This window comes from Rhinolophus sinicus, chromosome 18 (assembly GCF_057876585.1).
Source record: "Rhinolophus sinicus isolate RSI-liver-muscle chromosome 18, RSI-T2T, whole genome shotgun sequence".
In the NCBI taxonomy this organism is placed as follows: domain Eukaryota; kingdom Metazoa; phylum Chordata; class Mammalia; order Chiroptera; family Rhinolophidae; genus Rhinolophus; species Rhinolophus sinicus.
The window spans coordinates 32,436,308-32,580,486 of NC_142518.1; positions in this window are offsets into that span (position 1 = coordinate 32,436,308).

The window sequence follows — 144,179 nt, forward strand, 5'->3', positions numbered from 1 at the left end:
AATGTCTCTTCAAGTCCTCTGCCCATTTTTCAATTGGGTTGTTTGTTTTTCCGTTGTTGAGTTGCATGAGTTCCTTGTATATTTTGGATGTTAGCCCCTTATCGGAGGTACTGTTTGCAAAAATCTTCTTCCATTCAGTTGGTGGCCTCTTTATTTTGTCGATGGTTTCTTTTGCTGTGCAGAAGCTTTTAAGTGTCGTATAGTCCCATTCGTTTATTTTAGCTTTTTACCTCCAGCATTGTTTTTTTTTTTCTTAAGATTGCTTTGGCTATTCAGGGTCTTTTGTGGTTCCAAACAAATCTGATGATTTTTTGTTCTACTTCTTTAAAAAATGCCATTGGGATTTTGGTGGGGATTGCATTAAATCTGTATATTGCTTTGGGTAATATGGAAATTTTAACTATGTTGATTCTTCCAATCCATGAGAATGGAATATCTTTCCATTTCTTTGTGTCTTCTTCAATTTCTTTTAAAAATGTCTTATAGCTTTCAGCGTATATGTCTTTCACATTCTTGGTAAAGTTTATTCTTCGGTATTTCATTCTTTTTGCTGCAATTGCGAAAGGAATTGTTTTCTGTGTTTCTTTTTCTGAGATTTCATTGTTAGTATATAGGAATGCAATGGACTTTCGTACATTGATTTTGTAGCCAGCAACTTTACTGTATTCGTTGATTATTTCTAATAGCTGTTTGGCGGAATCTTTGGGGTTTTCTATATATAGCATCATGTCGTCTGCAAAGAGTGACAATTTAACTTCTTCATTCCCAATTTGGGTGCCTTTTATTTCTTTCTGTTGCCTGATTGCTCTGGCGAGGACTTCCAGCACTATGTTGAAAGGTTACTGTTGTAGGTTATCGTCTTCTTTTCCCTGGCTGCCTTGAGGATTCTTTCTTTGTCATTGATTTTAGACAGCTTCAATAAAATGTGCCTTGGAGAAGGCCTGTTGGGATTGAGGTAATTAGGTGTTCTATTTGCTTCTTGGATTCGAGGATCCAGTTCTGTCCACAAGTTTGGGAAGTTCTCATCGACAATTTGTTTGAATATATTCTCTGTTCCCTTCTCTCTTTCTTCTCCTTCTGGTATGCCCATTATTCTTATATTGCTCTTTCTGATGGAGTCAGAAAGTTCTTGTAGAGTTCTTTCATTTCTTTTAAGTCTCAAGTCTGTTTCTTCTTCCATCTGTGTCATTTCCAGGTTTCTATCTTCGATGTCACTGATTCTTTCCTCCATCTGGTCAACTCTACTTCCTAAACTGGCTATTTCATTCTTAATTTCTTCTATAGAGTTCTTAATCTCCAGAAATTCTATTTGGTTCTTTTTTAAAATTTCAATCTCTTTCATAAAATGGTCATGTTTTTCTTTGATTGTGTTTCTGAGTTCATTTAACTGCCTTTCTGTTTTTCTTTCATCTCGTTAAGTTTTTTCAGAACTGCAATCTTGAATTCTCTGTCATTTAAGTCATATATTTCCATATCTTTAAGTTCCTTTTCTGGAGACTTTTCACCTTCTTTCTGAGCTGTCTTGTTGCCTTGGTTATTCATGGCAATTACTGATTTATTATTTCTCTTCCTAGACATCTACAGAAGTGGCTTCTACAACAGGTTGATAGGAAGAGGTCTTTCGTTTTCCAGTACTTGTTTTTAGAATGTTTTATTTTCTCTCTGATTGCAGCCTTTTTTTCCTCTCTCACACAGTAGTGGTATGTTTTCTCTGCACTATTCCAGCTTCTTACCCAATGGAGGGATTTCCTGGGAGAATGGCTTCTCCTCTGTTAATAGTTCGCCTGGGTCATAGGGCGCAGTGTCCATCTGGGTATGTGGAGAGCTTTTGAAGTACCAAAGCTCTTCCTGAACCAGATTCAGAGCCCGTATGTTTCAGCAGTTCTGTTTACTCCTGCAGGGATCCGCCCAGATGGGTGGGGTCAGGGTCGGGGTGAGTTGTGAGAGGTGGCCCAGAGCAATGGCGGCCACCACCACCACAGCCGGTCCTGCTTCCACAGCTCCCTCCCCTTTGCCAGATCTAGTTGGGATGTGGATCTGTGTCTGTGGTCTACAGTTCTGAGAACAGGAAATATTCTGTCATTTTGATCTGACACTGTTCTCCTTCTAGCACCGGGCAGGTGGGGGCTGGGCGAGCCCTGGGAGGATAGGGAGGGGGCGGCTAGTCTCAGTACCTAAGGCTTCTGTTCTCTGCGGCAGTGAGGGCTTAAACCACTGTCTTCAGCCCTCTTCCTTCAGTCTTTTCTCCGAGGTCTCTGCCGTGAGTGTTGGGTTCAGCCCTGTTGTATGCTGTCCCCTCAGCCCTGTGGGCCTTAAACGGAGCCCCAGTAGTCCAAGTTCTTCCCTCTGCTACAGCTGCGGTAGTTCCTGGATGAAGTGAGCTCGGAGCACTGAGCTAGGTCTGCGTCCTGTGCCCGCGCGGCTCCTTCTCTGCAATTCTCCCTTCCCTCCTCCCCCACTCATGTGATTCACCCACTTTTAGGTGAATTCAGTAGTGGGCCTCTTCATCTTGCCTATCTGCTGTGCAGGGAGTCCTTTGTGGAGTTATAGTTGTTCGACTAGTTGTAAATTTCACGGGTGATTTACAGAGGCTCACCTCATGATGCCATTTTGATGACGGTCTTCAAGATCTTTTCAATAAGCCCTAAGATTTCAGTAAGATCCTGGATTTCAATAATATCCAGTTGTCAGGATATTCCCAGAGGTCAAGTGTTGCTTGATGGTTTCCTTCAGTTTTTGGCCATCAAAATTGGGGTGTCTTCAATTTATGTGTCTTGCAGCCAAGACCCCATCTTTTACATCTTGGCTATGGGATGTAGAAGTGAAGAGGGTTAGATATTACTTTATTTGTAAATATCTTGGAGTTAAAAAAAAAGGTGGTTATCCTATGTGGACAATTAAATTTTAAGTAGGGGTGGTAGTGACGTATGGGAGTAGACAATCATACCTGATTCTCTGTCATTTAGAAATTGTGGTAGAAAAATCCATTGAGGTATTAAATTGTGATTTGTTTTCACTGTATTTTTGCCTCTTGGGTTCCAAGAAGGGTTGCTAGTCAGATCATTTCTCCTGTCTTGGGGAGATTTATGTTACAGGGCTAAATGCCCCAAGGTGATACATTTCCCTTTCTGGCGTTTTTTTTTGGTTTTGTTTTTGTTTTTTTTTCAAAAGCCACTGCATGGATTGTTAGGGCTAGGGAGAGAGTTGCATTTTTTTTTCCACCACTAATTATGAAAAAGTTCAAACAGATGGCAAATTTGAAAGAATTTCACAGTGAATATCCATTAGCCACCATCTAGATTTTTCTATTAACTTTCTACTGTATTTGATCACATTTATCTATCCTTCTACCATTTTCCCCGAAAATAAGACCTAGCCAGACAATCAGCTCTAATGCATTTTTTGGAGCAAAATTAACATAAGACCTTGTCTTATTTTACTATAATATAAGACTGGGTCTTACTATAATATAATATAATATAATATAATATAATATAATATAATATAATATAATATAATATAAAATGATACCGGGTCTTATATTAATTTTTGTTCCAAAAGATGCATTAGAGCTGGTTGTCTGGCTAGGTTTTATTTTCGGGGAAACACGGTATACACTTAGAGAGCTTCATTGTTTTTGAAGCAGATACTACAAGAGCAGAATGAAAAGAGGGAGCCTCTCCAAGACTGGAAAGGGGTCATGGTTTTGGGCTCCATGGGTACTAGAAGGTCATGGCCCTGGCTTTCACAGTCCTGAGAGGTGGAAAATCCTGAGAGGGCCATGACTAGAAAATGTGTAGTAGAAGTTGGTCCCCAGGCACTGAGGTGGCCAAATAGGACAGAGACATGGCAGATCTACATCCCAGGTACTGTGGTGGCTCCAACATTGGTGGTACTCAACTTAAATTGAAGACCAGTGGGCTTTCCCTGGCTTTGGAGTTCTGCATCAAATTCCGAGGGGCATTTGAACAACTTCCAAGAGTAGGGGAGAGGGAAATACCTAAAGACTAGATAGTTTAGGTTTTCTTCAGCCTGGTAGGAATAGGAGCTCAGCATTAGATGCAATTTTATTTCTGAAAAAGTAATGTATTTTTATTTGCACACCTGGATTTGTAGAGTCAAACACCTCTTATCAATCTACTTGTATATGGGAATGTCATCTAGGGCTGGTTTTGAACAATTGCATGTTACAGGGGAAAAAAGATTCTTGAAGGTATTCTTTTCCACTTCACTGGTAGGCAGTGGTTCGAATATCTTAAGCAAAGGAAGGGTCTTTGAGACTGTTGCCTGCTTCTGCTTGCTTAATTTAGAGCTACAGTAATTTAAATTCAGTTTCCAGTGTAATGTTCTCATTTAAACAGGGCAATTATTTTTTTCATTATCTACCTGCAACCTCCCACTTAAGGGGGATGGGAAGTGGAATTCAAAATGTAGCAGTGGGTGGGGTAAATCAAAGCAAAAATCAATTACGAGCAGTCATTAGTTGCCAGATTTCCACTGGATAAAATATGTCAAATTAAATGTTTCTTCACAAAGAGTGGGAAATTGTATCAATTTTCGTTCTTTGGTCCCACTCTCCTGTTTAGGAAGCAATTCCATTACAATAAATTGTCCCTTTAGAATAAAGTATTTTAGGCTCCATTTTGTCCTAACCCTTAAATACATGTTTGACTGTAAGATGTGATATGGAGGCTATGTGGATTAATGGATCTTTTCACATTTAGGGTTGCTATTTAAATCATATTTTTACAAAGCCAGAGGAGATAAAGTCTTTGGTGGCTAAGCTAAGCATCTCTGGTCTGTGTTCTATAATAAATCACACATTGGGGGACCTGATGCTTTAGCTCAAGACTCTGGATTTCCATCTGTGCTTGCTTCCTGTTTCCCTTCCCAGCCACTGTTTTTCCATAAATGGATAGTATCAGCTTAAGAAGCACCCTCACTTTTGGCCTGTGTGGGGCTGCTCTGCAGTGTATAAACAGATTTTTGAGCTTAACTTTAAAAGATAAGGAAGGGTAGAGCAAGGAGCTACAGAGACCTCAAGATTAAACTTAGCCACACTAGTGACAGGAGCACTGAGGCTGGAACAAGCTGACTGCTACTCTAGGTGTAATCCTGTGAAGACTGTGGACACAAAGGTAGGGCCTCAATCCATGAAACATCACATCCTTCTAGACTTCAGGTTTTAAGATGTAGTCATATGGAAAAACTGTGTACTGCCTGACAAATACAGAAACAGGTTATATTAAAGATTGGTTCGACTTTGGTATTATAAATTGGTAAGATTGGCAGAGAACTTAGAAAGTGCCCCTTTAAGTTTCCTTTTAGTCTGGCCCATGCATTTATGTTCACCATGAGTTGACAAAGTGCTCAGCATAGTACCTGGCACAACACAATCCTTCAATAAATATTTCAATGAATGAATGAGAAAATGAATGAATACTCAAACAAAGCCAAGACAATAACACCTCTTTTTATTAGGTTGGTGCAAAAATAATTGTGGTTTTTGCAATTATTTTTAACCTTTTAAACCACAATAATTTGCACCAACCTAATAGTTAAAGACCTCATATTTTGGTTCCCCCCATAGGAGTGAGGAGACCCTAGCCCCACACCAGGGTACCCACACCAGAGTCTTGTGCCAGGAAGAGGAGCCTCCACAACATCTGGCTGTGAAAAACAGTGGGGATTCCAACAATCAGGGTGGGACAGAAGACTGCAGAAAACCCAGACATCCCCTGAAAGGGCCTTCGCACAGACTCACTTGCAGGCACTCACCTTGGGCTCCAGTGGAGGAACAGTGACTCAAGGGGCATCAGAGGCATAAGGGGTGGGGCAGAGTGAGGTATGTGGCCTTGCGATGAGGACTGGAGGTCAGTTGACATTTTCCCTGTGTGGGGACTTTCTCCTGTGCAGCTGGCAGGAGGGTGCCATCTTTCCGGTGTTGAGCCAAATCTGAATCTGAATTGGTCTGGTGAGTTCTGCTCTTCCACCCTGCTGATTCCGCTGGGACCCTGTACCACCCAACTCCCTCAACGTTGGAGGCACTTTGTCTGTGATGAGCCAGGCCTTCCTGCATTGCACTCTTTCTTGGAAAACTATTGGAGTCCATAGGCTCCAGGTAGGCAGCAACTGTCCTTGGTGTGCCCTGAGACTTTTGCTGAGTAGCTACAGGTTCAGCACTGGCACAAAACCAGTGTCTACACTAACCTGGTGACAAAAACTCTTCCCACTCTAGTGACTCCCCAAGACCCCCATCACGCAACTTGTGTAATTCATGAGGCTTTATCAGTGGCTGAAACTGAAGGGAGCCAGCATGTGGCAGGAGGCCTCTGGGTGTCCTGGCTTTTTGTAATAATTATGTAGGGTATCAGATGGGTAGTAAATTTGTTGGGGTGATAGATGGGAGTGGGTTGGGGGACAGAATGAAAAAGGTGAAGGGATTAAGAAGCACATATTGGTAGTTACAAAATAGTCATGAGGATGAAAAGTAAAACATAGAGAACATAGTCAATAATATGGTAATAACTACGAGGTCTGACAATTAAGATCACAAACTTGCCACCGTGTGCTTACATTGGCAACACTGTACAAACAGCCCGGTAAGATTTTATAACATTGGTATATCAGTGTCTCACACTGTGTTCATGTTGACATGTGGCGATGTCTTGCTGAATGGCGTTCATTATTGTTGTGTGCTTTTGTGTGCTGTGATGAGAATGTCTAAGCTTGAATTAGAGCAATGAACAAACATTAAATTTCTTGTTAAACTTGGCAACAGTGGAAGTGAAATCAGGGACATGTTAGTCCAAGTTTATGGGTGTAATGCCATGAGGAAAATGGCAGTGTACAAATAGATTAAATGTTTTTCTGAGGGGAAGGAATGCATCACTGATGAGGAGAGGTCAGGGCAGCCAGTAACAAGCAAAACTGACAAAAACATTGCAACAATTCATTGAACTGCACGTCAAAATTGTCGGCTGACTGTGAGAAGCATAGCAGACCAAGTAAACATTGATAGAGAAACAGTTAGGAAAATCTTAACTGAAAATCTTGTCATGAAAAATGTATGTGAAAAAATGGTCCCAAAGGAGCTCACTATTGAACAAAAGCAAAGGACAGTCTAAGTTTGCCAAGACCTTTTGGAGACGCAAGACGTGTTGGGCCCTGTTATCACTGGTGATAAAACATGGGTGTACTAATATGACCCTGAAACAAAGTGTCAAAGTGCACAATGGAAATCAGCCAATTCTCCACGACCGAAACAGTTCTGTCAGTCCAAATCAAGAATCAAAACGATGTTGCTAAGCTTTTTTAATATCAGAGGAATTATTCATTATGAATTGGACCAACTGGACAAACAGTTAACCAAGTTTACTATTTGGAAGTGATGAAAAGGTTGTGTGAAAAAGACCTGAACTTTTCACCAACTGTTCATGGCTCTTGCATCATGACAATGCACCAGCTCACACAGGACTGTCTGTGAGGGAGTTTTTAGCCAGTAAACAAATCACTGTATTGAAACACCCTCCCTACTCACCTGATCTGGCCCCCAATGACTTCTTTCTTTACCCGAAGATAAAGGAAATATCGAAAGGAAGACATTTTGATGACATTCAGGACATCAAGCGTAATACGACAACAACTCTGATGGCCATTCTGGAAAAAGAGTTCCAAAATTGCTTTGAAGTGTGGACTAGGAGCTGGCGTTGGTGCATTGCTTCCCAAGGGGAGTACTTTGAAGGTGACCATAATGATATTCAGCAATGAGATATGTAGCACTTTTTCTAGGACGAGTTCTGCGAACTTAATTGTCCGACCTTTGCATATGATGTAAGAAGGTTGTCCAGTTTCATCTTTTTTGCATGTATCTGTCCAGTTTTGCAAGTACCATTTATTGAATAGACTGTCTTTACACCAATGTATATTATTGCTTCCTTTGTCATAGATTAAATGAGCATATAGTCATGGATTTATTTCTGGACTCTCTGTTCTGTTCCATTGATCTATGTGTTTGTTTTTATGCTAGTACAATGCTGTTTTGACTGTTGACTACTGTGGCCTTGTAGTATAATTTGATGTCAGGTAGTGTTATACCTCCAGCTTTGTTCTTCTTTCTTAGGATTACCTTGGCTATTTTGGATATTTTATGGTTCCATATAAATGTTAGGATTATTTGTTCTAGTTCTTTTATTTGTTCACCATTGGTATTTTGATAGGGAATGCATTCAATCTATAGATTGCTTTGGGTAGCATGCACATTTTAACTATATTAGTTCTTCCTATCCATGAGCATCTAGGTATATGTTTCCATTTATTTGTATCTTCTTTAATTTTTCTCTTCAATGTCTTATAATTTTCTAAGTGCATGTTTTTTACTTTCTTGTTACATTTTTTTCTATGTATTATTTTGATGGAATTGTAAATGAAATTGTTTTCTTAATTTCTATTTCTGATAGTTTGTTATTGGTGTATAAAAATGCAATCAATTTCTAAATATTAATTTTGTATCCCACTACTTTACTAAATTCATTTATAAGATTTAATACTTTTTTGATGGAATCTTTGGGGTTCTCTCATCTATATGTAGTATCATGTCATCTGCAAATAATGACAGTTTTGTGTCTTCCTTTCCCATTTGGATGCCTTTTATTTCTTTTTCTTGTCTGATTGTTCTGTCTAGGACTTCCAGAACTATGTTGAATAAAAGTGGTAAAAGTGGGCAGCCTTGTCCAGGTCCTGATCTTTTTTTTTTTAATTAAATTTATTGGGGTGACAACTGTTAGTGAAATTACATAGATTTCAGGTGTACAATTCTGTATTACATCATCTATAAATCCCATTGTGTGTTCACTACCCAGAGTCAGTTCTCCTTCCGTCACCATATATTTGATCCCCCTTACCCTCATCTCTCACCCCCCACCCCCTTACCCTCTGGTAACCACTAAACTATTGTCTGTGTCTATGAGTTTTTGTTTCTCATTTGCTTGTCTTATTTTTTTGTTGTTTTTGGTTTATATACCACATATCAGTGAAATCATATGGTTCTCTGCTTTTTCTGTCTGACTTATTTCGCTTAGCATTTTAACTATAACGTGTCTTGGTGTGGTCCTCTTTGGTTTTATCTTTGAGATTCTATGCATCCTGGGCTTGTATGTCTATTTCCTTTGCCAGGTTAGGGAAGTTTTCAGACATTATTTCTTCAAATTGATTCTCAATCCCTTAGTCCCTCTCTTCTCATTCTGGTACTTCTATGATGCTAATGTTGTTTTGCTTGATATTGTCCCAAAGATCCCTGAAACTGTCTTGATTTCTTTTAATATTAATTTTTTTTTGTTCTGATTGGGTATTTTCTGCTACCTTGTCTTCGAAATTGCTGATTCAGTTCTCTGTTTCATCTAATCTGCTGTTGATTCCTTCTAGTGTATTCTTCATTTCAGTTATTGTATTTACTTCGGACTGGTTATTTTTTATATTTTCTATGTCCTTCTTTATGCTTACTATCTCTTTGTTAAAATTCTAAGTTCCTTAAGCATTCCTATAACTAGTGTTTTAAACTCTGTCACTAGTAAGTTGGTCGCCTCTGTTTCATTTAGTTCTTTTTCTGGAGTTTTTTCATGTTCTTTTATGCAGGACATGTCTCTTTGTTTCATCATTCTGGCTACCTCTCTGTGTTTGTTTCTATGTATTAGGTAAATCTCCTATGTCTCTCATTTTTTTTGCCAGGTGTCCTTATGAAGTATGTGTCCTGTGTTGTCCAATGGCACAGTCTCCCTGATCTCTTGTGCATGTGTTCCAGGAGTGTCCCTTGAGTGTGTCATGTATATTCTCCTATTGTAGTTGAGCCTTGATTGCTTTTGGTACATCAGTGGGTGGGATTGACTCCCAGGCTTACTGACTGTGAGGATTAGCTATGCCTACAGTGTTTCAGGTGTTGTGTGTGGGCAAACCCTCAGAAGCAGATTTGCCCCCATGGGTCATCTCTGTTGAGATGACCCTTTGTGTGTGCCACTTGTGGGGCTAATCAGGTAGTGCACTGGTGTGCTCTGAAGCCAGCCTCTGGTTGTATTGTTTCTGGTGTCTCTTGGGAGGGGGTCTATAGGCCAATATTCAGCCTTGCCTATGACTGACCCAGGGCTACCTGGCAGGAGCTACAAAGCTATATGTGGTTGGTTGCTCCCTGTGCTGAATATGGAGCCATAGAGGGGCGGCCTCACTGTTAACGGAAGTTGGCTGCAAACAGTATTTGTCTTAGGGCAGCTTATCAAAAGGTCCAGGGTCCCCCTAGGCCTGTTGCCACCTGCTGGCTGCCCATAAGGCTCAGCCATTGAAAGAGCCTCTTTAGGTGTGCAGGCTGGGCTGGTTGACCTGGTGTTGAGAATTCCTCTGGAGATGCAGCACTAGCTGGGTTTGGTTGGATCCTGGGTAGTCATGAGGCATGGCTGGTTGCTTCTACAAGGTTAATGCAGATTCAGTTTTTTTCTCCAGTTCCTAGCCTGTGACCACTTTGCAAAATGCCCTAAGAACACTGCAGCCAGCCACTGCTCACGTCAAGCCCACAGATCCCCGAGAGCTACCCAACAGAGGTTGTGGCATAAATTGTGGCTCACTGTCACTACCAAAAGTCCCCCCAGGCAGTCTCATGGCTGTCTGCTGCTGTAGAAGGCTTTTGAGTTTGTGGGGTGGGGCCAGCCACCCAGGAATTGAGAGTGCTTCCAGTAATGCAGCACTAGTTGGGTGGGTCATGGTTCCCAGGAGTTACAGGGTGTGGGCGATGGTTTTTACAAAGTTAATGCACTTTTTGTCTTTGCAACAATGTCAGTCCTCTGAGAACTTTGTAAAAATTCCCTGATATCACCACAACCAGCCACCATTTGCCTTAGGCCCACAGGTACTGAAGAGCCACCCAAGAGAGGCTAACGTGCAGGTTGTGGCTCACTGTTCACCACCAAATGTTCCTGGGCTGCCACAGATTGTCTGCTGCTGTAAAAGGTGTCCACAGCTTGTGAGGCAGGTTAGCTTCCCAGAACTTGGAAGTACCACTGGTGATGCAGTACTAGCTGCACAGGGCAGGACTCCAGGGCATCACCAAGGTGGTGTGCACATGTGAAATTTACCAAACCAATGCAGTCTCAGATTTGCCTCTTTTGGAGAGTGTTCAACTTAGGAAAGATGGTGCCCTCCTGTAGGCTACACGTGAGGAAGGCTCCACACAGAGACAATGGCAGCTGTCCCTCCAGCCCCTGCCTTGAAGCCACACAACTCAGTCTTTCCCCATCTGCCCCTGGTGCCTCTTGAGTTGCCACCCCTCCAACAGAGACTAGATAGTGTTTGCAAGTGAGGGAGTCTCTGTGTGGGCCCTTTAAGAGGTCGTCTGGATTTCCAGCTGCTTTCCATCTCACTGGGAAAGACAGAGTCCTCACTGACATTCACTGCTAGATGTAATGGGAACTCCTCTTCCTTGCAGAGGAGCCCTGGGTTCAGGAGCCCAGTGTGGGACTGGGACCCTTCCTGGGTTTTGGACCCCTCCCTCTTCTGGGGGAACCTCCACTACTGAGGTATACCTCCTGGTGTTCAACAGCTATCTGTGGGTTTGGGATCAGCCTATTTTGCATCTTCACCCCTCTTACCAGTCTTGATGTGGCCTCTGTTTTATATCCTTAGTTGTAGGGGTTCTGTTCAGCTAGTCTTCAAATGATTCTTGAGGTCGAGTGTTCTATAATTTATTTGTAATTTTGATGTGATCCTGAGAGGCAGTAGACATAGTGTTTACTTAATCCACCATCTTGGACCTTCCCATAAAATATTATTTTAATATTTTTGTATGAGGAAAGAGCATCATGAAGACAAAAGTGTCCAGGACCACAGACATCAAAATGTGGCCCTGGCTCTACATTCTTACTTGATAAATACCAAGCAAGAATTAGTGTACCAGTTTGCAGGGCCTGCCATAACAAATAGCACAAACCTGGTTGCTTAAACAACAGACGTGTATTGTCTCACAATTTTGGAAGCTAAAGATCTAAGATCAAAATGTCAGCAGGAGTGGTTCCTTCTGACAGCTATGAGGGAAGCATCTGCTCCAGGCATCTCTCCTTGGCTTGTAAATATACATCTTCCTGCATCATCTCATCCTCTTCCCACTATGTGTCTCTTTTTCTTCACATGGTATTCTTTTTATAAGGATACCAGTCATATTGGATTAGGACCCACCCTAAAGACTTCATCTTAACTAATTACATCTGCAACTACTCTGTTTCCAAATAAGGTCACATTCTGAGGTCCTAGGGATTAGGACTTCAACACATGAATTTGGTGGGACACAATTCAGCCCATAAAAGGTAGTAACAGTGTCTGGGGTCGGGGTGGGGTTCAGGGTAGGAGGGAGGGTAGAGAGCCTGGAAGCTGAGGACAGAAGACAGGGATTTGGGTCACTCTCACAGGATGGGATGAGGAGAAATGTTAAGTGTGCAGAAAAAGGCGAGGAGAAACTGCATGAGCCAAGGGTTGTGGGTGGCAATGCTGAGTATGACCTTGGGAGATACAGAGGAGCCTAGTTTCTCAGGTATTAGGGGCGTAGCAAAGGGATGGTTGGAAAGGGAGCTGTGGGTTTTGTTCTGGAAAGCCTTGAACATAGGCTAAATGGGAACACTGGATGATTCTATGATTTCTGAAACTCTCCCAGTTTAATTATTACTCCCTTTCCCTCTTTTTTCAACTTTAACTAACGAGCTTGGGGAGATTTAAGAACCCAAAGGCTCATTCTTGTTTTAAAAGTTGTTGGTTTGTGATACAACTTCTCTCTCTCTCTCTCTCTCTCTCTCTCTCTCTCTCTCTCTCTCTCATTCTCTCTGTCTCTCTGTCTCTCTGTCTCTGTCTCTCTCTCTCTCTCTCTCTTCCTCTCTCTCTCTCTCCTGATTTTGGGGCAACACCAAAGGGAGACAACTTATTCTCTATTTCCATCTACTCGTTGCATTTTTCCCTCTGAAAATACCTGAACTGATTGAAAATTATTCAGGCTCCAACATGTTGGAAAAGAGGGTTTGCCTATTACTGATAACTTTGAAATAGTAATTAATATGTGTGTGTTATTACTTAATTGGCACATATTTCCTATGTTAAGTGCCTGGTGAGAGGGAATAGAAACCTTAGTCTGTCTCAGCTTTCAAATAAAACTCAGTCCCTTTGGAAAAACATCTGGGACTAATGTGGATTTTAAAACTGTTACCTCACACACACCAGTTTCATTTACTCTTTCATGATGAAAATTTTCCCCTTATAGTTGCCCAGATCCACACATATATTATTCAGGATCTGAAGTAGCATGGGCACCATTTGTGGCCACATCCTCTGAAAACCATTTTCCAGAGTCTTTAAAAATAGGTTGGGTTCTGGCAGTGCTTACAAGGATAGGAGGGAAAAACGCAGCAACTTAATTTCTGAAAACAGTTTTAATTTTAGCCTTTTCTTCCTACTTTTACTCCCTTGCAGATCTTAGGATATTAGTCGAGCTAATATTCTGAATTTCCTATTTTTTTCATAAATAGATTCAAACAGACCATCTGATTTCAGTTCTTCAACTACAAAAATCCTGTCTTCTCTATTGTTCTGATCTCCTAAAAATTCTTGGTTCTGTGTTTTCTGTACCTGGCAAACCAGTTTGTGGTGCTGATTGAACCTCCCCACAGGGCGACTGGACCACTTCTTAATTATTTCAACTGCAACTCCTCTGATACCTCTGAGCAATAGTGTGCTTCCCATCCAGTGGTGACATTAGAGCAAGTTGTCTCTAAATGGCTGAAAAGCATGTTGCCATGACAATGGAGCTCTGCTGGTCAGCTGGAATGGAAGTTCTTTAATTCTGCCAGTAGTGATTCTCAGACTCAGTATGCCACAGAAAGAATCATCCGAGTGCTTGTTAGAAATGTTCACTCCCAGACCCTGCCCTTAAGTATTCTGATTCAGGAAGTCTTGGGATAAAACTGTATTTGTAACCATCTTTCCAGGTGGCCTATAACCTCATTGTCAGACTGTGTACGGCCCCCAGATTTAACCAAAATTGTGCCCCTAAGAGAGCAATGGTCTTTTTCCCCATTGGGTCAATGTCGAGGATTGTCCCCTCCTCCAAGCTACCAAAGAATTTGCACTCTTCCTTTTGAGGGATCTTGATATGTGAGTGTCTGCCACGCATATGCTTTGTGTTTACTCTCCACTTTTTCTGGGTAAGATTCCCCAGCTCCAAAAGCAAGGTCATCTGTTAGTAATTCTCTGCTTCAATTGGAAAGTGACCTACCAAGGACAAGCAATTGAAATTAGCATATGCATTCTGAGATGTTTACAGTTTCCTTCTGCCTGGGACTTCCTTATTATGGTATGTGTATGGTGAGGGGAGATGTAAATGGAGGCACTTATGAAAACCCTTTGAAAAGACCTTCACATCATCTGCATGAGAAAGCAACTCCTGGGGGCTGGACTAGAAGAGTGTTCAGGAATTCAAAGATTCGGAATCTTTGATTTTTTAAGGAATGAAGATCAAGTATGTTGGTTTATGAGAATGGAAATAATAAATTCTTTGTTGAAAATAATGATTAGTATCTTTGCAGTGTTTACCATCCACCCTGGTGCCTGGGTGCTTTCATCTTTATTTAGTTACTTTGTAAACTGCCAGAGAAGTGATTAGCTAACTATGAAGGAGGTGAAGTGAAATGGGTATATGTTTGTAGTGTCAGCATTGACTTAGAGCAGTCAGCAGCTAGTACCATTGTGGAAAACCCATTTCCTTCAGATGGAGGAATACCTATTTATCAATTAATTTGTTAACCTCTCAGCTTCTCAAAGGATATCTTAAGTGACCCTTTCTTCTGTTTAACAATTGCTAATAAATTCAACTGTATTTATTCAACATGCAAATATTGAAATCACCAACCATGTCTTGAGCATTGTGCTAGGTGCTATCTGAAATAGAGATAAAAAGTAATCCTTTCTTAAAAGTGCTTAAGCTCCACTTTCCCCCCCCAAATGAACTGGCTTAAACAGGACATCACGAGGAATATACCAAATATGCCTATTTGGAATCTAAAACCCACTCAGGACAGCGCTGGGCCAGTACCTTCTTTTTCAGTTCCCAGTGAGGATAGAGAATCACTGATTCGACTTTCCATTTTATGATGTGGGGTTGTCCTTCAGAACCTCAAAAACTCTTATTAAAGTGCTCTCAATCTTAAATCTCTTTTTCTAGGCTAAGTTCAGATGCCTTTGATTTCTCCCTTTTGGCCTGATGTTTTAAACATTTACAACATTTACAAGCCTTTTTTTAAATTAAATTTATTGGGGTGACAATTGTTAGTAAAATTACATAGATTTCAGGTGTACAATTCTGTATTACATCATCTGCCTTTTGTTTTGAAATAAGTAAAGTTGGCTATAAACTGAGGCAGTCTTCTTCGTGGAAAACACATTGCTACTTGGAAATAACTTCAACAGCCACAAAATGCAAATGGATAGTATGGAGAAGAAGAGATGGTGCCAAGTGTAGGCTTTGGTGCCAGACAGATTTAGGTTCAAATCTCATCTTGGCCAATTAGTAGTTATTGGAAACTGGACATGTTTTTTAATATCTGAGCCTAGTTTCTTCTTCTGTGAGAGGGACTAGCTCATTGAGGAGGTCGTTGTGATGGTTAAATGACCCTCTCAATATAGAGCACCTGGCAGATAACGGTCAGTTTCCTTTCTCAGCTTTCCTGCTACCCAAAATAAGAACATTTAAAGATAGAAATGCATTAAGGGAAGGCTGTATGTCAAAAGTAGAAGATGAGGGAGTTTGGGTCTTAAATGTCCTTGATCTTTGGTTATTTATGGAGTTACATTTTGGTTCTGAGAAGATTTCAAATTAGGTTTCTAAAATGTATTGTCTATTATAATTAGAAGCAAAGTCAATCTCTTGGCTATTTTCTTCTATCATTCTGCCCACCCACCACCCAGCCCTCCAAAATTGTGGAAATAAGGCAGTAGGCTAAATGCATTCTTTAAAGCTATAATGGGCAAATATGCAGTAATTCTTATTTAGGACTGTGTCTAAGAATCACCTGGAACCTTTTTAAAGCCATACATTCTGGTCCCACCTCAGACCTAGTAAACCTCATACTGTGGGCATGGGAAACTAGCATGGGAAAGGTCCCCAGGTGATTCCAAAGTGACCACTGCTTTAGGGCAGTGTTTGCAAACTTAAGCACGCACCGGAATCACCTAGAGGGCTTGGCTCTACTCCCTCCCCACCCCATCCACAGCCTCTGGTTCTGTAAGTCAGGGATGGGGAGAAAATAGAGCCAAGCCCTGAGAATTTGCATTTATAGCAAGGTGATGCTGATGTTACAGGTCTGGTGAATCGTCTTTCAGGACCATTGATTAAAGCTTCCTGTTATATCAATACAGTGGGAATGCTATTACAACTTCAGCAGCCCTAGGCCACTATCATACTTTCTGATCCAAAATTATGAAGTCTAGGGAAGAAGATACAAATAAATTAAGAAATAAGCCTTTTAAGTTAAATAAAAGAAAACAGTTGTCAAAAAGCTGTGGATGGTAAGGTTAAGAGACAAGAATTATTGTCTTCAATAATGTGGATATTTTTGTTATTTAATGAGACTGACTCCAGTGGTTTGCAGAAAAACTGGACTTTGTATCTTACTTATAAAGTGAACTGTGAACAAGAGGTCAGCCACCTCTGAAAAGGTGGGAAGCTTTTGGAGCCTCTGTTCCTAACCTTCTTATTGGCTGTGGAGAGATTAGGGACAGAGTTTGATGTAAAACCACAGGACCAGATGACCTCTTATGGTGACGGTGTGGGATGCGGTGTTCCTTTTGACCTGTGCATGGGTTCTTTTTTTTCTTTTCTTTTTTAAGACTTTCACAGCAAAATTTAGGGGAAGGTACAGAGATTTTCCCTATACCTTCTGCCCTACAGATGCACAACTTCCCCTATTTCCAACATCCCTCCCCAGAGTGGTACATTTGTAATAATTGATGAACCTACATTGACTCATCATTATCATCCAGAGTCCATAGTTTACGTTAGGGTTCCCTCTTGGTGTTGTACATTCTATGGGTTTGAACAAATGTATAATGACATGTATCCACCATTTTAGTATCATACAGTTTTTTCATCACCCTAAAATTTCTCTGTGCTTTGCCTGTTCATCACTCCATGGGGTTTTTAAGAGTAAAAAGAGTTTTAGATCACAGCAAACAAAAATGACAGATTTTCCTTCTGCTTCCAAAAAGAGCATAAAAGAGTATAGAAAGTAATATTTTGAATTATGAGAGGTAACAGAGTGAAACAATGTATAGTTTTATTTTTTGATGTTTTAATCATATCTCCATGGAAGTCTGCAACCTGAGCCTTCCAGCATCAGTCAAATGGAAATGTGACTCCCAGGGTTACTGTGTCTGCAGAAGGGTTAGGCTTCTTTGTGTAGAATATTATGTTACTCCTGGAGAAAGATCTTCAAATAATTCCTCAAAATATGAATTTTTAATGGACCTTCAAAGATAAAGCCATAATTTTAACATTAATGGAAGTGGCACTATGGAGTTTTCAGAATACATTTAAAGAAATGGATGAAATTTTGAGTGCTATAAAAAGAAAGCATAAAAGAATCTTGGATAAAGAAGATGTGGTACATATATACAATGGAATACTACTCAGCCATAGGAAAAGATGAAATACTGCCATTTGTAACAACATGGATGGATCTTGAGAATATCATGCTAAGTGAAATAAGTCAGATGGAAATAGTCAAGAACCATATGCTTTCACTCATGTGGGATAAAAAACTGAAAGCAACAAATGAACAAGACAAACAAATAAACAAAAACTCATAGACACAGACAATAGTATAGTGGTTACCTGAGGCAAAGGGAGGTGGTGGGAAGGTAGAAAAGGGTAAAGGGGGTCAAATATATGGTGATGGAAGGAGATTTGGCTTTGGGTGATGCCCACACAATGCAAATGTATTATAGAATTATAGATGATGTATTATAGAATTGTACACTTGAAACCTGGATAATTATATTAACCAATGTCACCTCAATACATTTCATAAAATTAAAAATATAATCTGGGGGCTGGTATTCTACTATCTTATAAGAAATAGATATATGAAGCAGAGTCTGAAAATTATATAGCTTTGTCAATTTGATTATCAGTGGATGGATTATTCAGTTTGTTGATTATCTGAAACAAAATTTTAATCCCAGTATGGCATCTTCAGCTTGCTTTGTCTGCAGTTAGTTAGCATGTGCATGGGGAATGCCAACAAACTCTAATATTAGCTCCAGGAAAATATACACCAAGGTAAATCTGCAGCTGCTGCAAGTATGAATGTGTCCCAAAGCCAGACGCCATTGGGTTTCATTTTGGATGTGGTTTTGGACTATTCCAGCTATAAAAATGCAGATAATCAGGAATGAAGTAAAATTTTCCCTCTCAGCATGTATGACTACCTTTTTTTTAAATTTATTTTTTTAAATTTATTGGGGTGACAATTGTTAGCAAAATTACATAGGTTTCAGGTGTACAATTCTGTAATGCATCATCTATATCATATTGTGTGTTCACCACCCAGAGTCAGTTCTCCTTCCATCACCATATATTTGATCCCCCTTACTCTCATCTCCCACCCCCACCCCCCATACCCTCTGGTAACCACTAAACTATTGGTATGACTTCCTTTTGATTGTCATCCCATAGCACTGCTTTCAATGGGCTACCTTTCTAACCTACTCAAGCTTCCTGAGCTGGGAGGTATTCAGTTGGCATTTATGTGCAGGTATAGAGCAGAAACTGTGAACCACATTGTACTCTCTCCACCAGTTTTATTAATTGCTACTGTCAATTTTAGGCAATGTCTCCAAATGTGCCTTATGGGTCACAGGCAATGACTAGTCTGTCTCTAGGAAATTGTGTACATGTGAGTGAGCAGAGGGTAATAATGGAGGGTGATATTGAGATGAAGTTTAGCTGCAAATAGAAATGTATTTTTCAGAGGAACCACTGTAAATTTAAATTGAAATTCCTCAGGAAAACAAACAATGCAAACTTTCTTCAGGGCCCCTATCCCCATCAGTTAGGCTTAGCTTCAGCTGTATGTAGCAGAACACCCAAAATAACAGAGCATGAAAAGATCAGAGTAAAAAATCAAAAGTTCAAGGTCCATATCATCTCTCTTATGTAGAAGGCAGTTTTATGAAGTTATCTAACTCATGGTTTCCTGCCACCTTGATGCACAACTGTGTTCAACAAGTGGTTTTCACCAAGATGGCTGCTCAGGCTTCAGTCATCACATCCACCTTTTAGCTGGCAGAAAAGTGGAATGGTCAAAGAAGGGCATGTCCTTTCTCTATAAAAACCAATCCTGGTGAGCCATCTGGTCCAGGACCTTTCTTAGTTGGGAACTTGTTGATTACTGATTAGGTATTGTTAGTACTAATTGGTCGGTTAGTACTAATTGGTTTCTTCTTGATTCAGCTTTGGAGATTGTATGCTTCTAGGAATTTATCCATTTCTTCCAGGTTGTCCATTTTGTTAGCGTATAATTGCTCATAGTATTTTCTTAAACTTTTTGTATTTCTGTTGTGTCCATTGACACTTCTCTTTCATTTCAGATTTTATTTATTTGGGTCCTGTCTGGTTTTCTTTTCCTTTTTTTAAAAAATTTATTGGGGTGACAATTGTTAATAAAATTACATAGATTTCAGGTGTACAATTCTGTATTACATCATCTATAAATCCCATTGTGTGTTCACCACCCAGAGTCAGTTCTCCTTCCATCATCATATATTTGATCCCCCTTAGCCTCATCTCCCACCCCCCACCCCCCTTACCCTCTGGTAACCACTAAACTATTGTCTGTGTCTATGAATTTCTGTTTCTCATTTGTTTGTCTTGTTCTTTTGTTGTTTTTGGTTTATATACCACATATCAGTAAAATCACATGGTTCTCTGCTTTTTCTGTCTGACTTATTTCGCTCAGCATTACACTATCAAGATCCATTCATGTTGTCACAAATGTTCCTATATCATCTTTTCTTACCGCCAAATAGTATTCCATTGTGTATATATACTACAACTTCTTTATCCATTCATCTATCGAAGGACATTTTGGTTGTTTCCATGTCTTGGTCACCGTAAACAAAGCTGCAATGAACATTGGAGCACACGTGTCTTTATGTATAAATGTTTTCAGATTTTTTGGGTAGATATCCAGGAGAGGGATTGCTGGGTCATATGGCAATTCTATTCGTAATTTTTTGAGGCACCTCCACACTGCCTTCGATAGATGAATGGATGAAGACGTTGTGGTATATATACACAATGGAATACTATTCGGCGGTAAGAAAAGATGATATAGGAACATTTGTGACAACATTGATGGATCTTGATAGTGTAATGCTGAGCGAAATAAGTCAGACAGAAAAAGCAGAGAACCATGTGATTTCACTGATATGTGGTATATAAACCAAAACAACAAAAGAACAAGACAAACAAATGAGAAAAATAAATAAAATCTTTGACATGTGTTCATTTTGGGTCTGTAAGAGAGTCATGTTTATGTCTTTAAAAAAATCCTTGAACTGGTTCTTGTGTCCGGTTCTATGCCTGGTGGTTTGGTATACTGTGATGTTCTTGTTCTCCACCCCCACCAAATCTATTCCCTTAGAGTCTTTCACACACTCTGTCATACTTTCAGAAAACAGTTTAAAAGGCAACATCAATAATAATAATAATGGCAACACCATTTACTGAGTGCTAATTAGCCAGACAGCATACACACTTAACCTTCCTCACCCACCCTGATGAAATGAATATTATTATACCCATTTTATAAATGTGAAAACTGAGGTTTGGAATGGTTCAACACATTTCCTAAATTCACATACCTGGAAAGTGGCAAAGACTAGATCTGGAACACAGATGGCCAATAGACATATGAAAAGCTGCTCAATAGCACTAATCATCAGAGAAATGCAAATTAAAACTACAATGAATTATCACCTCACACCAGTCAGAATGGCCATCATCAATAAATTACCAAACGAAAGGTTGGCAAGCGTGTGGAGAAAAGAGAACCCTGGTGCACTGCTGGTAGGATTGCAAATTGGTGCAGCCACTATGGAAAACAACTCCTCACAAATTAAAAATAGAACTACCTTATGACCCAGGAATTCCAGTTCTGGGTATCCGAAGAAATCCAAAACACTAATTTAAAAAGATATATGCACCCCTATGTTCACTGCAGTGCTGTTTACAATAGCCAAGATATGGAAGGAACCTCAGTGTCCATTAATAGATGACTGAATAAAGAAGAGATGGTACATATATGCAGTGAAATATTTCTTGGCCATAAAAAAGAATGAAAACTTACCATTTGCAACAACATGGGAGGACCTAGAAGGTGTTATGCTAACTTAAATAAGTCAAACAGACCATATGATCTCACTTATATGTGGAATCTAAAGAACAAAATAAACAAATAAACAAAACAGAAACAGATTCATAGATATAGAGAGCAAACTGATGTTTGCCAGATGGGATAGCAGTTGGGCGTTGGGTGGAAAGTTGAAGGGTTAAGAAGTACAAATTTGTAGTCACGAAATAGTCAAGAGAATGTGAAGAACAGCATAGGAAATATAGCAAATAATATGGTAATAACTATGTATAGTGCCAGGTGGGTATTAGTCTAGTCAGGGGGATCACTTCATAAATTATATAAATGACTAACCAGTATGCTGTATAACTGAAACTAATATAAAATATATTAAATGTCAACTATGAGTTTAAAATGTAGTCATGGGGATGTGTAGTGGAATATAGTCAATAATGTTCTAATAATTATGTACAGTGTCAGGTGCATTGTAGACTTGGGGAGTTATTACTTTGTGAGTTATGTGAATGTGTGATCACTATGTTGTTCTGTACACCTGAAACTAATATAAAAGGAAGAAAAACTGAAAAATCTACTGTTTTTAACAAGAACAAGATTGGATATGAGTTCAGGTCCAACTCCCAAACCAGTATCTATTTCTCAGTTTTGGGAGGATCAAGAATACATGGCCTGAAGTGGTCACTGTACTATCCCTTTCAGGGACATTTACAGAGAATTTTGAGACCCAAACTTTAACCCAAAGGGATGATTCCATAATAGTGGAATTTCAGACTTTTTTGCTGCTGTTGGTGCTGAGATATTTCCTCAGGGGGCAATTTCAAGCTTCATGTAGGAGTACAACTCTGCTCAGGGAGCAATGACTATTGCAGATGGTGGAAAGAACTCTAGAGGCTAGAGAACTGGTTTCTAGCCCCAACTCTCCTACTGACTAACTATGGGATATACACAGTTAGGGCCAGGAGCATTTTACTTTTTTTTTTTAAATTCAAGTTTATTGGGGTGACAATTCTTAGTAAAGTTACATAGATTTCAGATGTAAAATTCTGTATTACATCATCTATACATCCCATTGTGTGTTCACCACCCAATACTTGTTACTATTATTCTTGTTGATGACAGCTATTCTGACTAGGGTGAGGTGATATCTCATTGTGGTTTTTATTTGCATTTCTCCGAAGATTAGTGATGTTGAGCATTATTTCATATGTTTATTTGCCATTTGTATGTCCTCTTTGGAGAAATGTCTCTTCAGGTCCTCTGCCCATTTTTCAATTGGGTTGTTTGTTTTTTTGTTGTTGAGTTTCATGAGTTCCTTGTATATTTTGGATATTAGCCGCTTATCGGAAGCATTGTTTGCAAAAATCTTCTCCCATTCAATTGGTTGCTTCTTTATTTTGTTGATGGTTTCTTTTGCTGTGCAGAAGCTTTTAAGTTGCATATAGTCCCATTCATTTATTTTAGCTTTTACTTCCCTTGCCTTTGGAGTCATATTCATAAAAGGCTCTTTGAACCCAAGGTCCATAAGTTTAGTACTTATGTTTTCTTTTACGCAGTTTATTGTTTCAGGTCTCATGCTTAAGTCTTTGATCCATTTTGAATTAATTTTAGTACATGGTGACAGATAGCAGTCCAGTTTCATTCTTTTGCACGTGGCTATCCAATTCTCCCAGCACCATTTATTGAGAGCCTGTCTTTTATCCATTGTACGTTTTTGGCTTCTTTGTCAAAAATTATCTGTCCATATTTATGTGGTTTTATTTCTGAGTTCTCAGTTCTATTCCATTGGTCTACGGGTCTGTTTTTGTGCCAAGACCATGCTGTTTTGATTATTGTTGCCCTGTAGTACAAGCTAAAGTCAGGGAGTGTGATACCTCCAGTATTGTTCTTTTTTCTTAAGATTGCTTTGGCTACTTGGGGTCTTTTGTGGTTCCAAACAAATCTGATGATTTTTTGTTTTATTAATTTAAAAAATGCCTTTGGGATTTTCATGGGGATTGCATTAAATCTGTATATTGCTTAGGGTAATATGGAAATTTTTTTTTTTTTTTTTTTTTTTTTTTTTTTTCTTCCATAAAGATTTACTGAAAAAAGTAAACCATATCTCTTAATCATCTTATTGAAGTACGAGATCTTTTTTTTTTTTTTTTTTTTTTTTTTTATTGGTTTGGAGCTATTTTTTTTTTTTTTTTTTTTTTTTTATTAAATTTATTGAGGTGACAGTTGTTAGTAAAATTACATAGATTTCAGGTGTACAATTCTGTATTACATCATCTATAAATCCCGTTGTGTGTTCATCACCCAGAGTCAGTTCTCCTTCCATCACCATATATTCGATCCCCCTTACCCACATCTCCCACCCCCCACCCCCCACCCCCCACCCCCCTTACCCTCTGGCAACCACCAAACCATTGTCTGTGTCTATGAGTTTCTGTTTCTCATTTGTTTGTCTTGTTCTTTTGTTGTTTTGGTTTATATACCACATATCAGTGAAATCACATGGTTCTCTGCTTTTTCTGTCTGACTTATTTCGCTCAGCATTACACTCTCAAGATCCATCCATGTTGTCACAAATGTTCCTATATCATCTTTTCTTACTGCCGAATAGTATTCCATTGTGTATATATACCACAACTTCTTCATCCATTCATCTATCGAAGGACATTTTGGTTGTTTCCATGTCTTGGCCACTGTAAACAAAGCTGCAATGAACATTGGAGCACACGTGTCTTTATCTCTAAATGTTTTCAGATTTTAACTAGGTTGATTCTTGCAATACATGAGCATGGAATGTCTCTCCATTTCATTGCGTCTTCTTCAATTTCTTTTAAAAATGTCTTATAGGTTTTTCACATCCTTGGATTAGTTTCTTCCTAGGTATTTTATTCTTTTTGAAGCAATTGTAAAAGGAATTGTTTTTTTATTTATTTTTCTGAGGTTTCATTGTTAGTATATAGGAAAGCAGTGGACTTTTGTACGTTGATTTTGTAGCCAGCACCTTTACTGTTTTCATTGATTGTTCTAATAGCTTTTTGGTGGATTCTTTAGGGTCTTTTATATATAGCATCATGTCATTTGCAAAGAGTGACAATTTAACTTCTTTATTCCCAATTAGGATGCCTTTATTTCTTTCTCTTGCCTGATTGCTCTGGCAAGGACTTCCAACACTATGTTGAAAAACAGAGGTGATAGGGGAAAACCCTGTCATGTTCCTGAACGTAGAGCAAAGGGCTTCAGTTTTTCACTATTAATTATGAGATTAGCTGAGGGCTTGTCATATATGGCCTTTATTATGTTAAGGTATTTTCCTTCTATACCTATTTTATTAAGTGTTTTAATCATAAATGGATGTTGTATCTTGTCAAATGCTTTTTCTGCATCAATTGATATAATCATATGATTTTTGTCCTTTATTTTGTTTATGTGATGTATCACATTGATGGATTTGCGGATGTTGAGCCATCCTTGTGCCTCGGGGATGAACCTCACCTGGTCGTGATGAAGAATCTTTTTAATGCACTGTTGTATTCGATTTGCTAGAATTTTGTTTAGGATTTTTGCGTCTGGTTTCATCAGAGATATTGGTCTGCAGTTTTCTTTTCTTGTGTTGTCCTTACCAGGTTTTGGTATCAGGATAATGTTGGCCTCATAAAATGAGTTAGGGAGTATGGTCTCTTCAATTTTTTGGAAGAGTTTGATCAGGATTGGTATTAGATCCTCTTTGAAGGTTTGGTAGAATTCACTAGTGAAGCCATCTGGTCCCGGACTTTTGCTTTTGGGAAGGTTTTTGATGACTGATTCAATTTCGTTACTGGTGATCGGTCTGTTTAGATTTTCCACTTCTTCATGGTTCAGCCTAGGAAGGCTATATGTTTCTAAGAACTCATCCATTTCTTCTAGGTTATTGAATTTGGTGGCATATAGTCCTTCATAGTATTCTTGGATGATCCTTTGTATTTCTGTGACATCTGTGATAAATTCCCCGTTTTCATTTCTGATTTTGTTAATTAGTGTCTTCTTCCTTTTCATCTTAGTGAGTATAGCCAAGGGTTTGTCAATTTTGGTAATCTTTCCAAAGGACCAGCTCTTTGTCACATTAATTTTTTCTATTGTCTTTTTGTTCTCTATTTCATTTAGTTCTGCTCTGATTTTTGTTATTTCCTTTTATCTGCTGACCTTGGGTTTTACTTGTTCTTCTTTTTCTCATTCTTTAAGGTGTAACATGAGATTATTTATTTGGTATTTCTCTTGTTTCTTGAGCTAGGCCTGTAATGAGATAAATTTCCCTCTTAAAACTACTTTCGCTGCATCCGCAAAATTTTGGTAGGATGTGTTTTCATTCTCATTTGTTTCTATATGTCTTTTGATCTCTCCTCTAATTTCTTCTTTGACCCAGTCGTTCTTTAAAAGTATGTTTTTTAATCTCCATGTATTTGTGTTTTTCCTGCTTTCTTTTTGCAGTTGACATCCAATTTCAAAGCCTTGTGATCAAAGAATATGCTTGGTATGATGTCAATCTTCTTAAATTTGCTGAGGCTGATTTTATGTCCCAATATATGGTCTATCCTTGAGAATGTTCCTTTTACACTAGAAAAGTATGTATAGTCTGATGTTTTAGGATGAAGTGCTCTATATATGTCAATTATGTCCATTTCCTCTAATGTGTCATTTAGGGCTGCTCTTTCATTATTTATTTTCTGTTTGGATGATCTATCCATAGCTGTGAATGATGTATTTAAGTCCTCTAGCATAATTGTGTTTTGGTCAATTTCTCCCTTTAGTTCTGTAAGTAGTTGCTTGGTGTATTTCGGTGCTCCCTGATTGGGGGCATAAATATTGATGACTGTTATTTCTTCTTGTTGTATAGTCACATTTACTATTATGAAATGTCCATCTTTGTCTCTTGTTATCTTTTTCACCCTGAAATCGGTGTCATCTGATATAAGTATGGCTACACCTGATTTTCTCTGGGTACCATTTGCTTGGAGTGTCAATTTCCACCCTTTCACTTTGAGTCTATGCTTGTCCTTGTAGCTGAGATGTGTCTCTTGGAGACAGCATTATGGTTGGGTTTAGTGTTTTGATCCAATCTGCTACTCTGTGCTGTTTTATTGGTGAGTTCAGTCCATTTACATTTAGGGCGATTATTGTTATGTGAGGATTTCGTGTCATTCTATCTTTAGTTTTCTGATAAGGCTGTGTCTCCATTGTTTCTTTGCCTTTTTGTTGTTGTCTCTTATTTCTGTGTGGTGGTATTCTGCGATGTTTCTCTTTGTTTCTTCTTTTATTATAGTATATGTTTCAGTTCTTGATTTTTTTTTGACTGGTTACCCTTAAGTTTATGTAAAAGAAAGTTTGATATTTAGAGTATTCCATTTTTTTCAGCATGCCTACTTTCTCCATTCCCATATTCCGGTTCAGGCCTTTACTGTCCCCCTTTTTGTGTTTTGGTTGTCACAAGTTATCCCCGTTGATGGTGGTCGAATAGCCTCCTTTAGTATTTCTTGTAATGCACGTCGTGTATTAGAAAATTCCCTCAGCTTCTGTATGTCTGGAAAGCTCTTTATTTCTCCTTCATATCTAAGTGATGTCTTTGCTGGGTATATTATACTTGGCTCATAATTTCTCCCTTTCAGTAGTTTGAATATTTGGTTCCACTCCCTCCTGGCGTGTAGAGTTTCTGCTGAGAAATCTGATGATAATCTGATGGGCTTCCTTTGTAGGTTACCGTCCTCTTTTCCCTGCCTGCCTTGGGGATTCATTCTTTGTCCATGATTTTAGACAGCTTTGATACAATGTGCCTTTGAGAAGGCCTGTTGGGGTTGAGGTAATTAGGTGTTCTATTTGCTTCTTGGATTTGAGGATCCAGTTCTGTCCACAAGTTTGTGAAATTCTGATCAACTATTTGTTTGAATATACTCTGTGTTCTCATCTCTCTTTCTTCTCTTTCTGGTGTGTCCATTGTTTTTATATTGCTCTTTCTGTTGGAGTCAGAACGTTCTTGTAGAGTTCTTTCATTTCTTGCAAGTCTCAAGTGTCTTTCTTCTTCCATCCATATCATTTCCAGGTTTCTATCTTCGATATCACTGATTCTTTCTCCATCTGGTCAACTCTACTACCTAAGCTGGCTATTTCATTCTTAATTTCTTCTATTGAGTTCTTAATCTTTAGAAATTCTAGTTGGTTCTTTTTTTAAAATTTCAATCTCTTTGGTAAAATGTTCATGTTGTTCTTTGATTGTGTTTTTGAGTTCATTAAACTGTCTTTCTGTGTTTTCTTGCATCTCGTTGAATTTTTTTAGAACTGCCGTCTTGAATTCTCTGTCGTTTATGTCATATATTTCCATATGTTTACGTTCCTTTTCTGGAGACTTTTCACTTTCTTTGTGAGCTGTCTTGTTGCCTTCATTATTCATGGCAATTACTGATTCATTATTTCCGTTCCTAGACGTCTACAGGAGTGGGTTCTGCAACAGGTTGATAGGCAGAGGTCTTTCTTTTGTTTTCCAGTATGTGTTTGTAGAATGTTTTTTCTCTCCCACTGCAGCCTTTTTTTTCTCTCTCACACCGTAGTTTTATGTTTTCTGGACTATTCCATGTTCTCTCACAATGTCGGGCTTCCCTGGTAGGGGGGCTTCTCCTCTGTTAACAATTCACCTGGATCATATGGCACCATGTCCCTGTGGGGATGTGGAGAGCTTTTGAAGTTCCAAAGCTCTTTCTGCACCAGATTCAGAGCCCGTGTGTTTCAGCAGTTCCGTTTACTCCTGCAGGCATCCACCCAGATAGGTGGAGACTTAGGCGGGGTGGGTTGTGAGAGGTGGCCCAGAGTATTGGCAGTGACCAGCATCACAGCCAGTCCTGCTTCTACAGCTCCCTCCCCTTTGCCAGAACTAGTTGGGCTGCGAATCTGTGTCTGTGGACCACAGTTCTCAGAACAGCAAATATTCTGTTCTTTTGATCTGACCCTGCTACTGTTCTGCTTCTAGCACTGGGCTGTTGGGGGCGGGGCGAGCTCTGGGAGGGTAAGGAGGGCGCGGCTACTCTCAGTGCCTAAGGCTTCCATTTTCTGCTCGGCAGTGAGGGCTTTAACCATCGTTTTCAGCCTTCTACCCTCAGTTTTTGCTCCAAGGTCTCTGCCATGAACTTTGGGTTCTGCTGTGTCATGTGCTGTCCCTTCAGCCCTGTGGGCCATAAACAGAACCCTAGCAGTCCAATTTCCTCCCTCTCTCACAGCTGCAGTAGTTCCAGGATGCAGCGAGCTCATAGCAGTGAGCTAGGTCTGTGTCCTTCGCCTGTGTGTCTCCGTCTCCACAGTTCTCCCTTCACTCCTCCCATGCTCATGCAATTTGCCCACTTCTAGGTGAATTCAGTCGTGAGATTCTTCATCTTGCCTGTCTGCTCTGCAGAGTCCTTTGTGGAGTTATAGTTGTTCAATTTGTTGTAAATCCCAGGAGAGATTTCTAGAGGCTTACCTCACCTCGCCATTTTGATGACGTGTCTGGAACAGTGGTTCTTAAGTTGAGGTCCATTGGCCCTCTCCCTTCCCGACGTGCACGGAGAGGCTCCTGGAGATCCACGAACCTCCTGAGACTGGAGACGAGGTCGGTGGTTCTTGCCGCCAGGAGCATTTTAATTGCTCATGACTCATCTCACAGATGAAGAAACCTAGGGTGGAAGACAGATCTCTGACTTTCAAGGGATGTGCTTGCTAAAACAGCTCATGGCATGGAAGCGATTTAGGTGGTAGTGATGAGGACACAAGAGGACATAACCAAAAATGTGGAAATTGTCTGAGATTTGACTTGGAAGGCAAGTTTGAGGGATGACTCTGCTCTGTGTTGTTGGATATGTTACTTTGGCTCTTTTCATCCAAAGTATTTCATCTTTATAATCAGGTGTATATGGTTTCTAGAATCTTCCTAGCACTAATAATCTTTGACTCTCTGAAATGAATGCATTGTAGAGTTTATTAGTGTTGACTATACATTTTATTACCTATGAAAAACAAATATTTCCTTTGTTTCACCATGATACTTGGAGTTTTCACATATGTACCTTATTTAATCCTGTTAAAAATTTCTGAAGTAGGTCAGGACAGTGTTCCTTGTCCCATTTTAGAGATGAAGAAACTGAGGCCAAGAGGGTTTTAGTACTCTACCCCAATGCTATGTTTGAGTCCAAAGCTCCTACAAATGGATTTTTGCAGGGATCTGCTGCTGAACACTTTAGTGAGTCAGAGTGCTTGTGGCTTTAGGGAAGTGCCAAGTCCTCAACACTATGATGAGAATTAAGCATGCTTTCTAAATATGGTTTTAGTTAAAACATTTGAAAAAAAACAAAACGATTTGAAGGCATTCTCTAGCTAGGAAGGTAATAGTTGGCTTCATCTTGAGTACAGCATTAATAAATCTTGCCTTGCAAAGGTGTCGTGAAGATTAAGATAATGCATGCAAAACATCTAGGACCCTGCTGGACACACCCAAAGATTAGATGACATTACTATTAGCATTGCTGTTGTGTTGCAGATACTACTACCATGTTTCCCCAAAAATAAGACCTAGCCAAACAATCCGCCCTAATGCATCTTTTGGAGCAAAAATTAATATAAGACCCAGCATTATATTGTATTATATTATATTATATTATATTATATTATATTATATTATATTGTATTATACCTGGTCTTATATTACAGTAAAATAATACCAGGTCTTACATTAATTTTTGCTCCAAAAGATACAATAGAGCTGATTGTCCAGCTAGGTCTTATTTTCGGGGAAACTCGGTATTCAGACATGTTGAAGGAGATCTTCTCATGATACCTGTCAATGAGGCTGCCTTTGCCAACAGGCATTCAATTCCAGCACTCTCTATCAATACAATAACCCTATGAATATAATTCACTTATCTCTAATTTAAAATCAAATAAAGTTCCTATGAAGAAAACAGTCACCTAGTAGCATAGATAATACAAACATGATCATTGACTTGGGCAAGAAGCACGTCTGTCTCTTTAAGTTGTTGAATTTGATGGAATATTTTCAGCTTCCAAGACTTCACAGAACCATAGAGATATTTTTAAACTACTTTTTTTTTTTTTTTAGCACAAAACTAATACATCCCCACAGTAAATATTTAAGGAAGAACAGGACTTGATAAAATAAAACGAAAACGGCGGTGTAGACTATTTTTTTCTCTAACCTACACCCCACCCTTCAGAAATAACCCTGTTAGTCCTTTTTGGAATCCTTCTAAAATTTTATTATGCACATATAGTTGTATTTATCTCTATATATTCTTTAAAAAAACACTAATAGGATCATATTGTTCTGTACCTTGCTTTTTCTCTTAATAGTGGTTCATAGAAATGATTCCATATTAGCACATCTTTATACATTTCGTTCTTTTTAACAATTACATAGTATTCTAAGTATGAATGTGCCATAATTTATTTAATCTGCCCCTTACTACTTACTTAGGTTATTTACCCTTTTTCTTCCATTACAAACCACAAAACAATTAATAGCCCTGCAATGTTTTTGCATAGTTATGGGAGTATCACTGGAGTTGAGTCTGGACTCATAATTGGGATCCAATCATTATGGGATGGGGGCTAAAAGTTCCCAAAAGGACCCACTGTGACTGTTTACCACAATGTTTATACTTTGACCAAAGCAGTGCCTAATGGAGGGAATATTAAAGATTACTCCTCTTATTAATGTGCAAATATTTATTAGGCTCTTCCCTAAATGGATTATCTCATTAAGTCAGTATGGGTCACAATATTATAGTAAAGCAAAAAGAAGGGATTTGAAAGGGCTCTTGTAAAGTTAAAAGTGCTATACAGGTAACCAGTCCTGTTCTGATCAGCATTATGGTACTGGTTACTAGGAAGTGTTATCAAGGTAGGGTTCACCGAGACCCAAAGCCAAGTCCTCTTTGCTTCATTCCTCTTACTCAACCTTCTCAAAAATCATTTATTGAATATGCTCAATTTCTCATTCACTGTTGGTCCAGTTCCTTCTGTACTCTTCTCCTTCCTGCTACTTTCTTTCAACATGCCATCCCATCTGACAATTGGGAATCCTTTACTGTGTGCTAGGCATTGTGTTAGGAGCTGTAAGAATGTTTTCTCATGTAATCCTCTCAACAGCTCTGTGTGGTAGATACCACATTCGCCCTTTTATAGGATGAACATGAGGAAACGGAGGCTCAGAGAGGTTAAGGGACATGTCAAAGAGCACACAGCCTGTATTTGATGACCTGGAATTGACACCTAGATCCAATGAACACCAAAGGCTATGACTTTACTTCTATACCAGATGCTTGCTAACTGGTCTTTGTTAACATTCATTTCTCTCTCTCTAGTTAATTCTGCAGGCCACTGCTAGATAAGGCTTCATAAAATATTACTTAAACGCAATACTTTTCTCTCCCAAAGCCTACAAAAACCTACTTCTCAAAGACTTGTTAATCTCATTGAAATGGAAATGTTATCCTTTGAACCCAGAACCCTGCTTAAATTTGCAGGAAAATTGTCTGCATGACTTTGCCCCTCTATAGTCACAGGGGAGAGTTTATGCCGGAGAGTCCGAAGGAGATTTTTAGAGTCAGACTGACCTGAGCTCCCATCCCTACTCTACTACGTATTAGCTCTGTGTGACCTTGGTTGGACAAGGGAGGTAACCTCTCTAAACCTCCATTTCCTTATCTGTAAAATGGAGGTACACTTATCTTGAATCCTCCAAACACCACTGGTTATGTAAAGGGCCAGGGAGCTATTTTTATTACTTAGTTCAGTACTCTGCACTTAGTGAGTGATCAAGGACAGACAGCTACTTGAGTGAATGGACTGAATGAAAGGTTTGTTAGGTGGAATAAGCTGAGCAAGGCAGACTTGGGCAAGGGACCCCCTTGAGAACCAGGGGATGATGTGTGTTTGCCTGCTAAAGAGACTGTGATGAGGCGGAAGATGTGAAAAAGAGGGCTATCCCCAAGAAAACACATTTTTGAACACAGTCCTTTGTCAAAGATTGTACCTGACCCACAATTAAGAGGCAGGGAAGTCTAAGAAAAAAGCATTGATGTACTTGGCTCCTCCTTTCTATCAGATGGCACTTGGGATAATTTTTTTGTACTGATTAGACGAGTAAAGTGATACAAAATACACAATCTACAATTCCCAGGACACAGAACATGCACAGCTAAAATCTCAACATTACAGAGAACTAGAGTTTGATATCCTCAAGAGGAAAAATGTATTAAAGGTATGCTACTATTTAGAGAATTTTTGATTGATGTTCCCTGTAATTTCTTTGCATTATCTGAAGGCCTTTATTTGCTCATCCAGAACATGTTTACATTAGTTTTAGATTGACCATTTAAAAGTCACATGGCTGGAGATTTGATGCTTCATGAGAATGGGGGAAAAACAAAAACAAAAAAGTCCCCTGGAAAATATGTTCTCACTAATGTGAAATGGAAAATCATTCTTAGTGTTATTCACAGCTGGGTCAGTTCAATGTTTGGAAAAATTTTAAGTTTTTCTACATTGCTCTTTTAGGTTTTTTACTTTGGGAATCAGCTGTGTAAAATGGAGTGTGGGGACAGAGCCTCAGAGAGCAGTTTCCAGGCTCTCGGCCTCACGTGGAAAGGTGCTGGCTTGGGTAGCAGATGGCCATCAGCTGTGGCTAGTTGGCCGTCAGCTGTAACCCTTGAGCCATTGGCCACTAATATAACTGCTGCAGCTACGTTGGGGAGTCGAGTCGAGTGAAGTCGAGGAGAGAGTCGGTCGGTTGGCAGAAAGTGGAGAGCAGGTCGCATGTCGTGTGAATCCAGCCTCCAGTGAGACCATAGCGGTATGACTCCCCTACCTATGGCTCCGTGGGTGTTCCTTTTTGACCTAGCCATATCCTGCGTCCTTATGTGGGGAGCGGGACCAGAGGCCCTGCAGACCGCCCCGCGTGACATGGAGTGAGAGGCAGGGTGGCCTAGGGGAACAAAGCTAAGGGATAAAGCAATGAAAAGTAAGAGTGATCATAAAATACATAAGTATGTTCAAATTTTAATGGTGTTTTAGACATAAATAGATTTAAGCATATAAGAAATAAAACAGATTTGTGCAGGAAAGCAAAACAAAAGAACAAGGATAGTGAAGAAATAGATCTGTTTATTTAATACCCATTACTGTAAATGTTTGGTTCTCTACATAATTTTAATATAAAAGCATAATATGTCTTATTCAGTTTTAGAAGAAAACCAAATGGCATTAGGGTTCTCCTCAAAGAAGGACTTTAAGGGCATCAGAGGAGTTGGCCCAAGACTTACCCTACAGGATAACAAGTTTCCATTGTGTGTGTGTGTGTGTGTGTGTGTGTGTGTAGGGGGAGGAGATTAGAGGAGTGTATACCACTCCAGGAAGGTGATGGTGGAAATCTGAGTGGAGTCAAGAGAAGGAAAAAAGAGAAGCATTTTAGTTTTGGTTATATATGCATATGTAACATATGCCTGGTGTTTTGAGAGCATCTTGGACGGGGGTCTGCAAATGTAGTGTTTCTCTCATTTATAAATAATTGAATGTTGTCGGTTTTGTATTTCCTCTACTTATCTGTCTATATACAGTGGTTCTCAACCTTAGCTGCACATTAGAATCACTTGGGGGAAGTTTTATAAAATAGGTTGCCTAACCACAGACCAGTTAGATCAGAAATTCTGGGAGGTAAAACCTGGGTATCCTTGTTTTATTATTTTTTAAAATCTTCCTAACTGATCATTATGCACAGTGAAGGTTAACCATTGGCCCAGAAGTATTGCTTTAAGTACAGTGCTTGTAACTTCAACTAGAATTATAGCCATCAACTCACTTCTGGAACTTAAGGTTTGTTGGTAACCAGAAAGACCTGGGACAGTCTTTAGATTACAGCTGTGTTTGGGTTTTGGTGACTCAAGTAGGAATCCTGGTTCTACCACTTACTACAGGTTAGGCCTTGAGCAGCCTCAGCTGCACCTGTAAATTGGAGATAACATCCATTTAACAGTGTCATTGTTAAGCAAGAGTATGTATATATTAATAAATTATCTGGTACCATTTATTCAACACTTTCCACCTGTTTGTTAGGCTCTGCCTCACAAAAACCCAATGAAAATGTTGAAAATATTAATCAAATTTGCAGATACAAAACTGGGAGGTGTACTTGATATGAGACGTTAGAGTCAAAATTCAAAAAAAGATTTTGACCAGCCAGAAGGATGTCCAGTACTTGCAAGATAAATGCAGAGACTTAAACTTAAAATTTAATAAAAAAATAAATGTAGAGTCACGATTTATACTAGGGCAGGATATGAGAGTAGTTCCTGGGCAAAAGGGCTCGGAGTTTCACTGACAACAAATTTAATAAGAAGCAGCTGTGTAGTGTGACTGTTAAGATAGCTGATGTGGTTAGAGGTTGAATGAAGAGGAATGTAGGATGCAGCTCTACTGTCTTGGACTGAATCCCATTTTTAAAGCTCATTTATTTATAGAACAACATTTATTGAAAACCTATTATGCGTCAGGCCCTGTTCTAGGCTCTGGGGATCCAACCTCCTTGTCCCTTGAAGCTTAAATTGTATGGGTGTTAGGAGTGAGAAGATAATTCACAAAGAAAAAAAGTTACATGAATTATTACAATGAGATGAGAGCTATGGGGGAAAATAACAGGGAAGAGAGAAAGGCAGTATTGTAAGTGTAAGAGGTTATTTGTAATTTTAAATAGGGTGGCAAGGGATGGCTTCATTGACAAGGTGACATTTGGGCAGATTTAAGGGCAGTAACGAGTAAGATAGGTAGATATCTGGGGGACGAACACTGCAGGTAGAGGAAACCGCAAGAACAAAGACCTTGACAGGTAATATGCTTGTCTTATTGAAGAAAATGAAAGAAACACTAGTTAGAATATCGTGTTCAATCCTAGGCCTAATCTTTACTCTTTTCTGGCTGAACATAAAAATAATATATCTGGAAAGGAAGCACAGGAAAATTGCAAAAAATAATTGAAAACAGTATAGATCACCCACTATTCAAGTATTCTTGATAGTTTGGCATATTTCCTTCTAGCTTATAAGTAGACCAACATGCAGAAGTAGCAGAAAATAGCAAAGTTGAATTGAAATTTATTTTTTAGGGGTTCTCCAGAACTCTATTTTTAGTTCTAGTGACTCCGTTCTGAATTCCTAGCATGTGGTATTCAAATTTGGGCCTCAGCAGACTTTCAAATTACTCCAGGTCAAATCTAGTGCTTTCAAATAGTTGCACTATTTGAAAGCAAAAAGGTTGCTTTCAAATAGTTGAAATTGCAAATGTTTATGCTACAGATTCTATACATTCAGGGATCTATTTGCATTGCTTTACATTATAATTTTTAAAGTCTTTGCCACTTTGGCAGTTGAAAAATGTCCTCTTTCAGCTTTCATTACTATTGGCATTGAGCATTCTGTCTATATATAGTAACCATTTGTAATTCTTCTGTGATTTCCCTGCTTACTAATAATCCTTTATAAAATGTGGTACCTACGATGTCAGAGGGGTAGTGGATGGGGGGAGGGGGGTTGTCACTGTGTGAGGGATATAAATGATAAATATCTAACTATTACGTTGTTTTGTGCACCTAAAACTAATAAAAAATGTTACAAAATAATAATAAATAATAAAATGTGGCACCTAAATGAGAGTGTTTCTAGAAGATGTTGAGCTAAACGGCAAAGACTTTGTAGATTGTATCCTTCAATGGTAGATTGTTACCAAAAATGGCTGGAACAGTTCTTTTCTTTTTAGACCACATACCTGTTAACAATGTGACTTTGCCCATCCTCCTCCCAAGAGGTAGTTGATTTTTCTTGCCCTTGAATTGTGGCTGATACGTGAGTCCATCTTAGATCCTCCAGGCCCAGTGGAGTCACATGGAACACTCATGAGCTGTCCTGTTGACCTGTCTGAATTCTTGACCCATAGAATAATGAGCAATAAAATGGTTGTTGTTTTTAGCTACTAAGTTTGGGAGTAGTTAGTTATACAGCCATAGATAATTTATACATAATAAATGTGGAAATATGAAATTTTTATTGTCCTCTTTTGAAGTTCTGTCATAGGAAAGCAGCAATAGACTTGTTCTATGTTGTTCGGAAGAGCAGAACTAGAATCAACCCATGGTGGAGGTCATATGGAGGCACCTTCTTAGCTAGATAGAAGAATTGATGATGAGTACATTTCAGCAATAGAATAGGTTATTTTGTGAGGTAGTGAGCTAACTGTCCCTGAAGGTATTCCTAGAGAGGCTGGACAGCCATTGTTCATGTTGTTATTTGATTGTTTCTGAGTTCATTAAACTGCCTCTCTGTGTTTTCTTGCATCTCGTTGACTTTTTCCAGAACTGCAATCTTGAATTCTCTGTCATTTAAGTCACATATTTCCGTATCTTTATGTTCCTTTTCTGGAGACTTTTCACTTTCTTTCTGAGCTGTCTTTTTGCCTTGGTTATTCATGGCAATTACTGATTTATTATTTCTCTTCCTAGACATCTACAGGAGTGGCTTCTGCACCAGCTTGATAGGAAGAGGTCTTTCTTTTGTTTTCTAGTACTTGTTGGTAGAATGTTTTATTTTATCTCCGACTGCAGCCTTTTTTTTCTGTCTCACAAAGTAGTGGTATGTTTTCTCTGCACTATTCCAGCTTCTCACACAATGGGGGTATTCCCTAGGAGACGTGGTTCTCCTCTGTTAAAAATTCGCCTGGTCACAGGGCACAGTGTCCGTATGGGTATGCGGACAGCTTTTGAAGTTCCAAACCTCTCCCTGCACCAGATTCAGAGCCCATATGTTTCAGCAGTTTTGTTTCCTCCTGCAGGGATCTGCCCAGATAGGTGGGGCCAGGGGCGGGGTGAGTTGTGAGAGGTAGCCCAGAACAATGGCGGCGACCACCACCACAGCTGGTCCTACGTCCACAGCTCCCTCCCCTTTGCCGGAACTAGTTGTGTTGCGAATCTGTCCACAGTTCTCAGTACAGCAAATATTCTGTTCTTTTGATCTGGCAGTGCTACTGTTCCACTTCTAGCACTGGGCAGGTGCGGGCGGGGCAAACTCTGGGAGGGTAGAGATGGGGCGGCTAGTCTCAGTGCCTAAGGCTTCCGTTCTCTGCTTGGCAGTGAGGGCTTAAATCACCATTTTCTGTCTTCTTCCCTCAGTCTTTCCTTTGAGGTCTCTGCCATGAGCATTGGGTTCAGCCATGTTATATGCTGTCCCCTCAGCCCTGTGGGCCATAGATGGAGCCCTAACAGTCCAAGTTCTTCCCTCTCCCTCAGCTGCTGTAGTTCCAGGATGCAGCGAGCTTGGAGCACTGAGCTAGGTCTTCATCCTGTGCCCTGCACGGCTCCATCTCCGCACTTCTCCCTTCCCTCCTCCCCTGATCACAGGATTCGCCCACCTTTAGGTGAATTTAGTAGTGGGCCTCTTCGTCTTGTTTGTCTGCTGTGCAGGGAGTCCTTTGTGGAGTTATAGTTGTTCGATTAGTTGTAAATTCTAGGGGTGCTTTACAGAGGCTCACCTCACGCCGCCATTTTGATCTTGGATGACTTTTATTTATTTTTCTTTTCTGATTGCTGTGGCAAGCACTTCCAATAGTATGTTGAATAACAATGGTGAAAGTGGACATCCTTGTCTTGTTTCTGATCTTATGGAAAATGCTTTTAGCTTTCCCCTCAACGTATATTGAGTATATTGTCTGTGGGTTTGTGATATACAGCCTTTATTATTGGACGTATGTTTCCTCTATTCCTACTTTGCTGAGAGTTTTTATCATAAATGGATGCTGTATTTTGTCAAATGCTTTTTCTACATCTACTGATAAAATTTTATTCTTAATTTTGTTCATGTGATATCAGTTAATTGATTTGAGGATTTTAACCTACCTTGCATCCCAGGAATAAATCCCACTTGACCATGGTACGTGATGTTTTTAATGTATTGGTGAATTCGTTTTGCTAGTATTTTGCTGAGAATTTTTGCATCTATGTTCATCAGGGATATCAGCCTTTTTTTTGGGTAATGTCTTTGAATGGCTTTGGAATCAGTGTAATGGTGGCATCATAAAGTGAGCTTGGGAGCATTTCATTTTCTTGAAGTTTTAGGAGTAGCTTGAGAAGGATAGGTATTAATTTTTCTTTGAATGTTTGGTAAGTTTCATCTGTGAAGCCATGTAATTCTGGAGTTTTGTTTGTGGGGAGTTTTTTAATTACTGATTTGATTTTGTTAATAGTATTCAGTCCGGTCAGAGTTTCTATTTCTTCTTGATTCAGTCTTGGTTGATTGTATTTTTCTAGAAATTTATCCATTCTTCCAGATTGTCCAATTACCAGTTCAATATTGTCCAATATAATAGTTCATTGTATTTTCTTTTTGTATTTCTGTTGTGTCTGTTGTCACTTCTCCATTTTCATTTCTGATTTTCTTTATTTGGGTCCTCTCTTTTTTTTTTTCTTGGTGAGTCCTGTTTAAGGTTTATCAATTTTGTTCATCTTTTCAAAGAACCAGCTCTTGGTTTCATTGATCTGTTGTATTGTTTTATTTTTTAGCCTCTATTTTGTTTATCTTCACTGTGATCTTTGTTATTTCCTTCCATTTACTCACTTTGAGCTGTTTTTTTTTTTTCCTCTTCTTTTCCACTTCCCTTAGGTGTACAGTTAAATTGCTTATTTTTTAATTGTTCTTATTTTTTGAGGTAGGCCTGCATTGCTGTGGATTTTCCTCTTAGGACTGCTTTCTCAGTGTCCCATAGATTTTTGGGACATTGTGTTTTTGTTTTCCTTTATTTCAAGGTATCTTTTGATATCTTCCTTGATCTCATGGTAACACATTCATTTTTTAGTAACATGTTATTTAGCATCCATGTATTTGTCTGTTTTTCAGTTTTTGGGGGTTTGTTGTCATTGATTTCTAGCTTCATACCATTGTGGTCAGAGAAGGTGCTTGCTATGATCTCAGTCTTCTTAAATTTACTGAGCCTTGTTTTATGGCTTCACATGTGGTCTATTTGAGAAATGTTCCGTGTGTACTTGAAAAGAATGTATATTCTGCTCCTTTGTCATTAAACACTCTAAAAATATCAATTAAATTCATCTGATCTAATGTGTCATTTAAGGCCGGTTTTTCCTTGTTGATTTTCTATCTGAAAGATCTATCCCTTGATGTCAATGGGGTGTTCAAGTCCCCTACTACAGCTGTATTACTATCAATATCTCCCTTTATGTTGATTCATATTTGCTTTATGTATTTATGTACTCCTATGTTGGGTACGTAAGTGTTTACAAGGGTTATATCCTTTTGTTTGATTGATCCCTTTATCATTATGAAATGTCCTTCTTTGTCTCTTATAACCTTTGTTTTAAAGTGTATTTTGTCTGTTATAAGAATTGCTACCCCAGGTTTTTTTCTTCATTTCTATTTGCATGAAATACCTTTTCCCATTCTTTTACATTCAGTCTGTGTGTGTCTTTCAATCTGAAGTGGGTCTCTTGTAGATAGCATATGTATGGGCCTTGTCTTCTTATCCGTTTAGCTACCCTATGAATCACCAGCTCTTTTAAGATCACTAGACAATTGACTTAAAGTCAGCGGCCAGTCAACTAGGTGGGCAAATAATTCATTTTCTAGAGCCCAGACTTAATCTCACAGAGTTTATTAGAAAATTAAGCATTTTTAAGGAAGGGAATTGTGAATAATATCCTGTAAAAAATTCTGTCCCCAACCAAGTTTGAATTACTTTTCTTTTACTAGAGATTCTTAGTGATGAAGGAAGTAATCACAAGTGATAATGGAGTTCAAATATATAGTTGCTTGAATGAGAAGAAGTATAGGGAGAGTTACCTGGTTATTGGAATTCCTGTAGACACTATGAATAAAAGAGTCATTGTCAAACATCTTCCAGGACTAGAGAGTATAATACATGTTGTTTAAATTAGATTTTTCTACTTCTACCTGCTACTACCATTACTATGGTATATAGTCTGCAAATATGACAATTCTTCCCATGTCTGTACACACATCAGGCACTTCTCAGCAAGAGGTAGACTCTTTCTCTCTTTCCTTTGAATCTGGGCTGGCCTTGTGACTTGGTTTGACCAATAGGATGTGGCAGAAGTGACTCTTAGGCTTTAAAATGACTGGTAGCTTGGACTTTTTTTTTAGAAGTCAGAAGTCAGGTAAACAGTGTGAGCATCTTGAGATCACTATTCTTTGACAAAGCCCAAGCTAACCATGTGGAGAGTTCATGTGGAGTAAGACGCATCCTTGACCAGAACCCTGTTGTTTCAGCCATTTTAGCTAAGGTGCCATCTTGAGTGTTTCAGACTCAGCAGATTCCACATGAAACAAATCTGCCCAGCTGAACCTAGCCTGTATTGCAGAATTATAATCTATAATAAGTCATTGTTGCTTTAAGCTAGTAGGGTTTTTTTTTTGTTTGTTTGTTTTTTGTTTGTTTGTTTGTTTGTTTTTTTTAGTTTTGATTTTGCAACAATAGCTGTCTGAAACAACCATCTTGGAGGGGTTGAAATTTGGCCAGTCTGCTTGTTGGGGATTGGGAGAAATGGTGGGAAGGAAGAGAGGTGATATGCAAGATGGAGAAGTAGGCCAGAGCCAACATTGCACACCTTCCCTCTGCAAGATTTCAATCTGAAGCCCCAGCTGGGAATGTGAGAAGTTACAAGGCTAAATCAAGTGCAGTTTTACTTCCTGTCTTAGACTGGACATTCACATGTCTGAATGGAGACTCTTTGGGGGTGCAAAGTGAGCATAGGACTGTCTTTTACCCAAGATTGAGCAGAAAATTCATGGACCTGCAAGCATTTCATTCAAGGACAGGGAAAGTAGCTTCCACTGAATGAACATTAAAGGGATAGTGTAGGACAAAATAACAGTAAAGTTGAACTTTTACTACTTCATGAATTATGCTTATTCAAAATATACTGATCACCCTGCACATGGCAAGAAGTCCAATAGCCCCCTTCTGTGGGAGAAGCTTACTTTTTCCTGAGTTCAAGATACTGCCTCAAATTTTCGGTAGCCCAGGGCTCCTGACTATCATTCTGGGTTCTGTGGCTATTGCCCTTTCTGACTCTTCAACTTTGAACCCCTAAAGAAAAGGTCTCACTTTCCTCAGTTTTCTCAAAGCATCACCCACCCAAGACAGCTGTGTGTAGCAGCCTTTTGATGGTGTCAGCTACCACAGCAAACAACTTAAAATTAACTATTATAAATCTATTTTTTTTACACATCTTCTGGCCCGGGAGAAATTCCCAGTAGCTGCTTCTTACTTGGATGTTCTTCCATCTCTTCTCTTTGGTATTCAGCCTCTGAACACCCACTTTTCTATTAATTTCTAAAGCAGAAGAGCTCAGCTCTTCTCACCTACCTCAAAATACTCCCTAGCCTACTGTCCAGCCCTTCCCCAAGTTCATTTAAGGCACTGTGCTATGCACATGACCATGCATACCACCTTAGGCTCATGATAATGGCTAACTAACATTTATTGCTGATCTGCAGGGACCAGGCTCACATGTTAAATCATATATATTTACTCCACAATATGGACTGTCCAACAACACTTTAGTTCTCATTTTATAGTTAAATAAACTGGGATGCAGAGAGGTTAAGTACACAGTTAGGTAACTGAGCCAGGACTCAAACTCAGGGCAACCTAGTATGGAGGCCAACAACTTAACCACAACGCTAACAATGCATTTAATATGATAATGCTCTATTTAAATGATGACATCCTTAGGTAAGGCCTCATTTCTCAGTAGTCATTGTTGAGAAGCTATATACATATTCATTCCCTGTTTAGAGCCATTACCACAAGGGGTATGGATTAATTTTTTCCCTTGCTTCATCTTTATGTTTAATATGAAAACATTCAGTGGCAAATGGTAGAAATTGTGGTGTTTTGGGATGTTATGAGATGACATTGCGAATTTGATACCTCAATCCTACCATGATCTCTTACCCCTATTCATGAGATGTCTGGAGAAATAGTATGCCCAAGAGAAAGATTGGAAAATAGTGGCAAAGCAGTATTTTATTGTGAGCTGTGGCTTTGTCTACAGACTCCAATGCTGAACTCTGGTGCACTACACTGGATTTGGGGGAGCTGGTTAGAGGCCTAAAAGATCTTTCAAACCAGAGTCTTACTCCTCAAAGGGCAAAGGGCATTCTAACTTTTACCTCCAGTGCCAGAGGAAAGAAAGAAACTATCCTTTTTCTTGTGTTCCTTAACAAATATTTACTGGGTACTATCTATCTGCTAGACAGTGGGGAGAGTTAAGGACCAAATAAATATGGAGCCTGCTGTTGTGAGCTTACAGCTTAGTGGAGAGACAGGCATTAAGCAGACTAGGACCCAATGATAAGAATGAGTTATAACATGTGCTCTGAAGAATGAGTACAGAATCTAATCTGGATTGGAAGTAGAGGGGAAGGTTCATGGGAGGGTCACTCTGTGAACTTAATCCACTATGGGTGCATTGTAGGGTTCAGGTGAGAGGTGGTATGCTTGGCCAAAGGTGAGAGCAGAGAAGTTGTAGAAATGGAGACACAGAGAACAGCCTGATTACCTCTAATGCCTTGCTGTAGGTGGGACAGAGAACTTGGGGGCCTGCTCCCTATGCCTTGCCACCCTGCCAGCAGAGTTGGTCTTGATCTGCTTCATCCCCAAGTAGGGTAAGAAACAGGAGACCTTTTAATACACAGTGAATTACCAGTTAGAAAATATGATCCATTCAGAGTCTTGCAATTTAACCAAGCAGATCAGTACTCATCCTTGTGGGTAGAGTGAAAGGCCTTAATTTTGATACATCTTTCCAGGAGGGATGAAGGATGGAAATGAGATGGAGGGCTTGCTTGTCTTCTCAAGTCAGCAGAGGGTTTCTAGAGAATTTTATCAATTGACCAGCCCTCAGGTCATTCTCCCACTCTTTAATTTTTCTATGCCTGCTAGAAGGAAAATTTATCCTATGATTCTGGGCTTCTTCAGGCTAGGTGGTCAGATTTCTAAGGCTCCCAGGGAAAGAATACAATAAATACCCATTACCAAAAATAGTCTGTGATTGAGGATACAGAGGAATTTGTGGTGGAAGAAGAATTTGCCCCTTCAGCAACATAATCCTGCGAGGGCTTAGTTATCTGGGCTGAGGTATGAGCTGTAGATTTCCTTGGTAAACTGAAGAAGTCCTAAATGGCTTGGGGTCACAGCCAGGAGAAAAGGAACACACTTTATTCTTGTTGAAGTTCCAGAAGAGAAATTAAATGGACAGAGAGAGGATCTAAGTGGGTTGATTGCCCAAGAGGATTGCACCCCCTAATGAGGGTCCCTGAATTCCTTGCTCAGCTCACATTTGGTTGCCTTGAGCTCATGTCCGAGCTGTGATCTAGTTTCCTGTGGACAATGTAGGGACATAGAGCACCCTGCCCTGTTGATGGTAAGTAGAGATGGAAAATTATGGTTGGGGCTGCTTTTTGCTTTAGATGTCTGAAGGACCTAGGAGTTTTCAGAGCCTAATCCTTACAGAGTCCATCTTGGTGTCCTTCACATAACCCCTCTTTTCTCTTTATATGTGGAAGAAGGTGAAACTAAGCTGTAACAGCTGAAATAAATCCTCAAAAGGACATTTCAGACTTCTGATCCAGACAAAATGGTGTAGACACATGGGGCAGAGCCCCAGAAAGTAGTTTCCAGGCTCTCGGCCTCACATAGACAGATGCTGGCTCAGGTAGTAAATGGCCATCAACTGTGATTGAATGGCCATCAGCTGTAGCTAGTTGGCCGTCAGCTGTAACCAGTGAGCCATTGGCCACTAATATAACTGCTGTGGCTACGCTAGCAAAAAATGGGGGCTAGCAAGAAGATGGTGGCTGAGCTAGCAAGAGCGGATTGCAGAGAGGTGGATGCCGCCAGAGAGAATATGGTGGTATGACTCCCCTACCTATGGCTCCGTGGGTGTTCCTTTTTGGCCTCACCATATCCTGCGTTCTTATGTGGGGAGCGGGAGCAGAGACCCGGCAGGCCGCCCCGCACGACAAATGGCGCAGCGAGTAGGGTCTCCCTCATGACAAATGGCGCAGCGAGCAGGGTCTCCTGCACGACAACACATTTCTCCCTGCTCCTCCTCGATAAGTACTATTACAAACCATGGAAATAATGCAAATCAAATCAAAACAAAACAAAACAAAACAAAAGAAGTCTGAAAAGTGGTAAGAGAAAGGTGAACCGATTTAAGACCCCAGAATTGGGAGAACAGCAGAGCTGTAGGGCATCTTATGTCCTTCCATCTGACAGAAGAAGATGACCAGTCCTGGTATGTCCTGACCCCCTAACTTAGCAATAGAGGGCAGCCCAGGCAGGCTTGTTCCTCCCCCAGATCAGATGGAAGTCTTGCTGACAATTTCAGGCAAGCCCAGCACCACCAGTAAGGGAAATTGATGGGGAGCACTGCCAATAGTAAGTGGTTGGGGAAGCACTCTCTTTCTCTATCCAGCCTGAGACCCCCTTGCCCTCCTGAGATAAAGTGAGAGATACCTAGGCAGACAGCACTGGAAAGGGAGATCCCAGTACAGGTACCCCAGCCAGCCAGGAAGGCTCTTTTTCTCCATGGGCCTATGACTCCCCTTCCCTACCCATAAACACCTGACTACCTGACCTAAGGAAATCCCTTCTGCGCTCTAAGGAAGCACACACACACACACACACACACACACACACACACACACCCAAAAAAAAAAGAAAAGAAAATCTCAGCAAAAAAAAAATCTAGCAGACATTTCAAAGAAGAGGATAAACAGATGGTAAATAAGCACATGAAAAGATGTTCGTATCATTAGCCATCAGGACAAAGTATATTAAAACCACAATGTGATATCACCACACACTTATCAGAATGGCTAAAATAAAAAATAGTGATACCAAATGCTGGAGAGGATAAAGAGAGGATAAAGAAATGTAAAATGGTATAGCCACTCTGGTAAACAGTTTGGCAGTTTCTTAAAAAACTGAATATGCAACTATCATATGACTCAGAAATTGTGCTCTTAGACATTTAGCCTGGAAACATGAAAACTTATGTTCACACAGAAACATTTACACGAATGTTCATAGCAGTTTTGTTTGTAAAAGCTCCAAACTGGAAACAACCCAGATGTCTTTCTACTGCAGAATGGTTAAACAAATCACGGTACATCTGTACCACGGAATACTACTCAGCATTAAAAAGGAATGAACTGTTGATACATAGAACTTGGATGGATCTCCAGAAAATTATGTTATGTGAAAAAAGATACAATCCCAAAAGGTTACATACTGTGTGATTCCATGTATATAATACTTTTGAAATGACACAGTTTTAGAAAGGAGAATTGATTAGTGGTTTCCAGGTGCCAGGGGTTAAAGACCTGGGTGTGGGGAGACTCTGGGGTGGGGGCGCTAAAAAGATGTGGGCGTGGTTATAAAAGGGCAACAGGAGGGATCCTTGTGATGGAACTGGTCTGTATCTTCACTGTGGTGGTAATCACAGGAATCTACGCTTGAGAAAAAATTATATTAAAACTAAACACACACACACACACACACACACAAACAAGTACAAATTGGAGAAATCTGAATAAGATGAGTTGATCGTATCAACGTCACTACCCTAGTTGTGTTACTTTAGTATGATTTTTGCAATATTTTACCCTTGAGAGAATGTGGGTAAAGGGTACACAGGATATCTCTTTATTATTTCCTAAAACTGCATGCGAATCTACAACGATCTCAACAAAAATTCAACTAATAAAAGGGCATTTCAGAAACAAGGAAATAGATGGTGGACACATGCTTCGACCATAGTTAGGACAGATGTTCAAGAGAGTCAGGCAGGGCCACTCTTCCCTCCAAAAGAGGACAATGACTGTGGTGGTTTCCTTGACGGAATGTGAGATGCCAGCAAGCAGGTTTCCTGCTTTTGAAGAGAGTTCTTGAGTAAGTAATACTCTTTATTTAAATTTCAATTATTAGGTTGCCTGCTTTTGTTTGGGCCTGCCACTAAATGAGACTGTAATTAGTGAAGTATTTTCAGGAGTGCTAGGCCTCTTAACTGTTAGTCATACCGGATCCAGGATGTTTTAATTGCCCTTTTATAAGAAGTGACTTGACAGACACTTTTGTCTTTACTCCATGTGTGAAGAAAAAAAACAAAACCCACAACCCCAAACAGCGCAGCTTCGAAGAAAAGCCCTTTTGAGAAAGGATGTTTTGAATATAACATCACATCGTTGATGGAATTTAATTATATACGGACACTTAAGTTTAGCACCTTGTATCCAATTTCTACACTTGTGATTTTAGGTTTTCTTTTTGGCATATTTACTCAATATGCCAAATGTAACTTATTTTTTCCAAACATTGAGTCTACAGGCAAGTTCCCCTCTCTGAGCCAAGGCTGGCTACAGGAGACAAAAATGATTGAATTTGCAGGGCTGGTGAAAATTGTGAAGAAGGGGTGATAAGGCAACAATTCAAGGGATCCCTAGTGCTCATCCCAGACCCGCCTTGGGGGCCAACACATTCCTTCCCCAGCTGCTGGGAACATGGAATGCTGAGGGCTCACAAATAGGCCTCAGGGAATTTTCTCACCTTAGATGAGGCCACCTCTCAGGGGTCAATGACTGGCTGAGCCCTCTCCCTCAATTTGATACATGTCTGAGTGGCCATCCCAGCTCCCAAGAACCCCATAGGATCAGCTGAGATTTCAGTTTCAATCACCTTGCGAGTACATTTTGCCTTCCTCACCCCTTACAAGTTTATCTCCTGAGGTATCTCCCTACTGAACCTTCTATGTGGAACTTACTGTCTCAGAGTTGGCTTCCAGGGAACCCAAAGATTGGGTTCCCAGAAATCAGAGCCTGAGGAGGACTTAGGTGCAGATAGTTTATTAGGGAGGTGACCCAGGTACCAAAAGTGAGGGAGGAGGAGGGTGAAACAGAAAAGGATAAAAAAGCCCATAAGGGGTGCATCATCGAGCAGGTGACTGCTGTAGGCACCGGGGGATTGATACCTCTAGGGATGTTTGAGGAATGTGTAGAATGTGGCTCAGATTTGTCTCACTAAGGAAGTGGAAGCTGGGACATTTATCCATAGGAGTATACTGCTTCCCCCAATTAGTTAAAAATTGTCCCTAGGGACACTAATCCCCCCAGACGTCTGGTTGTCCTATGCAGATTGAGCCATTTCTCACGGTTTCTGAGAGTACCTTACTATGGATAATGAAAGAGGGCTGGAAGGTATTTGGGGTGGGTGCTTGTAAGGACACTATCCACCACAGTTAAGCCCAAATCAGAGGTGACTGAGGGTCTGTGTTGTGGGGCACCCAAAGTGTCTACTACTTGGGATAGAGCACCAGCCTTTTTATTTGACAGGAGTAGAAGGAGCTTCTATATTACAGGGATAATTTCCAGAGCGAACTAGATCTTTTCACACTGAGTGTGTGTGTGGCACAGAACTGGCAACGGAAAGAAAGGATGCCAAAAAGTCAAAAGGAGAACAATGAAAAGATCTGTTGTTTACTTGTCTGCTGAGCTGGCAGAGCAGTCATTTTATTGGTCCCTCTTCTCTCTGTGTCAAGCTGGGCATGTAAAAATTAGGTACTGATATAAAGTCCTGGGACATCCAAACTGTGTTAAGATGTGTTTATTTTCAGGAATTGAAAGGAAAGAAAATAATATTGGTTTCTTAAACGCACACACACACACACACACACACACACACACACACACACGCAGAAAACCAATGAGAAAACATCAATGGCTGATCTGTGTTCACTCTGAAACATCCAAGTGTGGTCCCCATACCAGCAGCATCAACATCACCTGGGAACTTGTTAGAAATGGAAATTCTGCCCTCCCCCAATCCAGATCTGCTGAATCCAAAATTCTAGGGGTGGGGTCCAGCAATCTGTCCTTTAACAAGCTTTCCCAGGGATTCGGATGTGAGCTAAATCCTTAAGAACTACCTGTCTAATTCCAGATCATTCACTCGTACCTGTGATTTCAACAACCAAACCACAGATCTAATTCACAAATTTTGCTGCAGGTAGGCCAGGTTTAGAAAAGAAGTGGCATAAAGTGAAATATTACTCAACTAGCATTCCCTTTGTTAATCCCTGTGTTCAGTTGGTGTAATATCAAGACAAATTTTAAAACCATCTAGAAGATAACTTTAAGTCTTTTATACTTCTGCATTGTGCCAAACACTTATTAGATGCTAGGGATATAGCAATGAGTGAAACAGACATAAATTCTTGTCCTCATAGAGCTTGAATTCTGGTGTGTGTGTGTGTGTGTGTGTGTGTGTGTGTGTGTGTACACACGTGTGCACATACCTGTGTGTGAGGTGAGAGAGAGATGCTTGGGTGAGAAAATTGTCATTAAATAGTAAATAAATTACATAATATATCAGAAGGCAGTAAATGCTATGTAGAAAACTAAAGCAGGAGAGGTAGAGAGGGAGTGCCAAGGATTGAGGTGGGGGAAGGGATTGCAATTTTAAATAGGGTGCTTGGGGGGCTTCACTGAACTGAATTGACACTGGAACTAACTTTTGAAGGAGATGAGGGAGTGAATGGTGCAGATAATTAGGAGAATGAAAGTTCCAGGTGGAAGACCAGCAGGATCGAACAGATGTCCTGAAGTGGGAGTGTACCTCTAGTGCTCAATATCTGTTCTAAACCTGTGGACAGAGAATATGCTTTATTTACAACTAACTATGGAGTGCTTTACTTACAACTATCTGCAACTGACCACTGAAACCCTGGCTAATTTTGAAAGTGAAAGTATTTGCATCTGTGTTTAAAATGATAGTAGTAGCTATTATGAGGTCTATTTTATTTATAATATATATGTAAGTTTATCTATACCTATACTTATATGTCTATTTGTGCAGTATATATTTATAACATTTATAATACAGATATATAAATAAAGCTGGGCTGCAGTTTTAAGGATGCAGGGAACCCTGAGTGGAAGATGGGATTCATTTGTTCTGCTTACAAACCCTCGTTTTTAGAAAATGTCGTGGAGCCTTCTGAAGTCATGTTCAATGATGCAAGCTCTGAGCTTAATAGAAGGAATTATAGATAGCAGGCAAGGCTGATCTGCCAGCCTTGCTTCAATATTTTCTTGCCGTTGTGGCTTTATTGTGTATGGCTTTAATTCACATTTGTCTAACTTTAGGCTTGAACACTTTCCTATCACAAATAACTCCTTGGCAAAATTGTAATGTGGTGTCTTAATAGCAACCCTTTCCTTCTGGTTATGTAAGAAAATTAGTAAGGATCTCAGGGTAGATAATTTCACCCTAGCTAATAAATCAGGCTGTTCCTTACATCAAGGCAAATAGCAGTTGTGGCTGGAGAGCTGGGTTGGTAATAGCTATAGGAGAGCTTCAAGTGATTATGAAAGGAGCCTGCTGATGTGCAGCTTTGGACATTTCTGTGTCAGCATTAAATGTCTTGATTCAGGTTAAACAAAAACCACCTCTGCTTGGAAGTAGCAGGCCTCAGCACTCTCTTTCATAACCAGTTTGCCAGAAATGATGATTTATTCAGTGGATTAGGCATAGGAGCTACTTTTCTAGTCAGCGCTGGGAAGTATTTGGAAGGCAGTCTCAGGTTTCACTGAAGCAGGCAGAGTTATTCTCTCCATACATTTCCAGACACCCCCTTGGACTGTGATACTCTGTCAACAGGGTTGCAGGAAACCTGTGAAATTTAATTTGGAGTTTACAACTACTGAATTCTGGGTGTTCGTTCAACACAATAAACGATGAACAATTCAACACTGAACAATGCACTCTACATTGGCCGTGGAGAATTACCCTTTTGAGGGATGTTTAAGAAAGCCTGTGTGGGGGAGGTTTCAGACCAGATGTGACTAAAAACCAGGGTGGGATTAGACCAGCAAGTCTCAGCTTTTTCAGGTATAAGAACCTCTTTATAAAATCCAAATATTTAGGGAAACTGCTGCTGGTGGTTATTCTTTTGGGATTCATTGATTGAGAAAATATGTAACAAATATGATCATTTAATAATATTACTTAATTTGCTTATTTAGGCTCCTCATCTACATTTACTCATCACATCTACAAATGATTTGCAAAAATAAATAGCCCATGTATGTGTGAGGTATATAGTTTATTTAACCAGTCCACAGATGAATTCATAGTTTTCACTCAATTCTCTACCCCCACAGGCTAGCAGTTAGGAATTCAGAATTAGATGGCTTTCTAGAGTGAACTCTTTTGCACCCAGTAACCCTCCACATCCACCCTCAACAACACACAGTTTGTTGAATGCCTGCACCAGCATTCTGGAGGTGTAGGGATAAAGTAGAAAAATATCCTTGAAATGACTACTAGAGTCTGCCCATCTGTGGCGACAAGGAGAAACTAGGACCCATCTGGGGGCATTGTACAAAGTTTTCAGCCTGATGTCACCTTACCAGGCCAATATTGCACTGCCAGAGAGTCACCGTGCTTTGTTCAGGATGACTTCTTGCTGTTTTATCTTCACCGAGGATTTATTTATGTCTTAAGGTCACTCTTTCAGTGTCATCATTTATAATCTCTCCCGTGAGGGTCTTCTCTCGCTTGTGTCACCCATATATGGAGGGAAACTTCTTTTAAGAACAAAAGACTCAGTGTGTATTTAATTCTGAAAGGACAACAAAATTGGAATAAGGGCTTCACTGACCATATAACTCATGTTGTTGGTAAGACTTTATTTTAAAAATCAAATGATTTGCAAACTTGAATTTCAAAACAAGAAATTCACTCTTCCTAAAAATGTTAGTGAAATGGGTTTGGAGTAACTCCAGTTGCTTCTCTCACTACAGTGATGGGTGTGGATGTTTTATATATCCTGCCATGTGCAGGACTCATGCAGACCTTTTAAAGTTAATTAAAAAGCCTTCCATGGGCTGCCAGATTTGGGCAGCAGCATTCCTCTGTAACCTTTTGTACCAGATTAAAAACCTTGACAATCAGGGGTGTTGCCAAATTTCAAATGAAGTGTTCCGAGTAAATTCAGTAAACTGAATTCAGTCAGCTTCAGAGTGACTCCTGTTTCTGGTTCAGCTAGAGCTGGGGGATTGATGGGGAATGAACCCCTTTCATTGAATACCTGTTTACTGTCCTGTTCTTTTTAATAGCACCCCTATCCCTGCCCAAACACCTACAATGTCTCCAACCACAGGAGAGTGTTGACCAACATGTCATAGGTGTGCTCTTGACAAAACAGTTCCCTGTTATGTGCAGGCTGGGAAACCCGGCATACCAGATTCTTCTTCTTTTTTTTTTTTTAATGCACAGTAGCACATCGAACCTTCTGATCATTTCTGCAGAAAACTGGTTCATTTTGTTCAACATAGTGTTTTTCAGATATGTTTGACCATACTGCCTATTTTTCCTAATAACCTTTAACAGCTTCCCAAAGAGCTCACGATATCTCACAAAGGTCAAAAGCTTTGTGAAAATGAACCCTCTGACACCTAAGTCTTGTAAAAGTCGTGGTTTCCTGTGATAAGCACAAAGGATACATCCCTAGCACAGCATGCCAGGAGACAGGGGGCTGAGGAGGGATGTTTGGTGAGCAGAAATTCTGAGTTTCCCCAGTTTCTAGCAGGAGACTTGCTCTGGTTGGTGGTAATGAAATATTCTATCTTTTTGGAGAGAGATTTGGCCAGGTCACAGGACTAAGCACCTCATGCTCCCAAATATGTCACCCTAAAACACCACTTGTATATATGGTTGCAAAAATTGTCTTTAGTAAACCAGGTCACCATCATCTGTCATCTAGCCACAGTTTCTTCACCACCAGCACCATCGTACTCTTTTGACCACTTGTATATATATGGTAATGAGAAGGCATCACCCATTTGCAGTGGCATTGAAACTACATAAGGAAGACCAGTCTGTGGGCACACATGCTTGCTTAGTTCCTTATGAGGTTAAAGTAAAATTCAGCACAGCAGGCCTGGCCAGGGTGCACCCCAGAACTAGTGCTCTGTGCAGCACATTTTGACCTGTCATTAGTGGTTCCTAAGCACCCAACTATCTGGGTCAGTACAATTTAAAGAACACTAAACACAATTTGAATTCCTTAGTAAGTGCAGAGTCAGGATCCCAGCAGGAAACAAGTGACACGCTCAGAGGGGTTTAACTGGAAAAGAGTTTAACAGAGAGTTTATTGAAGTGGGAGTGGGGTTGAGGTAACCAAAGGAGGTGGGGAGGGAATAGCAACATCAGTAAGCTGTTACTACCCTATGACTTCTCATTTTAAAGCCAATTCATCACTTTTTATGAAAATAAAATTAAATACAATGTTTCAAATGACACATTTGAAAACCACACCAAAATCAGATACAATTCTGAGTTTCTTGAAAGGAACCACGTCTAAGGATAAATTTGGAGTTAAACCTCTGTCTTATTGCAGGTAAAGGAAATAATAATTATAAATTAACTGTAGGCATGCACAGGCCAGCTCTAGAGAACAGAGAGAACCTTATGGAAGTTTAACTGTATACTACTTTTTACCTTGGTCCATCTCCATCTTCATATTGGGTGATAAGAACAACAAAGAGGAAAAGGAATTTTGCAAGAATAGCCTGAGGGGTTTAGATAATTAGTGCTAGGAGTTTTTACAAATTGGGGCCCTATATTTAATTGCAAGGTTAGAGGCAAGTAATTTTTCAGAATTATTTACTTATAAATTTAAAAATGATCAAGGGCATCCCTTGTATTCTGATAACTTCTTACGTGAGAGAGGATAAGTAAAAGCGGTTAGTTCAGGCAAGGAATGCAGTGCTCTTGTGATCAGAATTCCATATGGGTAGGGCTGCACAAATTTTAAAAATTAAATAACAGGGAAGCATAGATTCTTAGCTATATAAAAATGTTGATTTTGACATAAATACCAAAGCAGTCCAAAAGCAATTTAATCAACTTTATTCATATAAATTCATGCATTTCTAGGTCAAGTGCTGGTCATTAATCAATTTTTGAGAAAGGTGAGGTGAATCTTGACATTTTACAGATTGAGTAGGATCTACTTTTCTTAAGCAGAGCTTAATTAAAGTACTTTCTGATTCATTTGTCATTTCTAGACCATTGCTCCCTCCCCATCTCTTTTGAGGGTGTATTATATAGTCCTTTTATCCTTGGAATTATCTGTTAACCTCCTGTGTACTCTCCTCCTCATTTAATAAAGATTTTAGCCCCTGTGTCACAGTTTTCATCCCCATTATTCTTGGGGTAAATTAAATGTCCCATAGAGGGCCCATCCAACACCCTGGCTGCTCAGTTCTTGACCTCCTCATATTAAATGGCTTTCTCACCCACTCTCCCTCAACAACCCAATTCCACAGTCACACTGGATACCATCATCATAGAAAACCACACCATCTCCACATTTACTCATTAAACATCTCTATTCTCAACTTCTTACCTTTTCAACTTATTTTTCAAATATACCCACCATAATAGTTCTTAAAGTCCCTCAACGGATTGAGGGACTTTAAGAACTATTAAATCCACACGTTCCCCCTATATACCACTCTTCCCCTGATCTCACTTCTCTCTTTATCCAGTATAGATTAGATGGTTCTCATCATTAAAATAATTTCCTTGTAAGTATTCATAACCACCACTTTCCCCTTTCCTTCATTCACTATCATCTGGCAAAACTTTTTCCTGGGTGAACCCAATCATTTGTCACTTCCATAAGGGTCACTTGTGAAATTCACTATTGCTGAAGGAATTCCACAACAGACTAAATTATGATAAATTTATGATCATCGATTCCAATGAAGCCTTCAACACTGCCTGGAAACCTACTTGCTCATCTTCCACACTCTGAAATGAGTGTCACACCTTTTCTATTTTCCTGAAACTTCTGACCATTTCTTCCATTCCCACTCTCCTCTCATTCTTAGTGGATAACTTTGCTTCACATTTCATGTAGAAAATGAACACGAGTGGAAGGGAACTCCCTTAACCTCTTGCCATTGAATTTCAAAATCTACTTGCATCATAATTTATTGCTCATTTTTCTTCCTTTTACAATTGGCAAAGTGCTCGTCCATATATCAAAGGTCAAACCCTCCACTGTCCTCTATATTCCATCATCACTGATTCCTGGGGGACCCTCATTTCATTATTTTTCTTTTATTTCTCTTGTGTCTTTAGTCTATTGCTTTCTGCTGGATTCTTTCTAAACCTTAAACTTGATTTAGGCAATGCTATCAAAGCACACACAGACACAAAAAGACACACATAGAAAGACATACTCTCATACACACTCTACCTCCCTGAGTATCATATCCCTGTCTAGCTCTCATCCTGTATCTCTATTTTTTAAACTAAGCATCCTAAAATGGTGGCCTACATTTACTGTCTCTTTTTTTCTTATATTCTATTTATATATTTTTTTTGTCGTTATTGTAGATATTACTAGAGATCACCAGTATCTGATTCTTCTTCCCCTCAGCACACAGGAGGCTTCATTTTCTGGTTCCGTTGCAGTATGGGACCATGTGATTAGTCTGGCCACTGGACCAAAAACTTTAAGAGTGTGTGCATGTGTCTTCATGCTTTCTTCCCCTGCTACAACTACTGAGGCAGGTACATATTATATATAAGGTCCAACTTTAGGATGATGGAACCTCTGTCACCCTAGATAACCAAGTGAGTATAGCAGAAATCCTGCTGATCTGCTTAGCCCATGTTACATAAGCAAGAAAGTTTTGTGTGTTAAACCAGTGAAATTTTGGAGTTTATTTTTATAATAGCAGTACATGCATTCCACTGACTAATTCACTCTTCAATCCACTCCCCTCTGGCCTTTTGTCTGATTATCAGCTACTGAAGAAGCTGCCTTTCATAAAGTCACCAATGTCCTTTATATTGCTAAACACAATGGATACTTTTCAACCCTAAATAAACCTCTCAGTAGTAGTCTATACAGGCAATCGCTCTTCCTTCTTGAAATGTTCTACTCCCTTGGCTTCTATGACACCAGATTCTCCTTGGCCACTCCTTCTTGGTCACTTTTCCTGGCTCCTCATTTTCTTTCTTTCTTTTCTTGGAGTTCCTCTAAACTCAGCCTGAAAAGTTTCTGGCTGCACTAGTGAGGGGAAGCAGAGTTTGCCACCTCAATATATACCTTTTGGTATATTGACTGTTTTAAGTTGGTTATTTTCAAGAAACAGAAGATTCAGGAAAAACCTTTGACCTTCCCCTTAATTGCCTAAAAGGATTTAGATAGAGGACTTGCTCAAGAAAGGGAGCTATTATCATAGATAACTATAGTTTAATATGAACTAAGTGTCATAGACAGGGAGGAACCTATCAGGCCTATTTGATCAAAGTCTTCTCTGTGTCCCACTGTTAAAGATGGCCCAGCAAACATTTATACAAAACATTTGCTTTTCCATCTCTATGTGAATTGCCTTCCTACCCTTTGAAGTCCCAAACCACTACCCCCACACCTCCTTAGCTCCAGAATGACCTATAAACCTCAACTGCTCCATCTGTCCTTAGGCCCACTATTCTTATGGAACCCCATATCTCATAATAAATTTGGTTATTTTCTCTTGGTTAATCTGTCTCATGTTAATTTGATTATTAATCCAGCCAGAAGAACTTAAAATGGGAGGAGGAAAATTAATTTTTCTGTCTCCACACTGGTCTTCTCTCAGTTCTCCTTCTATCTCATGACTTCTGCACTTATATATGCCTTAGCCAGGAGCAAAAAGAGTAATAGAAGAGTTATGGAAGACAGAAGGAAGGGGAAGAGTATTCCAAACAAACCCCAATTTATACTTTAGATTTCAAATTGATCGGCAATTCCTCAGAGAGTATGTCCCTCACCTCTCCAGACTAAGTTGGGTCCCCTTAATTCTTTCTGATATTTATATTCTTACCATGTACGTTTCCTTCATAATGTTTACCATATATGATTGGAACTATAATTATTTGTGCAATTATTATCTGCCTCTCTCGTTAATATGCAAGCTTCTTAACAAAAAGGTTCTTTCTATGTTGCCTACCTACAATTGTATTTTTGGTGCCTGTCACAGTGCTTGGTTCATAGTAGGTGATCAGTAAATTTTGTTGAATGAATGCCTGTAATTCTCATCTTTGCTATTATATTTTTATGAAATATATTGTATTTTTAAAAGTTATGTGGAGCAAGAATATCGCTACATGGTCAGAAATTTCAGTTTAATCCTGGAAATCATAGATATCTTCAAATTCAGGGGACTGCATATCTTCATAGGTGGCATAGTTCATGTTCATCTTAAATGGTTCCTCTTGAAACTGAGCTAGTCTTATAGGATAGGTGCTTAATAATTCAGATAAATTGTGAGGCTTGCTTTACAAAGCAAGCTACGGAAATTTTAAGTATAGTTCCATGCATAAAGCTGTATGAATCTCTTCTAAAATTTGCAATTTTATTTCTACTTAATAGGTCTATAATTTTTAAAATCTGCTAATATACACTGAATTCAATGGAATCTATACAAAATAAATGTAATCTTCATGTCTGTTTGCTCAACCAGTGAAAACTTGTACCTGAATAAACAGCCAAATAAGCTTCCTCCCACCCCTGTATAACTTTTTGTATAGAAAAAAATTTTTCTGTGGAATTAATTTGGATGTCTGGAGTATGTATATATTTGTTGAAGAGACCTGCCAAGTGGCATATTTTCACTTATCTGTCTAGCTAATAAAGATACCAACATGGACATTATTATGTTGAGGTAGCTTTCTTTTATACCCATATACGAGGTCGGACAATTAAGTTCGTGAACTCATCCTAGAAAAAGTGCTACATACTTCATTGCTGAATATCACTAGAGTCACCTTCTAAGTACTCCCCTTGGGAAGCTATTCACTGATGCTAGTGCCTAGTCCACCCTTCAAAGCAATTTTGGAACTCGTTTTCTGGAATGGCCATCAGAGCTGTCATCATATTACCTTTGATGTCCTGAGTGTCATCAAAATGTCTTCCTTTCAATATTTCCTTTATTTTCCAGTAAAGAAAGAAGTCATTAGGGGGCCAGATAAGGCAAGTAGGAAGGGTGTTCCAATACAGTTGTTCACTGGCTAAAAACTCCCTCACAGACATTGCTGTGTGAACTGGTGCATTGTTGGTGAAAAGTTCAGGTCATTTTTGTCTAACTTTTTCACGCAGCCTTTTCAGCACTTCCAAATACTAAACTTAGTTAACTCTTTGTCCAGTTGGTGCAAATTCATAATGAATAATCCCTCTGATATCAAAAAAAGTTAGCAACATCATTGCAACAAGTTCGCAAGCTTAATTGTCAGACCTTAATTATGTAGGCAGATAATTGTAAGAACTTAATTATGTAGGAAGATAATTTTTGACAAAGGAGCCAAAAACATATAGTGGAGAAAAGAAAGCCTCTTCAATAAATGATGCTGGGAAAATTGGAAAGTCACATACAGAAGAATGAAACTAGATTGATATCTGTCACCATTTACCAAAATTAACTCAAAATGGATCAAAGACCTAAACATAAGACTGGAAACAATAAATTGCATAGAAGAAAGCATAGGTACTAAACTTATGGACTTTGAGTTCAGAGAAGGTTTTATTAATTTGATCTCAAAGGTAAGGGAAGTAAAAGGAAAAATTAATGAATGGGACTATATCAAACTAAAAAGTTTTGCACAGCAAAAGAAACCATCAACAAAACAAAGAGGCAGCTAACTAAATGGGAGAAGATATTTGCAACCAACACCTCTGATAAGGGGCTAATATCTAAAATATATAAAGAACTCATACAACTTAACAACAATAAAATAAACAATCCAATTAAAAATGGACTGAGGACCTGAACAGACGCTTCTCCCAAGGAGACATACAAACAGCCAACAGATACATGAAAAAATGCTCAATTTCACTAGCTATTAAGGAAATGCAAATCAAAACCACAATGAGATATCACCTCACATCTATTAGAATGGCTATTATCAACAATACAAGTAATAACAAGTGTTGAGAGGTTGTGGAGAAAAAGGAGCCCTCATACACTGCTGATGGGAATGTAAATTGGGACTGCTATGGAAAACAGTATGGAGAGTCCTCAAAAAATTTAGAATAGAATTACCATAAGGCACAGCAATCCCTCTTCTGGGTATATACCCAAAAAATCTGAAAATATTTTTCCATAAAGATATATGTACCCTTATGTTCATTGCAGTATTATTCATGGTGGCCAAGGCATGGAAACCACCAGTGTCCTTTAATAACTGATTGGATAAAGAGGATGTGGTACATGTATACAATGGACTATTACTTGGTCATTAGAAAAGATGAAATACTGCCATTTGCAACAACATGAATGGATCTTGAGATTATCATGCTAAGCAAAATAAGTCAGACAGAAAAAGTCGAGAACCATATAACTTCACTCATATGTGGTATATAAAACTGAAAACAACAAAAGTACAAGAAAAACAAATGAAGAAACAAAACTGATAGACACAAACAATAGTTTAGTGGGTACCAGAGGGTAAGGGGGAATGGGAGTGGTAGATGAGGGTAAGGGGGATCAAATATATGGTGATGGAAAGAGTACTGATTCTGGATGGTGAACACACAGTGTGATGTATAGATGATGTATTACAGAATTGTACATCTGAAATCTACCTAACTTTACTAACAACTGTCACCCGAATAAACTTAAAAACAAAACAAAACTGAAAGCAACAAATGTACAAGACAAAGAAACAAAAACACAGACACGGACAACAGTTTAGTGGTTACCAGAGGGTGGGGAGGAGAAGAGGGTAGTAGAGGAGGGTGAAGGGGGGTCAATTATGTGGTAATGGAAAGGATAACTGACTTTGGGTGGTGAGCACACAGTATAATATATAGATGTTACAGAATTGTACACTTTAAACCTATATAATTTTACTAACCAATGTCACCCAAATAAATTTAATACAAATTAAAAAAAAGTTAATCTGTAGTTAAACAAAATTTGAATGGTCTTTCCAATAAAAAATAAAGATACCGACATGGATAAATTAAGAATTTATTATAAGTCTTCCATATCTTATGCAATGAAACTTATTTGCAAATTTAATAGCATAAATTTTCCTTACAAATGCTGTAGTGGAAGCAATGTAGTGACCACATGATCATCTAAATAGATGCAGAAAAGCTTTTGACAAAATCCAAAATCCGTTCACGATAAAAATTTCAACAATTTGAATATAGAAGGAAACTTCCTCAGCTGGACAAGGAGGATGTTTGAACATCTGACAGCTGACATACTTAAAGGTACAAGATGGAATACTTTAAAGATTGGAAACAAGGCAAGTATTTCTTCTTTTACCACTCCTATTCAACATCGTACTTGAAGTCTTAGTGCAATAAGGCAAGATGAAGAAATAAAGGGCATCCAGGTTGAAAAGGCAGAAGTAAAACTACTTATTAGCAAACAACATGAATTAGTTTGTAGAAAATGCTAAGATATTCACAAAAGCTACTGCTAGAAGTAACAATATATATATATATATATATTTGTACCTCTATTTATTAGCAATGAACAATCCAAAAAGTAAAATTAAAAAAACAATTCTGTTCATAATAGCATAAAATAATTAGTAATAAAATTAACAAAAGAGTAAGACTTCTACACTGAAAAACTATAAAACATTGCTGAAAGAAATGAACAATGATCTTAATAAATGGAAAGACATTGCATGTTTATAAATTGGAAGACTCAATATTCTTATGATTGCAATTCTCCCCAACCTACCTATAAATTAAATGCAATCCCTATCAAAATTCCAGCTTGCTGGGGTTTTGTGTGTTTGTTTTTTCTCAGAAATCGACAAGCAGATCCTGAAATTTATAGGAAAATGCAAGGGACCCAGAATAGCCAAAACTTTCTTGAGAAAAAACAATGTTGGAGAACTTATATTTCATGATTTCAAAGCTTAGTACAAAGCTACAGTAATGAAGACAGTGTGGTAATGTCATTAAGTACAGATATATAGATGAAAGGAATGATATAAGAACAACTGGATAGCCACATGCAAAAGAATGAATTTAGTCCATTACCTCACATCATACACAAAAATTAATTCAAAATAGATTATAGACCTAAATGTGAGAGCTAAAACTGTAAAACTCTTAAAAGAAAACGGAAATAAATCCTTATGTCTTTAGGATCACACTTCCTCAAAATAAAAACTTTTATGCTTGAAAAGACACCATTAAGAAAATAAAAAGACAAGCGATAGATTGGGAGAATATTTCCAAATCATATATCTAATAAATGAATTTTATCTAGAATATATAAAGTGCTCTCAAAACTCAATAATAAAAAATGCTAAAAAATAACCCAATTTAAAAATGAGCAATGGATCTAAATAGACATCACCAAAGAAGTTATACAAATAGCCAATGAGCACATGAAAAACTGTTCATCGTTAGTCATCAGAGAAACAACCAAAGTGTCCATCAACTGGTGAATAAATAAACAAAATGTAGTCTATCCTTACAATAGAATACTATGGGGCAATAAAAAGGAATGAAGTACTAACGCATACTCCAATATAAATGAACTTCAAAAATATTATAGTACGTGTAAAAAGGCCAGATGCAAAAGACCACATATTGTATGATTCCACTTATGTGAAATGTCCAGAATAGGTGAATCCATAGAGACAGAAAGCAGATTAATGGTAGCCAGGAGTTAGAGGTTGAGTGGGCTACGGGACGGGGAGTGACAGCTAATTGGTAGATTTTTTTGGGGGGGTAATGAAATATTCGGGAATTAGATAGTAGTGATGACTGCACAACTCTGTAAATTTACTAAAAACTATCTAATTGTACACAAAAAGTGAGTGAATTTTATTTAATTTAAATTATACCCCAAAGCCATTGAAAAATAAAAACAATTTTTGAACAATTCCTTCATTACCAGTGCTATTTGTATAATAAGTGATTTTCCATAATAGGTCAAACTTTAAAAATTCTTTACATGTGAAATGTTAGTCCTTTGCTGTTTATGTGAGCAAACTAGGCAATGGATTTTTCCTTTCTTTCATTGTTGGTTATCTTTTTCCACTAAAAGCCTAGGAGGAATCTTTCCCAGGGTCAGTTGGATTGCATTTGTTGTATGATGGTTAAACCCTGAGACTGTATTGTGTGGGGATCCTGAGTCCATCACTGAGCTATGTTAATTTGTGCCACAATCACTTAAATTCTCAAATTCTCCTTCATGTTTAAAGTGGAGATAACAATAGAAGTGACTTCATGTTTATTGAGAAGATTAAATAGGCTTTTTCCAGTGCCTGATACATAGTGAATGCTCAATGAAAACAAATGCAATTTACTTTTTTGGCTGAATGCTAGACACCCTGACATAAACTAATAAACCACTTACTAATTACAAGACTTGCTGAAGTTTGCCAAAGGCTGTGCCAGAACTAAGATCGTCTGGCTGTTTGTGCTGTTTTATTTCAGAATTTCAGTGTGTAATGTGGTTACCCTATCTGGTCCTCTCCACCTCCCCCACAGCCTGATCTTGATTTTGAGCTTCCTGCATTGTTTTCTGCTTCCTTTTTTGAGAAATTTTTGTCTGTCAAATTTTACTTCCTAGCCAGCTATGATGGAATTTTTCAGAGCTTCAAAATCAGACAGGAACTGTGGCTAAGGAGGAATTTATAGCCTGGATATAAAATGAAGTGGATATCAAATGGGGCCAAGTGTCCTCTAAAAATAACAAAATCAGAGGCCAGGGAGTAATGGTCTTAGAAGCGATACCTTTGAGAGAGATTCATAACAGAATCCAGCTCGTAGTTAAAATTAGCAGTTCATAGAGTAAAAGATGCTGTTCCTCTGACACAGACTATAAGCATTTTATAAATTAATGTGAACCAGACTCCAAGTCAAAAGAACACTGACTTTGTGAAGAGGAATTTCTGTACCACCTTGGAAAAGATTTGTTTCAAAAAAGCTCCCCCCAGCCCACAAATGTTAACTTGCCTCTATTCTTGCTATATCTTCATTCGCTTACCTACACTGCCCTCCCACTTCTACACCTTGTTTTGCTTTGGTGATTTCTACCTGGCTCCACGTGCAACAAGGTAAGGAACAAGAGGAGACACATGGTATAGCTTGCATAATGATTTTTCTTGTTCCAAGTCTCTTCTTGCTCATTTCAAGAAACAAAAACAAGAAAAATTTTCTTCATAATCACCCACCCACGTTTTTGATTCTGCTTTGAAATAGCAGCTAATCTTGCTAGAAGAATATTTGTCTTTTTTTTTTTTTTTTACCTCAAGTGCAGAGAATTGAATTTATCACTCTTCCTAGCTCAGGGCATGTGTTCTGGTTATTCCTCATTTGTTACCCTGAACTAGTCCCCCAGCCCCCACCCCAACTAGTACTCGGATATCATCCTTCTATGTGTGCCTTGGGAAACCAACCACTGCAGATTCCACTACCCAAGCTCCTTTGCTACTTGGTTTCTGGTTAGCTCTGCCCAGAGAGAGGCACTGGCAGGACAATAGGGATGAAGTGGAAGAGGTTGGGGTATTTCCCCCCCATGCGCTTGCTTCTTTCAGTAGTGTCCGGTAAGGGCTGCCACCCTCCTCACTGCAGCAACTTTCAGACAATTCCTAGGTTCCAGCTCTCCTGGAGTTCCTTAATACTATCTTCTCCCTGTGCCCTCCAGCCCTATGAATGCTAATGGCTTCCTGCTATTTTCTGGGGTAGGCAAAATAACGGTCCCCCAAATATGTCCACATCTTAATCCCTGGAACCTGTGAGTATGTTACCTTACGTGGTAAGCAAAACCATACAGATGTGATTAAAGTTATGAATCTTGTGATGGGGAGATTATCTGGGTGGGCCCAATCTAATACCATAGGTCCTTAAAAGCCGCTGTGGTCAGAAAAAGATTAACTATAGAAGCAAGGTCAGAGATAGATTAGATGTTGCTGGCTTTGAAGATGGAGAAAGGGAGGCATGCGCCAGGGAATGTGAACAGCTTCTGGAAGCTGAAAAAGACAAGGATACAAATTCTCCCTTGATGCCTCCACAAGAAATGCAGCCCTAAATAGACATGAAAAAATGCTCAACATCACTAATCATCAGAGAAATGCAAATCAAAACCACAATGAGATACCACCTCACCCCAGTCAGAATGGCTATCATCAAGACAAATAGTAACAAGTGTTGGAGAGGCTGTGGAGAAAAAGGAACCCTCATACACTGTTGGTGGGACTGCAGACTGGTGCAGCCGCTATGGAAGGCAGTGTGGAGGTGCCTCAAATAATTACAAATAGAATTGCCATATGACCCAGCAATCCCTCTCCTGGGTATCTACCCAAAAAATCTGAAAACATTTATCCATAAAGACACGTGTGCTCCAATGTTCATTGCAGCTTTGTTTACGGTGGCCAAGACATGGAAACAACCAAAATGTCCTTCGATAGATGAATGGATAAAGAAGTTGTGGTATATATACACAATGGAATACTATTCGGCAGTAAGAAAAGATGATAGAGGAACATTTGTGACAACATGGATGGATCTTGAGAGTATAATGCTAAGCAAAATAAGTCAGACAGAAAAAGCAGAGAACCATGTGATTTCACTGATATGTGGTATATGAACCAAAAACAACAAAAGAACAAGACAGACAAATGAGAAACAGAAACTCATAGACACAGACAGTAGTTTAGTGGTTACCAGAGGGTAAGGGGGGTGGGGAGTGGGAGATGAGGGTAAGGGGGATCGAATATATGGTGATGGAAGGAGAACTGACTCTGGGTGATGAACACACAATGGGATTTATAGATGATGTAATACAGAATTGTACACCTGAAATCTATGTAATTTTACTAACAATTGTCACGCCAATAAATTTTTAAAAAATCTAAAAAAAAAGAAAAGAAATGCAGCCCTGCTGACACCTTGATTTTAACCCAGTGAGAGCTATGCCAGTCGTCTGAACTATGTAAAAAAAACTTTAAGATTATAAATTTATGTTGTTTTAAGCCACTAAATTTGTGATAATTTGTCGCAGCAGCAATAGAAAAAAACATCTTCCCCTTCTTTGTTTTTTACATTTGCCCTCTCCACACCAGTGTAGATAGTCCCTTTATTAACACCCTTTCATTTAAAACATTTGGAGTGAAATCTATTTTCTGTCCTTACAAATGTGTACTCTCATTTTTCTCTTCCTTCCTTCAACCATTTATCCTCTATGCCCACATTCATTCTTCTTTCCCATTAGGCACTTTCTCATATGTTTAATATATGTAACCAACCTAAGAGATACACGGGAATATATACATTTAAAATTTTTATAAGCTATCTTCTAAAATACATTGAATTTTTTCTTAGTTTTTAGTTTTCATCCAATGCTATATTTTTAAGAATGATTGCTGTGGTTGTCTGCAATCAAGTTCCTTGCTTTTGATTGTTGCCTCCTTGAAACATGAGATCTAGTCATCAAAGGAACCAAATAAAACCAGGAGGGGCCTAAAGTATCCTGAGAAGAGAGCAAAGTCCCCATCTTAGAGGGTGAGGTGAGGGCAGACAGCAGAGAATTTGGAGTTGGAAGGAGATGGAAGGTGAGGAGATGTGACTGGAGGGATTTCTTCACAAATCTTTTACTATAAATTTGTAAAATGAGTGTGAGAGAGAGAGTTCATCAATAACAAGTACATTTCTAGCATTTGTATTTGGTCCAGTCTCCCTAAATTTCTGTGCTTTTTATCTGCTTACCTTAGACATTTCTCTGATCCCAGGAGGTAAAGCAAAGCAAACCACACAGTGTCTCAGCCAGGTCTTAAATCTTGATGCTAACCAAGACCTTTTTTACCATCCTGACACCTAAGTATTTATCTCCTTTGTGTGAATTTACAGCCTCCTGAATTTGGAACTATATGCAGATTTAACTCATGCAAATGACTTCTTGTTTGACCCATGACAGTATTTCTTTCCAAATAATTATATATTTTCTTAGTGGAAATAACTTTTTTGCTCTTACATGTATTTCTGTTTGTAAAAGCAATTTGTGAGTCTCATACAAAATTATTGCAATACAGAAAAGTAATATTAAAACACAGAAAAGAATGAAGACATAAATATTACTTATTATCCTATCATCTGATTTTAACATTTTTGGTGTATATAATTTCAGCCTTTCTTTCTCCATAATATTAATTCAATAAGTGTTTACTATGCAATCTACTGTGGTAGGTGCTGCGATACAGTGGAGAACAAAAATAGACACAATTGTTGGCCTCTGGACCTTGTAATCTGGTTAGGAAGATTATACTTAATTAGATGATTATTTAACTAATTTCTGCAATAGTTCGGATGTTTTTGCTGATGCATTATTAGCTAGCTATTGCTACAGTAATGCTCCATAATAGGTCACCCCCAAACTCAATGGCATACAACAAAAAGCACTTGTTCTTATGATCATAGTTCTGGAGGTCAGCTGAGGAAACTGTGCTTTAGATTGTGGGTCCATGAACTGGCAGAGGCAGCTCTGCTTTAGGATTTGGATTAAGCTTAGGTTTACCTTATATGTGTTGATTCTGGTACAAGGCTGAAAAGTAAAGCAGCTACCTGGGGATGCTCTTCTCATGGTGGATCACTGGAGAGAATAAAAGAGCCAACCAAACCATGATGAAAGTACATGTTGACTCTTTGCTTTCATTACGTCTGCTAACATCCCCTTGGCCAAAACAAGTCAGGTGAACAAGCCCAAAATTAAGAGGCAGGTAGGATCACTCTTCCCACCATGAGAGTGTGGTAAGAATGGATGTTTATTACAGAGGAATGAAGAATTGGGATCAGTAATTCAATATATCACAACTGGAAGTGTGTTATTTATATTTTCTTCTCATGGTCACAAAATGGCTGAAGCATTCTTAAGCATTATATTCTCTTATGATATCACCCAAAGACAAGAAGAGGTGAATCCTATTTTGTTCTTTCCCAGAATGCCCACGCCAAATCTCCATGTCCCTTTTCTTCTCATTAGCAAGGGTTGCTTCACATGCTAGGGAAAATAAAATTGACATGATTAACCTATACTAGAAAACATTCACACCCTGAGGTTGGGGAATGGCTCCTGAATCACAGGTGCCCAATACCTGAACAAGAAGATGACTATGTAAACATGAATGATTAGATGAAATGGCAGTTAGGAAGATAACTGACAATATCTGCTTCAGTGTCTTACTACAATTGTCGTAAGGGTTCCAAACTATGAGAGATTACAACAGGAGAGCTTTGGTCTGGAGATGAAAGTGAGTATTAATCTGAAATTTGAAGGATGAGTAGGAGTTACCTGCACAAAGAGGAGCAGTAAGAGCATTTTATGTAGAAGGACATGCATAAAAGTTTTGTGGTGGAGTGAGCTTGGAGAGTGAGTATGAGAGTCTTAAAAAAGTTGGAAGTGTGATGGGAAGCATGATGAGAAAGAAAGCTGTAGAGGTAAAGGATCATATGATTGAGGGCCTTGCAATCAAGTTAAAGCTTTTTTCTTCATTCTAAGAGCAATGGAATGCCACTAAAGAGTTTTAAGCAAGGGAGTGATATAATCAGAATCGAATTTAAAAGAACTGCAGTGCAGAAACAAGTTGAGGAGGTGCAAGAATGGATGTAGGGAGATCAGTTGGGAATTTATTACATAGTTCAGCTGAGAGAAGATAATGTCTTGGTTAGAATGATATTGGTAGAAATGAAAAAGACGTGACTAAATTTGAGAAATATATGGGAGGTAAAGTTGATCAAACTTAGTGATGAATTAGATTGGGGGGTGGTGACAAACAAAGGTATCAAGGACCAGTCTTACATTTCAGAATTACATAGCTGGGTCAAAGTTGGTATCATTCACTGAAATAGAGAAGACAGCACATGGTCCAGATCTGAGCAGGAAAACCACAAGTATACATGTTGAGGTTGAGAAGCCTTTGAAATATTTAAAAAGAAATATTGGATTTATGGGTCTGAGATATTATGAAGTATCTGCACATAAATGATAATTCATTCCAAAGACATTAATAAGAGAGAATATAAACTAGGAGGAGTAAGGGGTCTAGGAATAAGCCTTGAGGAATACCAGCATTTACTGGTTAGTAGGAGGGGATGAACCTATGATATGGCAAAGGAAGCTGAGAAAGACCAATAAGAGAGGGAAAAAATGAAAAAGACAACCCTGCAATGTAGAAAGATGATCAGAAGCCAAGTGAACAGAGTATTTCAATAAAAAGGGAGTGATGAAGAGAACTGAACAAGTTAGATTGGATTTAGTAACATTGAGGTCGTAGCTCATAAGTAAATTAGCAAGTACTGTTTTGGCGAAGTGATGAGTGTAGAAGATGAATTGGAGTCAGTTGAGGAACAGGAGTTAAGAAAATGAAGATGTTGGGTAGAAGAAACATTTTCAAAGAGCTTGGCTTTGAAGCAGACAGAATATGAAGTGGGAAATGCAACTAAGTGTGTGTTGGAAGATAACTGAATAAGAGAACTTAAAGCTGATGAGGAGTATCTAACTGAGAGAACAAGGTTTTTGTATATGAGAGAGATGGCATAAGAAACACTAAGACTCTTGAGAAAACAGGAAATAATGGGATCTATATATGTGTCTTCATGTAATTATGTAGTTAAAACCTATATGTTTTTATATCTTTATTTTAGATGAACTATTCAAACAGGCATATTTGGTTGTAAGGGATAAAATGCCTCATCAACAGAATATGGAACAATGAAGACATTAAATTCATCTACATAATACAAGGCTAAGAAGTTGGCAGTTCCAGAGTTGTTTCAATGGCTCACCAATATCACCAAACACCTGGGCTGGGTTCTTTCTATCTTTTCCATTCTGTCTCTTCAGTGTGTCAGTGATATCTTCTCTCATGGCCTCCAGATGGACGCCACAGCTCTAAATATCTCATTTTCATACAACATCATCCCAAGCAAAAAAGCAGATGGGGAGGTGTGAGTAACTAAACTGCTTTCTGTATCTGTCACTCTTTCCATTAGGGAGAATTCTTAATCTCAAGCCATCAACAAATTTCCTGTATGTCTGTTTGGCCAGAACTGTGTCATGTAACTTCCCCTTGCCCAATCACTAGCAAAAGGAAATGAAATTTTCATGATTGGCATAGACTCGTCATTTTTCATCTCTGGGACTAGGCACATTGCCAGACATAAACATCAGGCAAGAAAGAAGGTGGAATCAGTTTGAATTGACAGCTCCAGGAGTGGCTACCATCAAGAACGTTTGTTCCTCATTTGTTTGTCTTGTTCTTTTGTTGTTTTTGGTTTATATACCACATATCAGTGAAATCACATGGTTCTCCGCTTTTTCTGTCTGACTTGTTTCACTCAGCATTACTCTCTCAAGATTCATCCATGTTGTCACAGACACACAGTGGTTGCTAGAGGGTAAGGGGGGCGGGGGGTGGGGGGTGGGAGATGAGGGTAAGGGGGATCGAATATATGGTGATGGAAGGAGAACTGACTCTGGGTGATGAACACACAACGGGATTTATAGATGATGTAATACAGAATTGTACACCTGAAATCTATGTAATTTTACTAACAATTGTCACCCCAATAAGTTTAATAAAAAAAAACAAAAACGTTTGTTCAGTAGCTGTACTGATTGGTTTGCATGTATGTAATTATAAAATTAGTACATACTATTTAAACATTTGCGTAACATTTGAAGACGTAATAAAGTTAAAATAATGTGTAATCCCATTAACCCCGAAAATAAGCAGGTGTAATTAGCATTTTGGCATAGTCTTCCAGAATTTTTCTATGCTTAAAAATAGTTTTGTTTCCTCTCTCAAAACTGGATCATACTGTGTGTGTGTGTGTGTGTGTGTGTGTGTGTGTGTGTGAGAGAGAGAGAGAGAGAGAGAGAGAGAGAGAGAGAGAGAGAGAGAGAGAGAGAGCAAATCCACTTTTTTCACATAAAGCATATTTTTTGAAATGAGATATCCAAACTGTAAAATAGATGTTGGTAAATTTTGTGTTTCTGTTATGTTTATGCTTGTTCCATATATTATATTTCTAGATTTTTTAAAAATATAGCTAACATACAATATTATATTAGTTTCAGAGGTACACCATAGTTATTCAAGATTTATATACGTAAAGAAGTGATCAGCATGATAAGCACAGCAACCATCTGACACCGTACCATGGTATCACAATATTATTCACTATATTCCCCGTGCTGTACATTACATCCCCTTGACTGTTTTATACCTGGAAATTTGGACCTCTTTTTCCCCTTCCCCCTTTCCTGCCTTTTAAAATTCATCAATTAAAGTTGACATTCAATATTATTTTATATTAATTTCAGGTGTACAGCATAGTGGTTAGACACTTATATAACTTAAGAAGTGATCCCCTGATTACTCTAGTACACACCTAGCACTATACATAGTTATTACCGTATCATTGACTATATTCCCTATGCTGTAATTTACATCCCCATTACTATTTTGTAACTATTAGTTTGCACTTCTTACTCCCTTCAAGTTTTACACCTTTGCCCCCTACACCCTCCAATCTATAACCCCAACAAATCTAGTACCCATCTGACACCATACATAGTTATTACAATATTAGTGACTATATCCCTTATACTATACTCTATACTCCCATAACTACCTTGTAACAACAAATCTGTACTTTTTAATCCCTTCCCCTTTTTTCTCCCACACACCCAGCACCCTCCTGTCTGGCAACCATCAAAATGTTTTCTGTATCTATGAGTTTGTTTCTGATTTGTGTCTTAATTGTGTTCTTTAGATTCCACATATAAGTGAAATCACATTGCATCTGTTTTCCTCTGTCTGATATACTCCACAAAGCACAATGCCCCCCAGGTCCATCTATGCTGCCACAGATGGCAGGAACCCATTCTCTTTCATGGCCAACTAATATTCCATTGTGTATACGAAGTTCTGATAATTAAGTCCACGAACTCATCCTAGAAAAAGTGCTACATACCTCATTGCTGAATATCACTACAATCACCTTTGAAGTACTACCCTTGGGAAGCTATGCACTGATGCCAGCATCTGGTCCACCCTTCAAAGCAATTTTGGAATTCTTTTTCTGGAATGGCCATCAGAGCTGTCATTGTATTATCCTTGATATCCTGAATGTCATCAAAATGTCTTTCTTTCAATATTTCCTTTATCTTCGGGTAAAGAAAGAAGTCATTAGGGGCCAGATCAGGTGAGCAGGGAGGGCAATTCAATATAGTTACTTGTTTACTGGCTAAAGACTGCCTCCTAGACAGAGCTGTGTGAGCTGGTGCATTGTCGTGATGCAAGAGCCATGAATTGTTGGCAAAAAGTTCAGGTCATCTAACTTTTTCATGCAACCTTTTCAGCACTTCCAAATAGTAAACTTGGTTAACTGTTCAGTTGGTACAAATTCATAATGAATAATCCCTCTGATATCAAAAATAGTTAGCAACATTACTGCAACAAGTTCACAAACTAATTGTCAGCCCTTATATATACCACCTACTCTTTATCCATTCTTCCATCGACAGACACCCAGGCTGCCTCCACATCTTGGTCATTGTAAAAAATGTTGTGATGAACATATGGATGCACACATACCCTCGGAGTAGCATTTTGGGTTTCTTCAGATAAATACCCTAAAGTGGGATTACTGAGATTACTAGGTCCTTCATTGTCCCTTGTTATAGCCTTTGTTTTAAAATCTATTTTGTCTGGTTATAAGTATTGCCATCTCAGATTTTTTTTTAATTTCCATTTTCATGAAATATCTTTTTCTATCTCTTCACTTTCTATTTGTATGTGTTTTTCAATCTAAAATGAGTCTCTTGTAGGCAGCATATGTAAGGGTTTTGTTTTCATATCCATTCAGCCCTCCTATGTCTCTTGATTGGAGCATTTAATCCATTTACATTGAAAGTAATTGTTGATAGATATGTTGCTATTGCTATTTTATTATTCATAATTTTGATGTTTCCTTTCTGTCTTAAAGAAGTCTCTCTGATATTTCTTGCAGTACTGGTTTGGTGTTGTTGAGCTCCTTTATCATTTTGTTTTCTAGTAAGCTCTTTATCTGTCCTTCAATTTTAAATGGTAGCCTTCCCTGGTAGAGTAGTCTTGGTTGGAGGTCCTTTTTTTCCCCCCATCACATTGAATATTGCCTACCACTCCCTTCTAGCCTGCAAAGTTTCTGTTGAGAAATCAGCTGACAATTTATGGGAACTCCGTTATAAATTAGTAGTTGCCTTTCTCTTCCTGCTTTTAGGATTCTCTCAATTTTAATCTTTGGCATTTTAATTATAATGTGTCTAGGTGTGGGCCTTTTTGGGTTCATCTTGTTTGAGGCACTCTGTACTTCCTGGACTTGTATGTCTATTTCCTTCACCAGATTAGGAAAGTTTTCAGTCATTATTTCTTCAAATAGGTTTTTAATCTCTTGCTTTCTCTCTTCTCCTTCTGGTACCCTTATAATGCGAATGTTGTTACTCTTGATGTTGTCCCAGAGGCCCCTTAATTATACTCATTTTTCTTTTTTTGATTATTTTTTATTTTTGCTGTTCTGATTGTTTTTTCTACCTTGTCTTCCAAATTGCTGATTTGATTTTCTGCTTCATCTAATGTGCTGGTGATTCCTTCTAGTGCATTCTTCATTTCAGTTATTGTCCTCTTCACTTCTGACTGGTTCTTTTTAAAAAATTGACTAATTAATTAATTATTTTTTTAAACGTTTTTTATTAGTTTCAGGTGCACAAAACAGTTTAATATTAGACATTTATCATTTATATCCCTCACACAGTGACAATCCTCCTCCTCCCATCCACTACCCCTCTGACATCACACACAGCCATTACATTTCCACTGTCTGTATTCCTAATGCTGCACTCCACTCTTTGTAACCATATATATACATATATATATATGCACATATATATGTGTATATATGTGTATATATGTGTATATATGTATATGTGTGTATATATATATATATATATATATATAAAATTGTAGTTAACATTCATTATTGTTCAGCTTCAGCTTCAGGTGTACAGTGCAGTGATCAAGCTTATACGTCATCCCTGAGGTGGTCTCCCTAATGAGACAAGTGTCCATCGGATACCCTACAAAATCTTTACAACATTATTAATTACATTCCCCAAATTGACTTTCGTAACCCCATGGCAATCTTGTGGTTACTGACTGTGCTTTCTAATCCCCTCACCTTCCCCTTTATCCCTGACTGATTCTTTTTTGTTGTTGTTTCTATATCCTTTTTTATGCTTTCTGTCTCTTTGTTGATGTGCTCACTAGGTTCCTTGAGCATTCTTATTACCATTGTTTTGAACTTTGTGTCTGGTAGGTTGCTTGCCTCCATTTTGTTTAGTATTTTTTTTCTGGATTTTTCTCCTGTTCTTTCATTTGGGAAGCATTTCTTTGTTTCCTCATTTGGGCTGCCTGTCTGTGTTTGTTTCTATGTATTAGGCAGATCTGCTATGTCTCCCAGTCTTGCCGGGTTGCCTTATATAGCAGTTGTCATGTGGGGCCCAGTGGCACAGTCTCCCTGCTCACTTGAGCTGCATACTTCAGGAGTGTGTCTTGTGTGGATTGTGTGTACCCTCCTGTTATAATTGAGCCTTGATTGCTATTGGCATTTCAGTGTGTGGGATTGACCCTCAGGTTGACTGTCTGTGGGGTTTGACCACATCCACAGCTTATTGGCTGTTGTGCGGGATACTTATCCCAGTGAGTGGGATTTGTCCCAGTGGGCTCTAGTGCTGGTTGAGACTGCTCTTTGCACGTGCATCTTGTAGGGCTAATTGGGTGGTGCATTTCTGTGGTCTGAAGCCAACCTCCAAGTATGCTGTCTCTGGGGCTTAGAAGGGGCTCTGGTGCAGGCCCAGGTCAGCCACTGTCTGTGACTGGCCAGGAGCTACCTAGTAGGAGCTATAAAGAGATCCACAGTTGTCCACTGCTTGTGCTGGACCTGAAGGTGCGTGGGAGAGGCCACATTGCAAACTGAGTACAGCTTCCACTAGTACCAGGTCTGGGGTACCTCTTCAGATAACCAGGATTCCCCAAGGCCTGCAGCCACCTGCCAGCTCCCATAAGGTTCAGCCACTGATAATACCTCATGCCGTATGAGAATTGGGTGAGGCAGCGTACTGGATGAAGTCATGCTTCATGGCTACAGAGGTAGGGTGGGAAGGTCCTAGAATACTATGCTCCTTAGACAGGAAATGTGGTGTAAAGGTTTAAAGCAAGGCCCCAGACTTGCTGTGTTTGCATTTTAGGAGTGCCCCTTAGTAGCTCTGTGAGCTTAGGCAAGTTACCTAATCTCTCTGTACCTTGGTTTCTTTGTTCAATTGGGATAAGAGTAGTACCTACCACCATAAGGATATTGTGAAGATTCAGTGACTTAATAACTTTGAAGCGCTTAGAACAGTACCTGACATAGTAAGCAGCCAATAGATGCTATTATTATTATGATGCTGTCCTCTATACAACTTTTATCTTGCTCTGTGACATTTACATTTAAATGATAGTGTTGACTACAGCTGTAGAAATCTGGAATTCATTGACTGTCATTATGAAGAGGAAAACCAGGATCTCTTAAGGTTTCATGCTCCAATATGAGTAGAGAAGCAGGATGGAGGTAGAGGTAAGGAAATCAGAGAGTATTTAACAGTGCATCAAGATATGCTGGCACCCCCTTCCCTCTCTAATAAAGAAAAACATTTTTATATATTTACTAAATGAAATCTATTCCAGGCATTCATAAGATAGTGTCAAAATCCATTCATCATATCCACTGGCTATTGTGTTATACAGGTGTCTGTTGGCATATTGCTTGGTATAACTGAATAATTAAGCACTCATTGAATTTGCAGACCTGCAGTTCAGTCTATTTAGGAATTAGCTTAATGTTTCATCAGTGTTTGTTATGAAAAAGACAGATAATAGAAGATTGCCCTGCTATCTCATAGCAGAAACCTCTCAAGTGATGGCTGAATGAGGTACATGGTCATCTAGAAATTTAGGTAATCTTCCCCTCCTTTTGTATTTCCCCTTTCCCTGAGAATTTCTTCCATTTACTTGTGCTGACTATGGCAGAGAGATGTAGAAAGTTACCATTAAGTGTGGAGTTACAATTTCTTTACCTGAATTATAGTCTCTCAGAGTTAAACAGCAGCCCTTTAAGTACAGAAGTATCTACAGAAACAACCCCGAGAACATCAACCACTGACATTGTTCCTATACTGAAGATGCTATTTGGTAACACAGTGAGGTTGATATCTAAAAGATAATACAGAATGTTGCTAATAACCTCAATAGTGAAGTAAGAGAGAAAAATTCAATGACAGTTGAATTTCTTAAGGGAAATGTGAATTTCTTGGTGACTTGAAAAGTAATTATTAGAATTATAAAGTACATTTTTTTGTTCAGCTCATTATACCCCAGACAAGATTCCTTTTAAGACTCCAGTTACATAGTGCATTTAGAACCAGATTTAGAATAATAGCATCCTAGACTAGTGTAGGTCAACCTGCTGTCTATTAGCACAAACCACTTGAGGGAATGTAACCTTACTGGCAAATGCAGCACCGAATGTCTTAGACATACAATTATGGCTGAGCAGTACTAAAGTACATCTTAACTCAAAGTCATTGCCAATTCTGACCTTTTATATTCAGATGTAAAGGGAAAGATGTGGACTTCTCTCCTTCAAGTGGCCCTGTCAGCATCTGGCCTCTTCCAGAATGGAGAATAAACCCTAGCCCAAGATGGTTGTGAGGATAAAATAGACCAATCCATGTGTGAGACCATAGTTTGCTGCTGCACACAGATTAACTCCTCTTATTCACAGTCTTCTTTTATTGTGGTAATATGTATGTAACATAAAATTTACCATTTTAACCATTTTTATAACTACAGTTCAGTGGCATTGAGTACATTCACATTGTTGTGCAGTCGTCACCACTAACCACCTCAAGACATTTTTCATCATCCCAAACAGAAATTCTATACCCATTGAATAACAACTCCCCATTCTCCCTTCTCCTCAGCTCCTGGAAACCATCATTCTATGAATTTGCATAGTCTATAAATTTGCATGTTCTAGGAACCTCATACAAATAAAATCGTGCAATATTTGTCCTTCCTTTTGTGTGTGGCTTCTTTCACTTACCATAAAGTTTTTTATTTTTATTTTTTATTGGTTTCAGGTGTACAAAGCAACATAATAGTTAGACATTTAAACTTCTAATAAAGTGATAACCCACCCCACAAGCTACTACCCCTCTGACACATTATATAGCTGTCACAATACCATTGACTATCTTCCCTATGTTGTACTCCACATCCCATGACTATATGTACCTATATATTTAGTTATAGTTGCCATTCAATATTATTCTATTTCAGCTCTTCAGGTGTATCACATTGGTCAGGCATCTACAGTCTATGACGTGATCCCCCTGATAAGTCCAGTGCCCATCTGGCACCTTACATGATCTTTACAATATTGTTGATTATGTTCCCCATACTGTATCAACTATCAATTTATATTTCTTAATGCCTTCACCTTTTTCACTCTGCCCCCAACCCCATTCCCATCTATCACCCTGATAGACCTAGTACTTATCGGGCACCATACCTAGTTATTACAATAGTATTGACTGTATTCCTTATGCTATAACCTACATCCCCATGACTACTGTATAACACCCAATTTGTACTTCTTAATCCCTTCCCCTTTCATCCATCCTTAACCCCCCTCCCATCTTAAAGAAGTCCCTCTAAGATTCCTTGTAATACTGGTTTTGTGGTGGTGAACTCCTTCAGCTTTTTCTTGTCTGGGAAGCTCCTTATCTGTCCTTCAATTCTTTTTTTTTTTATATTAAATTTATTGAGGTGACAATTGTTAGTAAAATTACATAGATTTCAGGTGTACAATTCTAGATGAATGGATGTCCTTCAATTCTAAATGACAGCCTAACTGGGTAGAGCAATCCTGGTTGTATGCCGTTGCTTTTCATCACTTGGAATATTTCCTGCCACTCCCTTCTTGCCTGCAATATTTCTGTTGAGAAATCAGCTGACAGTTTTATGGGGGCTCCTTTGTAGGTAACTAACTGCTTTTCTCTTGCTGCTTTTAAGATTCTCTCTTTGTGTTTAACCTTTGGCATTTTAATTGTGGTGTGTTTTGTGTTGGCCTCTTTGGGTTTATCTTATTTCGGACTCTCTGTGCTTCCTGGGCTTGTATGTCCACTTCTTTTACCAGGTTAGGGAAATCTTGTATCATTATTTCTTCAAATAGGTTTTCAATTCCTTGCTCTCTCTCTTCTCCTTCTGGTACCCTTATAATGTGAATGTTGGTATGCTTGATGTTGTCCCAGAGGCCCCTTAAACTCTCCTCAATTTGTTGGATTCTTTTTTCTTTTTGCTCTTCTTGTTGGGTGTTTTCTGCTACTTTATCTTCTACATTGCTGGTTGGATCATCTGCTTCATCTAACCTACTGTTGATACCCTATAATATATTTTTCATTTCCATTATTGTATCCTTTATTTCTGACTGGTTCTTTTTCATGGTTTCCATATCCATTTTTATGAGATCATTGAGCATTCTTATAACCAGTGTTTGAAACTGTGTCTGATAGATTGCTTATCTCCATTTTGCTTAATTCTTTTTCTGAGCTTTGTTCTCTTCTTTCATTTGTGACATGTTTTTTTGTCTCACCATTTGGCTGTCTCCCTGTGTTTGTTTCTATGTATTAGGTAGGGCTGCTATGTCTTCCAGTCTTCGTAGAGTGGCCTTCTATGGTGTGGGGTTCAGTGGCACATTCTTTCTGGTCACCTGAGCCATGCACTCCAGGTGCGTCCCTTGTGTAGGTTCTGTGTGCCTTCCTCTTGTCGTTGAGCCTTGGTTGATAACTGCACATCAATGTGAGGGACTGACCCTCGGGCTCACTGGTTGTAAGGACTGGCTTTGATTGCAGTAGAAGTGTTGTTGTGCAGGGGCTGATCCTATAGAGCAGGATCTGCCTTAGCTGGACCCTGGTGCCTGCCCAATCCACCCTTTGGGTGTGTCATACTTGGAGATGGCTAGGTGATGCTCCAGCTTGTTTTGAAGCTGGCCACTGGGAGCACCAGCCCCAGGATCACCTTGGAGGGGATCCACTGTAGGTCTCCTTCAGCCACAGCCTGTACCCCACCTGGGGCCACCTAGTGGGAGCCAGAAAGAAATCCACAGATGTCTGTCACCCCTGCTCTGCTTGGAAGCGCCTTTGAGAGGCCAAGCCCCAAACCAAGGCCAGCTGCCACTATTGCCAGCTTAGGGCTACTTAGCCAGAGGTACTGGACATGCTCAAGTCAGATGCTGCTTGTCTGGGTTCCGCAAACCTTTGAGAGACCCTAGGAAAGTGCAGCTTGAGCCAAGGCAGGCAGTCTGCATGAGAAAGACTCTGAAAACAGTCTGGGTATGCCTGAAAGTTAGGCGGGGCCATGTCTCAAATCACCAGGGCAGGACTAACGAACAGCAGAGACTCAGAAATGGTGGCCACCTGTGTTCATGCACTGGAAAGATGGAGGGCTCAACAAAGAAACAATGGCCTCTGCCAGCTCCCCTGTCTAGGAGAAATCCACATCTCCAGCCCCTGTCCCAAGGTAGACAACTCAATTCCCACCATTTGTCCCTGCCACCTTTGCAGCTGCTGCCCCAATGCTGGCGCTTAGAGCGAGTGATTCCATTGGTGGGTAAGTCTGCGTGTAGTCCCTTTAAGAGGAGCACCTGTGAATGCAGTTGCTCCTCTGCTCCTCACAATCTCTGCTGTTTTTCACAACCAAAAATTATGGGGATTTCTCTCCCCAGCACTGGAACCCTGGGCTGGGGTGGGGCTGGTATCGCTCACTCCTTTAGGGGATGGGGGGGACCCCCACAGCCAAAATAGCTCTCCCAATCTTTAATGGCCACACATGGGTGTGGGACCAGCCCATTCCGTGTCTCTGACCTTCCTACCAGTCTGGAGGTGGCTTCTTCTGCATGTCCTTAGTTGAAAGGTTTCAGTTCAGCTTGATTTTGGGCGATTCTCAATAATGGTTGTTTTGTAGATTAGTTGTAATTTAGATGTGGTTGTGAGAGAAGGTACACACAGCGTTTACCTACTGTGCCATCTTGATTGTCTTTTACCATAATGTTTTTAATTTTCATCTATGTTGTAGTGCATAGCAGAATTTCCTTCCGTTTTAAGACTGAATAATATTCCATTCTGTGTGTGTGTGTGTGTGTGTGTGTGTGTGTGTGTATGTGTATATATATTATATCTTGTTTATCCATTCATCTGTCAGTAGACATTTGGATTACATTCTTAAAAGGTTGTATACAAGTGACTGGAAAGCTTACATTTGGACCCTCTGGAGTAGAGCCCTCAATCTTGGTATATTACATTTGCTTACAATTCTTCCTTCTTTCCCCACACTTATCATGGTTCTTTTTGAGTGAAGTGTATTTCAGAACCCCATTGATGTTGGGCTTTATCATGGAACTTGTTTTGGCCCAGGAAATTGAGTAGAAATTTCAGTGAGCCAGTTTTGAGCCAAGGACTTGAGGGGTATTGAATGTTTTTTGCTGGCTCCTCTTGATTTGCTATATTTTATTTAATTATTTTGTTAATTATGAATTTTTATTGCTTTATTAAGAATATCCTGTTAATAGACTTTGGTTTTGTTTGTTTGTTTGTTTTAAGGAGGGTGCAGCTCACAGTGGCCCATGTGGGGATCGAACCGGCAACCTTGGTGTCACTGTGTTTCTCCGAAAATTAGACCTAGCCAGACCATCAGCTCTAATGCATCTTTTGGAGCAAAAATTAATATAAGATGCAGTCTTATTTTAATATAATATAAGACCAGGTCTTTATGATATGATGATATGATATGATATGATATGATATGATATGATATGATATGATATGATATGACATGACACAACGTGACATAACATAATATAATATAATACTGGGTCTTATATTAATTTTTGCTCCAAAAGACGCATTAGAGCTGATTGTCCGCCTAGGTCTTATTTTGGGGGAAACACGGCATTAGCACCATGCTGTAATCAACTGAACTAACTGGCCACCACCTTGTTTACTACTCTAGAGCTTCTGCCATCACCGTGAGAAAAACATGGTCTGTGTCACCACTGCTTCCATATAAGGAAGAGATACATGGAATAGAACTGAACCAATTCACAGCCTGGAGTCAAGGCTAACCAATGCCAGCAGATTTCAACACAACCACACACAATACACAGACCTGTGAATCAGAACTATGACTGTTGTTTTAAGTCATTGAGTTTGGGACTAGTTCTTACATAGCTTTATTTCAGCAGTAGGTGACTAATATAGGTCTTGGTGAGAGAAGGCGAAAGCTTCTCTCCTATATTTCTAGGGCTCGTGTAGGTTGTGGGTGGGGAGAATTCTCTCAAGGAAAATTTCTTCCCGATCTTGACCCATCTCAGAACAACCCTTGCTCTTCTCTGCCCTCAGAGGAAAATGACAGTTTGAGATGAGATGGGTACAAGGACCTTAGGTTGTTTCCTTGCTTTTTAAATAAATTGAGCCCTAACTGAGGTTTTCTCAGTTACTAAGGCTCTGGTGGGGATGATAATCAGCTTATTCAAGATGATTAAATTTCAGGGCAGACTTTTTCATTTGTGTCTTCTGCTCATCCAAGTGCTTTACACCTCTGCTTATCCTGCACTTCAATGCCTTCCTGAAGCTGAATATTCATCATACCTGAGGCTCCTTCCAGCTTTCTTTTGTACCCTTCACCTTTCAGGTCACAGCCTTATGGCTTGTCTTTTCTTTAAGGTGACATTGGGGGTCCACTGTTAAGACACCTTCCCAGATAGGTTTTGGTGGATCTAAGGCATCCAAAGTCTTAACTAGGGGGCATGTTGAGTGATGTCTGGCGGAGTCTAAGATTGTCTTTTCTCCCTATGTGCTTCCTGACTAATTTGTCATGATTCCCAATTATGGATTGAACATGGATGGACCAAACTCATTGCTTGTAAAACATTTCAGATGAAATAAACAGACGATTCAAAATATAAAGTTTTCAGGTGATAGCTTATTTATTATTGTTATTTTTGAAAAAATTAGTTGCTAATGCTACTATTACTTTAAAAATCGTCAAACATTTTTCTCATTTTGCCTCTTCTTGACACCTTTGCTCATTTTTTTTCTGGTCACATTGGCATGCAAATATATTGTTCCTAAAACGTTGACTACTGGAGATGTGAATTATGATAGATTTGAGCAGTTTACAGTATCATATTGAAAAACACAGTCATATATGTTGATAAAAATAGACACAGATTGTAACTACAGAGATTAGGGGTAAGGTTTGAGTTTTTATCATAAACTTCCTTTGGATTTTTACCTAGAACTTTTTTAAATTAAAGTTTATTGCAGTGATAAGTGTTAGTAAAATTACATAGGTTTCAGGTTCACAATTGTGTAATACATCATCTATGTATCACATTTTGTGTAAAAGGGATCAAATATATGGTGATGGAAAGAGAACTGACTCTCGGTGGTGAATACCTATAAATTTTTATTAACTCCCTTTAAATAAAGTAAAAGGCTATATTTTAGTACTGATGTTAAGAATAATCACGATAATATTTTCTAAAAGAGAGTTGAAAATATGTATAATTTCCCATAGGAGTTAAGGAGCCTCTCCCTGAAAGTTTTGCTTTATCCAGGGTTCCACTCATGACTTTAACTGATAACTTCAGATTGACTGATATCATGTCTGCAGAGATTGCCTGTCTGTGTGTTAAGGGTGAAATAAGTCCAACATTAGTATCCAATTTTTCTTGAGACAAGGAGAAAAAGAAAGTGACATCACTTTTTAGTGACATCATGCAAAAATCAATCTTCATTCTGAATTGGCTCTTGAAAATGCCTGCTTTAATTTAGAAGAGTCTTTAGGAAAAACTATGAGTAACGTTGTATAAAAAGGAGACTGAGAAATTCAGGATCAGAATATGATGTCATTGAACATGCAAATGTGGTTTGTTTAGAGGACTCTGCTGTTTAGGAAACACACAAACAAACACACATGGCACTGAGCTTTAATGTGTTTACTGCCTTCAGTATTTTTCAGCTTCTGACAGTTGATGCCTCAATTTTTCTGTAACTTACAAGGGCTTAGTTTGGGGTAAATAATAATAATTTAGTGCATTTATATTACATTCTCAAAAATACCAGTTTGTTTCCTCAGGACAAGAGTGTCAAATCAAATTTACTCACAGACCAATTTCCCCTCATGGAAATCCTGGTGGGCTGAACTAATATTTCACAAAATATATGTCAACTGAAGTAAAGCTGTTTACAGTGAGGTTGTGTCATTGAATGATGATCTTCTGCAGGCTGGAGCTGGCCCACAGGCTCAATATTTGACATTTATATTCTAGGATATTTCAAGTTTATTTCTCCTAATGATCAAGGTAACACTGTTTCATAGCCTGTTAGGCATGGAAAGAATTTTGAGACCCTATGTAATGATGTAGGACTGAATCCTTTTCTCTTTAGTGGGAACTTTTGTACATATGTGATACAGATGACAATATGTATCCTGTTTGACAACAGTTTTGGAGAAATAGCAATAGGAGATGGTTTAAGGTGGAGGACAAGAAATTTAAGTTGGATGCAAAGAAGCTACTGATAGAACGAAAACAACACATGAGAAATAGTGTTGGCTTATGAATCTCTCATTTTATAGATGTGTATTTGTGGATGCAGTTCGTTAATATATATGACAATCATAATTTTTACATTTTCTTATCATTCAGATTAAATACATTTGCGGTGATGTAGACTGAAAAGTGCATAATCGTGAATAGAAGCTTAACCTGAGTGAATGTAACTTGCTGCAATGATTGGGTTTGGCCCTTAGCCTTGTAGTAAGCAAATAAATCACAAGAGACAGATGTATAAATGGAATGCCAATGTATTATATTCTAGTGGGAAATACTCCTCTTAGGTGAGCAGAATGATTCTATCCTTCACCCAAGATATCCACCTCCCAGAATCTGAACCAAATGTAGCAGGAAATGTTGGTTTTCATCTGGGCATCTATCCCCTCCTTTTCTATTCCTATCTAAATCTCTATTTTATCTAGGGGTCATTTGCTCCCACATGTGGCCCATGTGCCCAAAGGGTTCTGATTTTATTATTAATATTTTTTACCTTTCTTCTTCTTCTTCTTCTAATTCTTCTTCTTCTTCTTCTTCTTCTTCTTCTTCTTCTTCTTCTTCTTCTTCTTCTTCTTCTTCTTCTTCTTCTCCTTCTCCTTCTCCTTCTCCTTCTCCTTCTCCTTCTCCTTCTCCTTCTCCTTCTCCTTCTCCTTCTCCTTCTCCTTCTCCTTCTCCTTCTCCTTCTCCTTCTCCTTCTCCTTCTCCTTCTCCTTCTCCTTCTCCTTCTCCTTCTCCTTCTCCTTCTCCTTCTCCTTCTCCTTCTCCTTCTCCTTCTCCTTCTCCTTCTCCTTCTCCTTCTTAAAGAAGTCCCTTTAACATTTCTTGTAATATTGCTTTGGTGGTGATGAATTCCTTTAGGATTTTTACTTCTGGGAAGTTCTTTATCTGTCCTTTGATTCTAATCTAGTCATTTCTGTCCAAGTTTATAGATAGTCTGGCCCAAATCAATTTGATCCAATGAGAAACAAAAAGATCTCTTCTGAGAGTTTTTATGAATGAAACTTTCTTGTTCTGAAGCAAATCTACAGGAAGTCAGTCTTTCACTGGATATGAATGAGTAGCTACTTAGCCCTAGTTGCAGTAGGTAGCATCCTATAACCATGAGTGAAATCAGCCTTACGATGAAGCTGACAGTGTTTGTATCAGAAGGGAAAGCCACAGCATGCTCTTCATGGATTTAGTAATCAGGGAGTTGCTTGGTAAGCATGGAGTCATATAATGAGTAAGACTCCATGTGTGACGCAAAGGGAGCAATTGTATTTTTCTCCTAAATTCTTAGGGGCACCTCACTCTTGCTATGGTGCACCACCGTCCATAGAATGGAAGATCCTTAAGACCTAGAAATCTAAAGTTAGCTTTCTAACAGTTCTGCCTTGCTTGTATTAGTACTTTCCATTTTTTAGACCTAAAGCCTAAAATGGTGCATAAACAATGAGACTCTGATTACATGATAACAGGGATTCTTAAACTCACTATGCTGAATAAGGGATTTTGAAGATACTGATGGCTGTTATAGGCAAAATAATTCTGTGGTTTCAATAATTTTTGAAAAATCTGACTTACACCAGGTTTGGTAGATAGTCTCCAAATATGACTCCCAACAATTTCTCCTGTCTTTGTACATACATGTTACTCTTAACATTAAGAATTTCCCCCAACCTCCTTGAGTCTAGGCTGGCCTTGTGACTTGCTTGGACCAACAGAATTTGAAAAAGTGATGTTTTGGGATTTCTAAGCCCAGGCCTTAAAATAATTGGCCACTTTTGCTTTCTTCCTCTTGGAACTCAGCTGCCATAAAATACAATTGCTCCCTGTGTGTCCGACATGGAGTCTTACTCTCCATCTGATTCCATGCTTACCAAGCAACTTCCTGATTACTAAATCCGTGAAGAGCATGCTGACTCTCCAAAGTCATTACACCTCTCTTCCAATGAGTAGAATTAGAGGAGGTTAGTGAGCTGGCTTCAACTCCAGATGAGCCTGGTAGGTATAAAGGTAATCGTATTTTCTTTGCCAGTTATTGATCCTGGAATGGGTTTGTGACCAAACCTTTGCCAAAGATCTATAAACATTGTATTAGTAAAAGTTATTGGATACAAAAACATAAAACATAGGAAGTCTAATTATTTCCATTTAGCCACTCCTAAAAGGAAATGTTGTGAGAAACTTATGCCAGCCATGTGGAGAGACTACATGGAAGAGCACCAGGTGCCAATCATATGAGTGAAGCCCTGTTGGAGGTTTTATACCAGCAGACAATCAAATGTAGCCTGAATTCCTGACCCACCAAATTAAAATAAATAATAAAACATTGTTTCAAGCCACTAGGTTTTGGGGTAGTTTATTGTGCAGGAATAGATAACTGAAACAAACCAGTTTCTTTACTGCAGAACTTTTCAGAGCCTTTAATATGTCTATAACCTTTAAGCATATCCAAAGGATGATGGGATCATTGGCAGCTATGAACACCCCTCTCATGTTATAACCATAAATATATGTTCTGCAGGTCAGACAGTGAGACACCACTTTAAAATACAGCAGATGAACTTGGTAGTTACAAAATAGTCACAGGGATGTAAAGTACAACACAGGGAATATAGTTAATAATATTGTAATAACTGTGTATGGTGCCAGGTGGGTACTAAACTAATTGAAGGGTTCATTTTGTAAATTATATAAATGTGTAACCACTGGGCTGTACACCTGAAACTAATATAAAATGATATTGAATGTCAACTGTAACTGAAAAAATATAAAAAATAAGAAAAGAAAAATAAACAGTAGATGAAGTCTTGATGCTGTATGGCCAACAGAACTGCCCAGAAAGGAGTTCCTAGAAAATAGGCATGCTCACGGAGGTAAAGTAGGTACTTGGGAACAGATCAAAGTATGGGTGGTAGAAAGTGTTCCAGCCAGGCAGGTGAAACAAAGTCTGCAGAGAGAATGTGCAGATAGTATGTAGGGGGAAGAACAACCAACCAGTCTCAGGGAGGTCCAGCACAGTGTCCTTGCACATGAGTACAGCAAAGATGCAGGGATCAGGCATTATGAGGAGGTATAGCACGCAAGCAGAGAGGGCTGGGATCAGAGAACTGGAATCTTCCTCCGCTTAGTTACTGAGATGGAGTCAGGAGTAGGATTCCAGCTTAGAGGGAGATTGCTTAGAACTAGTTTGGGTCTCAGATTAAAGTCTTAGGGAACTAAGTGAGTTATAAAGGCAAGGGCTTATAGTGTTGCCCAGGGAAGAATAAAGAACTTAGTCCAGTTAATGCTGGGACAGTTGCCAGAGGGCCTCAACTGTCAACACTGCCTGGGGATTGCCTCAGCCGAAGATAGCCACTTCCACTGAAGAGAACTGCCTTGCTTAAGGTCATGTCCCCTATCCAGTGATGAACAATGCTGAAGTATTAATGTCTGGCCCTTTGCCCCAACTTGGGACAACTATGAAGGGCTATCCCAGCTTCATAATTGCCTGTAGTTTTAACTGAGGCCTTCGTTAGGACTGCACATTAGTCAGCTTGGGCTGTCTTAACAAAATACTACATACTGGGTGACTTAGACAACATAAATTTATTTTCTCACAGTTGTGGAGGTTTGAAGTCCAAAATCAAGGTGCTGGTAAAATCACTTTCTGGTGAGGTTCTTTTCATGGCGTGGAGACAACCGTCTTCTTGATGTGTTTTCACATGGCTTTTCTTCTGTGTGTGCATGGTGCTGGGGGTGGTGGAGAGAGAGAGAGATCTGGTGTCTCTCTTCCTGTTCTTATAAGGATATAGTCCTATCTGATGAAGCCCCACCCTCATGACCTCACTTAACCTTTCTTATCTCCTTATAAAACTTATCTCCAAATGCAGTCAATTGGGGATTAGAGGTTCAACACATAAGTTTTGGGGAAACAGAATTCAGTCCATGACATATTGCATGACAGCCGCTCTCCTCTCTGCCTATTCCTGCTTCCTTGGCAGTTTTTCACAGGTGTGGATCCCAAGAGCACTCCTTAGTAAACTTTCCACACACTAATCTCTGTCTCAGAGTTTAAGTGCCAGAGAATCCAATCTGTGATAAGACTGTTCAAATTGAGGTAAAAATTGAGGATTGACCATGGGAAGTACAAGCTTTTCTAAAGTAGGGTTCTCTCTCTCTCTCTCTCTCTCTCTCTCTCTCTCTCTCTCTCTCTCTCTCTCATTCTCTCCCTTTCTCTCCATGTATGTTTTTATTCTCTGTACCTCACTGGGGGGTTGGTAAATGGGAGGTATTCAATAAATGTTACTTGAAAGAAATAATTAATAGGTGAATGAATAAACAAGGACCATACCTGTTTCCTACACTTGGGATACAAATTTGGAGCTATCTTGATTCAGTAATTCAAGCCAAATTACTTGATTGTTGAATCAGGACTCCCCAAATATTCTCTGAAGTTATAGGACCAGACCCAGAGCCTGGGATGAGGCTGAGTCTGTAGATGGAAGTCAGCTAGAGCCAGTTTTAAAGATAATAGCTCTGTGAAGACTCAAAGTCCATTACCTCACATAGAGTGCTTTGCAAGATTAATTTCCAAGGCATTATTAGGTTGGTGCAAAGGTAATTGCAGTTTAAAACGTTAAAAATAATTGCAAAATCCGCAATTACCTTTGCACCAACCTAATAGCATTTTAATATGGCCATTGATTTAAATTAATGTGTCACAAACAACTGTCCTTGACATTATGCACCTTGCACTAACACCTTACGATTCAGGGAGGAAGTTAGGCCCTAACATATTGTCAAATATCTATTTATTCTATTAATAATTTAAAACAAATATTTATTGAGTATCTACAATACCCTGGCACTGCTCCAGGCATTGGAGATTCAAAATCAGTGGTCAACAAACCGCATAAACTTTTTCATCATGTTTTGCATCTTACTGAGAGTATAGATGGAAGGAAGGATCAAGGTCGCAGCAGTATGGTTAATGCACAAGGTCTGAGGTCAGACTGAGTTTGGATCTTGGCTCATTAATAAACCTGGGTAATTTATCTAACTTTTCTGAGCCTCAATTTCCTCATTTGTAAAATGGGAATGGCGTTACTAACGTCTACCTTGTAGGGTTGTTGTGATGATTATTTGAGATAGTCTTTGTAGTGTGCTTAATAAAGTCCCTGACTTATAGTTTGTATACCACTATAAATTGATAAAATAATGTTACTTTCTCCCTCAACAGATTACTATCCTCTTCAACACACACAAATAATCCAAGTGTGAACTGTAAAAAAGGACATGGGTATGTAAAATATTTGAAGAAACACTGTGTACTGATAGTTCTGGTAGCTTAGATTATTATTTCCAAATTTGTTCTCATCCTGTAATAGAATAACACATTCTTTCACTTTGACATGTGACTTGTAGTACTCCCTATTTGAATATACAGAGTGTACTTCTCCACCTTACTGCTTTTTAGATTTGGCCTTGTGATTTCCTTTGACCATTGGAATGTTAACAGGTATGGCATTATAGTGGTTTGAATAGTATCTCACCCAAATTCATTTCCACCTGGAACCTGTGAATGTGACCTTACTGGAAATAGGGTCTTTGCATATGTAATCAAGCTAAGATGAGGTCATACTAGATTAAGATGGGTCCAAATTCAATGACTGATATCTTTATAAGGACATGAGAGGGAGATTTGTTTACAGAAACACACACGAGGAAGAAGGCCATGTGATGATCGAGGCTGAGATTGGAGTGATGCAGCTACAAGCCAAGGAATACCAAGGATTACTGAGAGCCACCAGAAGTCAGAAAGAGGGAAGGAAAGATTCTTCTCCACAGCCTTCAGAGGAAGCATAGCCTTGCAAGCACTTTGATTTTGGACTTCTAGCCCCCAGAACTCTGAGAGAATACATTTCTGTTGTTTAAAGTCACCTAGTTTGTGGTATTTTGTTATGGTAGCCCTAGAAAACTTATGCAGACATGTACAGAAACTTTAAATGTGCTTGTATGTTTGACTTGGTCTTTCATTTCTGCCATGAGGAGAACATGCTTGGAGTAGCTGCTGGTCCTAGAATGAGGAGACTTGTAGAGTATGCCCAAACCCAGCTCATAATTTGGAGCAAAGACCAGAAAATCCTAGTTTATCCCAGCAGAATCCATAGCCAACCCACAGATTGTGAGCAAGAAATAAATGCATGTATTTATGTTGCATTTGGGGCTGTTCGTTACACAGAATTACTGTAGCAATAGCTGACTAATATAGTGATAGATTGGGAATAAGAGATGAAGGAGAGGAGGCAGTTTTTTAGAACCTTAAAAAGTTCCAGATTACCTCCACTTTCTTCATTATCTTTAGGAAGATATGTAGCCCAAATGTATTACGAAGAAGTAAGGCTCAGTTTAAGAGAGTATATTCCCTTTTCATGAGAAGGAGGAAATATGGCTACTTTGGAGTCACCCATCAAGTTTTCTACACATCCATTTGGATGAAAACATGAAATGGAACTGGAATACAGTGGAAGGAGAAGGGAAAAACTGGGAGGCCCCTGAGCTGTTTCTATCTTTGCTAAAGGAGCCAACGACCCAAGCAAGAAGGGTTGTCTTTAGAAATGACATATGGCTAGGTAGATTTTGAAAAATTAAAAATGGAAAGAGTATCCAGTGTTTCTAGCTTATTAAGGCATAAAAATGAGAACCAATTTGGAAAGATGTGGGCAGTGGCAGAATGAATAGTGGAGGCTGATTAGGTATGTTTGCCCAGAGAAAGTCATTAAAAGCGCCTGACTGCAGTGCTGAAACCCCTGTCACTGCCCATTTCCAGTGGAACCCGTTTCCACTGCTCCCACCATTACCAACCACTTTATCAGCTTCAGAGGGAACACCAGTTTATTCTTCAAAAAGACACACTCCTGAAATGGATTTGTTCCCAAAGCCCTTTTCTTTTTTGTAGAAATAATGGAATCATTAAATTGCTTTTTGATGGGGGTGCATGGCAATACCTCACCTTAGTATCGAGGCAGGGGATTAAAGATTGACATTATGCCTCTGTTTCTGACACTTCCCTGCCTTCATCTTTCTTCTAGTCAGCAGCATATCATTACAGATGAGGTAAGACACCATGTTCTCATTCTCTGTGTGCATTTAAAACATGGATTCAGCAAGTTCATTTCTTTGTTTTGACAATGGGGGAGGGAAGGCTGCTTTGATCTTTGAAAATTATGATGATTATAAATAATGTCTATTCAAATATTGGCTCAAGATTAAAACAGTGATTTCTTTTGAATTGTTTTTAGAATCTCATTTCCAAAGCCCCTTTCCTCCTTTGGGTGTGTTAGATGCTGATCAAGTTCAAATTTCCACATCACATCTATGTATCTGAAGTTTTTGGACAACCAAATGCTATACTGTATTTCAGGTAACTATTTTATGTTTTAGGTTTTTTCTTATTATGAAAGTGATGCATGCTTATTATGAAGTTTTACTGCATACATAAAATGAGGACACAATTAAAAACCTATAAGTACAACTCTCAGAAATACTGCTAACATATATATCTATATATTTTATAAACATGTGTATATGTAAATCTTACATATGCATGTATATAAATTTTACTCATATATTTTTCATTATATTGGTTATACAGTTTTGAGTTTTCCTTTTAAAAATAAGCTGTTATCCTGTGAACTAGATAGTGTTGAAGTCAGTGTATCTGTTGTGTTCATGGTGAGATATATTATTTTTCCTATTGGTCTTTGTTTAAGGAGTTTTTGTAGTCCAGTATTTTCACTCTGGCTTCATAGTGTATGGAGACATGCTATCTTGTGTGTATGAACGAGGATCTTTCATTTGCTACTCTTTCCAGAGAGAATGACAAATCCAATTCTGTAGTTTTAGATTTAACTCCAAGATGGATATATATTTGGCCATACATTTGAATACTAGGTAGTTAGGCTTCCAACATGTACTAATCCCCTGTCACATACAGAACATGATATAATTGTTTTAGAGGTTCTTGTGGATATAGAAAGACATAAGTCCTTAAGTGACCAGCAGTTCATGAGACAGTTACTGAGGAGAGAATGGGCTCTGGTGGAGTCTGGCACTAGCTGTTTTTTTTGGGGGGAGAGGTGAATGGAGTGAACCGGCCAAACTCTAGGTTTCATCCCTAGTACAAGAAATGCTATACATAGATGTGCAGAGTCTTTACAAATTAAAGGAATGGCAAGCAGCTTAGCTTGGCAGCAGTAGAGGAGCCATGCAGGGTAGAACAGACTGGAGGCTGATTCGTTTGGAAGGCCTGGACACAGGGCAGACAAGCTGCACTTGACAACACAGATGGGAAGGATCCCAAGTAGGTTTCCCAGTGGGGGAGTGACATAAACATGAGGACGTTCAAAGCAGATTATTTTATTGCCTGTGTGTAGCCCCCATTATCTAGTGTGATCATTCTAAGAGCATGCCTGCTATGCTTCTGCCCCGTCGGAGTCTGGCCATTGAAGTTACGTGCAATTGGTACAGCTAGTATCACATCCTGTCCCACTGGGAAGGTCTGGGGTGAGCCAATTCCAGACCGTTGAAATAATTAGTTCCCACTGCTCTCTGTGTATACAACCAAAAGGAGCAATTTATTGGCATTGTGGGTAATGCCCAGAGACTGCCAACAGAAAGTATTAAACTAACTAGATTGTAGGAGAGGACAAGGGGATTACTTTTTAACGATAAACCGAACTTGAGAGGGAGTACTTGTCTTCCCTCTTGAGGAACACAAGTACTCTAAAGTTCGGTTTGTGCTTTGAAATTAGCACAAAGTTTTACCACAAAAAATTCATGTTCCTGTTCTCATACATTGATGGTGAGGATGCAAAATGGCACCTATGAGGGAAAATTTGGTTATTTCTAACAAAATAACATATGTATTTACCCTTTGAATTACTAGTCCCAGTTCTATGAAGCTATCCCAAAGGTAAAACAGCAAAAACTACAGGAAGATATATATGCAAGGTTATTCATTACAACACATAGCAGAAAAACATTGTAAACAACCAAAATTCTATCAAAAAGAGATTGAAAACTTGCTGTACATCTGCACAAAGGAGTGCTAGGTAGCGATCAGAAGTAATGAGTTGTATCTCTATATACTGCTAGAAGTGGTTTCTAGTGCACATTATTATGTGAAAAATGCAAGGTGGAGAAAAGTACATATGCATATGTTATCATTTATTTAAAAAAGGGGTTTATGAATACATATTCATATATGTATATTAATATCTACTATATATGTTTATTATATTAAACAGAAAGGATAAGCCTAAAGCTAAAGACTGTTTTTAAATTTATTGGGGTGACAATTGTTATTGAAATTACATAGATTTCAGCTGTACAATTCTGTATTACATCATCTATAAATCCCATTGTGTGTTCATCACCCAGAGTTAGTTCTCCTTCCATCACCATATATTTGATCCCCCTTGCGCTCGTCTGCCACCCCAATCCCGCCTTACCCTCTGCTAACCACCAAACTATTCTCTGTGTCTATGAGGTTTTTTTTTTCTCATTCATTTGCCTTGTTCTTTGTTATTTTGGTTTATATACCACGTATCAGTGAAATCATATGGTTCTCTGCTTTTTCTGTCTGACTTATTTCGCTTAGCATCATACTCTCAAGATCCATCCATGTTGTCACAAATGTTCCTATTTCATCTTTTCTTACCACCGAATAGTATTCCATTGTGTATATATACCACAACTTCTTTATCCATTCATCTATCGAGGGATATTTTGATTGTTTCCATGTCTTGGCCACCGTAAACAAAGCTGCAATGAACATTGGAGCACACATGTCTTTATGGATAAATGTTTTCAGATTTTCTGCATAGATACCCAGGAGAGGGATTGCTGGGTCATATGGTAATCTATTCGCAATATATATTTTTTAAATTTATTGGGGTCACAATTGTTAGTCAAATTACATAGATTTCAGGTATACAATTCTGTATTACATCATCTATAAATCCCATTGTGTGTTCACGACCCAGAGTCAGTTCTCCTTCTATCACCATATATTTGATCCCCCTTACCCTCATCTCCTACCTCTCACCCCCCTACCCTCTGGTAACCACTAAACTATTGTCTGTGTCTATGAGTTTTTGTTTCTCATTTGTTTGTCTTGTTCTTTTATTGTTTTTGGTTTATATACCACGTATCAGTGAAATCATATGGTTCTCTGCTTTTTCTGTCTGACTTATTTCGCTTAGCATTATACTCTCAAGATCCATCCATGTTGTCACGGATGTTCTCATGTCATCTTTTCTTACCACCGAATAGTATTCCATTGTGTATATATACCACAACTTCTTTATCCATTTATCTATTGAAGGACATTTTTGTTGTTTCAATGTCTTGGCCACTGTAAACAAAGCGGCAATGAACATTCGAGCACACGTGTCTTTATGTATAAATGTTTACAGATATTTTGGATAGATACCCAGGAGAGGGATTGCTGGGTCAAATGGTAATTCTATTCGTAATTTTTTGAGGAATCTCCACACTGCCTTCCATAACGGCTACACTAGTCTGCATTCCCACAAACAGTGTATGAGGGTTCCTTTTTCTCCACAGCTGCTTCAACACTTGTTTCTATTTGTCTTGTTGATGATAGCCATTCTGACTGGTGTGAGGTGATATCTCATTGTGGTTTTTATTTGCATTTCTCTGATGATTAGTGATGTTGAGCATTTTTTCATATGTCTGTTTGCCATTTGTATGTCCTCTTTGGGGAAATGTCTCTCCAGGTCCTCTGCCCATTTTTCAATTGGGTTGTTTGTTTTTTTGTTGTTGAATTTCATGAGTTCCTTCTATATTTTGGATATTAGCCCCTTATCGGAGGCACTGTTTGCAAAAATCTTCTCCCATTCAGTTGGTTGCCTCTTTATTTTTAGTCGATGGTTTCTTTTGCTGTGCAGAAGCTTTTAAGTTTCATATAGTCCCATTCATTTATTTTAGCTTTTACTTCCATTGCCCTTGGAGTCAAATTCATAAAACACTCTTTGAACCCAAGGTCCATAAGTTTAGTAACTATGTTCTCAATTCTATTCCATTGGTTTATGTGTCTGTTTTTCTGCCAATACCACGCTGTTTTGATTATTGTAGCCCTGTAGTACAAGCCAAAGTCAGGAAGTGTGATATATTCATTATTGTTCTTTTTTCTTAAGATTGCTTTGGCTATTTGGGGTCTTTTGTGGCTCCAAACAAATCTGATGATTTTTTGTTCTATTTCTTTAAAAAATGCCATTGGGATTTTGATGGGAATTGCATTAAATCTGTATATTGCTTTGGGGAATATGGCCATTTTAACTATGTTGATTGTTCCAATCCATGACGACGGAATGTCTTTCCATTTCTTTGTGTCTTCTTCAATTTCTTTCAGAAATGTCTTATAGTTTTCAGCATATAGGTCTTTCACATCCTTGGTTAAATTTATTCCTAGGTATTTTAATTTTCTTGCTGCAATTGCAAAAGGAATTGTTTTTTGTATTTCTTTTTCTGAGATTTCATTGTTAGTATATAGGAATGCAATGGACTTTTGTACATTGATTTTGTAGCCAGCAACTTTACTGTATTCGTTGATTGTTTCTAATAGCTTTTTGGTGGAGTCTTTAGGGTTTTCTGTAGACCGCAGCATGTCATCTGCAAAGAGTGATAATTTAACTTCTTCATTCCCAATTTGGATGCCTTTTATTTCTTTCTCTTGCCTGATTGCTCTGGCAAGGACCTCCAACACTGGGTTTAAAAGCAGAGGTTATAGGGGACAGCCCTGTCGTGTTCCTGAATGTAGAGCAAAGGGCTTCTGTTTTTCTCCATTAATTATGAGATTAGCTGAGGGCTTGTCATATATGGCCCTTATTATGTTAAGGATTTTTTCTTCTATACCTTTTTTATTAAGTATTTTAACATAAATGAATGTTGTATCTTGTCAAATGCTTTTTCTGCATCAGTTAATATAACCATACGATTTTTGTCCTTTATTTTGTTTATGTGATGTGTCACATCTATGGATTTGCAGATGTTGAACCATCCTTGTGCTTCGGGGATGAACTCCACTTGGTCGTGATGAATAATCTTTTTAATGCATTGTTGTTTTGGATTTGCTAGAATTTTGTTTAGGAGTTTTGTGTCTGTATTCATCAGAGATATTGGTCTGCAGTTTTCTTTTTTTGTGTTGTCCTAACCAGGTTTTGGTATCAGGGTAATGTTGGCCTCATAAAATGAGTTAGGTAGTACTGTCTCTTCAATTTTTTGGAAGTGTTTGAGCAGGATTGGTATTAGATCCTCTTTGAAGGTTTGGTAGAATTCACTAGTGAAACCATCTGGTCCAGGACTTTTGCTTTTGGGAAGGATTTGGATGACTGATTCAGTTTCGTTACAGGTGATTGGTCTGTTTAGATTTTCCAGTTCTTCATGGTTCAGCCTAGGAAGGAGCTATATGTTTCTAAGAACTTGCCCATTTCTTCTAGGTTATTGAATTTGGTGGCATATAGTCCTTCATAGTATTCTTGGGTGATCCTTTGTATTTCTGTGGTGTCCGTGATAACTTCCCATTTTTCATTTCTAATTTTGTTAATTAGTGTCTTCTCTCTTTTTATCTTAGTGAGTCTAGCCAAGGGTTTGTCAATTTTGGTAATTCTTTCCAAAGGACCAGCTCTTTGTCACATTAATTTTTTCATTTGTCTTTTTGTTCTCTATTTCATTTAGTTCTGCTTGGATTTTTGTTATTTCCTTTCTTCTGCTGACCTTGGGTGTCATTTGTTATTGTTTTTCTAGTTCTTTAAGAAGTAATGCGAGCTTATTTATTTGGGATTTTCCTTATTTCTTGTCATAGGCCCGTGATGATGTAAATTTCCCTATTAAAACTGCTTTCGCTGCATCACAAAAATTTTGGTAGGAAGTATTTTCATTGTCATTTATTTTTATGTATCTTTTGATCTCTCCTCTAATTTCTTCTTTGACCCAGTCCTTCTTTAAAAGTATGTTGTTTAATCTCCATGTATTTGTGTTTTTTCCTTCTTTCTTTTTGAAGTTGATGTCCAATTTCAAAGCCTTTGATCAGAGAATATGCTTGGTATGATTTCAATTTTCTTAAATTTGCTGAGGCTGATTTTGTGTCCCAATATATAGTCTATCCTTGAGAATGTTCCATGTACACTAGATAAAAATGTGTAATCTGATGTTTTAGAATGAATTGCTCTATATATGTCAATTATGTCTATTTTATCTGATGTGTCATTTAGGGCTGCTATTTCATTATTTATTTTCTGTTTGGATGATCTATCCATAGGTTTCAATGATGTATTTAAGTACCCTAGTATAATTGTGTTTTTGTCAATGTCTCCCTTTAGTTCTGTTAATAGTTGCTTGGTATAATTCGGTGCGCCCTGATTGGGGGCATAAATATTGATGACTGTTATATCTTCTTGTTTTATAGTCCCTTTTACCGTTATGAAATGTCCATCTTTGTCTCTTGTTACGTTTTTCACACTGAAGTCTGTTTCATCTGATATCAGTATGACTACACCTGATTTTCTCTGGGTACCATTTGCTTGGATTGTCAATTTTCACCCTTTCACTTTGAGTCTATGCTTGTCCTTGTAGATGAGATGTGTCTCTTGGAGACAGCATATGGTTGGGTTTAGTTTTTTGATCCAATCTGCTGCTTTGTGCCTTTTTATTGTTGAGTTCAGTCCATTTACATTTAGGGTGATTATTGATATGTGAGGATTTCCTGTCATTCTATCTTTAGTTTTCTGGTAAGTCTGTGTCCATTGTTTGCCTTTTTGTTGTTGTCTATTATTTCTGTGTGGTGGTATTCTATGATGTTTCCCTCTGTTTCTTCTTTTATTACAGTATATATTTCTGTTCTGGATTTTTTTGAGTTGTTACCCTTAAGTTTATGTAAAAGAAAGTTTGATATTTAGAGTATTCCATTTTCTTCAGCTCGCTTACTTTCTCCATTCCCATATTCCGGTTCAGGCCTTTAGTCTCCCCCTTTTTATGTTTTGTTTGCCATAAATTGTCCCTGTTTTTGGTGGTCGAATACCCCCTTTAGTGTTTCTTGTAGTGCAGGTTGTGTATTAGAAAACTCTCTCAGCTTCTGTATGTCTGGAAATGTCTTTTTTCCTCCTTCATATCTAAAGGATATCTTTGATGGATATATTATTCTTGGCTCATAATTTCTCTCTTCAATAGTTTGAATATTTGGTTCCACTCCCTCCTGGCTTGTAGAGTTTCTGTTGAAAAATCTGATGGTAATATAATGGGTTTCCTTTGTAGGTTACCGTCTTCTTTTCCCTGGCTGCCTTGTTGATTCTTTCTTTGTCATTGATTTTATACAGCTTCAATACAATGTACCTTCGAGAAGGCCTATTGGGATGTGGTAATTAGGTGTTCTATTTGCTTCTTGGGTTCAAGCATCCTGTTCTTTCCACCAGTGTGGGAAGTTCTCATCAGTGATTTGTTTGAATATATTCTCTGTTCCCTTCTCTCTTTCTTCTCCTTCTGGTATGCCCATTATTCTTATATTGCTCTTTCTGATGGAGTCAGAAAGTTCTTGTAGAGTTCTTTCATTTCTTTTAAGTCTCAAGTCTCTTTCTTCTTCCATCCGTGTGATTTCCAGGTTTCTATCTTCAATGTGACTGATTTTTTCCTCCATCTGGTCAACTCTACTACCTAAGCTGGTTATTTCATTCTTAATTTCTTCTACCGAGTTCTTAATCTCCTGAAATTCTATTTGTTTCTTTTAAAAAATTTCAATCTCTTTCGTAAAATGCTCATGTTATTCTTTGGTTGTGTTTCTGAATTCATTAAACTGCCTTTCTATGTTTTTTTGCATCTTGTTGAGTAGTTTCAGAACTGGAATCTTGAATTCTCTGTCATTTAAATCACATATTTCCATATCTTTAAGTTCCTTTTCTGGAGATTTCTCACTTTCTTTCTGAGCTGTCTTGTTGCCTTGGTTATTCATGGCAATTATGGGTTTATTATTTCTCTTCCTGTACATCTATAGGAGTGGCTTCTGCAACAGGTTGATAGGCAGAGGTCTTTCTTTTGTTTTCCAGTACTTGTTGATAGAATGTTTTATTTTCTCTCCAACTGCAGCCGGTTTTTCTCTCTGACACTGTTGTGCTATGTTTTCTCTGCACTATTCTAGCTTCTCACACAATGGGAGGATTCCCTGGGAGACGGGCTTCTCCTCTGTTGATAGTTCTCTGGTGTCACACGGCACAGTGTCCGTGTGGGTATGCGGAGAGCTTTTGAAGATCCAAAGCTCTTCCTGCACCAGATTCAGAGCTTGTGTGTTTCAGCAGCTCTGTTTACTCCTGCAGGGATCCGTCCAGATAGGTGTGGCCAGGGGCGGGGTCAGTTGTGAGAGGTGGCCCAGAGCAATTGCGGTGACCACTGCCACAGCCAGTCCTGCTTCCACAGCTCCCTCCCCTTTGCTGGAACTATTTGGGCTGCGAATCTGTGTCTGTGGACCACAGTTCTCAGAACTGCAAATATTCTTTTGATCTGACACTGTTACAGTTCCACTTCTAGCACTGGGCAGGTGGGGGTGGGGTGAGGTCTGAGAGGGGGTGGGTAGTTTCAGTGTCTAGGGCTTCTGTTCTCTGAGGCAGTGAGGGCTTAAATCACCATTTTCAGCCTTCTTCCTTCAGTCTTTTCTCTGAGGTCTCTGCTGTGAGGTTTGGGTTTAGCTGTGTTATATGCTGTCCCCTGAGCCCTGTGGGCCATAAACAGAGCCCTAGCAGTTCGAGTTCTTCCCTCTCCCACAGCTGCAGTAGTTCCAGGGTGCAGTGAGCTAGGAGCACTGAGCTAGGTCTGCATCCTGCGCCTGCGCGGCTCCGTTTCCGCATTTGTTCCTTCCTTAGTCCCCCGCGCGATTTGCCCACCTTTACGTGAATTCAGTAGTGAGACTGTTTGTCTTGCTGTCTGCTGTGCAGGGAATCCTGTGGAGTTATAGTTGTTCGATTTTTTGTAAACTCCACAGGAGATTTACAGAGGCTCACCTCACAGTGCCATTTTGATGACCTCTCTAAAGATTTTAAGAAAGAGTTTACCAGTGGGGAAGGGCAGCAGGAAACAAAGAAATGATGAAAGGGAAGGGATACAAGTGGGATTTTTCTGAATATACCTTGTTTTGTAGATTGAATGTGGAAACATAATTATTTCACATAATAATAATACAAAATTAAATTTAAAATGCAATTCTTAAAAATAAAAAAAAAAGCACAATGTGAAACAGCTGAAATAAACTATGTGACAAATTTTAGGCATAACCACACAAAGAGCAATGGTTCCATATGATTTCAATTAAACACAGTAATTTGGCTACGTTCCTGGAGGGATACATGCTAAGGACAGAACAAACTGTAAAAGTGTCTTGGTAAGGTTGATGTTGAAATTTTGACATTGTTGTGTGTTAGTGTGGGATAAGGCAAATGAATATTTATGTTGGTATTGGGAATCACAAATTTTGGCGTGGAGAAAAGGAAATGCAGATACAATACAGATGACATTAAGTAAAAATCTTTTGTATTCCTCAACTTGCAATGAAACTATCAGTATGAATTTGTGTTATATTTCATCTTTAAAAAAATCTATTTTCTAGCTTTGAACACTGAAGATATCTAAAAACAGTGATCAACCCACTAGCAATGATCATCACTGATGTCCAGATTGTAGTCTTTAAATATCATTTCCATTAAAAAGAACCGGGCATTTTGGAAAAATAGCTATTACCCGAATTGGTGCAAAAAAATGTGCAAGATTAGCCTAGAACATCTTATTATACAAGGAACCAGGGAAGCTTTCAAAGTCTACTGTGGGCTTCTTAAAAAGACACAAGAGTTACTTAAAGAGGGAAAATTCAACCATCAATAAGAATAGCAATTGCAATGGATCAAAACTTTTATTTGATTTAAGCATATTATTGTGAGACAAACATAATATTGTAAAAATTATGTATAGTGTCGGGTGGGGGGGTTACTTCATAAATTATTCTCGTATAAATGTCTAACAACTATGCTGTACATCTGAAACTAAGATAAAATAATATTAAATGTCAACTATAATTAAAAAAGTAGTCACAGGGATAGCCTAGAGAATATAGTCAATAGTATTGTAATAACTATGTACAGTGTCAGATGGGTCCTAGACTTATTGGGATTATCACTTTGTGAGGTATATACATTTCTAATCATTATGTTGTTTTGTACACTTGAAACTAATAAAAAAAGAAATAAAGGGAGTCCTGGGGGAGAGTTGGGGGTAAATCATGCTCAAGTGATTTGCTGAAGCAAACATGATATTTATGGTAAAAACCAAACAAACATTATCGGATTTCATGGATCAAAGCATCTTATTGATATGTTCAATCTATGTATTAATTTTGATTTAAAAAATAAAGGTCATTGGTCATCTTTGGATCTCTTTTTGATGTATTAGGGAACTAACAGATATTTTGAAAGCTATAGTATTATGGGGAAAAATGTAGCTTTTATCCTGTCTTTTCTACATGAATGCATGTAGAAAATGATAATCGAATGATTGATAAGGGGAAGTTCTTCCTTAGAGAAGCATATTACCTAGTAATTGAAGGAGAAATGATAAAATTATAACACTACTATTCTGCAACCACTAATGAAATACTGGATCCTGATAATGATCATCAGTGACTAATGACAAAACAAAAAGAGAGAAAAGCAGCATTTTTTTTTTTTTTGCCTTCTAATGGATGCTCACAATACCACCCATTAAGGATTATTGCCTAAAAATTTGAAACAGAATATGATCAAGACTTTAGCTTTAATGACCAATTTATCAGAAATACAGGGGACAGAGGAACATTTACAGGAACTACAGGGGACAGATAAACAATATCATGAGATACAATTAGCAAAATCTACACTGTGGAAAATATTATGGGACATATGTCCTAGTTTATTCAACAAACAATTGTAAGGAAAATAAATAGACATGGAGATTAAAAGAGACTTCAAATAAGTAAATCAGTTGCTACATATAGATCTTATTTGGATTCAGATTCAGTCCACATACCGCAAAAATAAAAATATGAGAGAATGAGGGAAATTTGAATATTGACTATTTGATGATATTAAGAAATTATTGTTAATTTTTACACACGATAATGGTATTGTCATCATCTTTTTGAGGTAAACACTGAGATATTTGCAGATGTCATGATAAAATATCTTGGATTTACTTTAAAATAAGGAAGTAGCATGGGATGGGGAGGACAGTGAGTGTAACAGTGGATGAAACAAGATTGGCCTGAATTATTAGTTGAAGCTAGGTGATGTGATGTCTACAGGCATCATCAAATCATGATAAGCAGGCTTAATTCTCTCAAATATGAGGAATAGAAGACAGAGGAAAGAAAGTAATGTTTTAAATTTTTCAAAGTTTACCAACATGCTTCAAAATTCATGAGTAATCTTTAAGGACTGTAAAGTTCAATTATGATGTCAAAAATACAGTTTATTTCTTTTTTTAACTCTATTAATATCATCAACTAGAAATTAGAACTTCCATAAGAAATTTTAATTTTCTTTTTAATTTATTTTTTAAATTTATTGGGGTGACAATTGTTAGTAAAATTGCATAGATTTCAGGTGTACAATTCTGTATTACATTATCTATAAATCCCATTGTGTGTTCACCACCCAGAGTCACTTCTCCTTCCATCACCATATATTTGATCCCCCTTACCCTCATCTCCCACCCCCCACCCCCCTTACCCTCTGGTAACCACTAAACTATTGTCTGTGTCTATGAGTTTTTGTTTGTCATTTGATTGTCTTTTTCTTTTGTTGTTTTTGGTTTATATACCACATATCAGTGAAATCATATGGTTCTCTGCTTTTTCTGTCTGACTTATTTCGCTTAGCATTATACTCTCAAGATCCATCCATGTTGTCACAAATGTTCCTATATCATATTTTCTTACCACCGAATAGTATTCCATTGTGTATATATACCACAACTTCTTTATCCATTCATCTATCGAAGGACATTTTGGTTGTTTCCATGTCTTGGCCGACATTTTCAATTGTAGTATTTGTGCATGAGTCATCTCTTTTATTAGAGCACACTGTTGATACTAGTAGATTAAGTTTTAGATAAGTTTTATTTACTACATACTCTATATACTCTATGCTTTCTTACTCTATGCTTTCTTTCTTGGTAAGTCTTGATGGGTGCTAGCACAAACATTGCTCATTTGTTGTCTTTTGCTAAGCAAAACTTTTCTGAGCAGATGGCACAGAAATCTACTCTTTTATCCTAGACCTTCCTGGGACCTTTGTCCCCATCAGCAATCTCTTCCTTGACTGCCCCACTGTCATCTCAAATGCAATCTACCAGTCCTCTTATTTCTTCTGAAGTTCTCTCTGACAAAGCCTAAGGCTCGATGACCCCAGTCCCAGGAAATACTCTTTGTGTTTGTCTTTCTTTGCCTGTGATTGCAGGTCATCTGGGGAACTGTTTACAGTTTCACATGTCACCAGCCAGTAACTGAAAAGGAAGAAAAGTAAAACTATCTTTCCTTTGAACTCTGTGGAGATACAGATATTTTAAACTCTGAAAAACAGGAAGAGAGAGCCTTACTGAAACCTTTATCTTCATTTTCACAAGGATCTTTACTTTTTTATTTCAGGGCGGTGCTGAATTGATTTCAGCAGTATCTAATTAGTAGTGTAAATTAATGGTGCATAGTAAGTGTATTACTTTCTAGAATTTTATTAAATGGGTAAGTTAAAATCACTAAAGCATGCTTGGGAGTTAGATAGTTTTGAATCCAATGTGATAATTTATGCAATTAATAGATAAATCTGTGCCATCCTCCAGAGAGATTCATTGAGTTAATTTTGATAACCTTATTTCTCAGATGTTTCTTTGTGTGCAAGCACATTTATAATAGACATTAATGCCTTGTATTAGTAAGGCATTACTACATTCAAACCATTTATATTTATGTTATCTCATAAGGTAGGTAAAGCAAATATTTATGGTCTCATCTGATGCTTGGAACCCGCTACAAGCTCATTCATTTTACAGACAGAATTCAGCTCCTTGCAGCTGTAGAACTCATGGAAGCTTTCATTTTCTTTGAGGCCAGTGGGAGACTATCTCCCTAGTGCTTCATCCGCTTTTATGAACTCCTCTAATTAATTCAGATCCACCCAAAACAATCCCCAGTTTTTATTAACTTGAAATCAGCTGATTAGTAATCTAATTACAGGAGTGAAATCCCACACTCAAAGGGAGGAAACTACAGGGCATATATACCAGGAGGTGCTAATCTTGGGGCCATCTTAGAACTCTGCTAACCACAACTGGCATACTGAAAAGTTCAAAAGATTGCTGTGATAAATTAAAGAACGAAATAAATGGAGAGAAAAAGCACGTTCATGAGTTGGAAGGCTCTATGTTGGAAAGATACCAGTTCTTTCCAAATTGATTTATAGATTCAATGCAATCCAAATTAAAATCCTAGCAGGATTTTTTGTAGACTTTGATAAGCTGATTCTAAAATTCAAATAGAAATGTAAAGGGCTTAGAATAGCCAAAATAGCTTTGAAAAAAAGATCAAAGTTGGAGTACTAACACTACCTAATTTAAAGGCTTATCATAAGGATACAATTATCAAGTCAATATGGTATTGGCATCAAAATAGACAAAAAGTCAGTGGAACCGAATAGAGATTCAAAAATAGACCCACATATGTGTGGACAGCCATTTTTTACCTTCATTTATTCCTTTCCTAGTGCTCTTCTATCTTTATGTAGATCTGAGTTTGTGACCTATATAATTCTCCTTACTTTTGAAGAATTTTTTTACATTTTTTGAAAGCGTTTCATTGATTTTTTCCCTCAATTATTTGTCTGTTTACAATTTCATTGATTTCTGATCTTAAATTTTTTTCTTCCATTTGCTTTGGATTTAATTCTTTTTCTGTTGTTTCTTAAACTTGAAGCTTGGATCATTGATTTGAGACACAGCTTTTTCTAGCATAAACATTTAATGCTATAAATTTCCTTTTAAACACTGCCTCAGCTGTATGCCACACATATTGATATTTTTTTATTATTCTTTCAATTAAAATGTTTTCTATCCATAGTTATTTAGAACTATGCCATTTATTAGGTTATTCCTTTCTAGTTCAATTCCATTTTTGTCAGATAACATATTTATACGATTCCACTTGATTTTATTTTCTTAAACTTTATTTTTGAATCCAGGATATGGTCTATCTTGATGAATATTCCATGTGCACTTAAAAAGAACATGTATTTTATTGTTGTTTTGTGGAAGGTTCTATAAATGTCAATTAGGACATGTTCAATGATAGTGCTATTCAGGTCTTCTATATCTCTGTTAGCCAGCTCTGGCTGTTATAACAAAATACTATGGACTAGGTGGCTTAAAAAACAGAAATTTATTCTTTTAATTTTTTATGGCAGAGTAATATTCCATTGTATATATGTTCAATTTCTTTATCCATTCATCTATTGATGGGCATTTCGGTTGTATCCATATCTTGGCTGTTGTAAATAATACTGCAGCGGACATAGGGGTGCATACATCTTGTTGAATTAGTAAAATTTAAAGAATGAAATAAATGAACAAACAAAACGGAAACAAACTCATAGATACAGAGAACAAACTTATGGTTACTACATGGGAGGGGGATGGGGGCACTGGATGAGAAAGATGAAGGGATTAAGAAATACAAATTGGTAATTACAAAAGAGTCATGGGGGATATAAAGTACAATATGGAGAATATGAGGTGTGATCAAAGAATACAGTGTTTAAATTTTTAAAAATAATTATTACAGTAAAGGACACTTTGCCATTAATCCCCTTCAAAATACTTCCCCTTGCTTACAGTAGACTTATACCACCATTCTTGCCACTTTCTGAAGCAGTTCTGGAAGTCCTCTTTTGTGAGTGTCTTTAGTTGGGCTGTTGTGCTGCCTCGATGTCCTGAATCAATTCAAAATGTTTACCTCTCATGGTCATTTTAACTTTGGGGAAGAGCCAGAAGTGCACGGCGCCAGGTCTGGTGAATAAGGTGGATGAGGACATACCATTATGTTTTTATTTGATAGAAATTGCCATACTAGACGCGATGTGTGACACAGAGTATTGTCATGATGGATGAAACCGTTTTCCCATTTCATGTTAATGCATTGTTCGTGTCCCACGATTTTTTAAAAATTTATTTTATTAAATTTATTGGGGTGACAATTGTTAGTAAAATTACATAGATTTCAGGTGTACAATTCTGTATTACATCATCTATAAATCCCATTGTGTGTTCATCACGATTTACAGCTCACTTTAAAACACACCTACTCTCAACCAGCTCACACTCGACTGACTGCACCGAACAAGTTGAAACTTGTCACACACTGTTGCTAAGGTTCCACGTGCCAATTCCCATATTGAAGAGCCCCGCCTTTCCGTTGAATAGCACTTGGCAGCAGCATTCACCATGCATTTTGATCGCACCTCGTATAGTAAATAATATTGTAAAATCTATATATAGTGTTAGATGAGTACTAGACTGATCGAGGGGATCACTTCATAAATTATGTGAGTGTCCAACCACTATGCTGTACACCTAAAACTAATATAAAATAATATTGAATGTCAACTACAAAAAATAGTCACAGGGGTATGTAGTACAGCATATGGAATATAGTTAATATTCTAATAACTATGTACAATGTCAGATGGGTCATAGACTTATTGGGGTTATCATTTTGTGAGGTATATAAACGTCTAATAACTGTTGTTTGTACACCTGAAACTAATAAAGCACAGAAATCTATTTCTCATAGTTCTGGAGGCTGGGAAGTCCAAAATCAAGGTGCTTGCTAATTCAGATTCTGGTGAGGAAGGGCTCTCTTCTTGGTGTATAGGTGGCCCCCTTCTTACTGTGTGCTTACATGGTGGTCTTTCCTTGGTGCAGGTGGAGGGGGGAGACAGAGAGGAAGGAGGGAGGGAGGGAGAGAGGGAGGAAGAGAGAGAGAGAGACAGAGAGAGAGATTGAGAGAGAGAGAGAGAGAGAGAACTCTTTCTTCCTCTTCTTATGAGGCCTCCAATCTAATTGGATTGGGACTCTACCCTTTTGAACTCATATAACCTTAATTACCTTCCAAAAGCCCTATCTGCAAATAGTCACATTGGGACTTAGGGCTTTAACATGGATTTTTGTGTGGGGGGGGAAATTCAGACTATAGCAACGTTCTTGCTAATCTTCTAATTATTCTGTCAGTTATTGAGAAAGGATTGTGAAATGTCTGACTCGGTGAATTCGTTTATTTCTCCTTCCTGATCCATTATTGCTTCTTGTATTTGAAGCTGTTTTGCCAGTGCATAGATTTTTAGGATTTTTATGTCTTCTTGGTGAACTTACTTTTGTAATTATGTAATGTCTCTCTTTATTGTTGGTAGTTTTTCTTGTTCTGAAGTCTTCCTTTTTAGATATTAATGTACTTACTCCAATTGTCTTTTGATTAGAGTTTGCATGGTATATCTAGTATTCTGTCCTATCTTATTTTTGGTTTCCCCTTTCCTGTCTGTCTTCTTTTGGATTATTTAAATTTCCTTTGGTATTGCATTCTAATTTATGTATTTCTGGCTATATTTATTTGCTTAGATTTCTATGGTTGTTTCATATATATATATATATATATATATATATATATATATATATATATATATGAGGATCAGACAATTAGGTTCTTGAACCCATCCTAGAAAAAGTGCTACATACCTCATTGCTGAATATCACTATGGTCACCTTCGAAGTACTCCTCTTGGGAAGCTATGCACTGATGCCAGTGCCTAGTCCACCCTTTAAAGCAATTTTGGAACTCTTTCTGGAATGGCCATCAGAGCTGTCGTTGTGTTACCCTTGATGTCCTGAATGTCATCAAAATGTCTTCCTTTCAATATTTCCTTTATCTTTGGGTAAAGAAAGAAGTTGTTGGGGGCCAGATCAGGTGAGTAGGGAGGGTGTTCTAATACACTTATTTGTTTACTGGCTAAAAACTCCCTCACAGACAGTGCCGTGTGAGCTGGTGCAAGAGCCATGAATTGTTGGCAAAAATTTCAGAACATTTTTGTCTAACTTTTTCACGCAGCCTTTTCAGCACTTCCAAATAGTAAACGTGGTTAACTGTTTGTCCAGTTGGTACAAATTCATAATGAATATTCCCTCTGATAGCAAAAAAGGTTAGCAACATCGTTGCAACAAGTTCACGAACTTAATTGTCAGACCTCATGTATATGTCTCTCTCTCTCTCTCTCTCTATATATATATATATAGATAGATAGATAGATAGATAGATAGATATATAGATAGATATATAGCCTTTCTACTTAAATATAATATGTCACTACTTCAAGTAAAATGTACAAGCCTTACAACCATATATGTCCCTTTCCCACTGATATAGTTGTCATATGTATTATACTCGTATCTACACACTTGAAAACTCAACCAGGCATTGTTGTAATTTTTGCTTTCACAGTCATATATACTTTCTTATTTTTCTTTTTCAATTGCATTTGATATTCAATGTTATTTTATATTAGTTTTAGGTGTATAGCATAGTGGTTAGACATTTATATAATTTTTGAAGTGATCCCCCGATTAGTCTAGTACCCACTTAGCACTGTATAGTTTTCACAATATTATTGATTATATTCCCTGTGCTGTACTTTTTTACATCCCCATGACTATTTTGTAACTGCCAATTTGTACTTAATCAGTTCACTTTTTTCAGCCAGCCGTCCAAACCCCCTCCCATCTGGCAACCATCAGTTTGTCCTCTATCTATGAGTGCGTTTCTGTTTTCTTTATTCATTCATTTTCTTCTTTAGATTCCATATATAAATGAGATCATATGGTATTTCTCTTTCTCAGTCTGATTTATTTCACTTAGCATAATACCCTCTAGGTTCATCTATGTTGTTGCAAATGGTAAGATTTCATTCTTTTTAATGACCAAGTGCTATTCCATTGTATATATAGGTATCACCTCTCCTTTATCCAATCGTCTATTCATAGGCACTTAGGTTGCTTCCATATCTTGGCTATTGTAAATAGTGTTGCAGTGAACATAGGGGTCCATATATCTTTTTGAATTAATGTTTTGAATTTCTTCAGATAAATACCCAGAAGTGGAATTGCTGAGACATAGGTAGTTCTATTATTATTATTATTATTATTTTGTGGAATCTCCATACTGTTTTCCATAGTGGCTGCACCAATGCACAATCTCACCAGTAGTGCATGAGAGTTCCCTTTTCGCCACATCCTTACCAACACTTGTTTGTTGATTTGTTGATGATAACCATTCTGACAGGTGTGAGGTGATATCTCATTGTGCTTGTAATTTGCATTTCTCTAATGATTAGGGATGTTGAGCATGTTTTCATACGTCTATTGGCCATCTGTATGTCCTCTTTGGAGAAATGTCTGTTCAAGTCCTCTGTCCATTTTTTAATTGGATTGTTTGTTTTTTGGTGTTGAGTTGTATAAGTTCTTTAAAAATTTTGGATATTAATTTTTTACAGGATGTATCATTGGCAATTATCTTCTCCCATTTACCAGGTTGTCTTTTAATTTTGTTGATGGTTTCCTTTGCTGTGCAAATACTTTTTAGTTTGATATTGTCCCATTTGTTTCTTTTTTTTCTTTTGTTTCCCTTGCCTGGAGTGGCATATCAGAAAAAATATTACTATGAGCAATGTCAGAGATTTTACTGCCTACGGTTTCTTGTAGGAATTTTATGGTTTTGGGTCTTACATTTAAGTCTTTAATCCATTGTGAGTTTATTCTTGTACACAGCATAAGAAGGTGGTCTAGTTTTATTTATTTAGTTTTTTGCATGTGATTTCATGATTTATCAATGGTATGTATTATATATTTACTGTCTGTTGTGGAAAATGAGAATTTCACTCACTTATGTGTTTCTTCTCTCTTCAGCTGACCAATAAATTCCCCCCCCCGTGTGTGTGTGTGTGTGTGTATATATATATATATATATACACACACACACACACACACACACACACATATATAGATACATATATAGAGATGTTATCAACTAGAAATGAAGTATATTCTTGCCTCCTTTGTCATAGATTAAATATAGATTAAATGACCATATAGCTGTGGGTTTGTTTCTGGGCTTTCTATTCTGTTCCATTGGATCTATGTGTCTGTTTTTATGCCAGTACCATGCTGTTGTGATTACTATAGTCTTGCAGTATAGTTTGATATCAGATACTGTGATACCTCCAGTTTCGTTCTTCTTTCTCAAGATTGCTGTGGCTATTCAGGGTCTTTTGTGGTTTCATATAAATTTTAGGATTATTTTTTCTATTTCTGTGAAAAATGTCATTGGTATTTTGATAGAGATTGCATTGAATCTATAGATTACTTTGGGTAGTATGGACATTTTTCTTTTTTTTAAATTTTATTTTATTAAATTTATTGGGGTGACAATTGTTAGTAAAATTACATAGATTTCAGGTGTACAATTCTGTATTACACCATTTATAAATCCCATTGTGTGTTCACCACCCAGAGTCAGTTCTCCTTCCATCACCATATATTTGATCCCCCTTACCCTCATCTCCAACGCCCCAACCACCTTACCCTCTGGTAACCACTAAACTATTGTCTGTGTCTATGAGTTTTTGTTTCTCATTTGTTTATCTTGTTCTTTTGTTGTTTTTGGTTTATATACCACATATCAGTGAAATCACATGGTTCTCTGCTTTTTCTGTCTGACTTATTTCGCTCAGCATTACTCTCTCAAGATCCATCCATGTTGTCACAAATGTTCCTATATCATCTTTTCTTACCGCCGTGCTTCAATGTTCATTGCAGCTTTGTTTACAGTGGCCAAGACATGGAAACAACCAAAATGTCCTTCGATAGATGAATGGATAAAGAAGTTGTGGTATATATACACAATGGAATACTATTCGACGGTAAGAAAAGATGATATAGGAACATTTGAGACAACATGGATGGATCTTGAGAGAGTAATGCTGAGCGAAATAAGTCAGACAGAAAAAGCAGAGAACCATGTGATTTCACTGATATGTGGTATATAAACCAAAAACAACAAAAGAACAAGACAAACAAATGAGAAACAGTATGGACATTTTAATGATGTTAATTCTTCCTATCTATGAGCACAGTATATGCTTCCATTTATTTGTATCTTCTTTAGTTTCTTTCTTCAGTGTCCTATAATTTTCTGACTACAGGTCTTTTACCTACTGGATTGAATTTATTCCTAGGTATTTTATTTTTTTAATGCAATTGTAAATGGGATTGTCTTCTTAATTTTTCTTTCTGATAGTTTGTTATTGGTGTATATCAATAGAACCAGTTTTGCAGTATGAATTTTGTATCCTCCTACTTCACTGAATTCATTTATTTATTCTAGTAGTTTTTGGTGAAATCTTTGGGTTTCTCTATATATAGTATCATGTCATCTGCAAATAATGAGTTTTGCTTCTTCCTTTCCAATTTGGATGCCGTTTATTTCTTTTTCTTTGCTGATTGCCATGGCTAGAACTTCCAATTCTATGTTGACTAAAAGTGGTGAAAGTGGACATTCTTGTCTTATTCCTGATCTTAAGGAAAACACTTTTAGCTTTTCCTTAATGAGTATGAGGTTAGCTGTCAGTTTGTTGTATATAGCCTTTATTATTTTGAAGTATGTTCCCTCTATTCCCACTTTGCTAAGAGTTTTTATCATAAACAGATGCTGGATTTTGTCAAAGACCTTTTCTGTATCTACTGATATGATCATATGATTTTTATCGTTCATTTAGTTTATGTGATGTATCATGTTAATTGATTTGCGGATATTGAAACTACCTTGCATCACAGAAATAAATCCCATTTGATCATGGTGTATGATCGTTTTGATGTATTGGTGAATTTAGTTTGTTAATATTTTGTTGAGGATTTTTACATCTATGTTCGCCTTAGATATCAGGATATAATTTTCTTTTTTTTGTAATATCTTTGTCTTGTTTTGGAATTAGGGTAATGGTGGCCTCATAGAATTTGCTTGGGAGCCTTCCTTCCTCTTGAATTTTTTGCACTAGTTTGAGAAGGATACGTGTTAATTTTTCTTTGGTAAAATACATCTGTGAAACCATCTGATCCAGGAATTTTGTTTGTTGGGAGTTTTTTTTTTTTTTTTTTAATACGTTTGTAGTAATTGGTCTGTTCAGATTTTCTTTTCTTCTTGATTCAGTCTTGGAGGATTGTTTGTGTCTAGGAATTTATCAACTTCTTCCAGATTTTCCCATTTTTGACATATAAGAATTCATAGTATTTTCTTATAATCTTTTGTATTTTGGTGGTGTCAGTTGTCACTTCTCTTTCATTTCTGATTTTATTTATTTGGGTCCCAAAATATCAGCTCTTATTTTCGTTGATATTTTGTACTATTATTTTTAATAGCCTCTATTTCATTTATTTCCTCTCTGATTTTTATTATTTCCTTCCTTCTACTCACTTGGGGCTTTGCTTCCTGTTATTTTTTTTTCTAGTCTCTTTAAGTGTAAGGTTAGATTGTTTATTTGAGATTTTTCTTGTTTCTTGAGGTAGGCCTGTATTTCTATGAATTTTCCTCTTAGGACTGTTTTTGCTGTGTCCCATAGATTTTGGGTCATTTTGTATTCATTTTCACTTGTCTCAAGGTATCTTTTGATTTCATCCTTGATCTCACTGTCAACCCATTCATTATTTAGTAGCAGGTTATTTATCCTCCTTTTGTCTATTTTTCTGTTTTTTCCCCCTTGTAATTGATTTCTAGTTTCATGCCATTGTGGTTGGAGCAGATGCTTGGTATAATTTCAGTCTTCTTAAATTTATTGAGACTTGTTTTGTGGCCTAACATGTGGTCTTTCTTGGAAATTGTTCCATGTGCACATGGAAAGAATGTATGTTGTGCTGCTTTGTGGTGACATGTTTTAAAAATATCAATTAAATCCATCTGGTCTAGTGTGTCATTTAAGGCCACTGTTTCCTTGTTGATTTTCTGTCCGGAAGATTTGTCCATTGGTGTCAATAGGGTGTTAAAGTCCCCTACTCTGACTGTTTACTGTCAATCTCTCATTTTATGTTGGTCAATGTTGCTTTATATATTTAGATGCTCCTATGTTGGGTGCATGAATGTTTACAAGGGTTATATCCTCTTATTGGATTGATCCCTTTATTATTACGTAATGTCCTTCACTATCTTTTATGATAGCTTTTGTTTTAAAGTCTATTTTGTCTGATGTATTACTACTCTAGCTTTTATTTGTTTTTAGTCACATGAAATATTTTTTCATCTCTTTACATTCATTCTGTGTGTGTTTTTCAATCTGAAGTGGGTCTCTTGTAGGTAGCATAGGAATAAGTCTTGTTTTCTTACCCATTCAGCTACCTGATATCTTTTGATTGGAATGTTTAATCCATTTACATTTAATGCAATTGTTGATAGATATGTAGTCACGGCCAATTTACTCATGTTTTTTATTCTTTTTCTTCTTTTTAAAGTAATCCCTTTAACATTTCTTGTAATACTTGTTTGGTGGTGATGGACTCCTTTAGCTTTTGCTTGTCTGGCAAGCTCTATATCTCTCCTTCAATTTTAAATGATAGCCTTGGTGGATAGAGTAGTCTTGGTTATAAGTTTCTGCTTTTCATCACTTTGAATTTTTTGTGTTAATATCTTCTGACCTGCAGAGTTTCTGTTGAGAATTTAGCTGACAGTCTTATGGGAACTATGTTGTAAGTAACTAGCTGCCTTTCTCTTGCTGCTTTTAGGATTTTCTGTTTGTCTTTAACCTTTAGCATTGCAATTATGATGTGTCTTTGTGTGGTTTTCTTTGGGTTCATCTTCTTTGGGACTCTGCACTTCTTGTGCTCTTATGTCTATTTCTTTCCCCAGGTTAGGTAAGTTTTCCATTATTATATTTTCTAATAGGTTCTCAATTTCATGCTCTCTCTCTTCTCCTTCTGGTACACCAATGATGTGAGTGTTGTTACGCTTGATGTTGTCCCCAAGGTCCCTTAAACTATTCTAATTAATTAGTTTTTATTTTTTCTGTTCCAACTGGGTGTTTTCTGCTACTGTCTTTTCCAAATCACTAATTCAGTCGTGTGCTTTATCTAATCTGCTGTTGATTTCTTCTAGTGTATTACTAATTTCACTTATTTTATTCTTTATTTCTAACTTGTTCTTTTTTATGGTTTTTGTGTCCTTTAATAAGCTTATTATCTCTTTGTTGAAATTCTCACTAAGTTTCCTGAGCACCCTTATGACCTGTGTTATGGACCTGGTAGATTGCTTGGCTCCATTTTATTTAGTTCCTTTTCTGGAATTCTCTCATGTTTTTTCATTTGGGACATATTTCTTTGTTTCCTCATTTTGGCTGCCTCTTTGTGTTTGTTGCAATGTATTAGGTAGATCTGTTATATCTCCCAGTCTTGGCTGGGTGACCTTTGCAGTAGGTGTCCTGTGGGACACAATGGCTCAGTTTCCCTGGTCACCTGTTGCACCAGAAGTTCCCTTGTGTGGGTTGTGTGTGCTCTCCTGTTGTAGTTGAACCTGATTTCTGTTGGCAAATCAGTGGGTGGAATTTACTTTTAGGCTGACAGGCTGTGAAGAAGGGCCACTCCCACTGCATAAGAGATGCTGTGTGGGGTTGACCCCATGGAGCAGGATTCACCCCATCAGCCCCTGTTGCCTATTGAAACCACCCTTTGTGTGTGCCTCTTGTGAGATTAATCAGGTGGTGCTCTGTGTGGTCTGAAGCTGGCCTCTGTTGTGTTGGTTCTGGGGCCTCTTGGGAAGTGCTCCCATGTATGCCAAGGTCAGCTGCTGCCTGTAACTGGTCCACAGCTATCCGGTAGGAGCTACATAGTGATTCATGGTTGGCCATTGCCTGTACTGGACCTGTCAACATGTGGGAGAGGCCACACTGTGAACCAAGGCTGGCGGCAGCTCTGCAAAAGGCCCAGGGCACTTTGAGGACTGCTGCTGCCTGTCAACTGACTGTAAGTCTTAGCCACTGAAAGAGCCTTGTGCAGTATATGATTTGGGTGAGGTGGGAGTCTGTGGGAGTCACCAAGGTGGGGCAAGTGGTGTTTACCAAGTTAATGCAGATTCAGGTTTGGCACCAATGCTGAGCCTGAGGCCAGTTAGCAAAAGGGTCAGAGCACACTGAGGCCAACTGCCGCCCACCTGGCTTCCATGGACCCTTGACAGTTGTCCATGAAAAACTGTAGCGCAGGCCAGGGCTAGTTGCCCACCTCAGAAAGTGCCTCCTGCGTGGCGTGAACAGAGGTCAGCTGCTTGGTGCTAAAAGAGCCTCCTGAGTTGTGCAACTGCTTGCTGCTAACAGTGCCTCCGGTAGTGCCTGAGTTGGGTGGGACAGGGTCCAAGGGAGTCACCAGGGTGGAATGAGTGGATATCACTAGGCCAATGCAGATTCAGATTTGGCCTTGTTGGGGGAGGGCTCAACACAGAAAAGATTGCATCTGCCCATAGGCTGCTCAGGATGAGGGCTCAACACAGAGACAATGGTGGCTCTCCCTCCAGCCATGGCTCTGAAGCCACATAACTGAGTCTCTCCCTGTATGTGGCTGATACCTTCCAAGACTCTGTCCCTCCACTGGAACCCAGAGCAAGTGCCTATGAGCGAGTGAGTCTATGCCCAGGCCCTTAAAGAGAACACCTGGGTTTCTGTCTGCCTACCATCTCACCCAGACATAATCCCCACTGTTTTTCACAGCCAGATGTGTGGGGGACCTTTACCCAGCACTGGTACTCAGGCATGGGAGCCCTGTGCGAGGAGCCCCCAACTCTTCAGGAGGGACTTCTGAAGCTGAGATGTCCTCCTCAACTCTCAACCACTATATGTGGGTGTGTGACCAGCCAATTTTTTGTCTCTGCCCCTCATACCAGTCTCAACATAGGTTCTTCTTTATATCCTTGGTTATAGGACTTCTGTTCAGCTAGTCTTCAGATGGTTCTCCAGGTTGACTATTCTATAATTTAGTTGCAATTTTTATGTGGTCATGGTATGAGCCAATCACAGTGTCCACCTACTCTGCCATCTTGCCTGCTCTCTCTCTCTCTCTCTCTTTTAAATTGAGGTATAATTGACATATAACATTATACTAATTTCAGGCGTACAACATAATGATTCAATATTTGTATATATTGCAAACTGACCACCGCAATAAGCCTAGTTAACACCCATCACCACACATAGTTACAAAATATTTTTCCTTGTAATGATAACTTTCAAGATTTACTCTCTTAGCACCTTTTTTTATCTTGAATTTGTTTATTGTAATAAAGTTGATATAACATAAAATTTCTGGTTTTAATAACTTTATACAATTCAGTGGCATTAATTGCATTCACAATGTTGTGCAACCATCACCACTGTTTCCAAAACTTTTTCATCACTCCAAACGGAAACCGTACCCATTAAGCAATAGCTGCTCATTCCTTTCTCCCTCCAGCCCCTGGTAACCTCTAACATACTTTTTGTTTCTATGAATTTACCTTTTTAAGGTATTTCATATAAGTGGAATCATACAATATTTGTTTTATTGACTGGTGTCTTATTTTACTTGGCATAATGTTTTCAAGGTTCATTTGTGTTGTGGCATGTATCAGAACGTCATTCCTTTCTATATGTGAATAATATTCCATTGTATGTATATGCCATGTTTTGTATATACATTCTTCTGTTGAAGGACACTTGGATTGTTTCTACCTTTGGCTATTGTGAATAATGTCACAATGGACATTGATGTACAATGATCTGTTTTAGTCCCTGTTTTCAATTATTTTGTATATATACTTCGAGGTGGAATTGCAGGGTCATAGGGAAATTCTGTTTAGCTTTTTCAGGAATCATCAAACAGTTTTCCACAGAAACACCATCATTTTAAATGCCCATCAGCAGAGTACTCATATGAGAATTCCAATTTTTCTATATCCTTGTCTAATATATGTATATAATATATGTAGATATATATATACATACATATACATATATGATGTATGTATATATATTCATATATATCTACATATATTATATATATATTACATATGTATATATGTAATATATGTATATATGAGTATATATATATATATATATATATATATATATATATATATGTTGTTAACTGTAACCATTCTATTCTAGTAGGTGTGATGTCACATTGTAGTTGTTTTTTTAATTAAAATATAGCTAACCACAGTATTATATTAGTTTCAGGTATACATTATAGTTATTCAACAGTACCTACCAGGCACTATACATAGTTAATACCATATTATTGATTACATTCCCTATGCTACAGAAGTGATCACTATGATAAGTCCAGCAACTGTCTGACACCATAATACACTATCATAATATTATTAACTATATTTCCTATGCTATATGTTACATCTTCAAGACTTTTTTGTTTTATACCTGAAAATTTGAATCTCTTATTCCCCTTTATCTTCCCCCCATTTTTAATTTTTCAATTATAGTTGACATTCAATATTACTTTATATTAATTTCAGGTGTACAGCATAGTGGTTAGACATTTATATAATTTATGAAGTAATCCCACTCCTAATACCCACCTGACACTATACATAGTTATTACCGTATTATTGATTATTTTCCCTATGCTGTACTTTACAGTCCCATGGCTATTTTATACCTACCAATTTGCATTTCTTAATCCCTTCACCTTTTTCACTCTGACCCAACCCCCTTCCCATCTATCACCCCAAACAAATCTAGTAACCATCTGACACCATACCTAGTTATTACAGTATTATTGAATACATTCTTGTGTGATACCCTTCATCAGTATGACTACTGTGTAACAACCAATTTGTCCTTCTTAATCCCTTGCCCCTTTTTACCCACCCCCACACTCCTCCCATCTGGCAACCATCGAAACATTCTCTGTATCTATGAGTGTGTTGCTGTTTCATTTGTTTGTTTTTTTGTTCTTTAAATTCCACTTGTAAATGAAATCATATGACATTTGTCTTCCAATGTCTGACTTAGTACACTCAGCACAGTACCCTCTATGTTGTCGCAGATGGCTAAATTTCATTATTTTTTATGGCTGAGTAATACTCCATTATATATATATATATATATATATATATATATATATATATATATATATATATATATATATATATATATATATATAACCTTTGCTTTACCCATTCATCCATTCAGGGACACCCAGGTTACCTTTATATCTTGACTATTGTAAACAATGCTGCAATGAACATATGGATGCACATGTCCCCTTGAAGTAGTCTTTTGGATTTCTTTGGATAAATATCCAGAAATGGGATTACTAGGTCCTTCTTTGTCTGTTGTTGTAGTCTACGTTTTAAAGTCTATTTCATCTGGTTTAAGTATTGGTACCCCAGGTTTTGTAAATTAAATTTATTGGGATGACAATTGTACCTGAGCTTTTTGTTAGTTTGTTTCCATTTTCATGAAATATCTTTTTCCATCACTTTACTTTCAATCTCTGTGTGTCTTTCAAACTGAAGTGAGTCTCTTGTAGGGAGCATATGTAAGGGTCTTGTTTTCTTATCAATTCAGTCCCCCTACCTTTTGATGGGAGCATTTAACCATTTACATTGAATGTAATTGTTGATATGTATGTAGCTATTGCCATTTTATTATTCATATTTTAATTTTTTTCCTTAAGGAAGTCCTTCTAAGAACCCTTTAATATTGGTTTGGTGATGGTGAACTCCTTTAGCTTTTTCTTGTCTGGGAAGCTCTTTACCTGTCCTTCAATTCTAAATGATAGCTCTGTTGGATAGAGTAATCTTGGTTGTAGATCCCTACTTTTCATCACTTTGAATATTTCATGCGAATCTCTTCTGGCCTGCAAAGTTTCTGTTGAGAAATCAGCTGGCAGCCTTATGGGAGTTCCCTTATAATTTACTAACTGCCTTTCTCTTGCTGCTTTTAGGGTTCTCTCTTTGTCTTTTAACCTTTTACATTTTATTTATGTCTCTTTTTGTAGGCCTCTTTGAGTTCATCTTGTTTGGGACTCTGTGTTTCCTGGGCTTGTATATTTATTTTCATCACCAGGTTAGGGAAGTTTTCTGTCTTTATTTCTTCAGATAGGTTTTCAATTCCTTGCTCTCTCTCTATTTCTTATGGGACCCCTATAATGTAAATATTCGTATGTTTGATGTTGTCCCAGAGGCCCTTTAAACTCTCCTCATTTTTTTGGATTCTGTTTTGTTTTTGCTATTCTGATGGGGTATTTTATGCTACCTTGTTTTCTAAATCACTGATTTGATCCATCTAATGTACTGTTGATTTACTGTAATATGTTCATTTCTATTATTACATTTTTTGACTGTTTCTTTTTTTATGTTTTTTTATCTCCATTTTTATGTTTCTTGTTTCTTGAAGTTCTCCCTGAGATCACTGAACATCTTTACACCAGTGGTTTGATCTCTGCATCTGGTAAATTGCTTGTCTCCATTTTGTTTAGTTCTTTTTCTGGAGCTTTGTTCTGTTCTTTTGTTTGGGACATGTTTCTTTGTCTCCCCATTTTGGCAGCCTTCCTTTGTTTGCTTCTATGTATTAGGTAGTGCTTCTATGCCTCCCAGTCTTAGTAGAGTGGACTTATGTAGTAACTGTGCTGTCGGGCTCTGTGGTGTAGTCTTCCTGGCCACCTGAACCATGCACTCCATATGTGTCCCTGGTATGGGTTGTGTGTGCTGTCCTCTTGTAGTTGAACCTTGGTTGCTGTTTGCATATCAATAGGATGGATTGACCCTTAGGCTCACTTGTTGTGAGGACTGACCTTGACTACAGTGGAGGAGGCATGGTACAGGGGCTGACCCTACAGAGCTGGATCTGCTTAGCAGGGTTCTGGTGCCTGTCCAATCTGCCTCTTGGGTGTGTCATCCTTTTCGGTACCTGGGTGCTGCTCCTGCTCCTTTCAAAGTTGGCCACTGGGTGTGCCAGCCCCAGGGCCACCTGGATGGGGGCACACTGCAGGTCAAGTTCGTCCACAGCCTGTGCCCCACCCAGGGCAGCTTGGCAAGAGCCATAAAGCAATCCGCCAATGGCCACCACCCATGCCATCCTTGGAAGTGCCTCGAGAGACCAAGCCATGAACCAAGGCTGGCTGCCACTAGTGCTGGGCTTAGGGCTGCTCAGCCAGAGGTACAGGACATGCTCAAGCTAGATGCTACTTGTCTGGGTTCTACGAACATTTGAGAGACCCTAGGAATATCTGCAGCAAGAGCCAAGGCAGGCAGTTTGTATGAAAAAGCCACTGGAAGTGGCTTAGTTATGCCCACAAGTTTGACAGGACGGGTTCTCTGAATCACCAAGTTGCGGCAAATGAATGATGTTAGCCAGCTTGATGGAGACTCAGATATGGCGCTGCGTGTTTATGTGTGCTGGAAAGGGGTAGGGCTCAACAAAGAAACAATGGCCTCCTCCAACCAGGAGAAAGCTACTCCTCCAGCCCTCATTCTGAAGCCAGTAACTCAGTTCCCCTCCAAATGTCCTTGTCACTTCTCGAGCTGCTGCCTCAGCACTGGAGCTCAGAGCCAGTGATGCTGTCAGTGAATAATTCTGTGTACAGTTCCTTTATAAGGAGCACCTGGGACTCCAGCTGCCCACAACTGTCTCACTCAGCCACATTCTCTGATGTTTTTCACAACCAGAAATTATGAGAGCGTCTCTCCCTAGCACTGGAACCCTAGGCTGGAGAGAGCCTGGGACCCCTTGCTCCTCCAGGGGGGTACTCCTCAGCTGAGATATCCCTCCCAATTTTTAATGGTCACACATGGGTGTGGGACCAGCCCGTTCTGCATCTCTGTCCCTCCTACCAGTCTTGAGGTGGATTCTTCTGTATATCCTTAGTTGTAGGACTTTGGTTCAGCAAGATTTCAGGCAATTCTCAGTGATGGTTGTTTTGTACTTTAGTTGTAATTTTGATATAGTCATGAGAGAAGGTAAGCACAGCATTTACCTACTCCACTATGTTACCGGAACTCCTCTTAGCAACTTTCAAATGCACAACCCAGCACTATTGACTATGGTCACCATGCTGTACATTATATCCCCATGACTTGTTTATTTTATACCAGTAAGTTTGTAACTTTTGACCACGTTTACCCATTTCTCCCACCTCTAGCCCCTGCCTCTGGCAACCACATATCTGTTCTTGCATCTATTACTATTTTTAAAAAAGATTTTACATATAAAAGGTTTTACATAAGTGAAATCATATGGTACTTGTCTTTCTCTATTTGACTTAGCATAATCAGGTTTCATCCATGTTGTCACAAATGGCAAGATCTCAGTCTTTTTTTTTATGGCTGAAAAGAACTTAAGAAGCGAAAAATAGTATCATAATTACCTAGATATTTATGATTTCTGTTTCTCTTCCTCATTTCTAAAGTTCCAAATTTGCCTTATTTATCGTTTTGCTTCTGTGTAAAAAAAAAAACACAAACTTATTTTAGAGCAGATCTGCTGGTGACTAATTCTCTTAGTTTTCTTCCATCTAAGCATGTTTTATTTTACCTTAGTTTTGAAGGATATCTCTGCTTTACATAGAATCCTGGGTTGAATGCTCTTTTTTCAGCTCTTTAAAATGTTTCACTGTCTTATAGCCTTTGTGGTTTCTGATGATAAATCAGTAGTAATTCAAATAATTCTTATCCTATATGCAATGTGTCATTTTTTTTACTCACTGCTTTCAAGATTTTTTCTTCATTTTTGGTTTTCAAATATTTGACAGTGGTGTCTCTGGTGTGGTATTCTTTGGATGTTTTCATCCTGTTTATAGTGCATGAATTTCTTGAATTTATAAATTTCTATATTTCACCTAATTTTGACACTTTTTTCTTATTTTTTCTGCACCAATCTCTTTATTTACTGTCTTTTTCTGAGACTCATTGACACAAATGTTAGATCTTTTGATATTGTCCCATAGGTTCTTGAGTCTCTGTTCATTTCTTAGAATCTTTTTCCTTGTGTTCTTCAGATTAGATAATTTTTATTGACTCATCTTCAAGTTATCTGACTTTTCTGTTTTCTCTGTTCTGTTATTGAGATCAACCAGTGAATTTTTAAAGAAATTGTATTTTTCTATTCTAAAGTTTCCATTTTTAAAGTTCCCATATCTCTGCTCTCAGCTTCTATCTTTCCATTCATATCAAGTGTGTTTTACCTTTAACCCATGGAAAATAGTAATAATAGCTCTTTTAAAGTATTTGATAATTTCAACATCTGAGTCATCTTGGGGTAGGCATATCTGTTGATTGTCTTTTCCCTTGGAAATGGTCTACATTTTCCTAGTTCTTTGGATGTTGCATATTTTTTGGGAAATATTCTAGACAATTTGAATATTATGCTGTGAAATACTGAATCCTTTAAAACTCACTTGTAGAATGTTGATGTGTGTGTTTGTGTGTGTTTAATTTTAGCAAGACATTACCCCAGTTAGTTTTAGACCACAAGTTCTGTCTAATTCTTGTTAGCAGTAATTCCAATGTCTGTTATGTTTTCAAAGTTTTCACTTTGCTTCTTTGGGTTTGTTCCAGGCATTTGCCACTCTAGAGTCAGTCTAGAAATTGGGAAGTGGTTTATATTGTATTTCAGTTCTCAAATCTTTTGCTACCTTGTTTTTGTTCTGTCCCCATGCATATGCCACTCAGGGATTATTATGGAACTTGAGCATTGTTTATATTTCAGTTCAGTTCTCAAAGTCTTTTGTATGTTGATTTGGGTCTGTTCTAGGCATGCATAGCTCAGCTGTGAGCTCAGGTCTTATGTGAGTTAATACAGAGAATTCAAAAATCATCTTCTCCAGCTACTTCTTCTCTGGAATTCTTCTGCTTGCCTCCTGTCCCTTCAGATTGCAGAGCCTGCTTTTCTTGGTCCTACATCTAGAAAGATGGTGTTTCTCTTGGAGATTTTATTGCCTGTGAAGCCATTGTCATATGTCTTAATCAGTGCCCATATTTGGGTGAGGGAAAAGAGAAAAACAAACCTGGGAAATTTACACCCCCACCCACTCCGCCACGTGAGTTACTTCTTTGATTCCTCTCCCCAATCTGTCTACTTTTCAGAGTCCTCAGGTAGATGCTTTTTGTATTATGTTCAGAGTTTTTAGTCAATACACTTACTCCATTTTGGTCAGCACTGGAAGTCTCTCCCCGGTTCACTTTTTATTTTAATTAAAGTTTATTGGGGTGACAATTGTTAGTAAAGTTACGTAGGTTTCAGGTGTATAGTTCTGTAATACATATGTCACATTGTGTGTTCACTTCTTTTTTTTGTGTGTGTGTGTGTTGTGTGTTCATTTCTAAGATGAGAATATGGGCTTCATATTTACTCTACAGCCACTCCTGCCAGATTTGAGGCAAAACACAAGCCTTTTCAACAAATGATAGTAGCGCTGTGTCCACTAGGAGGCAGCACTAACAAATCCTTCATTTCCCCAGATGTCTGCAGCCTCTGCCATGGTTGTAATCTTGGCAGCCTGTGGCTTCAAATACCAACTAAGAGAAAAGCTGGGACCTCAGCTCCATTTCTGCTCTCTACCCCATTCCTACTGTTTCCTGTGGATTCTAGGGGCTGGAGTGTTTGCTAATTTCAGGTTTGTGCATTCTCGGTCTGTCACCAATGCTGCTGCCATGTCCACCTGTGGCAACATCCATAGCAATGTTTCCAGGGCTTGCTCAATTGGGCATGGCTGTTTGGGTGAAAGAGGGCTTCTCTCCCCAATGGTTTTTACAATTCATTCAATAAAATCCCAAAGCTGGCTCTTTCAATATTTTGAAAACCTCTTCTTTGTATACAGCTAGGATAAGTACCCTCCATATTAGGTTGAAAACTGGGAGTCATTAGTTGCTACTCATCAAATGCTTCTGGCTCTCTAATTTCTCAACACTTAGTAGGATTGCTTTCTTGGCACTCTTGTGTTTGCATCAGGCCACGTGATTAATTCTGATCTATCAACTGAGACGGAAATGTTGAGCATCATTTCCAGGCCAGAACATTAAATTGCCAATGTAAGACCTTCTAGAGTTCTCTTTCCCTCTGTCAGAATGATTGGTAATGTTCCAGATTGTAGCTCCTCTGTCAATCTAGGTTTTAGAGTGAGGGCTACATGGCAGAGAGCCCCCTGAAAATCTACAATGGCCATGTAGCATGAGTGAGAAAATCAACTTTTGTTGTCTTAAGCCACTGAAATTTTGGGGTTACATGTTAATGAAACATTACCTAATCAAGGCTAACTGACACAGAAATCATATGACAGGCATTACCGAGCATGCCTTACCCATTTCAAATAAGGGTCTCAGGGCAGAGATCAGTAATCTTGACTTGGCCTTTGCTAATTGTTAGTTCTCTTTCCATCCAGGCACTCCTCTTAGAACCTGAAACTATCTCTGTTTCGCTGGGGTTTATGTCTTGGGTTTCAGGACCTGACTGTCAGTCTTGACACTTACACCCAACATTCATCCCATGAGACTAAGTGGATCTTCATGCAACCAAAACAACTGGCAGTCTGCCATTGAAATCTGGAATTCAAGAGATGGGCTATAATTTAAACCCCCTCTCCTCCATTCTACATTAAAGTTGTTTACTTCTTTTCCCTGCCTTTACTCCAGTCATTTTTATATTTTTCTCTTTTTTATATTTTTCTTCTTTATCGTCTTCTTATAACATCCCACACTGGACATATCTGGTTACTTATTGCTATACTCCTATATATACCTTTTTTTTCTCTTAGCAGACTACTCTTTTCCTATTTAGATTAAACTTGGTGTTTTCACTTCAGAGACCTTAACACTTTTATTAATATGGACTCTGTCTGTGTCCCTTGTTTTAATTCCTGCATCCCTGGCCTAAGGAAGCAATATTTTAAATCTCCTGGGATAATAAATACTGGGGGTGTCAAAAACATGTATATGCATTTTAAGAGATGTGATCTATGCTCAGGCAGTAGTTTGGTATAATCAGAAAAAGTGTCTGGATGCTGATGGTAACCACTTTGAGCACCTCTTGTAATTGCAGAAGTCAAACATGACTTGTATTAATTTTTTGTTATTGGTATACATGAGTATCAAAATTAATGCAGTTTTTTCCTTTCTTAAAATGTGTACACATTTTTTTGTCACTCTCTGTATAAAGAGTGCTACATAGTCATAACAGCTAACCCTTATATAGCACTTATTATGTACCAAGAACTTTTCTAACCTCATTAGAAACTATTAACTCATTCACGGCTCACAAAAGCTTATACACATACATAGGTATTATAATCTCTATTTTAAAGATGAGGTTAAAGGTATAGAGAGTCATATGACTTACTCAAGTTCACACAGCTTATAAATGGCAGAGCCAGAATTAGAAAACAGGCTATCTGGCTCCAGAGTGCATGTTTTAGACATTACATTATGTTGCTTATATATGCAGAGAATTTTAAACCAGGGGTCAGTAAACTATGGTCCTTAGGCCATATACGATGTTGCATGTTTGTGTAAATAAAATTTTATTGGAACACAGCCATATTCATTTGTTTAATATTGTCTATGACTGCTTTTAATAAACCAGGGCAGAGTTGAGTTGATGTGACAGAGATTGCATGGTTCATAAAGCCTAAAATATTTACTATTTGACCCCTATTTTAAAAGAGGAATATGGATGACCTAGACAAGGTGTTCCTGGCAAAGGAAATGCCATGCTAAAAAGCATGGGGCATTCAACTGCAGAGATTTTTTTTTTTTGTACCTGCAAAATAAACTTTTTAAGGGAAGAGACTCTATCTTCTCACCATGGTGATAATACCACAAGTACTCAATAAATGCTTGATGAAAATATTTATCCAGCTTGCTCACATTGTCACACCACTCCTAAATGTATTAATGACTGCTATACTTATTTTTTGTTTCCTGGTATTATTGATTATGACCCTATGAAGGCAGAAACAAAAGTAATGAATAGCCCTGTGAACTGAGTATATTATGAATTCACATTATGGTCATTTTAATTACATTATACTTATTCATCAAAGTATTTGTCGATAGGTTGTATATTTTGTGCTCAAATGTAGTTTATAATAGAAAATAGTCCTAGTGAGTCTGATGAAATGCCAAAATAAAATATTTGTTCATGAATTTCTGGTGGTGGTGGTAAGGGAGTTGGAAAATACACACACACACACACACACACACACACACACACACACTTACAAAATCTTGCCCTCCCCAACAGATACAACTATAAACACATTTTAATTATTAGTGTTTTATTTAAGCATATTTCAAAAATGAAAATATCTTTCTTACATTGGAACTTAGGCCGATCATTAGAGGAAGAAATGCTGTATTTTCAGTTCTCACTATTGTTTACTGTTTGCAGCAGTGGAAAGGAATATTTTGTGTCACAATAACTTTGCAAGACTTTGACACTTAGTAAAAGGAGAAATTGTTGCCTGGAAGAATTTTTTAGTACAGAAGGAAACATTGCATGTAATAAATATTTTGAAATTTTATGCATATGTTAGTTTGATATTTATAGGTGGAAAGGTATTTGATTTCTGATTGATTATGTTTTTCCATTTTTCTGATGAACAAAATAGTGCTTTTCTTTACCTCTTTCAGCTGAATACCTAAGAGAGATGATTCATTATATAAAATCTTATGGGAATAAAAATTAAATAGATATTTCTATACTTCTTTAATTATTGTCTATTTAGAATACTCTTACTTAGATATCTTTTTTTTAAAAAGTATATTAGGGTATCATTTGTTAGTAAAATTACATAGATTTCAGGTGCACAATTCTGTATTACATCATCTATAAATCCCATTGTGTGTGCACCACCCAGAGTCAGTTCTCCTTCCATCACCATATATTTGTTCCCCCTTACCCTCATCTCCCATCCCCCACCCCCCTTACCCTCTGGTAACCACTAAACTATTGTCTGTCTGTGTCTATGAGTTTTTTTTAATTTTTATTAAATTTATTGGGGAGACAATTGTTAGTAAAATTACATAGATTTCAGGTGTACAATTCTGCAATACATCATCTATAAATCCCATTGTGTGTTCATCACCCAGAGTCAGTTCTCCTTCCATCACCATATATTTGATCCCCCTTACCCTCATCTCCCACCCCCCACCTCCCTTACCCTCTGGTAACCACTAAACTATTGTCTGTGTCTATGAGTTTCTGTTTCTCATTTGTTTGTCTTGTTCTTTTGTTGTTTTTGGTTTATATACCACATATCAGTGAAATCATATGGTTCTCTGCTTTTTCTATCTGACTTATTTTGCTTAGTATTATACTCCCTTTAATTCTGTCAAATTTTGCCCCATATGTTTATAGTTGTTGTACCTTCTTGATGGGTTGATAGTTTTATCAATATTTAATGTTCTTTTTTGTCTTTTGTCATAGATTTTGCCTTAAAGTCTATTTTTTCTGATGTTAGTATAGCCACTCCAGCCCTCTTTTAGTTACTATATGCATGTAATATTTTTCCCATCCTTACACTTTCAACCTATTGTGTCTTTACATCTAAAGTGAGTCTCTTGTAACTAGCATATGGTTGAACCATGTTTTTAATCTGTTCTTTTAATCTCTGCCTTTTAATTGGATGTTTAATACCTTTACATACAAAGCAATTACTAATAAGGAGGTCTTCTAATATTTTGCTGTTTGTGTTCTATATGTTTCTATCTTTTTTGTTCCTCAATTACTTTATTATTACCTTGTTTTGTGTTTAATTCACTTCTTGTAGTGTTCAATTTTGATTCCTTTCTCATTTCCTTTTCTGTCTCTCTCTCTCTCTGGTTATTTTCTTAGTGGTTTTCCCAAGGGTTGTTATTAACCTCCTAACTTTATAGTAACCTATTTTGAGTTAATATTACCTTACCTTCCATAGTATACACAACTCTACTCCTATACAGTTCTGCCTTTCCCACTTTGTGTCATTGTTGTCATGTTACATCTTTATACATTCTAGATTTACAATTATTGTTGTATGCATTTGTCTCTTAAGTCATATAGGAAAAAAAGAGGAGTTACAACTCAAAATACTATAATAATGCTTTGTGTTTACCTATGTAGTTACTTTTACCAGTGTTCATTATTTCTTTGTATGGCTTTGAGTTAGTGTCCAGTATCTTTTCTTTTATTCCCAAAGGACTTCCTTTAGCATTTCTTTTAGGGCAAGTCTGCTATTGATAAACTCCCTCAGCTTTTGTTTATCTGTGAGTGTCTTAATGTCTCCTTCATTTGTGAAACATTGTTTTGCTGGAGGTAGAATTCTTGGTTGACAATTTTTGTTATTTTAGCACTTTAAATATGTCATTCATGACTTATGCTGAGAAATTGGCTGTTAATCTTATTAATGACCCCCATGACAACTCACTTCTGTCTTGCTGCTTTCAAGATTATCTCTTTGTCTCTTGACAGTTTGATTATAGTGTGTCTTGGTGTGACTCTCTTTCCATTTATCCTACTTGGAGTTTGATGGGCTTCTTAGATGTGTAGATTCATGACTTTTTATCAAATTTGGGAGTTTTAGGCCATTATTTTTTCAAACATTCTTTCTGTACCTCTTTCTCTTTTCCTTCTGGGAATCCCATTATGCATATGTATGCTAGCTGGTGTCCCATAGGTCTCTTAGGATCTATTTATTTTACTTTGTTCTCTTTTTTCTTTGCTCCTCAGACTGCATACTTTCAATTGACTTATCTTGAAGACAATTGAGTCTTTCTTCTGCCTGTTCAAACCTCTAGTGAGTTTTTTATTTCAATTATATTTTTAAGCTCCAGAATTTCTGCTTGTTTCTTTGTATAATTTCCATCCCTTTATTGATATTCTTTATTTATTCACACATCATTCTGCTTTCCTGTAGCTCTGAGCATATTTTAAATAGTTAATTTAAACTCTGTCTAGTAAATCCTATGCCTTTCTTCCTCCTGAACAATTTGTGTTAATTTTCCTGTAAATGGGCTACACTTTCTTGTTTCTTTGCTTTCTTTTATAATTATTGGTAAAAACTGGACATTTTGAGTATTATAATGAGGTAGATCTGGAAATCAGATTCTTCTTTCTCCTTGGGGGTTATTTTATTGTTTGCTCTGGATTGTAGTTGTTCTTTTTTAGTAACTTTCTAAACTATTTTCGTGAAGACCATAACGTTTTCCTTGTTCACACTTTCAAGTCTCTGTCATTTTAACTTGCATTTTGATATAGATATCCTTGTATTCCTGGAGTAAAAATAAAGGAAAATAAAAAAAATCTGTCTTAATCTTTGAAGATTGCCTCTATTGGGGCACTCCTTCAATGCTTACCTAGGTTGTGTGTAACTCTGACTTACCCTTCACTTCTTGCTTATATTGAGCCTAAAGATAAGCCTTAGGTGAACACTTAGGGACATTCCAAGTCTTTTCTTGGAAAGAGTACTGCCCTGGGGATATGTGACTTCCTAAATTCCCTGGGATATATGCAGGAACTTTTCAATGCTTTAATTTTCCAAAGAATCTCACTCTCTAGCTTACCTTGCCAGGTTTTCAGTGTGTCTAATGTTTGTTTCAACTGTAATCTTTTGCTTGAGGCAACAGTGGGTTGTTTATTTGCCTTTTGATGGTTTTAAGGAACACCCTCTGTGTAGACTCTTTGTAGCCATGAGAACTTTCTTATTTAGACTAAACGAAGGCAAGACTCTTGTTGTGTCAGTCCTTCAGGCTGTTACCCTATAGGTCAAAACACATTTTTTGAGAACAAATTCTGCTGTCTTCTTCTGTAATAAGTAACCAGGGTCCTACACAGGGACAATGGGCTGCTGTCAGCAAGACTGTCACCATTTCAGGTAGGAGGTAGGGCAAGAGCAAGTAAAAACACTGTAAAGCTCTCCTACCATTCTTAAATTGTCTCTTTCTTGATTCAGCACTTGCTTTGTTGTTGTAAACCTTTGGCTATTATCCAGAGTTTCTACCATGTTAATTCTGACAGTTTTTATTCATCTTGTAGGTGTTTCTGTGGAAGGACTTGGAGCTACTATTTTTTGCTGACATCATCTCTTCACAATTTGCTCTTGATTCAGCCAGCATTTATTAGGCAATGTGTTAAATGTTTTACTTTTATTTAATCCTCACAGTAATTGTATCAGGGCAACATTATTATCTCCATTTCAGAAAAGAAGAAATACAAATTCAGAGAGTTATCCAAGTTGATACAGATAGAAACAGATATAAATGAGCTGAAACTCCATCTGTTTGATTTCTAACCCTAGGCTTTTAAGCACTACATTAGAATAATGTATTAAGATAGTCATGTAGGCATAATCAAAGGTGTTAAGTGAACTGATTCTAAACACAATTTTATGCTCAGGGATTAATTGTAATTTGTCTATATGAAAGGTAGTTTTTCTTTTGTATCTCTCATTCATACTTTGCATCTGAATGGTGTAACTGTATTTCTGTGAAGGGTCTCAATAGAAGTAAGAGAAAGATAAATGTATCCCAGATGATGCACCAATAGCCATGCAGAACGGATGAACAGGCTTTGATTATTATTTACAACAGCTTGTAGTTTATTTCTTTTTATATCTAAGCTAGGAGGATGGCCAAAGTAAATGGAAAAGAGGCAAAGGAAAGCTGTCAGGATCCTTGACACATAATTAGCCCATTCTTGTTTCTTTTCACAATTGTTCTTAATTCTTTAGATGGAGCATTACTAGGGAGATGCAAAGGCTCTGGATCCAGATTTCTTGAGTTTAAATTCTGGCTCTCTTATTGACTATCTCTTTGAACAAATTAATTAACCTGTCTGTACTTCAGTTTCCACACTATGAGTTATGGGGATAATAATGGTACATATGCCATAATGTGCTTGAAGATTAGATGAGCTGGTAAAATGAAAAGAATTAAGAACTGTGCCTGGTACAGAGTTTTAAATCCATTTTAAAAAGCTGGATTTTACTATTATTGTAAAACTAAGTGGAAAAAATAAAAAACATTTTTTCCCCAAACAAGATTTTAATGGTCACACTTCATGATCACCTCCCTTTCCCCACTTATCCTGGTGGACCCTATGGGGCATATGTTATTTCAGAGGCTTCTCTTGTTTTGCATTTGTTAGGATGACCATAAATCAAAGGGGGAAAAGAAAATTGAATGGGTTTCCTATTAGGCTTCTTCCTGATAAGTTCTTCAATTCTCCTTGATCTCAAAGGGGATGAAAATGTACAGACAAGCAATTTTTTTAATAACTGAAATTGTACAGACAGTCCTTATGCTTTTACTGAAAGTTCCATTTTCATTTAGTATTTATTTTCTCCTATGTAATTTTAAGTTAAAAAATCCTAGATAACAATAATCTCAAAAAATTTTATTACTGACGTTACCTCTGGTACACCAAGATGATATGGCTAAAATGTAATTAGATGAAATACTTTTTTTAGATTACTGTTTGAGAGTGATGTTGGGATCCCATAGACATGAAGATTTATATTGTTTTCCCACCATGATACATATGAAGAATGATGTTGATGGAGTAACACAGTCCCATGGACTCATTTAAGAATTCCTTGTGTGTGTTGATTGACTGTAACCTTTTTCTTCCCTCAAGAGGTCATATAGGAATGCCAGCAAATAAGTGTGGCATTATTTTAACAAATAAATTTGAGTCTTTTCTTAGTGATATAAAAAGTACTCATCTTACATATAAAATATAAGTCTTTTAAACATGTTGAAACTTTATAATTAGTGATGACTACAGACAGTAACCTAAGTACTGACTCTGCATCATGATGGACATCAGACTGAGAACAAGCTAACTAACCCAAGCCCATCCTCTTATGGAAGAGTAGAGGAGAAGTAAGTTGCTCAAGGTTACACGGTGGTGAGTGACTCCAGGGTCACGGCACTCTGTGCTCAATTATTAAGTTCTGACATTTATAGAGTTTTTTCTGTGTCTCCATGCCCAATATAATGGTGAACCAGACACTGCCTAATTCAAGAATTGGTATCATGGAGAGTGGAATGGGAGTAACTGATAAATAAAGCATCAATTATAGAAAAGTTCCAGGGGAGGTACAAGGGTTGATGGCACAACAGATCAGGAGCATCAGACTGGACTGGGAAGTGAGGTGGAGGAAAGCTGCCTAGAGGAGATAATATCTAAGATAGGCCTGAAGAATAAATTGAAGTTCAGTTATATTTGACCAATTGATAATTGGCATTAAGGTAAGACTATGCCCAAAATTGGCACCACAGAGGAAAGCCCAGCCCTCCTACATGCTTACTCTTGGAAACTTAGCTAGAGCTAGAACCTTTAGCTAGGTAATAATAAATAATAATACTCATTGGTTTATTTTTAGTTTTTCAAAGCATATCTGTAACAGAATTTCATGCGATTCTTCCAATGAATCCATGAGTGGGAGTGGGGGTGGGTGGGTATAAACAACCTCTCAAAGAGTGACCTAAAATAAATTTAGAAGTAAATAATGTGAAATTACAGTGGGTGTAACCCTTTTGATATTTTCCCTGAGGTATTAAAGAGCCTTTAGTTGCTCAAACACACACGGTACATATTGAGGAGGAGAATTTTGTCCATTGGAGAAGTGGAAAATTTCATACCAGTCATGTCAGGTAGTGTTCTTTCCATGACCTCCTTGCATTCTAACTTAAGAACCCTACATACAACCTTTGACCCTACACCCACAAGATTTTTCTGTCTCCCCCTTGGTCGCAGCTATTGACTTCAATTAGATATTTTGATCTTGACTGTATAAACCTAGTCTATGTCAGTCAGATTTTCTTCGTGGAAAATTCAGTTATTAGCCCCATTTTTTACTCTTCCTTGCATCCACATCCTTATCATGGTCTTGTTATGGGCAGAAAGTACTTTCCATGACTTTGTGCTTTCCTTCTGACTTTTGTTGGACAATGGCATGTTCGTGGAAGTGTCACTGTGCCATTCTGAGCCTACGCTTTAAGAGGCATTATATGTTTCTGCTAACCCTTTGGAATCCCTGTTATGAGAAGAACTTCTGCCCCTATATCTTGGGTCTTAGAATGTACACGTGTGGAGTACAGCCACCCAACTTAGCCAGTTAAGATAAGCTAACTCTCAGCTGATACGCAGATCCATGAGAATAAACGGCTCATATTTTGCCACTGATGTTTGCGGCCAAATTTATTGGTGACCAGTAGATAGTATATGCTTTAGCTGAAAGCTTATGTAGACTTTGTGGCTTGGTCTGCCATTTTAGGCCACAAATGAGCAAGTAAAGGAAGCCAGTCTACAGAACTAGGTATAGAGTAGAATATAGAAGTGACAGAGGTTATCAGCTTGGCTTTCAGCCACTCTCTAGATTCACATCTATATAAGGCAGGGAGTATGATAGTAGGTAGCAAGGTCCTGGATGCTGGACTGAGTTTTCTGGCTGACATTTACATATGTAGGGGGACTGGTTATCATTGATCTGTTTTGGAGAAACTGGGATATCATGTTGTTTCTTCAAATTAGGCAGAACTACTAGAAGGGGAACTGAAGAGCAATGTCAGAATATGGTCTCTGAAAGGTTGTCTTAAAGCTGAGCCATCTGAAAATAAAGACCATTAAAATTTTTGTGATAGAGAACAAGACCAGTCTAAAAAGTCTAAGGAGTGGCTGGGCTTACCACTAGGATCAAGAGTTTCCAGCTTAAATTGTACCACAACCCTACCAGACTCACAAGTGGTCAGCCCTAATAGCACACCACTCTGCCTTCCCTCTCCCCTCATCATAAAGTAGATTGAACCAAGGGTGTACTCCTACCTGGCCCAAGGGAAAACAGTCCATGTGGATTGGGTGGGGCTAACCATGGCTACAGGGGTGTGCAGGTGCTGAAAACCTGGCAAACAGACCAACTCATCTTACTGGCTTCAGTGATTTGTTCACTCTCAATCCAAGACCCCAACCAGGGCAATAAGAGGCCTTCCTGGGACTTCTCTTCCAGAAGTTTGAGGAGAGACTATTATTTCTGCTCTAGTGGCTGAGCTGGAAAGATCTGAGAGTAGAGCTCCTGGTGCCTATTTTGATGCTATCCCATGAGAACCTGAGGATGAATTCTGGTAATGCAAGAATTATGGTGATGAAGCAGGAAGAAGGAAGAGAATGAGGGAGGGATGGCAGGGAGGGAAGGCAAAGAGGGAGGGAGGGAAGTGGGGGGGGGAAAGAGAGAGGAAGGAATAGAGGGAGAGAGATTGGGATAGAGGAAGAGATAGAGATAAAGAGAGAGACACAGAGAATGAACAAGTCAGACAGAAAAAGCAGAGAACCATGTGATTTCACTGATATGTGGTATATAAACCAAAAACAACAAAAGAGAATGAACATGAATGAGAGAGAGAGAGAGAGAGAGAGAGAGAGAGAGAGAGAGAGAGAGAGAGAGAGAGAGAGATGAAAATATTGTCTAAACTTCTGTATGCAGCCTGGCTAAAGTTAGCTCTACCCCTGGATTTGTCAGGTACTAGACCAATGAATACTCTCCTCTTTTCTTTCCTAAACTAGTTTGAGTTAGGTTTCTATCACCTTTGACTGAGAGAGTCTTGACTAATCTGCTAGGGCCACGGAGGGACAGAGGAGGCAGGCCATTGTGGGGCCTAGGTCTGCTTTATTGGCAAAGAGCTCAGCTCCTTAAAATACAAGAGAGAAATGCTAAATAGTTTCCATAGAAGGCAGGGAGAAAATGGTAAAATCATAAAGGACACCAAAGCAAAAACAGTCAGGCCTAATTCAATTTACAGTCTAATTATTAAGTAAAGGTTGGTATAAGGCTTTTAAGACTAGCTATGCTTTAGCAACATCAGTAATGGGTACAGGTTAAACTATACTGCATGGAGTCATGAATTCATGAAGGGCTCAGATAGGATTTTTCACTGAGGGCTCCTATTTAGCTGTAGTCAAGTGTTATCTGGGGTTGCATTCATCTGAAGTCTTGACTTGGTTGGATATCCAAGATGGTGCAATCACATGGCTGGCAGTTGCTGGTGGTTTTTGACCATCAGCTGAAGCATTCATGCATAGTTTATTCATGTACTTTGGTTTCCTCAAGTATGATTATCTCAGGGTAGTTGGACTTCTTACATGGGGCTTCAGGACTCTAAGCAGGTGTATTGTAGTGAACAAGGCAGAAGCTGCCTTTCCTTTTTTGATCTGCCCTCAGGAGTCACATAACATCACTTCTACTGTATTCTATTGGGTACAAGTAGTCAGAAATCTGCCTAGGTTCAAGGGGAGAAGATAGGTAGAGTGTCAAAAATGTGTGGCTGTAAAAATAAGACTTCCACAGTGACCTTTCCTATATTTGTAAGTTCTATCCATGTAAATTGACCCAGGAAGGGTGAGACTTGATGCTGGTCCTTCCCCAAGTTACCTGAGATCCCTGAGGGCATGAGTCACTGAGGTACCACCTTCTCTGTCTAAAGACCCTGGGTCCACATACTATGCTACTGTTTATTTCTAGCTCAAACCATTAATGAAATATTAATCTTGCCTCTGTGTGGTAAGGTTATTGCTCTTTGCTCCATGACCACCCCATTCTCCCTTTCTCACTTTTCTCTAGAAGTGAGGTTATACCCTTTGCAGCAGCTGTTCCAGAGTGAGTCATCAGCCCAATATCCCATTAGCACCTACTCTGAGAGTTGCACTCAGCTCAGCTCAGTGCACACCACTTTGGTGCCACTCTCAGTTCCACTGCCTATAGCCCAAAGGGTCTCCAGATTAGGTCACTATGGTTTAGGAAAATCTCCTTCCTAAATTCTCTTTAATGGAGAATGAACAGATGAGCATAGGATTGATCTGTGCCACTGACAGAAATGAGAGAAAGCTCTGAGAAAGTTTGCTACGTTTCCTGCAGAAACTACTCGTAGGTGACATTAGGTCACTGGCCAATGTTCTCTGAAAATAATACTGATTTTGACTCTTTGGTAATTTTTCCAGGAATCATCTAGAAGTAAAACAAAACACTTTCACTGTAGTAAAATTTTTGAAGTAAATCAAGACACAAACAATATGCAGATAGAGGCAATAACTCTCTGCATTGCTATATTTAGTATTTTCAATTTTTGAAGGGGTTTGGTTCACTGCCAAAATAATACGAAACACTAGAATCCCATTAGTTATTAAGAACCAATTAGATGGGAAGTTGTCAATTTGTAAACTAATTTTGGACTTCTAAGAGGAAAAAATAAACCTAATTATTTTAAGGGGTGACAAACTTCTCTCATATTCCTAAATATAACGATACTACAACCAATGTAGATAACACTACCCAAAAGGTAACTTTAAGACTAAACAAGAAGATTAAACTCCAAGGAAGATATTTATGAACAGTCTATAGGAGGAATAATGGTAATTTATAACGTAGATTGGGAAATGATATTCAATGAACAGTCTATAGGAGGAATAATGGTAATTTATAACGTAGATTGGGAAATGATATTCAAAGGAATGTTATGTTCAAACTATATATTATGGTTAGAGTGTCCCTGAAGCTTATAAGAAAAAAAAATCATGAAATTAGAAAGCAACTCCTTAGGAGTTGAAAGATGTGGTAATTATCCTGGTTGTGGTTAACGGTATACGTAATTCATTTTCAGTAACATGCCACTGTATTTCCCTTCCTGAAATCTCACAGAAAAGCAATTTCAGTAGGATGAGAAACACCAGATTGAAAAAAATGGTTGCTTTGGCTTTTTTTCATCACCTCGTGGACCAAATCAGAAAGACTATAGAACTGATTGCCCTGATTGCGAAAATATATATTAGACAGGAAAAATGACTCCTCCCAAAGTTAATTCAGAAGCCAACTCTAAATTTTTTTAAACTACAGTTTATTGGGGTGACAATTGTTAGTAAAGTTACAAAAATTTCAGCTGTACAATTCTGTATTACATCATCTATAAATCCCATTGTGTGTCCACCACCCAGAGTCAGTTCTCCTTCCATCACCATATATTTGATCCCCCTTACCCTCATCTACCACCCCATCCCCCTTACCCTCAGGTAAACACTAAATTATTGTCTGTGTCTATGAGTTTTTGTTTCTCATTTGTTTGTCTTATTCTTGAGTTGTTTTTGGTTTATATACTACATATCAGTGAAATCATATAGTTCTCTGCTTTTTCTGTCTGACATATTTCGCTTACCATTATACTCTCAAGATCCACCCATGTTGTCTCAAATGGTCCTATTTCATCTTTTCTTACTGCCGAATAGTGTTTCATTGTGTATGTGTACCACAACTTCTTTATCCATTCATCTATCAAAGGACAATTTGGTTGTTTCCATGTCTTGGCCACTGTAAATAAAGCTGCAATGAATTTTGGAGCACACGTATCTTTATGTATAAATGTTTTCAGATTCTTTGGGTAGATACCCAGGAGAGGGATTGCTGGGTCACATGGTAATTCTATTATTAATTTTTTGAGGAACCTCCACACTGCCTTCCATAGTGGCTACACCAGTCTGCATTCCCACCAACAGTGTATGAGGGTTCCTTTTTCTCCACAGCCTCTCCAACACTTGTTACTATTTGTCTTGTTCATGATAGCCATTCTGACTGGGGTGAGGTGATATCTCATGGTGGTTTTTATTTGCATTTCTCTGATGATTAGTGATGTTGAGCATTTTTTCATATGTCTATTTGCCATTTGTATGTCCTCTTTGGAGAAATGTCTCTTCAAGTCCTCTGCCCGGTTTTCAATTGGGTTGTTTGTTTTTTCGTTGTTGCGTTGCATGAGTTCCTTATATATTTTGGATATTAGCCCATAATCGGAGGCAATGTTTGCAAAAATCTTCTCCCATTCAGTAGGTTGCCTTTTTATTTTGTCGATGGTTTCTTTTGCTGTGCAGAAGCTTTTAAATTTGATATAGTTCCATGCATTTAGTTTAGCTTTTACTTCCATTGCCTTTGGAGTCAAATTCGTAAAATGCTCTTTGAACCCAAGGTCCATAAGTTTAGTACCTATGTGTTTTTTTTTAATTTATTTGGGTGACAATTTTTAGTAAAATTACATAGATTTCAGGTGTACAATTCTGTATTACATCATCTATAAATCCCATTGTGTGTTCATCACCCAGAATCAGTTCTCCTTCCATCACCATATATTTGATCTCCCTTACCCTCATCTCCCACCCCCACCCACCTTATCCTCTGGTAACCAATAAACTATTGGCTGTGTCTATGAGTTTTTGTTTCTCATTGGTTTGTCTTCTTCTATTGCTGTTTTCAGTTTTATATACCACATATAATGAAATCATATGGTTCTCTACTTTTTCTGTCTGACTTATTTCACTTAGCATTATACTCTCAACATCCATCCATGTTGTCACAAATGTTCCTATATCATCTTTTCTTACTGCCGAATAGTATTCCATTGTGTATATATACCACAACTTCTTTATCCACTCATCTATCGAAGGACATTTTGGTTGTTTTCATGTCTTGGCCACCGAAAACAAAGCTGTGATGAACATTGGAGCAAATGTGTCTGTATGTATAAATGATTTCAGATTTTTTGGGTAGATACCTGGGAGAGCGATTGCTGGATCATATGGTAATTCTATTCGTAACTTTTTGAGGAACCTCCACACTGCCTTCCATAATGGCTGCACCAGTCTGCATTCCCACCAACAGTGTATGAGGGTTCCTTTTTCTCCACAGGCTCTCCAACATTTGTTACTATTTGTCTTGTTGATGATAGCCATTCTGACTGGGGTGAGGTGATATCTCATTGTGGTTTTGATTTGCATTTCTCTGTTGATTAGTGATGTTGAGCATTTTTTCATATGTCTATTTGCCATTTGTATGTCTTCTTTGGAGAAATGTGTCTCCAAGTCCTCTGCCCATTTTTTCAATTGGGTTGTTTGTTTTTTTGTTGTTGATTTGCATGAGTTCCTTGTATATTCTGGATATGAGCCCCTTATCGGAGGCACTGTTTGCAAAAATCTTCTCCCATTCAGTTGATTGCCTCCTTATTTTGTCGATGGTTTCTTTTGCTGTGCAGAACTTTTAAGTTTCATATAGTCCCATTCGTTTATTTTAGCTTTTACTTCCCTTGCCTTTGGAGTCAAATTCATAAAATACTCTTTGAACCCAAGGTCCGTAAGTTTAGTACCAATGTTTTCTTCTATGCAGTTTGTTGTGTCAGGTCTTATGCTTAAGTCTTTGATCCATTTTGAATGAATTTTAGTACATGGAGACAGATAGCAGTCCAGTTTCATTCTTTTGCACGTGGCTATCCAATGCTGAAAGCACCATTTATTAAAGAGGCTGTCTTTTCTCCATTGCATGTTTTTGCTTCTTTGTTAAAATTGTCTGTCCATATTTATGTGGTTTTATTTCTGAGTTCTCAGTTCTATTCCATTAATCTATGTGTCTGTTTTTATGCCAATACCATGCTTTTTTGATTATTGTAGCCCTGTAGTACAAGCTAAAGTCAGGGAGTGTGATACCTCCAGTATTGTTCTTTTTGTTAAGATTGCTTTGGATATTTGGGGTCTTTTGTGGTTCCAAACAAATCTGATGATTTTTTGTTCTGTTTCTTTAAAAAATGCCATTGGGATTTTGATGGGGATTGTATTAAATCTGTATATTGCTTTGGGTAATATGGCCATTTTAACTATGTTGATTCTTCCAATCCATGAGCACGGAATGTTTTTCCAATTCTTTGTGTCTTCTTCAATTTCTTTAAAAAATTTCTTATAGTTTTCAGCATATAGATCTTTCACATCCTTGGTTAAGTTTATTCCTAGGTATTTTATTATTTTTGCTGCAATTGCAAAAGGAATTGTTTTTTGTATTTCGTTTTCTGAGATTTCATTGTTAGTATATAGGAATGCAATAGAATTTTGTACGTTGATTTTGTAGCCGGCAACTTTACTGTATTCGTTGATTGTTTCTAATAGCTTTTTGGTAGAGTCTTTAGGGTTTTCTATGTATAGCAGCATGTCATCTGCAAAGAGTGATAATTTAACTTCTTCATTCCAAATATGGATGCCTTTTATTTCTTTCTCTTGCCTGATTGCTCTGGCAAGGACTTCCAACACTATGTTGAAAAGCAGAGGTGATAGGGGACAGCCCTGTCGTGCTCCTTAAAGTAGAACAAAGGGCTTCAGTTTTTTACCATTAATTATGAGATTAGCTGAGGGCTTGTCGTATATGGCCTTTATTATGTTAAGGTATTTTCCTTCTATACCTATTTTATTAAGTGTTTTAATTATAAATGGATGTTGTATCTTGTCAAATGCTTTTTCTACATCAATTGATATAACCATGTGATTTTTGTCCTTTATTTTGTTTATGTGATGTATCACATTGATGGATATGTGTTTGTGGAACCATCATTGTGCTCCAGGGATGAACCCCACTTGGTCGTGATGAGTAATCTTTTTAATGCATTGTTGTAGTCGATTTGCTAGAATTTTGTTTAGGATTTTTGCATCTGTATTCATCAGAGATGTTGGTCTGTAGTTCTCTTTTTTTGTGTTTTCCTTACCACGTTTTGGCATCAGGGTAATGTTGGTCTCATAAAATGAGTTGGGAGTACTGTCTCTTCTTCAATTTTTTGGAAGAGTTTGATCAGGATTGGTCTTAGTTCCTCTTTGAATGTTTGGTAGAATTCACTAGTGAAGCCATCTGGTCCTGGACTTTTGCTTTTGGGAAGGTTTTGGATGACTGATTCAATTTCGTTACTAGTGATCTGTCTGTTTAGATTTTCCAGTTCTTCATAGTTTAGCCTAAGAAGGCTATATGGCAAACTCTAAAATTGATGGGTGTTTTTCTTAGTGATTTTCATTTGTGGACGAAGAGCCTATATTGCTCTGATGAGAGAGGGAGGGAGGGAGGTAAAGAAGGAGGGAGGGAGGGAGGGAGGGAGGGAGGGAGGGAGGGAGAGAGAGAGAGAGAGAGAGAGAGAGAGAGAGAGAGAGAGAGAGAGGAAACTAGGGATTACAACTGAACTGCTGTCATAGTGCAGGGAGGAGACATTTTTAGGAGGTTTGATAGAATCATGATGGGACACCGACAAAATGATATCTGGCTTAAGATACTTGGGAGGTTTGTGCTGTGTGTGTCCTTTTGTCTCCGACACTGACAAATGCAATATGCTCTATGGTGGGAAGGACTGTAGCTTTCCTAACTGTGGCTCACTGCTTTATGTTAGCAAAAAGTGGCATTGGGAATCATTGCCACTTGATTTGATCCTCCTACTAAGAATTTCAGAATTTAGAGCCTTTCCATAATGTTGGACTCAGAGGGAGAAAAAATTACAAATGGGTGTTGAAAAATCTGCTCCTTTTTAAAAAGACATAATAAATTCAAGAGATTGTAAGTGCTGCCTTAACGTGACCTTAGATTGATTGCAGGTGGAGTGACGTGTTACTGAAGGCCACCCAAAGGGCTGGTCTAGAGAAACAGGCCTCTATTGCATGTTCAAGGTTGTTGGGGGCTGCAGCTTCCCCCTGCGTACTCCTGCCACCTCTCCAACAGGCTCAGTCTGTGGGGCCATGTTGTAGCTCTGAGTTCCTCCAGACTTCAAGGAAACTTACAGCAGGCTCAAGAGGACCTTTCAAAGCCCAGATACTTTAAGGGACAGAGTACAGTACTCCCAATAGCATCATGGATGTTAATTTTGGCTTCTAATTTATTTTAAGAATTTATTTATATACTAGGTTCCCCAAATAATTAACATCCAACTAACAAGATCCCTCGTTTTCAACAATCCTTGCTTACAGAAATGGCTGTTAGCTCACCTTGTTCCATCTGTTGTATTAGGCCCCTTTCTACATTTAAAAAAAGTCTTGAAACTTAATTTAGGAGAGTTTGTGTGTTCACAGGTAAAGGTAAGAAGGAAGCTGTAGAAAAGTGTATATTCTAAGGAAAAGATGGGTAATACTTCTATCTTACCATTTTTCTTCTCTTGTCCCACTGCTCATTTTGACTTTTTGTTTTTCGACTTTTGCCGAAGTTGGCAAGTATGTATTTTGGGAGTGTGGGCACTTTGTTGAACTCTAACATTGACCTCTTTGGACTTCAGAGCCATGGATGCAACTACCATTGAAGAACTCTACTTGGATGGCACAAAGTTACCTCAAACTCAACATGTCCAATGCAGAAATCAAAACTTGTCCCTTTCTTACCATCCACTCTTACTTCTCCAACTGAACTTTTACATAGCAACCAAAGTCAGTCTTTAAATATGTAAATAAATCATATCCTTTTTTTAAAATTAAAGTTTATTGGGGTGACAATTATTAAAGTTACACAGATTTCATGTGTACAGTCTGTAATACATTATGTATATCTCATATTGTGTGTTCACCACTCAGTCAGTTCTCTTTCCATCACCATATATTAGACCCCATTTATCCTCTTTTAGAGCTTCCCTCACCCCTTACCCTCTGGTAACCCCTAAACTATTATCTATGTCTATGAGTTTTTGTTCCTTCATTTGTTTGTCTTCTTCTATTGCTGTTTTCAGTTTTATATACCACACATAATGAAATCATATGGTTCTCTACTTTTTCTGTCTGACTTATTTCACTTAGCATTATACTCTCAAGATCCATCCATGTTGTCACAAATGGTCCTATTTCATCTTTTCTTACTGCCGAATAGTATTCCATTGTGTATATATACCACAACTTCTTTTTTTATTAATTGAAGTTTATTGGGGTGACAATTGTTAGTAAAGTTACATAGATTTCAGGTGTACAATTCTGTATTACATCATCTATAAATCCCATTGTGTGTTCACCACCCAGAGTCAGTTCTCCTTCCATCACCATATATATGATCCCCCTTACCCTCATCTACCACCCCTCTCCCCGCTTCCCCTCTGATAACCAGTAAACTATGTCTGTGTCCATGAGTTTTTGTTTCTCGTTTGTTTGTCTTGTGCTTTTGTTGTTTTTGGTTTATATGCCGCATATCAGTGAAATCATATGGTTCTCTGCTTTTTCTGTCTGACTTACTTCGCTCAGCATTATAACCTCAAGATCCATCCGTGTTGTCGCAAACGGTCCTATTTCATCTTTTATTACTGCCAAATAGTATTCCATTGAGTATATATACCACCACTTCCTTATCCGTTCATCTATTGAAGGACATTTTGGTTGTTTTCATGTCTTGGCCACCATAAATAAAGCTGCAATTAACATTGGAGCCCACATGTCTTTTTTTTTTTTTTAATTAAATTTATTGAGGTGACAATTGTTAGTAAAATTACATAGATTTCAGGTGTACAATTCTGTATTACATCATCTATAAATCCCATTGTGTGTTCATCACCCAGAGTCAGTTCTCCTTCCATCACCATATATTCGATCCCCCTCACCCTCATCTCCCACCCCCCACACCCCACCCCCTTTACCCTCTGGCAACCACCAAACCATTGTCTGTGTCTATGAGTTTCTGTTTCTCATTTGTTTGTCTTGTTCTTTTGTTGCTTTTGGTTTATATACCACATATCAGTGAAATCACATGGTTCTCTGCTTTTTCTGTCTGACTTATTTCGCTCAGCATTACACTCTCAAGATCCATCCATGTTGTCACAAATGTTCCTATATCATCTTTTCCTACCGCCGAATAGTATTCCATTGTGTATACATACCACAACTTCTTCATCCATTCATCTATCGAAGGACATTTTGGTTGTTTCCATGTCTTGGCCACCGTAAAAAAAGCTGCAATGAACATTGGAGCACACGTGTCTTTATGTGTAAATGTTTTCAGACTTTTTGGGTAGATACCCAGGAGAGGGATTGCTGGGTCATATGGCAATTCTATTCGTAATTTTTTGAGGAACCTCCACACTGCCTTCCATAATGGCTGCACCAGTCTGCATTCCCACCAACAGTGTATGAGGGTTCCTTTATCTCCACAGGCTCTCCAACACTTGTCACTATTTGTCTTGTTGATGATAGCCATTCTGACTGGGGTGAGGTGATATTTAATTGTGGTTTTGATTTGTATTTTTCTGAAGATTAATGGTATTGAGCATTTTTCTATATGTCTATATGTCATTTGTATGTCCTCTTTGGAGAAATGTCTCTTCAGGTCCTCTGCTCATTTTTCAATTGGGTTGTTTTCTTTTTTGTTGTTGAGTTGTATGAGTTCCCTGTATATTTTGGATATAAGCCCCTTATCAGAGGCATTGTTTGCAAAAATCTTCTGCCATTCAGTTGGTTGCCTCTTTATTTTGTCGATGGTTTCTTTTCCTGTGCAGAAGTTTTAAGTTTCATATAGTCCCATTTGTTTATTTTAGGTTTTACTTCCCTTGACCTTGGAGTCAAATTCATAAAATGCTCTTTGAACCCAAGGTCCATAAGTTTAGTACCAATGTTTTCTTCTATGCAGTTTATTTTTTCAGGTCTTATGCTTAAGTATTTGATTCATTTTGAATTAATTTTGCTACATAGTGACAGATAGCAGTCCAGTTTCATTCTTTTGCACACGGCTTTCCAATTCTGCCAGCACCATTTATTGAAGAGGCTGTCTTTTCTCCATTGTATGTTTTTTGCTTCTTTGTCAAATATTATCGGTCCATGTTTATGTGGGTTTATTTCCGGGTTCTCAATTCTATTCCATTGGTCTATGTGTCTATTTTTCTGCCAGTACCATGCTGTTTTGATTATTGTACCCTTGTAGTACAAGCTAAAGGCAGGGAGTGTGATACCTCCAGTATTGTTCTTTTTTCTTAGGATTGCTTTGGCTATTCGGGGTCTTTTGTGGTTCCTTAAAAATCTGATGATTTTTTTGTTCTATTTCTTTAAAAATGCCATTGGAATATTGATGGGGAATGTATTAAATCTGTGTATTGCTTTGGGTAATACGGCAATTTTAACTGTGTTGATTCTCCCAATCCATGGGCATGGAATGTTTTCCCATTTCTTTTTGTCTTCAATTTCTTTTAAAAATGTCTTATAGTTATCAGCATATAGGTCTTTCACATCCTTGGTTAAGTTTATTCCTAGGTATATTATTCTTTTTCTTGTAATTGCAAAAGGATGTGGTCTTTTATTTCTTTTTCTGAGATTTCATTGTTAGTATATAGGAGTGCAATGGACTTTCATGTGTTGATTTTGTATCTGGCAACTTTACTGTATTCGTTGATTGTTTCTAATAACTTTTTGGTGGAGTCTTTAGGGTTTTCTATATATATATATATAGCATCATGTCTTCTGCAAAGAGTGACAATTTAACTTCTTCCTTCCCAATTTGGATGCCTTTAATTTCTTTTTCTTCCCTGATTGCTCTGGCAAGGACTTCCAACACTATGTTGAAAAGCAGAGGTGATAGGGGACAACCCTGTCATGTTCCTGAACGTAGAGCAAAGGGCTTGAGTTTTTCACCTTTAATTATTAGATTAGCTGAGGGCTTGTCATATATGGCCTTTATTATGTTAAGGTATTTTCCTTCTATACCCATTTTATTAAGTGTTTTAATCATAAATGGATGTTGTATCTTGTCAAATGCACTTTCTGCATCAATTGATATAATCATATGATTTTTGTCCTTTATTTTGTTTATGTGATATATCACATTGATGGATTTGCAGATGTTGAACCATCCTGTTGCACCTGGGATGAACTCCATTTGGTCGTGATGAATAA